Here is a 120,749-nt window from a genome sequence, read left to right as displayed (position 1 = left end):
GTGTGAATGGTTGTCTGTGTCTGTGTCAGCCCTGTGATGACCTGGCGACTTGTCCAGGGTGTACCCTGCCTTTCGCCCGTAGTCAGCTGCGATAGGCTCCAGCTTGCCTGCGACCCTGTAGAACAGGATAAAGCGGCTAAAGATGATGAGATGAGATGAGCTTCATGCCAACAAACAAGTCTCTTGTGTTTGCAACATTTTGCTGATGGGGGGAAAAAATCAGACAACCCAGAGAGGCTTTCATACATTCAATAATTCAGACATTCAATAATTCAGCTTTCATACATTCAGTAATTGAGCACAGTCATGGTACTACCAGAACAGTAAGAACAAGAAGAAGCCGCATGAGATTCGAAATCCACAACAAACCAGACATGGCAACTCCAAAACCAAAGTAAATGAGACGAGTCAGTAAGTTCTATTTTAGTCTTTACAGACCACCAGATGCAGTCAATAGACTAGTGGAATTCCTCATGTGCTCGTGCATTGGTCGAGAAACATGTATAAACTTATGTCATCACATGACTATGACGCTAGTAGCAGATTTGCCCTCACGAGCTGTGTCTCAGAATAATTGGAGTATCCATCCTAAGTTTGGTGAGTTGAGTGGAGTGCTCGTGTGTTGTTGGCTGCACTCACTTATTCATCATCTATTTACAGTTATAAGTGTCCTAGCATTGGCACCGCTCATTGTTATTAGTGTTAGTTGGTTTGTTAGCCTAACTTGGCTTCCTCAGTTTACCTGAGAATTTTTTAGCTGAATGTCACTGATATACAGTGGTGCTTGAAAGTTTGTGAACCCTTTAGAATTTTCTATATTTCTGCATAAATATGACTAAAACATCATCAGATTTTCACACAAGTCCTAAAAGTAGATAAAGAGAACCCAGTTAAACAAGTGAGACAAAAATATTATACTGGGTCATTTATTTATTGAGGAAAATGATCCAATATTACATATCTGTGAGTGGCAAAAGTATGTGAACCTCTAGGATTAGCAGTTAATTTGAAGGTGAAATTAGAGTCAGGTGTTTTCAATCAATGGGATGACAATCAGGTGTGAGTGGGCACCCTATTTTATTTAAAGAACAGGGATCTATCAAAGGCTGATCTTCACAACACGTTTGAGGAAGTGTATCATGGCACGAACAAAGGAGATTTCTGAGGACCTCAGAAAAAGTGTTGTTGATGCTCATCAGGCTGGAAAAGGTTACAAAACCATCTCTAAAGAGTTTGGACTCCACCAATCCACAGTCAGACAGACTGTGTACAAATGGAGGAAATTCAGGACCATTGTTACCCTCCCCAGGAGTGGTCGACCCACAAAGATCACTCCAAGAGCAAGGTATGTAATAGTCGCCAAGGTCACAAAGGACCCCAGGATAACTTCTAAGCAACTGAAGGCATCTCTCATATTGGCTAATGTTCATGAGTCCACCATCAGGAGAACCCTGAACAACAATGGTGTGCATGGCAGGGTTGCAAGGAGAAAGCCACTGCTCTCCAAAAAGAACATTGCTGCTTGTCTGCAGTTTGCTAAAGATCATGTGGACAAGCCAGAAGGCTATTGGAAAAATGTTTTGTGGACAGATGAGACCAAAATAGAACTTTTTGGTTTAAATGAGAAGCGTTATGTTTAGAGAAAGGAAAACACTGCATTCCAGCATAAGAACCTTATCCTATCTGTGAAACATGGTGGTGGTAGTATCATGGTTTGGGCCTGTTTTGCTGCATCTGGGCCAGAACGGCTTGCCATCATTGATGGAACAATGAATTCTGAATTATACTAGTGAATTCTAAAGGAAAATGTCAGGACATCTGTCCATGAACTGAATCTCAAGAGAAGGTGGGTCATGCAGCAAGACAACGACCCTAAGCACACAAGTCATTCTACCAAAGAATGGTTAAAGAATAATAAAGTTAATGTTTTGGAATGGCCAAGTCAAAGTCCTGACCTTAATCCAATCGAAATGTTGTGGAAGGACCTGAAGCGAGCAGTTCATGTGAGGAAACCCACCAACATCCCAGAGTTGAAGCTGTTCTGTATGGAGGAATGGGCTAAAATTCCTCCAAGCCGGTGTGCAGGACTGATCAACAATTACCAGTAACATTTAGTTGCAGTTATTGCTGCACAAGGGGGTCACACCAGATACTGAAAGCAAAGGTTCACATACTTTTGCCACTCACAGATATGTAGTATTGGATCATTTTCCTCAATAAATAAATGACCAAGTATAATATTTTTGTCTCATTTGTTTAACTGGGTTCTCTTTATCTACTTTTAGGACTTGTGTGAAAATCTGATGTTTTAGGTCATATTTATGCAGAAATATAGAAAATTCTAAAGGGTTCACAAACTTTCAAGCACCACTGTAATTGGCACCACTCATTCTAGCAGTGTTGCTCAACTTGTTAGCCTAACTAGGCCTCCTTGGTTACCTAGAATTTTTAGTTGAGTGTCCATGTGTTACCGGCTCCACTCATTGATATATCGGCACCACTCTTTGCGAGTGGTCTTGCTTGAGTTGTTTAGCCTAACTAGGCCACATTCAGTTTTACCTGAGAATTTTTTTTTAGTTGAGTGCTGCTGATAGCATTTCTCCCTCATATAAGAATTTTACATTTGAGTGTTCGTGTGTTGATCGCACACTCACAACTGCCTGTCAAGACACGGAGCAACCCTGTTGTTTGGTTTGCTCATGATTGGCATCACAGCCAAACACTGTCTAGTGACTGTCGGTGCTGCTTGGATTGCCTAACCTAGTGCCTGTGTCTAAGGTAGGCTCACTTGATAACTAATGTTACCTACCATTGTCTGGATTGAAAGGAAGCTAAGGTAAGTAGCCTGGGGATTCTTTTCCTGTGGGTAACATGAATGTTTACTGGATTACTGAATGACTGTGTTTGACCGGCTCTGCTCTCATATATTTCTTAACAAAATCAGCATACTGTTAAGACTCTACTCTTGGCTAACAGTAGCGTACTGCTCTACAGTTAATTAACATCGGTAATGCTCTACCTGCTAGCTACTCACTGTAACCTGAATTGAATCTATGGCATCATGCAGTCTGTCTGGTGTGTACAATGTCATAGCGCCATAGATGTGTTGGATGGCCATGATTGTTCCCTATCCTGTCTGGGCATTGGCCACATGTGCGAGATGCTGACCAACCCATGCTCAGCCTGTAACAAGATGCCCTTGGAGCTGTGCCACCTAGTTGGGTTAGACCTAGATTTTGATACAATCCCCCCCTAGGGGTGAGCACTAATGATAAGAAAAGGAAAGCTGTGGACCCACTTAGTGCTAAAGCAAAGAAGAAAAAATCCTCTGAAGATGTGGCTCGCAAAATAGCTGAGCTGTCATCTAGTGTTGAGCACCTACAAGCCTTGTTGTCTGCTATGCACCTAGCTCCTACTGACAGACTGCATACTGGAGAGGGGCAGAATGTCCCACCCTCAGCCTTCTCACAGCTTGGCACAGACTCATTCCCTGATTCCGATGTGGTGTCGGTTGCTGTCTTTGAGTCCCAGTTCACTGTCGGCTTGGCTCGGCTTGGTGATTATGGTGAGGATGGGCCTGCTGCAGTACATGCCCCTTCACCTCATCCACTCAGAGAGAGTGGTTCAGATTCCCAGAGCTCTGCATCAGCATCCAACTCTTCAGTGGCACCCATTCAAAGCACACTTAAGTTAGCTTTGGCCCGCCTTAAATTGGACATCCCACAAGCTACACCAGGAACTTCTAACCTCTTGCATGGCTCTGAAGGGTCTTCTGACGAGCCACACATGCCATAGTGCCCTGACTTCACTGGTGTTGTCACAGAGGCTTTTCAACTGGCTAGTGCATCCAGACCTGATTGTACTATTCTTGCACTGGCAGCAATGGTGGAGCCTGACACTGTTGGGCTTGGGAGAATGCCAACGGTGGAGCCCTGCATTGCTTCTCTTATCTCACCTGATGAAGCCTTGTGGCAGGTAATTCACTGCCCAAATACAGAATGCTGTTGCACAGACTACCTCCTGGGTTTACAGTGTTGCAGCATCTCTGGGTAGAGTACGTAACTCTCTAGTTCACCTGCTGCTGGCCATGCACACATCACTTATGTCCACTGCAGATGCTATAGTGAATGAGCTAATGGATGCCTCTCTTCAGTCCCTTGGTGCCATTGCCAATTAATGTGGTCAGACCCTTGGGCTATTAGTGCAAGCCAGGAGGCAGGTGTAGTTAGCTCAATCCCCACTATCGAAACAGCTTGAGAACCTTGGCCTTACTTCCAGGGCAAATCTGCAGACCTGGGGCTCAAAAGGTACTTGAATGCTGCAGGCTTGTCTCTGAGACTCAAAACTGCCTTATGCCTCAGCCAGCCTTTAGGCACCCCATACAGGCTCCCCAAGCACAGTGCAGGGACCATGCCTTTCATCATCAGGCTGCCCCCTACTGTGGTACAGCCCCATGCCCTGTTCAGCCCTACTTTGTCAGCCCCTGCCAAAGATACCAGAATCACTGCCCCTTGCAGCAGAGTCCTTTGGGTTCTACAGTGGGCCAGTTCACAGGAGCTCAGCTACACTGCCGGAGAGAGATTACCTCTAATCGCTGGCTCCTGCACACACTTTTGGAGGGATATTGTCTCCAGTTCTGGCGTCGACCTCCACTACATAACATGGTGCGACTCACAGTGGTTCGCAACCTCAGACAGATACATGCTCTTCTATTAGAAATCCTCAAGCACTTACAGAAGGGTGCAATAGAACTCACAGATGCACAGGTTCACCCAGACAGGTTTTACTCAATTTACTTCTTTGTCAGGAAGGAGGATGGGAGGTTCAAGCCTAATCTGCACTTGAGGAGACTGAATTGTTATCTCAAACGCCTACCCTTTCGCATGCTCCTTATCAAGGATGTCATGCAAGCAGTTATGCCTCATGCATGGTTCATCTCAATGGACCTGAAAGATGCATACTTTCATGTGCCTATTGCCTAAGAACATCAGTGCTTCCTCTGGTTTGTGTTTCAGGTGAGAGTATATCAGTATTGCATCCTCCCATTCAGCCTTTCTCTAGCTCCTCGTGTTCACACACTGCATGCAGCTTGCCTCAATCACTTGCAGCATCAGGGGATACTAGTATTACCATACCTCAATGACTGGCTGTTGATTGCATGCTCTCCAGAACAGGTGATGATGGATACTCACCATCTGTTAGATCATGTGACGACCCTGGGGTTTACTATCAATTGGGCCAAGAGTTCCCTTTCTCACTGTCAGTCAGTGGAATTTACAGGCATGAACCTAGATTTCAGGCAGATGTTGGCTTCTCTAACTCCAGCAAGACAGCTTGCCATCAGAGGCACCCTTGCACTGGTTTGCAGGGGCCATCACTTGCCTTACTTGACCCTACTTCACCTTGCAGGACTCCTAACTGCAGCATCTGCATCCTTTTCAATGCAGTTGTGTCAGGGCACTACTGCCATGTTATCAGCAGAGACTTTTGCTGAGTGGAGTGCCACTAGGCCCCCCGTTGGCACAGTGGGAAGTGGTGATGACAAATGCCTCCCTTAGAGGATGGGGTGGGGTCTGGAACCATCGGGGAGTACAGGGCAGCTGTGGGCTGGAACTCTGCTCACAGCACATAAATCTGCTGGAGTTGATGGCTGTGTGGTTGACATTTCATTTCAGTGCCAACCTGAAGGGGAGGCTTGTGTTGATTCAGACCGACAACACTTGAATGAATGAATGAATGAATGAATGAACCCTTTATTATCACTGTACCAGTGAAATTGACCATCAACCTGTCCTTACAGAGGGGAACACATACATGTCAACCTATACGGAATGTCTGTATTTTATATGGATTTGATTCAATAAACATAGTATACGGGCGTATAAATAAAGTTATACGGATTCTTTAAAAAAACTTCAATATTTATTTAGAGCTATAATCAATTCCCACGATGATAAACATACTGTACACCACAGACAGCCAGTAAAGCAGGGGTGTCAAACCTGATCCATAAAGGGCCGTGTGGCTGCAGGTTTTCATTCCAGCCATGCAGCAGCACACCTGACTTGGCTCATTCAATCAACTGAACTGTCTTCACACAGTCAAATACTTGCAGCCACACCCACCCTTGATTAAAGGGTGGGTATGTCAGTTGATTGAATGAGCCAAATCAGGTGTGCTGCTGCATGGCTGGAATGAAAACCTGCAGCCACACGGCCCTTTATGGATCAGGTTTGACACCCCTGCAGTAAAGAGTCTTATGAAATCGCGCGTTATCTTGTGGTAGCGAGACTTCGTTCCACTTTTGATCATGCGCACACCGCATTGCGAGAATCCCGCCAACCGTGAAGTCATAGACGCCGCCTTCTGCGTAGAATCATACGTCATCCATATTGGATGTGGCAAAGTGGAGATTCTTCACCCGTCTCTGGTATAGCGTCTAGACAGTAGCCGAGAATAAAGATGCCTCATTCATGTGCTGCGTTTAACTGTACCAACAGGTTTACCGTCCAAACGAGATCACATGGGATTACCTTTCACAGGTGAGACTGAAAAAATACTTTGTATTCATTCTGAAGGTTTATTGTTATTAATATTGAATAAAAAATAACTGGGATATATCATTGTAACCAGTTCGAACGTGTGGGTGAAGCACAGAGGACGGCAGGACAGAGATCAGGTGTAACACAAGGCTTTATTGCCACACTTTTCAGTCTAACAATATTTCAGCACATACAGAGAGACACACACACACTAGCGTCTCGTCCAGGGAAGCTCCCCTCTGCTCTCGCTCTCCCTCCTTAAATAGGGCGCGGTCACTGGGAAGACACACAAACACAGGTTAATTGCCGTCAGGTGTAGTGATTCTGCTACTTACCTTCCCTGACTCCGCCCTCCTGTCACAGACCGGCACTTGACCACACCCCCGCTGCCACAATCATTGTTAATTATCATTCAAATTTTAGGTAAATTATTTTAATTTGCATCTTATACAGATTTTATAAGGGAAATACGGATTTTGGAGGTTGGTTATACAGGTTTGATTGACCAAAGGTTGACATGTATGGGAACAGGACAGGAAGACAGGGATAAAAGAAAAAGAAACACAGTAGTAACATGAGGAGAGATGAGGAAAAAAAGAGAACCCCCCCCCCCCACACACACACACACACACACACACTATGCTCCTGTCAGGAATACAGTGTGGGAACATTTAAAAAACCTCCGCACATAAGCACACAATAACACAAGTACACTTTAAAACATGGGACTTGAGGGAGGGGGCGGAGGTAGAGGTAACCCAGCACAAGCAAGCAGCCGTCCGCTCCTGCAGCCATGAGGGTGCTGATCAGGCACCCGCTTGTCACACTGGGGATGAAAACAGGGATTGCGGAAAGTTGGACAAGGAATGCGAGGAATGCGAGAGCGTCTCCCACCAGTGACCTTCAGGGGGAAATGTTGTCTCAGCAACGGCTTTAACCAAGGCCGGTGCTGTCTCAGGGAGCCGAATGTCAATAAGAGAGAAATTGTTTGGTCTTTCCAGACGCAGTCTTTGCACGTCCACACCACTCATCCATATCTGTCCATTCTGTTCAAATTGGTCTCCGAAATACTTATTCCTTGCAAAGCCGAAAGCTTCTCCAAGATAACAACCATATTGTGGTTCAAGTTCTGAATAGCCATAGTCTGAGTGCCGACAGCTTTGCCCACTGCTTCAATCATATCGGGCAGCTTTGTGGGGCTTTGAACAGCTGTCACCATTGTCTGATTTCCTCGATATGCCAGGGCAATGCCTAATCCAATCAGCAAAAGTCCTGTAATCATGGTTCCAAATAGGTAGATATCTTCAATGTCCTCCGCAGAAAGAATCGCCAGGCACACGACCCGCCACCACTCCCACGTGTCCATCGTGTAACCAGCCACAAACATTCTGGCAGGACAAGTGGGTTCCCCCGAACCCAGGCTTCTCATCGAGAAAACTGTGTCAATTTCATTAGGAGACCAGTTTATCAATTCCATGCTTTTTTTTTTAGTTTAGAAAGTAATGCGGGGAGAGTCTCTTCAAAAAGTACAGCAGACAAGATGAGGCAGGGAAAAAAAGGAGGGAGAGGGAGAGCAGAGAAAATGCGACTGTCTTCCATGGAAGCACGGAGAGAAAAAGCCATGAGAGAAGGAATGAGAACTTCAGTGGTGTTCATCAACCACCAAGGGGTCACAAGGTCCAAACAGTGTCTGACCCTGACACGGAAGCTTCTCATCTGGGCAGACAGGCACTTGCTGTCTCTCAAAGCAGCACGTATCCCAGGGATCGCAAACTGCACAGCAGACGTCCCCTCTCAGGGAGGTCTACATGCGGGAGATTGGTGTCTCAGCAAGGAAGTGGTTTCGATGTTGTGGAGGACTTATGACAAAGCAGAGGTAGACTTGTTTGCCACCAAGCAGTTGTCATAGTGCCCACCTTGGTTTGTAGAGATGGACAAGCCAGGGTCCCTGGGCCAGGATGCCCTAGCTCACGAATGGCCCAACCACCTGCTTTATGCCTTTCCTCCTCCCTGTCTCATCTGGATGACTCTCACTCACATCCAGGAGACAGGCTGACATTAAACTTCTGACATTAAGTGGCTATCATATAAAACTGCATTCTTGTTGGCTGTAGCATCTGCTAAATGGATGAGTGAAATTCATGCCCGGTCAGTCAGTCATCAGTGTATGCATTGGGGCCCTGAGGATAGTTTTGTAACCTTATGCCCCAACCCTGCCTTCCTGCCTAAGATTGTCACCCCAGTTTATAAATAGGCCCTTTTCTTTGGCTGCATTCATCCCGGCAACTGAACCTAATCATAGGACCTTGTGCCCTGTTCGTGTGTTAGAGCAGTACTTATCTGTTACTTCCCCATGGCGGGTGTTGGACCAACTGTTTGTTTTCTTTGGAGGGAAAATAAGGGCTCTGCTCTTTCCAAACAAAGGTTTTCCCAATGGGTCACCAAGGTCATTTCTGTTGCATACCAGCATCACGGGCAAGCTGCTCCTGTGCCATTGAAGGGGCACTCAACTCGGGCTATAGCAGCTTCCTGGGCAGCATTGCATGGTGCCCCCCTGTCTGATATCTGTTTGGGTGCAATGTGGTCTTGTCCCAGCACGTTCACCAGGTTTTATAGTTTGAATGTGACATCACTCCCCCTGACACACATGGTTGTGCTTCCAATTGTCTTACCTGATTCTGAGTAAGCTTCCTTGTGACATAGACTAGTGCAAGACATATGCAAACTATCAACTGCCTCTGGCAATATGTAAGGACTGAAATACAACACTGGTTACATCTGGAACCATGGTTCTCTGAAGGAGTGGGAGACCGCCAGAGTCTCTGGTCACTCGGAAGGGCGAGAATGACCATTCAGAATATCATGACCCGCGTACCGGTATTTATACTCTGTCTTGTGGTGTCATGGTCACATGATGACAGAAGTTTATAGATGTTTCTCAACCAATGTGTGAGTTAATGAGGAATTCCTCTAGTCTTTTCTCCTTTGCTCTGCCTCTGGTGGGCTTTCACTCCTTCATAGAACCATGGTTACAGACTTAACCAGCAGTTTATGGTCTTTTAGTACAAATCTAAAAGTAATTTTGCACAAATTCTAAGAACATTTAATCTTTATTATAAATACCTACTGACCATGTTTAAAGATGTTTGATGGATTTTTTTTAATGGAAGTTGCTAATATTCAGATAGAATACGAGCGATTGTATTTTGCCACTCCACCCTGTTTGATGTAGCTCATAGGTTAGTCACCAATCCTCCCTCCAAACAATCTAACACAGCACACCAGTTCATCTATAGTTGACTTCCAGGTCTGTAATGTATGCGTGATAAATAAAGGCTTCTAATTCTAAAAATCTAATCAGAAATTTTCTGTAACCATGTGATTTTTACTGGCAACAAAATCCATGAATCAACAGACTTAACTTTTATGAAGTTTTAATCTCACTCGGCTAGATAACATGTACACAATACTGACACAGATACTAGTAAACAATCCTGTTGTCATAGCAATGCGATTCTTGCCATCTAAAATATCTCTTTTGTTAGTGAATGAAAACAAACTAAAGCATGTCACATAAAAATACAAGGCAATTTGTATATCTGTCTATCTATCTATCTATCTATCTATCTATCTATCTATCTATCTATCTATCTATCTATCTATCTATCTATCTATCTATCTATCTATCTATCTATCTATTTTTTTTCCTTTCAAAAATAGAAAGAGTGGCATGTGATGGAGTTTTATAGGCAGCAAAAATCCTCCCAAATTCTGTGTGTGTGTGTTTTCACTGCTTCAGTAATCGGGCTTATTTTTACACCCAAACGCTTGACTCTCGGGCACCTTCAGGGTTGTTTACAATTGTGCTAAATTACATTTGTTCCTGAGATTGAACTATCTTGTATTTCCTTATGGCTTTCTCGCTGTATCCTGCTCCAATCAAGAGAGATTTCATGATTGACTCTTTCATGACCTGAGGAATGCTGGATAAATTCTTCTGCCAGCTTGTTAGCTTCTGTACATATCCTGTTGAAGGCAGATTGAGTCATCGATTTCCTTTACTAGACTTATCAGAGCTATACATACTCGACTTTGATATGTTTAACATGTTGCAAATGATGTTGATTTAAAGCCTTTTTCCCAAATGATTTCTCTACGTCGATTGAAAGCTTTCTGCAGATGGCTTTCATTTTAGCTTTTGTTAACTTTGAAATATTTTTATACGATTTAAATTGCTTGAAATCCACTTTGTTTGCTAACATTCGCCATATCTGTTTATGAAGTATGAAGGCTGCTTACCCCCAAGGCACAAAGCATTATGGGATTGGGAAAGTAGATAATCAATGTGGTGTGGCATGGAGGCATTTCAGCCTGTGGCACTGCTGAGGTGTTATTGAAGCCCAGGTTGCTTTGATAGCAGCCATCATCTCGTCTGTATTTTTGGGTTGGGTGTTTCTCATCTTCCTCTTGACAAAACCCCAGAGATTCTCTATGGAGTTCAGTTCAGGTCAAGTTTATTTGTATAGTGCTTTTAACAATAGACATTGTCGCAAAGCAGCTTCACAGAAAATTAAAGGCTTTAAACATGAGCTAATTTTATCCCCAATGAGCAAGCCTGTGGCGATGGTGACAAGAAAAAACTCCCTCAGATGACATGAGGAAGAAACCTCGAGAGGAACCAGAATCAAAAGGAAGCCCATCCTCATTTGGGTGACAGCAGATAGCATGATTATAAATAACTCACTTCAATAACTTTTGTCGTATAGAGTCACAAAGTATAACTGGGAAAACAGGAAAATCATAGTTTTAAAATTAAGTCTGCTGTTGAAGTTATAAACTGTTCACTGATGAAAACTTGAGTGCAAAATTGTTTGACAGCTCCAGTCCTAAAGTTAGCAAGTCAACTTTAGTCCTCAGACATAAAAGTATTACTGTAAGTGTCCAGAACCATCTTCCAAGTGCGACTTTCGACTGTCCATATGGGGCTGTTCTCCACAGGAGCAATGTGATGAGACTCCAGCCAGACGTAGGGCATCAGGATGGATCAGGCAGGTCAGAGGAGCAGAAGAGGTCAGCATCTTACTGGTGTCTCAGGATCAACATGTAACTCAGAGGGACAAACAGAGGGAAGGGGGAGGAGAAAACACAGGTTGTTAGGTATGCCCAGTGTCACCTAATGAGTAAGAACAGCATATATTTTGCACTGAGTGCAAGCAGGGACTCCGGCAAAACTATGACAGCATAACTAAAAGGGGAGAGCCAGAAGGTAACACAGACATGAGGGCACCCTGGAACATAAAGCATCCAGCCACTACACTATCAACAAACCCCAGTGAGTGAGTGACTGGGGGGATGACATACATCCATACAAACTCTAGGGCCTTGATTTCCAAATGAACTGCAAAATTTACTTTCATCTGAAAAGAGGTCTTTGGACCACTGAGCAACAGTCCAGTTCTTTCCTTAGCGCAGGTAAGATGCTTCTGACATTATCTCTGGTTCAGGAGTGGCTTGATATTAGGAATGTGACAGTTGTAGCCCCTTTCCTGAAGACATCTGTATGAGATTCTTCTTGATACACTGACACCAGCTTCAGTGCACTCCTTGTGAAGCTCTCCCAAGTTCTTTTCTTGACAATCCTCTCAAGGCTGCAGTCATCCCTGGTGCTTGTGCACCGTTTCCAACCAGCCTTTTCAGCAATGACCTGTGGCTTACCCTTCTTGTGGAAGGTATCAATGATTTTCTTCTGGACAACAGTCAAGTCAGCAGTCTTCCCCATGATGGGTGTACTGAACTAAACCAAGAGCTACACAGTATTTATTCTGTTTTACTCAAAATGGAATACTCTATTTTGATATCCATCCATTATCTGTAGCCGCTTATCCTGTTCTACAGGGTCGCAGGCAAGCTGGAGCCTATCCCAGGTGACTATGGGCGAGAGGCGGGGTACACCCTGGACAAGTTGCCAGGTCATCGCAGGGCTGACACAGAGACAAACAATGATTTACACTCTCATTCACACCTACGGTCAATTTAGAGCCACCAATTAACCTAACCTGCATATCTTTGGACTGTGGGGGAAACCGGAGCACCTGGAGGAAACCCATGCAGACACAGAGAGAACATGCAAACTCCACACAGAAAGGCCCTCGCCAGCCGCTGGGCTCGAACCCAGGACCTTCTTGCTGTGAGGTGACAGTGCTAACCACTACACCACCATGCTTCCAGAGAGAGAGAGAGAGAGAGGTGCCTGAAAGTTTGTGAACCCTTTAGAATTTTCCATATTTCTGCATAAATATGACCTAAAACATCATCAGATTTTCACACAAGTCCTAAAAGTAGATAAAGAGAACCCAGTTAAACAAGTGAGACAAAAATATTATACTGGGTCATTTATTTATTGAGGAAAATGATCCAATATTGCATATCTGAGAGCGGCAAAAGTATGTGAACCTCTAGGATTAGCAGTTAATTTGAAGGTGAAATTAGAGTCAGGTGTCTTCAATCAATGGGATGACAATCAGGTGTAAGTGGGCACCCTGTTTTATTTAAAGAACAGGGATCTATCAGTCTGATCTTCACAACACGTTTGTGGAAGTGTATCATGGCACGAACAAAGGAGATTTCTGAGGACCTCAGAAAAAGTGTTGTTGATGCTCATCAGGCTGGAAAAGATTACAAAACCATCTCCAAAGAGTTTGGACTCCACCAATCCACAGTCAGACAGATTGTATACAAATGGAGGAAATTCAAGACTATTGTTACCCTCCCCAGGAGTGGTCGACCAACAAAGATCACTCCAGGAGCAAGGCGTGTAATAGTCGGCGAGGTCATAAAGGACCCCAGGGTAACTTCTAAGCAACTGAAGGCCTCTCTCACATTGGCTAATGTTCATGAGTCCACCATCAGGAGAACACTGAACTAGAGCCCTGCACTCCCGCGGGAGTCCCGTGGGACTCGCGGGACCCGCCACAAAGCAGTGCGGCGCGGGACAAATTTTGAAAGCTCGTGGGCGCGGGCGGGACCGGAAGTGCACATATGCGCGCGTGGGCAGGAGCGGGAGTGCACATATGCGGTGCGGGCGGGAGCGGTGATAAGCTGCAGTCCCGCTAACTAAAAACGTGTTTGAAATAAAATTTATAAATTATTAATTTATGTCTATCATATATAATTTGTGCTGGATATTTTATTTGGCATTAATAAAAACATTTTAAGATGCCTAAATTTGCAGAGAGAGTCAGATTGCCAGATTGAGTGAGGAATGGCATCTTAAATTTGCCATTGATCACCCTAACGGGAAATCCTTTGATCACTCTAATGACTCGCAGTTCACACCCAGCTAGCAAGAGAACCATGAGTGAAGTGATTTACTGCTTGCGTTAATCTACAACTCTAATCAGATAGACAGGTTATACAGTGATGGTAGGCTTGACTCAATGCTATCCCAGAAATCCTTCCTGTAATATGCAAATTTGGCTGTCCAATCAGAGGCAGCCAAATTTGCATATTACAAGAAGGATTTCTGGGATAGCATTGAGTCAAGCCTACCGTCACTGTATAACCTGTCTCTCTGATTAGAGTTGTAGACTAACTCAAGCAGTAAATCAATTCACTTCTCTTATTAGCTCTGCTTTGCAATAAAAAAAAAAAAAAAACACCATTGGTACAAAGCAAGCCCATTCACTTTTTTATGCTGATCAGAGAATTACAATGGTTTCTCATGTGATAAAAATGTGCGATTCGTGATTAAATATTTTAATTGCTTGACAGCACTAATTATTATTATTAGAGACACTACATGCTGAATTCAGAAACAAGATAAATAATAGTGAACGTGAGCTGTAGATATTTATGCTCAAATCCACTCAAAGTAGGGGGCGGGGCACCATCATGCTGTGTCAAGACAAGAACTTTCCTGAGAAATAACGTGAACGTATGCATCATGTGGGATTTGCGGGCGGGGGCGGGAGCGGGACTGAAAATCATAATTTTTTTGTGGGCGCGAGTGGGAGCGGGACTGAAAATCATAATTCTTTGCGGGCGCGGGCGGGAGCGGGACTGAAAAATCTGACCCGCGCAGACCTCTACACTAAACAACAATGGTGTGCTTGGCAGGGTTGCAAGGAGAAAGCCACTGCTCTCCAAAAAGAACATTGCTGCTAATCTGTAGTTTGCTAAAGATCACATGGACAAGCCAGAACGCTACTGGAAAAATGTTTTGTGGATGGATGAGACCAAAATAGAACTTTTTGGTTTAAATGAGAAGCATTATGTTTGGAGAAAGGAAAACACTGCATTCCAGCATAAGAACCTTATTCCATCTGTGAAACATGGTGGTAGTAGTATCATGGTTTGGGCCTGTTTTGCTGCATCTGGGCCAGAACGGCTTGCCATCATTGATGGAACAATGAATTCAGAATTATACACGCAAATTCTAAAGGAAAATGTCAGGACATCTGTCCATGAAATGAATCTCAAGAGAAGGTGGATCATGCAGCAAGGCAACAACCCTAAGCACACAAGTCATTCTACCAAAGAATAGTTAAAGAAGAATAAAGTTAATGTTTTGGAATGGCCAAGTCAAAGTCCTGACCTTAAGCCAATTGAAATGTTGTGGAAGGACCTGAAGTGAGCAGTTCATGTGAGGAAACCCACCAGCATCCCAGAGTTGAAGCTGTTCTGTATGGAGGAATGGGCTAAAATTCCTCCAAGCCGGTGTGCAGGACTGATCAACAGTTACTGGAAACGTTTAGTTGCAGTTATTGCTGCACAAGGGAGTCACATGAGATACTGAAAGCAAAGGTTCATATACTTTTGCTGCTCACAGATATGTAATATTGGATCATTTTCCTCAATAAATAAATGACCAAGTATAATATTTTTGTCTCATTTGTTTAACTGGGTTCTCTTTATCTACTTTTAGGACTTGTGTGGAAATCTGATGATGTTTTAGATCATATTTATGCAGAAATATAGAAAATTCTACAACCCCGATTCCAAAAAAGTTGGGACAAAGTACAAATTGTAAATAAAAACGGACTGCAATAATTCACCAATCTCAAAAACTGATATTGTATTCACAATAGAACATAGACAACATATCAAATGTCAAAAGTGAGACATTTTGAAATTTCATGCCAAATACTGGCTCATTTGAAATTTCATGACAGCAACACATCTCAAAAAAGTTGGGACATGGGCAATAAGAGACTGGAAAAGTTAAAGGTACAAAAAAGGAACAGCTGGAGGACCAAATTGCAACTCATTAGGTCAATTGGCAATAGGTCATTAACATGACTGGGTATAAAAAGAGCATCTTGGAGTGGCAGCGGCTCTCAGAAGTAAAGATGGGAAGAGGATGACCAATCCCCCTAATTCTGCGCCGACAAATAGTGGAGCAATATCAGAAAGGAGTTCGACAGTGTAAAATTGCAACGAGTTTGAACATATCATCATCTACAGTGCATAATATCATCAAAAGATTCAGAGAATCTGGAAGAATCTCTGCGTAAGGGTCAAGGCCGGAAAACCATAATGGGTGCCCATGATCTTCGGGCCCTTAGACGGCACTGCATCACATACAGGCATGCTTCTGTATTGGAAATCACAAAATGGGCTCAGGAATATTTCCAGAGAACATTATCTGTGAACACAATTCACTGTGCCATCCGCCATTGCCAGCTAAAACTCTATAGTTCAAAGAAGAAGCCATATCTAAACATGATCCAGAAGCGCAGATGTCTTCTCTGGGCCAAGGCTCATTTAAAATGGACTGTGGCAAAGTGGAAAACTGTTCTGTGGTCAGATGAATCAAAATTTGAAGTTCTTTATGGAAATCAGGGACGCCGTGCCATTCGGGCTAAAGAGGAGAAGGACGACCCAAGTTGTTATCAGCGCTCAGTTCAGAAGCCTGCATCTCTGATGGTATGGGGTTGCATTAGTGCGTGTGGCATGGGCAGCTTACACATCTGGAAAGACACCATCAGTGCTGAAAGGTATATCCAGGTTCTAGAGCAACATATGCTCCCATCCAGACGATGTCTCTTTCAGGGAAGACCTTGCATTTTCCAACATGACCATGCCAAACCACATACTGCATCAATTACAGCATCATGGCTGCGTAGAAGAAGGGTCCGGGGTACTTAACTGGCCAGCCTACAGTCCAGATCTTTTACCCATAGAAAACATTTGGCGCATCATAAAACGGAAGATACGACAAAAAAGACCTAAGACAGTTGAGCAACTAGAATCCTACATTAGACAAGAATGGGTTAACATTCCTATCCCTAAACTTGAGCAACTTGTCTCCTCAGTCCCCAGATGTTTACAGACTGTTGTGAAGAGAAAAGGGGATGTCTCACAGTGGTAAACATGGCCTTGTCCCAACTTTTTTGAGATGTGTTGTTGTCATGAAATTTAAAATCACCTAATTTTTCTCTTTAAATGATACATTTTCTCAGTTTAAACATTTGATATGTCATCTATGTTCTATTCTGAATAAAATATGGAATTTTGAAACTTCCACATCATTGCATTCCATTTTATTTACAATTTGTACTTTGTCCCAACTTTTTTGGAATCGGGGTTGTAGAGAGATAATCACTCAACAAACCAGAGTTTGTGTGTGTGTGTGTGTGTGGGGGGGGGGGGGGGGATCCATACATCCCAGTTTACCAAAACACACTATGCATGAGGACCCTCCAGATCTACTCCTTTACCAAATAAAAAGGTACTAACAAAAAGACTTGATGTGTGTGGGTGTGTTTTCTGCCTAGACTTAAACGCTGAGACTGTGTCTGATTCCCGAACACTACTTGGAAGACTGTTCCATAACTGTGGGGCTTTGTAAGAAAATGCTCTGCCCCTTGATGTAGCCTTCATTATATGAGGTACCAGCAGATAACCTGCACTTTTTGATCTAAGTAGGTGTGGCGGGTCATAAAGGACCAGAAGCTCACTGTGGTACTGTGGCGCAAGACCATTCAGTGATTTTATAGGTCAATAGTAGTATTTTATAATCAATGTGAAAATTGATTGGGAGTAAGTGCAATATGGTTAAAAGAGGGGTGATGTGGTCATATCTTCTAGTTCTAGTAAGGACTCTTGCTACTGCATTTTGAATTAACTGGAGCTTGTTTGTGTACTTATTGGAACATCCAGACAGTAAAGCATTACAATAATCCAGCCCTGAGATAACAAAAGCATGAACTAGTTTTTCTGTATCGTGTAGTGACATAAGAAATATAATCTTAGGAATATTGCTGAGACGAAAGAAAGCTATCCTTATTATATTATGAGTTTCGAATGAAAAACTGAAGTCAGTGATCACCCTCATGTCTACTACTGCTCTCTGTGAGAAAACAAAGGCCATCCAGAGTTACTGTGTAATCAGAAAATCTACTAGCTGCATGTGGTCCTAGTACAAGTACTTCTGTCTTGTCAGCGTTAAGTTGAAGGAAGTTAATAAGCATCCAGTGTGTGATGTCCTTTACACATTCCTCAATTTTATTAAGCTGGTGTCTCATCTGGCTTTCCAGAAACCTACCACTGTGTGTCTTCAGCATAACAGTAGAAGCTAATACCATGCTTACAAATAATATTACCCAGAGATTAAAAAAAAAAAAAAATGTATATATAAAGAAAAAAGCAGTGGGCCTAAGAGAGAACCTTGTGGAACACTAAACTTTACCTTGGTATGCATAGAAAAAAAATCAACTTTTACATACCATAACTCTCACAACATTTTGTAGTCTATCCAAGACAATGGAATGATCAGTAGTGTCAAAGGCTGCACTAAGGTCAAGCAATACAAGCAGGGAGAGAGAGTCCTGATCAGATCACGATTGACAAGGCTGAAAACCAACATTGAATGTTGGCACTGCATTAAAAACAGGCATGATTCTGGAGTGGAAATCACTGCATGGGCTCAGGAACACTTCCGAAAACCATCATTTGTGAGTTCCCATCATCACAGTTCATCACTGCATCCACAAATGCAAGTTAAACCCTTATATAAAATACCTAGAAATGCCATTGCCTTCTCTGAGCCTGAACTCATTTACGATGGACTGAGGTGAAGTGGAAAACTGTCCTGTGGTCTGATGAATCAAAATTTTAATTTTTTTTTTTGAAATCATGATTTCATCATCGGGGCGGCACAGTGGTGTAGTGGTTAGCGCTGTCGCCTCACAGCAAGAAGGTCCTGGGTTCGAGCCCCGGGGCCGGCGAGGGCCTTTCTGTGCGGAGTTTGCATGTTCTCCCCGTGTCCGCGTGGGTTTCCTCCGGGTGCTCCGGTTTCAAATCAAATCAAATCAAGTTTATTTGTACAGCGCTTTTAACAATAAACATTGTCGCAAAGCAGCTTTACAGAATTTGAACGACTTAAAACATGAGCTAATTTTATCCCTAATCTATCCCCAATGAGCAAGCCTGTGGCGACGGTGGCAAGGAAAAACTCCCTCAGACGACATGAGGAAGAAACCTCGAGAGGAACCAGACTCAAAAGGGAACCCATCCTCATTTGGGCAACAACAGACAGCCTGACTATAATATTAACAGTTTTAACAGGTATAACCCTCAACTGTCCTCATGGGGCCGTCCTTCACAGGAGTGGGGCGATAAAACTCCGACCAGACACAGGGCACCAGGATGGATCAAGCAGGTCCGAGGGGCAGAAGAGGCCAGCATCTCAATCCCAGGATCAACATGTAACTCAGAGGGACAGATGGGGGGGGAGAGAAAGAAAACACGTTGTTAGGTATGCCCTAAAAATGACAAGTATTAAATCTGTGTGGTAGGCTCGCAGAGACGAGAGTCTTTACATCAGGCATGACGCACAATGGCATGTTAATATGGTAAAAAATATATCATGACCTGCTCTGGCTGGATGCTTGATTGGGTGATGGGAGCACACTCCTCAGCAATGATGAGATGCAGATGGGACTCTTAGGCCTGGCCAAGACAATTCAGTTACATTTCACCGGGTCTGGGACATGCGACAGAATGTCTGACGGTCGATTCCCTGCAGGCTACGATAGCCAGTCGAGGTCCCCACCGTCTCCACCAAAAGATTTCCTGTTGACTCCATGTAACTCAGAGGGACAGATTTGGGGTGGGGGGGGGGGGGGGGGGGAGAGAAAGAAAACACAGGTGGTTAGGTATGCCCAATGTCACCTGAATAAGTAGGAACAGTATACATATTGCACCGAGTACAAGCAGGGACTCCGGCAACTAACTATGACAGCATAACTAAAAGGAGAGAGCCAGAAGGTAACACAGGCATGAGGGAGCCCCGGGACATAAAGCAGCCAGCCACTGCACCGTCAACAAACTCGAGTGAGCAAGCGAGTGGGGACTGACAGCATCCATACATCCCAGTTTACCAAAACACTCTATGTCTGAGGACCCTCCAGATCTACTCCTTTACCTCAAACACCATTAACAAAAGGCTTGACTAAACAGATATGTTTTCAGCCTAGACTTAAATGCTGAGACTGTGTCTGATTCCCGAACATTACTTGGAAGGCTGTTCCATAACAGTGGGGCTTTGTAAGAAAAGGCTCTGCCCCCTGATGTAGCCTTCAATATACGAGGTACCAGCAGATAGCCTGCACCTTTTGATCTAAGTAGGCGTGGCGGGTCATAGAGGAACAGAAGTTCACTCAGGTACTGTGGTGCGAGACCATTTAGTGCTTTAAAGGTCAATAGTAGTATTTTATAATCAATACGAAATTTGATTGGGAGCCAATGCAGTGTGGATAAGACAGGCGTGATGTGGTCATATTTTCTAGTTCTAGTAAGGACTCTTGCTGCGGCATTTTGAACTAACTGGAGCTTGTTTATGCACTTATTGGAACATCCAGACAGTAAGGCATTACAATAATCCAACCTGGAGGTAACGAAAGCATGGACTAGTTTTTCTGCATCATGCAATGACATTAAATTTCTTATCTTTGCAATATTTCTGAGATGAAAGAAAGCTATCCGGGTGATGTTATCAATGTGAGTTTCGAATGAAAGACTGGGGTCAATAATCACTCCGAGGTCTTTTACTGCTGCACGTGAAGAAACAGAAAGGCCATCCAGAGTTACTGTGTAATCAGAAAACTTACTTCTAGCTGTATGTGGTCCTAGCACAAGTACTTCAGTCTTGTCAGAGTTAAGCAGAAGGAAATTAACGAGCATCCAGTGTCTAATGTCCTTAACACATTCCTCAATTCTATTAAGCTGGTGTCTCTCATCAGGTTTTGCAGAGACATACAACTGTGTGTCATCAGCATAACAGTGGAAACTAATACAATGTTTACGAATAATATCGCCCAGAGGTAACATATATAGAGAAAAAAGCAGTGGACCCAAGACAGAACCTTGTGGAACACCAAACTTTACCTCGGTACGTCTAGAAATATCACCATTTATATCGACATACTGATAACGATCAGTTAGATAAGACCTGAGCCAGGAGAGGGCCATTCCCTTAACTCCCACAACATTTTCTAGTCTATCCAGAAGAATGGAATGATCAATGGTATCAAATGCTGCACTAAGGTCAAGCAACACAAGTAGCGAGACACAGCCCTGATCAGACGCCAACAGTAGGTCGTTTACTACTTTAACCAGTGCTGTCTCTGTGCTATGATGAGGTCTAAATCCTGACTGATACATTTCATGGATGTTATTCCTATGTAAATATGAGCATAACTGCTGTGCCACAGCTTTTTCAAGGATCTTGGAGATAAAGGGGAGGTTTGATATTGGCCGATAATTGGACAGCTGACAGGGATCAAGGTCAGGTTTTTTAATCAGGGGTTTGATAACTGCTAGTTTAAAGGATTTGGGTACATAGCCAATCATAAGAGAAGAATTTATTATTTTTAGAAGCGGTTCAATTACTCCAGGCATTATCTGTTTGAATAGATGTGTCGGTAAGGGATCTAGTACGCAAGTTGAGGCTTTTGATGTAGAGATTAATGAGAGTAATTCAGTTTCTTTTAGGGGAGTAAAACATTCTAACTGATGATCTGATACAGTTATATTGTTAACTACAAGGTCACTTTCATTGTCTAACCTTAAATTAGTAGTTTGAATTTTTTGTCGGATATTCTCAATTTTGTCATTAAAAAAATTCATGAAGTCGTTGCTACTACATACTGCAGATAACCCCACAGTCCAAAGACATGCAGGTTAGGTTAACTGGTGACTCTAAATTGACCGTAGGTGTGAATGTGAGTGTGAATGGTTGTCTATGTGTCAGCCCTGTGATGACCTGGCGACTTGTCCAGGGTGTACCCCGCCTTTCGCCCGTAGTCAGCTGGGATAGGCTCCAGCTTGCCTGCGACCCTGTAGAAGGATAAAGCGGCTAGAGATAATGAGATGAGATGAGATTTCATCATCCTTCGGGCTAAAGAGGAGAGGGACCATCCGGCTTGTTATCAACATGGTTCAAAAACCAGCATATGTGATAGTATGGAGGTGTATTGGTGCAAATGGCATGGGTAGCCTGCACAAATGGGAAGGCACCATTAATACTGAATGACATACAGGTTTTGGAGGAACGTGCTGGAATTCAGATGTCTTTTTCAGGGAAGGCTTTGTTTATTTTACCAAGGCTATGCCAAATAGGAGTTCTGTACATATTATAACTGCATGGCTCCTTAATAAGAGTCCAGGTGCCAAACTGGCCTGCCTGCAGTCCAGACCTGTCTTCCACTGAAAACACTTGGTGCGTTATGAAATGAAACATATGACAAAGGAGACCACGAACTGTAACTGAAATTCTTTATCAGGCAAGAATGGGACATTTCACTTTCAAAACTACAGCAATTGGCAACTGGTTTCTTCAGTTCCCAAACATTTAGAGTATTGTTAAAAGTAGAGGTGATGCAACACAGTAATAAACATACCTTGTTCCAACTTTTTTTGAAATGTGTTGCTGGCATCAAATTCAAAATGAGTTTTGACATAACAGAAAAATTTGTTTTTTACATTTGATATGTTGTCTTTGTACTATTTTCAATGAAACATTGGGTTTCCATGATTTTTTGGAAATGGGGTTGTATGAAATTTGTATACATACAGTAAGGTACTGTCATGGATCTTTATTAGCTTATTAGTCCTTTAATTGAGTAACAAGTGCATTTGTGTACAAGAAGCACCAAAAGTCTGATCTAGATATCATCTGTGTGTGTGTGTGTGTGTGTGTGTGTGTGTGTGTGTGTGTGTGTGTGTGTGTGTGTGTGTATTTTAAAAAGGCTATTACATAACTTTCAGCCCAAGTGCATCAACACAAGCATCTCAAATGTGCTTTTATTCCTTTTAGCTTGATAAATTTATTTTGGTGTTCAGTAAATGAACTAAGGATTTGTTCAGGATTTAAAGTTTCCTTTTTTTCATCAACATTTATAAACGATGATTTAATTAAATCTGACCTATTCAAGTTCTATTGCACATTAAAAAACAGTCCTAAATAGACTTAACATGACTGCATACAGATGAGGTTGGAAAGGGGTACAGGTTGTGTTTTTTTTATACAAATTATGGTATTAAATAGTTTCATTGAAAACAAAATAAAAAATGGATCACACTTATACAACTGTCACTTTCACAACTGGATACCAACCTCTTACCCAGCTTTACTGAACACTCCCCCCACCCTTCCTTTCTTTTGATTTTGGAGTCATCTTTCAGAGCACCCTATGATCTTGATAGCCTAAATTGCTTTCAGCAAGCACTCAGTCAGTGCTAATTTTGTCAGAAGACATTTTAATTAATCAGACACACATTTGTTTGTATGTCATTCTGTCTACTCACACCTGCACTCGTTTCTATGCAACTTTGTTGAATAAGGGCCAGTGTGATTGTCACATAACAATACTTGGTATCGCTAAGTCAAAATTCTTGTCTCATGAGCTTAATAGGGAGTTGTTCCTCCATTTGTTGCGATATACTGCCCTGTCCAAAAAAAAAAAGTGTCATGCAATTTTTTGGTTGGATCGCCTTTACCTTTGATTACAGCATGTGTTTGCCGTGGCATTGTTTTGATAAAATTATGCAATGTCACATTTATTTCAGTCTAGAGTTGTATTAATTTTTCACCAAGATCTTGCGTTCTCAGATGGGAGAGTTGAACCACTGTGTAAAGTCTTCTCCAGCACATCCTAAAGGTTCTCAGTGGGGTTGAGGTCGGGACTCTGTGGTGGCCAATTCATGTGTGAAAATGATTCCTCATGCTCCTTGAACCACTCTTTTACAGTCTCACCCTTGATTTTATGCCTGTGCCATCAGGGGGAAAAATCCATTAATGTGATAACCTGGTCATTCAGTACATTCAGGTCATCAGCTGACTTCAATTTATTGCCCCAGAACTTTGCTGAGCCTCGACCTGACCAACTGAAGCAACCCCAGATCATAACACTGCCTCCAGAGGCTTGTACAGTGGCCACTAGGCATGATGGATGCATTGCTTTATGTGCTTCCCTTCTTACCCTGACACACCCATCACTCAGGAATACGGTAAATCTGGACTCATCAGACCACATGACCTTTTTCCATTGCTCCAGAGTTCAATCTTTATTCTCCCTAGCAAATTGAAGCCTTTTCTCCTGATTAGTCTTCCTAACAAGTGGTTTTCTTTTGGTCACATGGCTGATTGGTCCCAATCCTGTGAGTTCTCATTACATTGTGAGCATGGAAATGCTCTTAATTTCACTATTAAACATAGTAGTGAGTTCTACTGTTTTTTTTGTTTTTTTTTAATAAACAATTCGACCTCACCAAGCATTTAAGTGATCTCTGATTATGGTCAGTCAGGATCTTTTTCCAACCACATTTTTTCCACAAAGTTGATGGTTCACCACTATCCTTCCAGGTTTTAATAATACATTGGACAGTTCTTAACCCAATTGCAGTCATTGCAGTAATCTCCTTAGTTGTTTTGTTTGCTTGATGCAGGCCAGTAATCTGGCACTTCTGAAACACAGCAACATCTTTTCCATGAGCACGGGATACATGTCTTCTGACATGTTTTGTTTAAGAACTGAGAAGCTACTCACTGCATCAGTTAGGATTAAAAGAATTGTTGCCAGCTGAAACAATCATTGCAGTAATTATCTAATAAAAGGCTCTTGTGTATTTGCTTATTTAAATCCAAATGGCACTTTTTTTTTTTTTTGGCTGGGCAGTGTAGGAATTCTATGGGAACATTGGCTGTGGTGTTTGATTTCAGTCACAATAATTTTACTAATGTTGGATATGATGTCAGGTATAAGTTGTGCTCATGCTTACATAGCTATCTAATATGATACAATCTGACAGTTTGTGTAACTTGCAAATTTGTGTTAAGTAGACTTTTACTTTGCACGTTTGCTCATTTATGATTTATGAAGCTATCTTCCAAAGCTTTGGTAAGAAGTGAATTTTTAATGAAGGAGAGCACCAATAAGAATTGCAGGAAAAATGCACAGAATAGTATGAAGAAGCAAGACTAGTTCTTACTTCTTAAGTGTAGATTTGTGTAGCCTATCAGTGACCGTATTGTCAAGTGGTTACACAGAGTGCCGCATCCACAACACACAGTGAGATCTCCATTTAGCCTATATTTTTGAGATACATCCTGAACACATCATCAGTACATGTGAAATATTGTTGCAGTGGTAATGAATACAAATTACATAGATGGATTATTTACTCAATTAAATCCCCCCCCCAGAATGTCTTTGGAGGAGAAACTAAAAGTAGATAGACTAAACACACAATGTTAAAGGACAATTTACACAAATGGTTGAACAAAAGGGTTACAACTTTTTTGTTTAACATGTTTGATATACATGGCATGGATGAGTTTGCCTTAAATACTAAGAGGAGAACAATAATATAATACAAAATCCAACAGGGTTGAAGTGAAGGTTCTGGAGCAAAGCTATTAACCCTTATCTGCTCAACAGTAATTCACTTTCGATAAAAATGTCTGCCATATTGGGGGAGGGGGGTATTTTTTTTTCATCCAATGAGTTCTTTCATAAAACACACTTCACTTTTGTCTTTTCTAAGTTCTGGTATGGAGTGTGTCTTATTGGTATCTTGTGAAATGTATTCTGCTGTATTAATGCTATATATTCTATTTTACCTTCTCAGCACAATGTAAGAGACCTGATGTTGGGGAAAACAGGGTTATAGTTGATGACTCTGGTCAGGAGACATTCCCAAATGGGGCCACTGTAACATTCAAGTGTTCTATTGGTTATCGGCCTGTGAGTTCATTAGCGTCCAAGAGTATTACCTGTTTTGGAACAGAGTGGACCAAACTGGAGCTTAATTGCACAAGTAATTCTCCTTACACACACTTTGTCATTGCTCACAACTTCTCAAGTTCTTCCTCAGAATGTCTGTGTACCTGAACTTTTCTTTGGTCATTTTCTTCTTTTGTGTTTTTAGAGTTGAATTAAATAATTAATTTGAATATGTAAGTATACATGGTGACAGATATTAATCATGGGACTCACTACTATATAACTAAGAATAAAGATCTAACGGATGTAGTCGAGGAATTATTTTACAAAATATTTTCTGTAGCATGGCCATGTAAGAATTGTTATCTTGTAAAAATCTTTTCATATTTGTACACTTTTTTTAGAAAAGTCCTGTGGACTTCTTTCTGATCTTTCCAGTGGGAAGTATATTTATCCAAATGGACATCTGTTTGGTGCAACAGCCGAAGCACAGTGTAATGAAGGGTAAAGTTGTCTGAACTTTTATCTTTTTAATTCTTTGTTTGTGTGCTTTACATTGTTTTTATGTGCACATGTAAGTGCATCAAAGACTGTGCATTGTTAAAATGTGTATTTAGAACCTGTCAACTGTCTATTTGTAGATATATGCTTGTTGGACAAAAAACTAGCAATTGTCGTGACAATGGATGGGATGGGAGAGACCCTGTGTGTGAAGGTACTGAAAGATTTTGTGTTGATTTATAAAACTGTAAAGAAAAACTGTACAGAAAATATTGAACCAAATTTGTCTTTTTTTTTCTTTTAGTGGTAAAATGTGAACCACCTCCCGCTATACCAAATGGAGAGTTTGAGCCCGTGGACACATCCTATAATTATAATCAAGCAGTCGTGTACTCTTGTAGTGGAGATTACTCTCTTACTGGAGAATCCACAATAACCTGTTCTGATAATGGAACCTTTCATCCTTCTCCTCCTCAGTGTAAATGTGAGTTACACTGGAGGTTTTTGTTCTCAGTTAACAATCAGTATTTTCCCTGAAACCTGTTATGCGGTATTTTATATTATAATTCACGTTTCTGTTCTGTCTTTTTGCTTTTGCAGTGGTAATGTGTGAAACACCCAACATTAAAAATGCAGTTAGAGTTGAAGGAAAACCACCACCCTACAGATATAAAAATTTCGTCCGATACCAATGTATTGAAGGGTACACCATGACTGGATCTGATTACCTGGTCTGTGATGTAAATGGATGGAATCCACCTCCCCCTGAGTGCATCCGTAAGATTAATCAGTGTTTTTCTAATCTTGAGGTTCTGACTTGACAATGAGAGGGTTACTCTCTGGTCAAAATAATGATTATAAACTTGTCATAAATAGGACAGCTCTTCATGTACATAATGAATTTAAGCATAGCTTGCACTTGTTGTAAAAATTTAATAATTTTAATACATATAATAATTTTAGATGTAATGTTTTCAAATCAGTTTTCTTTGTGTACTCAGGCTAGACAGCTGTGACGATTGGTCATATTTTTTGTTTATATGCTTGTTTTAATAATTAATTTCCTGGCAAGTGATTTTTATTGTTGTAATACAATTACAGTAAGTTACAATTTGCATCCATTGAAATTATACAGTTTAATGTATTCTTTATAAACATACAGTTAAATGCGTTCCAAATGCATCTCCTTTAAGATATTTTAAACTTCCAGCAAAGTTAAAGTTTTGTGCAGATGTGTAGCGAATGAAAAAAGGCTTTCATATTACAACCCCGATTCCAAAAAAGTTGGGACAAAGTACAAATTGTAAATAAAAACGGAATGCAATGATGTGGAAGTTTCAAAATTCCATATTTTATTCAGAATAGAACATAGATGACGTATCAAATGTTTAAACTGAGAAAATGTATCATTTAAAGAGAAAAATTAGGTGATTTTAAATTTCATGACAACAACACATCTCAAAAAAGTTGGGACAAGGCCATGTTAACCACTGTGAGACATCCCCTTTTCTCTTTACAAGAGTCTGTAAACATCTGGGGACTAAGGAGACAAGTTGCTCAAGTTTAGGGATAGGAATGTTAACCCATTCTTGTCTAATGTACTGTAGGATTCTAGTTGCTCAACTGTCTTAGGTCTTTTTTGTCGTATCTTCCGTTTTATGATGCGGCAAATGTTTTCTATGGGTGAAAGATCTGGACTGCAGGCTGGCCAGTTCAGTACCCGGACCCTTCTTCTACACAGCCATGATGCTGTAATTGATGCAGTATGTGGTTTGGCATTGTCATGTTGGAAAATCCAAGGTCTTCCCTGAAAGAGACGTCGTCTGGATGGGAGCATATGTTGCTCTAGAACCTGGATATACCTTTCAGCATTGGTGGTGTCTTTCCAGATGTGTAAGCTGCCCATGCCCCACACACTAATGCAACCCCATACCATCAGAGATGCAGACTTCTGAACTGAGCACTGATAACAATTTGGGTTGTCCTTCTCCTCTTTAGTCCGAATGACACGGCGTCCCTGATTTCCATAAAGAACTTCAAATTTTGATTCGTCTGACCACAGAACAGTTTTCCACTTTGCCACAGTCCATTTTAAATGAGCCTTGGCCCAGAGAAGACGTCTGCGCTTCTGGATCGTGTTTAGATACGGCTTCTTCTTTGAACTATAGAGTTTTAGCTGGCAATGGCGGATGGCACGGTGAATTGTGTTCACAGATAATGTTCTCTGGAAATATTCCTGAGCCCATTTTGTGATTTCCAATACAGAAGCATGCCTGTATGTGATGCAGTGCTGTCTAAGGGCCCGAAGATCACGGGCACCCAGTATGGTTTTCCGGCCTTGACCCTTACGCACAGAGATTCTTCCAGATTCTCTGAATCTTTTGATGATATTATGCACTGTAGATGATGATATGTTCAAACTCTTTGCAATTTCACACTGTCGAACTCCTTTCTGATATTGCTCCACTATTTGTCGGCGCAGAATTAGGGGGATTGGTGATCCTCTTCCCATCTTTACTTCTGAGAGCTGCTGACCTATTGCCAATTGACCTAATGAGTTGCAATTTGGTCCTCCAGCTGTTCCTTTTTTGTACCTTTAACTTTTCCAGCCTCTTATTGCCCCTGTCCCAACTTTTTTGAGATGTGTTGCTGTCATGAAATTTCAAAATGTCTCACTTTCAACATTTGATATGTTGTCTATGTTCTATTGTAAACACAATATCAGTTTTTGAGATTTGTAAATTATTGCATTCTGTTTTTATTTACAATTTGTACTTTGTCCCAACTTTTTTGGAATCGGGGTTGTAGTCGGCTCTTGCCAACAACACAACATTACCAGGGAATTGTTTTGCTACAGTCTTCAGGTTACTGTTTTTATGATGACATCCAGATGCTTGTATACATATGAAGCAAACTATCTTGAAACTACAGTGTCTTGCAAAATTATTCATCCCCCTTGGCATTTGTCCTGTTTTGTTGCATTACAAGCTGGAATTAAAGTTGATTTTTGGAGGGTTAGCACCATTCAATTGACACAACATGCCTACAACTTTAAAGGTGTAAATTGTTTTATTGTGACACAAACAATAATTAAGATGAAAAACAGAAATCTGGAGTGTGCAGAAGTATTCACCCCCTTTTGTATGATACCCCTAATTAAGAGCTGGTCCAACCAATTGGTCCTGGGTAAGACCTAAAACTGCAACCGGTGGAGAGACTCTGGCTCAGGAGAGCTAGAGTTGTGGGGAATGTGGAGTGACCCCTTGGTCTCCATTGCTCCCAGGTCCACCTTGGCCCAGGGAGCAAGCAGAATTCTGCAGAAAATCAGTAGTGGTGGTTGTTGTGGTTTGGAAAGAAAGGGGGATATGCAATGCAGAGAAATGTGGTGGGGGCGGCACGGTGGTGTAGTGGTTAGCGCTGTCGCCTCACAGCAAGAAGGTCCTGGGTTCGAGCCCCGGGGCCGGCGAGGGCCCTTCTGTGCGGAGTTTGCATGTTCTCCCCGTGTCCGCGTGGGTTTCCTCTGGGTGCTCCGGTTTCCCCTACAGTCCAAAGACATGCAGGTTAGGTTAACTGGTGACTCTAAATTGACCGTAGGTGTGAATGTGAGTGTGAATGGTTGTCTGTGTCTATGTGTCGGCCCTGTGATGACCTGGTGACTTGTCCAGGGTGTACCCCGCCTTTCGCCCATAGTCAGCTGGGATAGGCTCCAGCTTGCCTGCGACCCTGTAGAACAGGATAAAGCGGCTACAGATAATGAGATGAGATGAGAAATGTGGTGGATATTGTGTTTTGTATAAAATTGACTTTGAATAGCGATCAAACGCCAAACTTCTTTTGGCAAGAACTTGAATTTTTTTTTGAAAATGGCGCTCATCACGTTTTGGAACCAAACTCTTCATTATTCTCCCATGAAGGACATGGACATTCAACAGGAAAGGAAATGATAGGAACCATTCTCCTAAAGTGCTCCATGTCTTTAGACTCAAGCAGGCGAACAAAATACTAACCATTATCTCTATTTAAATGCTGTCATCCATACTTCATATGTAGATTCTTACAAGAACATACTTATTGTGGCAGCGGGGGCGTGGTCAAGTGCCGGTCTGTGACAGGAGGGCGGAGTTGGGGAAGGTAAGTGGCAGAATCGCTTCACCTGAGTGTAATTAACCTGTGTTTGTGTGTGTGTTCTCCCCAGTAAAACGCGCCCTATTTAAGGAGGGAGAGTGAGAGCGGAGGGGAGCTCGCCGAGAGGAGATTCACGAGTGTGTGTGTGAATCTCAGTGTGTTGTGTGTATGCCCGACTGAAAAGTGCGGGAATAAAAGCGCACTATTTAATCCTGATCTCTGTCCTGCCGTCTTCTGTGCTCCACCCACACGTTAAACTCGCTACAGTGGTGCCGAAACCCGGGACGGTGGAGCACCTGTCCGGCAGCCCCATGGAATCCTCCCCGTTCGCGGACTTGGTCCACGCCCTCGCCACGGCTCAGCAGAGCCAGCACCAGGCACTCGTCACGCTCCGGAAGGAGCAGGAGCGCCGCTTTGAAGCCCTGGTGCTGGCTCAACAGGAAGACCGAGAGGCGTTCCGGCGCCTCCTCGCGTTGGCGGGGTCCACCAGCGCCCCGGCCGCGGGCCCATCTCCCATCACTTTGACCAAGATGGGCCCGCAGGACGACCCCGAGGCTTTCATCGCGTTGTTTGAGCAGGTCGCCGAAGCCTCGGGGTGGCCGATGGAGCAGCGCGCGGCGCGCCTCCTCCCCCTCCTGACGGGAGAGGCGCAGTTAGCCGCACTACAGCTCCCCGCCGACCGCCGGCTGGCCTACGCCGACCTTCGCCGGGCTGTCCTCCAGCGCGTGGGACGAACGCCGGAGCAGCAGCGCCAGCGCTTCCGTGCGCTGCGAATGGAGGAAGTCGGCAGCCCGTTCACGTTCAGCCAGCAGCTCCGGGACGCCTGCTGGCGGTGGCTGAGGGCGGAAGATCGCGACACCGAGGGAATCATCGACCAGGTGGCGCTGGAACAGTTCATCGCCCGCCTACCCGCCGGAACCGCGGAGTGGGTCCAGTGCCACCGCCCGGCGTCGCTGGATCAGGCCGTGGGACTGGCGGAGGATCATCTGGCGGCTGTCCCGGCGGCAGGACAATGGATGACATCGTCTTCTCTCTCCTCTTCTCTCTCTCTCTCTTCCCCCTCCTCCCGTGTCCCGTCCTCGCCCCATTCCCCCACCACGGAGGCGGGGGCCGGCTCCACCCCAGCCGGCCCGCCGCACCCGTGGTGCCCTCCCGTTTCTCCCTTCTGTGTCTGTCTCTCCCCCCCCTCAGGTGAGTGACCCTCAAAACACAGCTGCAGAGGGGAGGCCCGGGCCAGTTTGCTGGCGCTGCAGGGAACCGGGCCACCTGCAGCATCAGTGTGCAGCGATGGAGGTGGGGGCGGTGGTGCGGATCCCCGATGCGCCAGAGGCTGCCCTCGATCGGGCCGGAGCATATCGCAAACCGGTAAGTGTACAAGGGGCGACATATCAGGCATTGGTGGATTCGGGTTGCAATCGGACCTCGATCCGCCAAAGCCTGGTGCAAGACGAGGCATTGGGGGGAGCACAAGGGGTGAAGGTGTTGTGTGTGCACGGGGATATTCACAGCTACCCGTTGGTGTCGGTCCACATACATTTCAGAGGGGAAAAATCGATAGTGAAGGCGGCGGTTAATCCTCGCCTTACCCACTCTTTGATCTTGGGGACTGATTGGCCGGGATTTCGGGGGTTGACGGCACGCCTAGTAAAGAGTGGGTCCTGCCGGTTGTCAGGGGAGGGTCCCGGTGTCGCTTTGGCTGGAGCTGCGGTCGCAGAGCCGTCTACGTCATCTCCGCGACAGAGTGAGGGGCCCCCGGCCCCTCCTCTTTCTATTGGGGAATCCCTCGCGGATTTCCCACTGGAACAATTGCGAGACGAGACTCTGCGACACGCGTTTGACCAAGTGAGAGTAATCGATGGTCAAACGCTCCAGCCGAACGCCACCCCGTCCTTTCCCTCTTTTTCCATTTTGAAGGATAGGTTATACCGAGTGACGCAGGACACTCAGACGAAAGAGCGAGTCACCCAGTTGTTAATTCCAAAGAGCCGCCGGGAATTGGTATTCCATGCAGCTCACTTTAATCCCATGGCGGGACACCTCGGGCAGGATAAGACACTCGCCCGGATAATGGCCCGATTCTATTGGCCGGGGATTCGCGGCGACGTCCGTAAGTGGTGTACGGCGTGCCGCGAATGCCAATTAGTAAATCCAGCGGCCATTCCAAAAGCGCCCTTGCGCCCCCTACCATTAATCGAGACCCCGTTTGAAAGAATTGGGATGGATCTCGTCGGGCCATTAGATCGGTCAACACGAGGGTACCGCTTTATATTGGTTCTGGTGGACTATGCAACGCGATACCCGGAAGCGGTGCCTCTCCGCAATATCTCCGCACGTAGTATTGCAGAGGCCCTCTTCCACGTCATCTCCCGGGTCGGAATCCCGAAAGAGGTTCTGACTGACCAAGGCACCTCGTTTATGTCACAAACACTGAGCGAACTGTATGGGCTATTGGGTATTAAGCCGATCCGCACCAGCGTGTATCACCCACAGACGGACGGTTTAGTTGAACGGTTCAATCGCACCCTCAAGAATATTATCAAAAAATTCGTAAGTGAGGACGCACGTAACTGGGATAAATGGCTCGAACCCTTGTTGTTTGCAGTGCGAGAGGTCCCCCATGCCTCCACGGGGTTCTCCCCGTTTGAATTATTGTATGGGCGTAAGCCGCGCGGCATCTTAGATGTACTGCGGGAAAATTGGGAGGAGGGACCTTCACAGAGCAAAAATGAAATTCAGTACGTTATGGATCTGCGCGCAAAACTCCACACGTTCACCCACCTAACTCAGGAGAATTTGCGGCAGGCCCAGGAACGGCAAACCCGCCTGTACAACAAGGGCACGCGCCTTAGAGAGTTCACTCCGGGAGATAAGGTACTCGTCCTGTTGCCCACGTCGAGCTCCAAATTAGTCGCCAAGTGGCAAGGGCCCTTTGAGGTCACACGGTGAGTCGGGGATGTCGACTATGAGGTGAGGCGAACGGACAGGGAGGGGGCGCTACAGATCTACCACCTCAATCTGCTGAAACTCTGGAACGAGGAGGTCCCCATGGCGTTGGTGTTGGTAGTTCCGGAGAAGGCGGAGCTGGGGCCGGAGGTCCAAAAAGGGTCATTGGCGTCTCGCACCTCTCCGGTCCCCTGTGGAGACCACCTCTCCCCGACCCAACTCACGGAGGTCGCCCAGTTGCAGACCGAGTTTTCGGATGTGTTCTCGCCCCTGCCCGGTCGCACCAACCTCATAGAACACCACATAGAGACGCCCCCGGGGGTGGTAGTGCGTAGCCGTCCTTATAGATTACCCGAACACAAAAAAAAGGTGGTTTGGGAAGAACTTCAGGCCATGCTCGAAATGGGCATCATCAAGGAGTCCCACAGTGACTGGAGCAGCCCGGTGGTCTTGGTTCCCAAGGCCGACGGCTCGGTCCGGTTCTGTGTGGACTATAGAAAAGTCAACGCGGTGTCTAAATTCGACGCGTACCCAATGCCTCGTATTGATGAGCTGCTCGATCGACTAGGCACGGCTTGCTTTTACTCGACACTGGATTTGACGAAGGGATATTGGCAGATCCCCTTGACTCCATTATCCCGGGAAAAAACGGCCTTCTCCACACCGTTCGGCTTACACCAGTTCGTCACACTTCCGTTTGGGCTGTTTGGGGCGCCCGCTACGTTTCAGCGGCTGATGGACCGGGTCCTCCGGCCCCACGCCACCTATGCGGCCGCTTACTTAGATGACATCATCATTTATAGTAATGACTGGCAGCGGCACCTGCAACATCTGAGGGCCGTCCTTAGGTCGCTGAGGCAGGCGGGGCTCACGGCCAACCCGAAGAAGTGTGCGATTGGGCGGGTGGAAGTACGGTATCTGGGCTTCCACTTGGGTAACGGGCAGGTGCGTCCCCAAATTAATAAGACAGCAGCGATTGCGGCCTGCCCGAGGCCCAAGACCAAAAAGGGGGTGAGACAGTTCCTGGGGCTGGCTGGCTGGCTATTATCGTAGGTTTATACCTAATTATTCGGACGTCACCAGCCCGCTGACTGACCTCACTAAAAAAGGGGCGCCAGATCCGGTCCAGTGGACGGAGCAGTGCCAGCGGGCTTTCTCTGAGGTAAAGGCTGCACTGTGTGGGGGGCCACTTTTGCACTCCCCTGACTTCTCTCTCCCTTTTTTGTTACAGACGGATGCGTTGGACAGAGGGCTGGGGGCCGTTTTGTCCCAGCAGGTGGGGGGAGAGGACCGCCCAGTGTTATACATCAGCCGAAAGCTGTCAGTGCGTGAGGGGCGCTACAGCACCATCGAGAAGGAGTGCCTGGCGATCAAGTGGGCGGTCCTCGCCCTCCGGTACTACCTGCTGGGGCGCTCTTTCACCCTCTGTTCGGACCACGCGCCCCTCCAGTGGCTCCACCGCATGAAGGATGCCAACGCGCGGATCACCCGTTGGTATCTGGCGCTCCAACCTTTCAACTTCAAGGTGGTCCACAGGCCGGGGTCGCAGATGGTCGTGGCGGACTTCCTCTCCCGTCGGGGGGGGGGGGGAGTCGGCTGCGGGAGTCGGCTGCGGGCCGGACGGGCGCCCGGCCTGAGTCGGGCGGTGGGGGTATGTGGCAGCGGGGGCGTGGTCAAGCGCCGGTCTGTGACAGGAGGGCGGAGTTGGGGAAGGTAAGTGGCAGAATCGCTTCACCTGAGTGTAATTAACCTGTGTTTGTGTGTGTGTTCTCCCCAGTAAAACACGCCCTATTTAAGGAGGGAGAGTGAGAGCGGAGGGGAGCTCGCCGAGAGGAGATTCACGAGTGTGTGTGTGAATCTCAGTGTATTGTGTGTATGCCCAACTGAAAAGTGCGGGAATAAAAGCGCACTATTTAATCCTGATCTCTGTCCTGCCGTCTTCTGTGCTCCACCCACACGTTAAACTCGCTACACTTATATTCCAGCAAAGACACATTAATCCACCTATGTGCTTTATTTATTCAAATTTACTGACTAATTGTTGGCCATCTCTAGCTATAAATTTGTTAAATTTTATGGGTGTGTCAAGCAACTCCCAGGCACAACAGTATGGAGTTAGATAGTAAAGCAAAAATGAGTATAACTAGTTATTGAACTGTCAAGGAGGAAAAAAATGCATTATTACAATAGAATGCAAAATACCAACATACTATTATTTATACTCTTATCTGCACTTTTTTTTTATCTGCTACACTTTGTAGTTGCATTTGCAATCTCTGTTGCCAGTAACCCGAATGTAACTTGCTTAATGCTACTTATTTACAGCACTGCCTAGAAGCATGCGTGTCAGTGTTAACATCATGCTTTTTACAAGTTTTGTACTTTATCCTTTTTTTTCTAGGACCAAAGGATTCATTCTGACTGATGCCAAACTGCTTTGATAAGACTGAGGAGGAGCTCTTATATAAAATGTTCATCAGTGTTCACAATCAGCGGGATTTCGTCTGTGCTTTTCAGGAAAAATTTTTTAGAGTATTTTTCCTGATTTCCCTAGATTTTGAATAAATTTGCACTTTTGAGACAATTTCAGATCTTAAGAAAATCTTGATTGTTCTTAAGCGGTCAATCTCTTTAACAGTGTTGTGTCTGTACAACTTTGAACTGTAATCCTTAATTTAAAAAAAAGAGGTATGAGTGTGTTTGAAGTTAGTTATTTAGTATTATTTGTGATTATCACACTTCATCAGATGAATGTGTCGCCTGGGTCATTCCATATCAAATCTGCAAATGCTCCCACTCGACCATCTCAGATTTGGCTGAAAAAATTCCAGGAGGTTCACACACTTCCCAATAGGAAAAGTCCCAAATTTTAGCTCCCAACTCCTTAGTTTTGTCATAAAAAATATTTTTGCAACTAACCTCGGACCCGTTTTGAGCAGAGTTTTTGGGGGAGCTACTTTGAGATTGCTGTATCTAGAAAAGTATTTAAGCTAGGTCCTTCAAATTTTCAAGGGTGAAAATCTGGCACCGGTACTTGTAAAATATGGACTTTTACATGTGTGCTTTTGGTTTATCATAGAATTCTGGGGGCTTGAATTTGCTCGGAAAATTCTACACTACGCTCTGTGGCAGCATATTTGAAGGACTGTGGAAAGTGCAATTTCAAAGACAGAGGCTTGATATTGCACATACACCTTCCCATATATACTGTGTACTGTGTATTCTAAAACTGCCCCTCTGTGATGAGCGGTTTGGAAGATCTCATCTCATTATCTCTAGCCGCTTTATCCTTCTACAGGGTCGCAGGCAAGCTGGAGCCTATCCCAGCTGACTACGGGCGAAAGGCGGTCATTGGTGTCTCTCTCCCTTCTCTAACAGATATTTATAACTCCCGTCTCACCCGCAAAGCCATCAGGATTGCAGGTGACCCCACCCACCCATCTCACAGCCTCTTCAGCCTGCTGCCATCGGGGAGGAGACTGCGGAGTCTCCGGGCCAAAACCAGCAGGCTCAAGAACAGTTTCTTTCACCAGGCGGTCAGGAGGCTCAACTCCCTCCCTGTTCTGCCCCTCCTCCCCCCTCTGCCCCCTGCCACAGACCCTGGACAAGTGACCCTGGACAAGTCGCCAGGTCATCACAGGGCCAACACATAGACACAGACAACCATTCACACTCACATTCACACCTACGGTCAATTTAGAGTCACCAGTTAACCTAACCTGCATGTCTTTGGACTGTGGGGGAAACCGGAGCACCCGGAGGAAACCCACGCGGACACAGGGAGAACATGCAAACTCCACACAGAAAGGCCCTCGCCGGCCCCGGGGCTCGAACCCAGGACCTTCTTGCTGTGAGGCGACAGCGCTAACCACTACACCACCGTGCCGCCCGGTTTGGAAGATATTAAAGTTTAAAAATGGAAAAAAAAAATTTGGTGACATTTTTGGCATGTTATAGCAAAAAATTACCGCATCCACCAACATAAAATTGACTGTTTTAGAAAGATTAGATGTCTGGTTTTAAGATATCCAAAATTTGTGATGGCGTTCTGCCTTATTTTTGCAAAATGATTTTTTGAAAATGTGGTGTTCGCATACACGCACAGCATTCATGGCCTATGAAAGCATTTTCAAATGCTAACAAAATGCCCTGAATTTATGACACACAGCTTAAACTCAACAAAATGCTTCATTTGTTTCATGGTAAACTATACCTGAAGGATAACCTACTGTATATGCAACCTTTAGATACTGAAATATTGGAGCTCCAATATGGGTGAAAACTGAAACTTTTCATTACAACATTTCTGTTGTACCATAATTTAGAAGAAAAAGCAACCTGTATGCTTCAGTTAGTATTTATCCATGATAAGTCTTTGATAGTCCAATAGAATTGATTATTATGATTATGATGATTTATTATTTATGACACTTATTGAATTTATTAAATTTATTATAAAGCTGGTAACTTTGGGACAACTCTCCAAATTTATCTGAATCAGTAAAGAAAGTGTGAAGTCCATGGCTGACGAGCTGGAAAGCAGATTTGCAAAGGCAGTCACAGTGCCAGGTACTAGAGATAACCACTGTTTCAAGCCAGTCAATGCAACAACACTTGAGGTCAGCAGAGTGTCTGGAATTCCTGGACTTTTAGTCAACTGTAGACGAAGAGGTAGAACATGTAGACGAAGAGGTTTCACAGGGCTTCCAGATCAGTGACATGACACCTGGCCAATATATAACCTGTGTTTATGACCATCACTGGTGGGTTGGAAGCATCAGAGAGGCATCTGAAGCCCAGCAATATGTTCTGATACAATGCATGCATCCACACGGCCCAGAAAAAAGTTTCTTCTGGCCCAGAAGAGAAGATTTGTGCTGGGTACCTGTGCAACACATACTTTCTAAAATAGATGTTCCTAGCACTACAACTGGACGTGTGTATACACTTAAGGAATGTGACATCAAAGCATCTGAAAGTTTCATGAAAGAGTTCAAATAATTTACAAGAGTTGTCCCAAAGTTACCAGCTTTATAATAAATTTAATAAATTCAATAAGTGTCATAAATAATAAATCATAATAATCAATTCTACTGGACTGTCAAAGACTTTTTATCATGGATAAATACTAACTCAGCGCATCGTGAGAGCAGCTGAGAGGATCATTGGTGTCTCTCTCCCTTCTCTAACAGATATTTATAACTCCCGTCTCACCCGCAAAGCCATCAGGATTGCAGGTGACCCCACCCACCCATCTCACAGCCTCTTCAGCCTGCTGCCATCGGGGAGGAGACTGCGGAGTCTCCGGGCCAAAACCAGCAGGCTCAAGAACAGTTTCTTTCACCAGGCGGTCAGGAGGCTCAACTCCCTCCCTGTTCTGCCCCTCCTCCCCCCTCTGCCCCCTGCCACAGATTCTGCTCGCCCACCCCCCCTGCCCCCCCTTCAGCATCAGACATGTCACCCTCACAGTTCCCTCCCCCAAACACACACACACACATCTCATCGTTCATTAACACACTGAACTCAGGGACCTCACATCTCACTTTACCTTGCTCATTTGCACTATTCCGCACTACCTCATAGCTGCTAGTTTGTTTATTCTGCTTATTTCATGTTTACCTGCTATACCTCAAGTGCCCTTGACTGTTTGGTTATTTGAACCTGTGTGTGTGTGTGTATATATATAGGCGGCACGGTGGTGTAGTGGTTAGCGCTGTCGCCTCACAGCAAGAAGGTCCGGGTTCGAGCCCCGGGGCCGACGAAGGCCTTTCTGTGTGGAGTTTGCATGTTCTCCCCGTGTCCGCGTGGGTTTCCTCCGGGTGCTCCGGTTTCCCCCACAGTCCAAAGACATGCAGGTTAGGTTAACTGGTGACTCTAAATTGACCGTAGGTGTGAATGAGAGTGTGAATGGTTGTCTGTGTCTATGTGTCAGCCCTGTGATGACCTGGCAACTTGTCCAGGGTGTACCCCGCCTTTCGCCCTTAGTCAGCTGGGATAGGCTCCAGCTTGCCTGCGACCCTGTAGAAGGATAAAGCGGCTAGAGATAATGAGATGATATATATATATATATATATATATATGAGTGTTTAGTCTACGTCTAGTTCATATCTAGAGTGTTTAGTCTACGTCTTGTTCTTATCTAGTGTTTATACTGTTTATTTATACTGTTTATATTGTTTGAGTGTTTAGTCTATGTCTAGTTCCTATCTAGAGTGTTTATACTGTTTATATTGTTTGTTTTTTTCAATTATTCTATTTTTATTTATTGCATTGCCTGTTTGCACCGTGGGTCAGAGAGGACTGATATTTCATCTGTGCTGTATGTCGAGCATGTATAGCATATTTGACAATAAAGTTGACTTGACTTGACTTAACTGAAGCATACAGGTTGCTTTTTCTTCTAAATTATGGTACAACCAGGGCTTAATTTGAGCCGGAACATGACGGAACAAGATCCGGAACCTCCGTCGTCGGATCCGGCAGCTATTTTCATTTCATTCGGTGTTCTGGCAGCTATTTAAATGGATCAGATCACCTCCGTGACCATCACAAAGGGAAAAAAAATCAAACAATAAATTAAATAAATAAGTAAATAAAAATGTGTTTCGCTGTGGAAAAAATGGCAAAAAAACAAGAAAGCTTACTAAAATTTTTCAAAGTGCCAGGACAGCCGGATCCTAAATGGCCTAAAATGGACGACGTTGGACACAGTGACACTGCACCAGCACCTGCTGCCAGTGTACCAGCCTGGCACTGCTTTTAAACTTGAAATATGCTTGAAATCCTAGGCTATGCTTTTAAATACCCTACTTAAATCCTTAAAATGAGTCATTTAACTCATGTCTTGTGTGATCTGATCTCCAATGGTGCAATAAACCGGTTGTGATATGAGTACAGTCTGTTATTTTTAGAATATAAATTTAATATATAATTTAATATATAGCCTAATGAAAAATAATATTTTATAACATAATATCACGACATATTACTGTCTGTAACTGTTCGTCACTAAAGTGTTTTCTAAGATCATAATGTCTGATTTTTTTTTTGCCAAGCGGGGCCACTGCCAGGTTGGTCGACACGTGGTAGGTCTATTGTTCAAATGCGTTCTATTTCATTTCTCCTGACCGCCAGAGGCGGTGCTGTAAGCACCTGGATGTCCATCACATGCGCATGCAGTTCGAGTGTCTGTATAGACCCCTTTCACATGTCGTCACCGCGCCGCGAGATTTTGTTAGGCGCCATATTGGAAGACCAAGTACGAGCGAGAGTAAAGTGACACGATGGATGATAATTCTGGTTATGTGAGTACATTACCAGTTGCAGAAAGGACACGGTATGTGGAGAAACTGGCTGTGATTGATGGGTTTGACCCATATGATAAGACTCGGGGCAAGGGAGAATGGAAACATAAGGAGGACCTGACACCAATTCTGCCATCTGTTTGCTACCCAGACATTGTAAACTATTTGTTGTTTACACCCAGTGCCTACAGTCAGTGTTCGAACTATGCTGATATTTTCGGGGGGCCCCTTTTTTTCCCTTGGGTGTGTGTGTGCTTGCGCTTGTCTCGGAGCGCGGATCTCCAAACACATGAGAAGCCTACCTTACGCACATATCACGCGGACTCCACACCTCCACACACGCATCGCGTCTGAAGTCATAACTCATCAGGGGAAATAGTGTCCGCATTGGCATGTTCAAAAAACAACCTCGCGTCAACAATGATACCACACGCAAGGAAAAAAAAAAACAGTCAGGCTACTCAACAACCAACCTGGCAGCAGCAAGCAAGCCCCAAACCATCCTAAATTATTATTATTATTAAATTGTAGAAGTCTGGGAGGCTTGCTCCTCATACAGTTATCAACTTGGGGCCACTTTAGCATGTTTTAAATCTGAATTTCTTACGTTTGCTTACCTCAAAGTGTCCGCAGATCATGCACAGACTTATCCATTATATCCACAGTTTTTTGCCAAGTCTCACACAGGTTTCTTTCAAGTCTACTGTTGGGCCAATAAATCATAAATAAAACAGCTCAGATTTGTTTGTTTAAGTTGTTTGCCACTCCACTTTATTCTCGTGGGTTCACATACCGCTGCCGTTATTATCCCCTTATCACGAGTTTGTTGGTCTTCCAAAATGGTGCAGGGTCTGTTTACTTCTGGTTTCGGGTGACGTCAGTGAAAGGGGTCTATACCAACAAGGTCGCTTGCGACAGGGGGTGACGTATGTCACTGCACCGGTACTTAAGGTGCATTCACCCTGGAAGCATTCTCTTGCATCTTCTCGTGCAGAGCAGATTATTCGAGTAGTACTATTTTCTAAAAGCAATCGCTGGAGTCTTGCAAACCCTTAACGGGTTGGAGCTGCGTTTTTTTTCACCCTCTTAAGACTGCGATTTGCCATTTGCTTAAGGTAAGAAACCGTTATGAGTAAGTTCGCTGACTCTGGCAGCTAGCAACTTCCAATTATAAATTTCAGTTTTACCACGATCATAGGGGTGTTTTCTCGCCTTGTAGCGATCTAATAAGTATCGTTTTGTTGCAAGTATGACACTTATTTGATGCTTGTGTGCGCTTCTGATTCGCAAGGTAGCTTGTTTACTTTAGCTAATTGCTGAGTGAAGTTCGCTCTGACTTCGGCAACTAGCAACTTCTAATTATAAATTTCAGTTTCACTGTGATCATAGGGGTGTTCTCTCGCCTTGTAGCAATTTAATAAGTATCGTTTTGTTGTAAGTATGATACTTAATTGGTGCTTGTGTGCACTTCTGATTCGCACTGCAGCTTGTTTACTTCAGCTGATAGCTGAGTGAGTTCGCTCTGACTTCGGCAGATAGCAACTTCTAACTATAAGTTTCAGTTTCACCGCGATCATAGCGGTGTTCTCTCGCCTTGTAGCGATTTAATAAGTATCGTTTTGTTGCAAGTATGATACTTAATTAGTGCTTGTATGCGCTTCTGATTCGCACTGCAGCTTGTTTACTTCAGCTGACTGCTGATTACCTAAACGCGGCTGGGTGAGCGTGTTCGCTCCTGACTCTGCCGCGGATATTTCATTTGGTTGCTTGGCTCTGTATTGGTACTTCGACACTGCTTGTTTACCGTCACCTAATCCATAGTTAGGTAAGTAGAATAAACAGCGGTCATGTTTATGTGCTGATTGTCTCAAACCTTTAAGGTAAGTAAAGTATTTTCAACTAAACCGGTTATGAGTGAGTCCACTCAGACTTTGGCAGCCAGCAACCTCTAATTATAAGTTTTAGTTTCACCGCGAGCACATGGGTATTTTCTCGCCTTGTAGCTTGTTTATTTCAGCTTTGATTGCTGATTACCTGAACGCGGTTGGGTGAGTAGGTTCGCCTGACTCCGCCGCGGATATTTCGTTTTGTTTGCTTGACACACTGCTAGGCTTGCTCAGCTGGAAAGCAGTTTGGGTTTTCGACTGCCCCCAGCACCGAGCGACTACGCTCTGCCTCCTAAGTCTAGGAAGCGCCCTAAGCAGCCGTCACGGGAGGCTCCCTGTAGGCCCAAGTACCAGAAGGTGGACCCCTTGGCGCAACAAGTGGGCACCTTGGCTCTTTTTGTATTGTATTGATTTATTTCGCAATAAAAACATAACATGTAAACATAATATAAATATTACAGAGGATAACACAAAAGTAAAAATACTTTTTTCCATTGTGGTCCTTCAGAGCTTGCTGAGATTAAGGCTTTGCTCTATAACCTACAACCGCCTGAAGCACAGCCTGCTGACGCTCTCGCCTCTGCTGCTTCATTTACTCCTCCTGAGCCACAGCCTCCGGTGCTGTCCCCGGCCGCGGAGCTTCAAGAGGAGGACGTGCTTTCCACTAAGGTCAAGCCCGCGATAAAAATGGCGCCTGGGGTTGGACACAGCACCATCTGAAGTACGGATGCAGAGTGCCTTTTTTAGACTCCCCCTCTGCTGTTTTCACTGTTCCACCTTCAGCCCCCTTTATCGAGGAGCTGTAGAGATACAGGATGCGTCCAGTCAGGGTCTGGTCAGCATGGAGGCGTTGAGACCCGACGCTCGCTGTCCACGGCCACAGTGTCGTTTGACCGATGACTTCATCAGGAAGAGCTATGACTCTGCAGCACGGGCTACACGCATAGGCAATTCATTATCTCACCTGATTCTGGCCCAGTCTCAGGCTCTTCAGTCTTCTGGAGCAGACCCATCACTGCAAAGCCTAAGCGAGGCCTCGCTGCAGGCATTTGCTTTCATGTCCAGGGAGCTGGGCAGACTAATGTCATCTTTAACTCTCGCCAGGTGTCAGGTACGGTTGGCTCAGTCACCACTCTCAGATCCCTGCAGGAGGGCCCTCCACACACTCCCAGTGATTCCAGGACGGCTCTTTGGTGCCACCGCAGGCACGTCGGGGTACAATTCCCACTCCCCCCCCCCCCCCCCCCCCCCCCCCGTAGGGGGCATGGAGGCAGACGTTGGCTACTCCACTCCGGTGGTCGGACACTTCACCAGTCAACAACTTGCCTACTGGGAAATGGTAACATCTGACCCCTGGGTTATATCCACCCTCTCTCAGGGTTACAGCATACAATCCAGAGGATGACCGCCGAGATTTCAAGGGGTCAAAATGAAAGCTCTGGCAGTACACCAGGAGGTCTTGACCCTCCTGAAAAAGGGGGCCATCGAGCCATTAGATCCACCTTCACAAAACAGTGGGTTTTATTCCACCTATTTCATCATCCCCCCCCCCCCCCAAAAAAAGGGGGTGGGCTTCGCCCCATACTGGATCTGAGACATTTGAATGACCATCTCAAGGTCTTCAAATTCGGTATGCTGCGCACATCCGATGTCTTAAACAGCATCAGACAGGACGATTGGTTCACAACCATCGATCCGAAGGATGCATACTTCCCAGAATCTTTGAGATTCGTCACGGCAGCACTGTCCCTACTTCAGAGCAGGGGAATGCGTATCCTCCCCCTACCTGGATGACTGGTTGATTGGTTCTCAGTCAAGGGTAGATGCGCTCAGCGACCCAGCCGTGCTGGTTTTCTCACACCAAACTTGGGCCCAGGGTGAACCACGCCAAGAGCTCCCTTACATCCAGCCAGAAGACTGTTTTTCTTGGCCTTCAGCTGGATTCTCAGCTGTTGAAGGCAACCCTGTCTTAGCGATGGGTGAGTGATATTGTCCGACGGCTACATCGCTTCAGGAAGGGACGAACCCTGACCTTCAGGTCTTTCCAGACACTACTAGGTATACTCACCGCGGCCTCGTTGGTAGTTCCGTTGGGCCTCCTCACACTTAGGCCTCTACAAATCTGGATGAACAGCCTTGGGTTACATCCACAACATCACAGGCACAGGCCAGTCAGAATCACGGCCAGTTGCTCCTCATGTCTACGTCCATACCCTCTCGCAGAGAAGTAGTTGCCACTGATGCATCACTGATCGGCTGGGGCACAGTGTGGCAGTGCAGGACTGCCCGGGGCGTATGGGCCCCACAATAGCAGGGACAACACATCAATGTGTTAGAGCTGAGGGCCGTTTTCCTCGCCTTGAAACATTTCCGTCCGGTTTTAGCGGGTCGGCATGTCCTTATAAAGACCGACAATACATCTGTGGTCTATCATATAAACCACCAGAGCGGCACCAGGTCACTACCTTCCCTGAAAGCTCACTCGGCACCTACTGACATGGGCTTACCCTCATCTGGTGAGCGTGAGGGCAATGCATTCACCAGGAGTGAGGAACACTGCTGCGGATCTTCTGTCACAACAGAACCCCGATCCAAGGGAGTGGAAGCTGCACCCGGAAGTGGTGCAGAGTATTTGGCTGCAATACGGCAGGACAGAGGTGGACCTTTTCGCCTCCCAGGCCACGACACATTGTCCCCTGTGATTTACACTGAAAGAAACGTCAAGCCCCTTGGGCCAAGACTCACTGGCACACGAGTGGCCACAGCAGCTCCTATATGCTTTCCCACCACTCCTGCTAATTCTGCCCACTCTTGAGAGGATCCTCAAGGAGGGTCACAGGGTGCTGTTGATAGCCCCCTATTGGCCGGGGAGAGTCTGGTTCCCTACCCTGTATGGGTTGCTGCACAAGGAGCCTTGGTGTCTCCCTGCATGGATGGACCTCCTCTCACAGATGGAAGGTAAAATTTGGCATCCGAACCCAGTATGGTTGCAGCTGTGGGTGTGGCCTCTGAAGGGCCTGACCCACTGCTAGCAGAATGAGTCGACCATTGTGCGGACCATCCGGTGTTCCCACGCACCTTCTACCAATGCGCTCTATGCCAATAGGTGGAAGCTCTTTGTAAGTTGGTGCCAAGCACGCCATCAGGAACCGGCATGTTGCCCGATACTGGGGATTCTCAGCTTTTTTACAGTCTCATCTGGACGAGGGCCTTGCACCCTCCACCATCAAGGTGTATGTAGCGGCTATATCCGCTATGCACAACAGGGTAGACGGGCTGACTGTGGGATCCCACACATGGGTGAGCCACTTTCTTAAAGGTGCTCAGCGCATAAGACCCCCTCAATGCAGCCCAAGACCAGCTTGGGACTTGCCTCTGGTTTTAAGTGCACTGTGTAAACCTCCATTTGAGCCCCTACAGGGGACGGAGCTCAAGTGGCTATCTTTAAAGACAGCCGACGTCATAGCTAAAAGGAATGCTAAGAGAGCGGGTGAACTACACGCCCTGTCTATTGGCCAGGAGTGCTTACAATGGAACCCGATGGCACGGGTGTAACATTGTGGCCTAATCCTTCGTTTATGCCCAAGAACTTCTCCTCCTCTTCATACACCAATCAGCCCCTCAGCCTGGAAGCCTTCAGACCACCACCTGAGGAGAATGAGCAGGGCCAAGGTCACGTCCTTCTTTGCCCAGTTCAAGCACGGAGGGCATACATTGAAGCGACTGCTGCATTTCGGCAGTCGGATGCACTGTTTGTGGGCCATGCTGGACATAGGTGCGGCCACGCGCTGTCCAAACAGACTGTCGAACTGGACCATGGAGGCCATTAGCAGCAGCCTCTCGGTCCCTCCCCACATCCGAGGCCACTCCACTCGGAATGTGGCTGCATCATGGGCGGCTCTACGTGGAGTTCCACTCTCTGATATCTGCGCCGCTGCCTCATGGGTCTCAACTTGCACATTTGCAAGGTTTTATAGGGCTAATGTGGCCATGCACAATCCACTGGCCACAGCCACCCTTTTCAGCCATTCGTAGGGTAAATAGGTCTTCCTCGTGACCATGTTGGTATAAGTCATCCAGGTGCTTACAGCACCGCCTCTGGCGGTCAGGAGAAATGAAATAGAACGATGGTTACGTATGTAACTGCGGTTCTATGAATTTCGGATGACCGCCAGAACTTGGCTGTCACTCGGAAGGCTGACGAGAAGACTGCCAAGAGAACGCTTCCGGGGTAAATGCACCTTAAGTACCGGTGCAGTGACATACGTCACCCCCTGTCGCAAGCGACCTTGTTGGTATACAGACACTCGAACTACATGTGCATGTGATGGACATCCAGGTGCTTACAGCACCGCCTCTGGTGGTCATCCAAAATTCATAGAACCGCGGTTACATACGTAACCATCGTTCTACGGTCTATGGGGCTGCGTTGTGGGTGCAAGTGCCAGGACCATTTTATTTATTTACTTTCTTTATAATCTCAGTCAGCTACACAAGCAAGATTAAGTCTTTACTCTGCTGTGTTTTATTATGGCCATCAATATATTGTAACCTGTGTTTGATTTGTTAATTGTTGATCCAGTTGTTGCCTTAACGCAGGGGTCTGCAATGGCTCGGGAGCCAGATGTGGCTCTTTTGGTGACTGCATCTGGCTCGCAGATTAATCAGCTCACATTGAGATCAAGAAGTACACCTCCATTTAATGAAAGTCAGTTAGCTGTCCGCAAAGCCTTTTGACAAAGAACATGGCGAAAAGGGGAAAAAAGGTGACTGGTAGGCTACCGTACATTTCAACAGGAATGGACAGAGGAATTCGCCTTTGTGGGATGAGAGGGTTCTGCTTTGAGTCCAATAGGCCTATACAATGACAAGATTGCATCGATGAAATAAAGCGGCACTTTGAAACATGCCAAGCTACGTTTGCGTCAAAATATTCAGCGGGGGACAGGAGGAAGACGGCATATCAAGAGCCTCTTCATTATGAAAAAGAATATATTACACTCAAATTGTTGGTCATATGTAAAAATGCATTTTAGTTGTATTCAGCATCACTTTTTATATATGGCTCTCACGAAAATGTATTTGAAAATATTTGGCGTTCCGGGACCTCCCACTTCACAAATTAAGCACTGGGTACAACAGAAATGATGTAACGAAAACAAGCTTCAGTTTTCAGCCATATTGGGGCTCCAAAATTTCAGTATCTAAAGGTTGCATATACCGTATCTTCCGCACTATAAGGCGCACCTAAAAGCCCTCAATTTTCTCAAAAGCCGACAGTGCGCCTTATAATCCAATGCGCCTTATATATGGATCAATATTGGTTAATCACATCTACCGTAGGGCGGCACGGTGGTGTAGTGGTTAGCGCTGTCGCCTCACAGCAAGAACGTCCGGGTTCGAGCCCCGTGGCCGGCGAGGGCCTTTCTGTGCAGAGTTTGCATGTTTTCCCTGTGTCTGCGTGGGTTTCCTCCGGGTGCTCCGGTTTCCCCCACAGTCCAAAGACATGCAGGTTAGGTTAACTGGTGACTCTAAATTGACCATAGGTGCGAATGTGAGTGTGAATGGTTGTCTGTGTCTATGTGTTAGCCCTGTGATGACCTGGCGACTTGTCCAGGGTGTACCCCGCCTTTCGCCTGTAGTCAGCTGGGATAGGCTCCAGCTTGCCTGCGACCCTGTAGAACAGGATAAAGCGGCTAGAGATAATGAGATGAGATGAGACGTCTACCGTAGTCAGGGGGCGTCACTGTAGTAACAACGGTAAGAACGCGGTAACGGTCCCACACCATTTGTGTGTGTCAGAGATTTTATTTGAGGATATATATATATATACAGACTGACTTTGTGTTAGCCTGGGAAATCCCATGCTGCTTTGCACAATCGTTCTGATCTGAAAAGACAGCATGGAAACTATGGTCTAAGGCTCGCCTGAGTTAGGGAGCCAATCAGAGAGTGGGGAGGGGTGGAAAGATGGTGACGCGTACTACTCGACAAACGGAAGCTTGTAGTTTATTTGGGACTGTTTACGGATCACATTTAACATGGCGGCGAGCGATACGAACCAAACTAACCAAACCAGCTTCTCTCATATTTGTCTTGCACAAACGGCAGTAATCGTTCGGTGCCATTGTTTTCCTATTTTTGTTTTGCCTTCTCTTTCTCTTTCCTTCTTCACCTCTTCGTCTTCTTCGTCGCTCTAACTACGTCACCGGGTACAACTGCCATGATTGGCCATGGGCTACTTATACGCCAAATGATAGACATTCGCAACGTCCAATAAACGGCCATTGACATTCGTAAACCACACCTCCCCTACGAGAAATTCAATAGGCGGATTCCAGACCATATTTGGTGTTAACCAGACTAACTTTGTGTGTGTTTAAAGACCCCAAAATGGCTCCTTTGAAGAGACACGCTTACGACGCAGAGTTCAAACTCAAGGCTATCAGTCACGCAGTAGAACATGGGAATAGAGCAGCAGCGAGAGAATTCAACATTAACGGATCAATGGTATGGAAGTGGAGGAAGCAACAAGATGATCTGCGCCAAGTAAAGAAGACCAAACAAAGTTTCTGAGGGAACAAAGCGAGATGGCCACAGTTAGAGGACAAACTCGAACAGTGGGTTGCTGAACAGAGACAAGCAAGTAGAAGCGTCTCTACAGTCACTATTCGAATGAAGGCAACAGTGTTAGCACGCGAACTTAACATCAATGAATTCAGAGGCGGTCCTTCTTGGTGCTTTCGGTTTATGAAAAGACGTAATCTCTCCATCCGCACACAAACTAGTGTTTCGCAGCAACTGCCAAAGGACTATCAAGAAAAGCTGGCCACTTTCCGGGCATACTGAAAAAACAAGATCGCTGAAAAGAAGATCCGGCCAGAGCACATCATCAACATGGACAAGGTTCCACTCACCTTTGATATTCCTGTGAACCGCACTGTGGATAAAACAGGGACACGTACGGTGAATGTACGCACCACAGGAAATGAGAAGTCAGCCTTCACTGTAGTTCTCCCCTGCCAGGCAAATGGCCAGAAACTTCCACCCATGGTCATTTTCAAGAGGAAGACCTTGCCAAAAGAAAACTTTCCAGCCGGCGTCATCATCAAAGCTAACCTGAAGGGATGGATGAATGAAGAAAAGATGAGTGAGTGGCTGAGAGAAATTTACGTCAAGAGACCGGGTGGCTTTTTTCACACAGCTCCATCCCTATTGATCTACGACTCCATGCGCTCCCATATCACCGATGGTGTCAAAAAACAAGTGGAGCGCACTAATTCGGTGCTTGCCGTCATTCCGGGTGGATTGACAAAAGAACTCCAGCCGCTAGATATTGGTGTCAACAGGGCATTCAAAGCTAGACTTCGAGCTGCGTGGGAGCAGTGGATGACAGAAGGCGAACACACGTTCACCAAGACGGGGAGACAGCGCCGAGCGACATACGCCACTATCTGCCAGTGGATCGTAAATGCCTGGGCTGATATATCAGTCTCAACTGTGGTCCGAGCTTTCAGGAAGGCAGGAATTGTCACTGAACTGCCAGACAACAGCAGCGACACCAACGACTTTGACGAGACGGAGCCGGGCATGTTGGATGTCGTATTCGCCCAACTGTTCAATTCAGACACTGAAGAAGAAGAATTTGAGGGATTCGTGGATGAGGAATGAACTGATAAAGTGAGCTTTACGTGTTTCTTTTGTGTGTTCACAACTGAACAAGGTTGGTCATATTGTGAATATGAATGTTAACGTTTCAACAACGTTGAGTTATTGATTTATTGTTGTATTGTTATTGCTTTGCACTATTTCGAGAGTTACTATATTGTGATTGCACTAACCGTGACTAGATTTACCGTAACGGTATCGGTTTCTTTTACATGTTTACTGAATCGAGGAAAAGTTCCCCTCCACTACGTGATAAAAAAAAGTTGCACTACTTGTTATACCATGCTGTTGTTAAGAGAGAATCTGTTTCGCGAATATACTACGTCACTGACATTACCTCGGGGAAAACAATAAAACTGTTTATTCATTTTGGGAGTGAACGGAGTTGTCAGAACGCTGGTCTGTATTATATTAATAAAGTTTGACTGCTAACTTATCTGACTGTTTTGTTGACATTCCCTTTAGCGCAGCTCCATCTAGTGGATGCATAACGCAACCCCAGCCACTACTGTAGGTTCTATTCTATGCGCCTTATAATGCGGTGCGCTCTATATATGAAAATAGTTTTAAAATAGGCCATTCATTGAAGGTGCGCCTTATAATCCGATGCGCCTTATAGTGCGGAACATACGGTAGGTTATCCTTCAGGTATAGTTTACGATGAACCAAATGAAGCATTTTGTTGAGTTTAAACTGTGTCATAAATTCAGGGCATTTTGTTAGCATTTGAAAATGCTTTCATAGGTCATGAATGCTGTGCGTGCATGCGAACACCACATTTTCAAAAAATCATTTTGCAAAAATAAGGCAGAACACCATCACAAATTTTGGATATCTTAAAAACAGACATCTAATCTTTCTAAAATGGTCAATTTTATGTTGGTGGATGCTGTCATTTTTTTTGCTATAACATGCCAAAAATGTCACCAAATTAATTTTTTCCATTTTTAAACTTTAATATCTTCCAAACTGCTCATCACAGAGGGGCAGTTTTAGAATACAAAGTACACAATATATGTGGGAAGGTGTATGTACAATATCAAGCCTCTGTCTTTAAAATTGCACTTTCCACAGTCCTTCCACAGATGCTGCCACAGAGCGTAGTGTAGAATTTTCCGAGCAAATTCAAGCCCCCAGAATTCTATGATAAACCAAAAGCACATGTAAAAGTCCACATTCTACAAGTACCAGTGCCAGATTTTGACCCTTGAAAATTTTGAAGGACCTAGTTTAAATACTTTTCTAGATACAGCAATCTCAAAATGGCTCCCCAAAAACTCTGCTCAAAACGGGTCCGAGGTTAGTTGCAAAAATATTTTTTATGACAAAACTATAAGGAGGCGGCACGGTGGTGTAGTGGTTAGCGCTGTCGCCTCACAGCAAGAAGGTCCTGGGTTCGAGCCCCAGGGCCGGCGAGGGCCTTTCTGTGTGGAGTTTGCATGTTCTCCCCGTGTCCGCGTGGGTTTCCTCCGGGTGCTCCCCACAGTCCAAAGACATGCAGGTTAGGTTAACTGGTGACTCTAAATTGACCGTAGGTGTGAATGTGAGTGTGAATGGTTGTCTGTGTCTATGTGTCAGCCCTGTGATGACCTGGCGACTTGTCCAGGGTGTACCCCGCCTTTCGCCCGTAGTCAGCTGGGATAGGCTCCAGCTTGCCTGCGACCCTGTAGAAGGATAAAGCGGCTAGAGATAATGAGATGAGATGAGAAAACTATAAGGAGTTGGGAGCTAAAATTTGGGACTTTTCCTATTGGGAAGTGTGTGAACCTCCTGGAATTTTTTCAGCCAAATCTGAGATGGTTGAGTGGGAGCGTTCGGAGATTTGACATGGAATGACCCGCCTCTTCACAGTTTTGACTGCACAAGTATAAGTGAATCCTGACAGTGTAGTCCTGCCAGAGCCACTGCCTTCTGTAAAACATTCAGTACAGGAATCAACACCCAATGCAGAGGAAAAAGTATTTAAAAGTTCAGCTTAGAAATGGTTATTTAGTGGAACTAAAATTATTATTATTTTTTTTTTATTTGAGTGCATTTTTATCTCGTCTCGTCTTCTTCCGCTTTATCCGGGACCGGGTCACGGAGGCAGCAGTCTAAGCATGGAAGCCCAAACTTCCCTTTCCCCCAGACACATTGGCCAGCTCCTCGGGAAGAACACCAAGGCGTTCCCAGGCCAGCCGAGAGACATAGTCCCTCCAGCGTGTCCTGGGTCTTCCCTGGGGCCTCCTCCTGGGGGGACATGCCTGGAACACCTCCCCAGGGAGGCGTCCAGGAGGCATCCGAAAAAGATGCCCGAGCCACCTCAGCTGATTCCTCTCGATGTGGAGGAGCAGCGGCTCTACTGCGAGCTCCTCCCGAGTGACTGTGCTTCTCACCCTATCTCTAAGGGAGTGCCCAGCCACCCTGCGAAGGAAACTCATTTCGGCCACTTGTATCCGCGATCTTGTTCTTTCGGTCATTACCCAAAGCTCATGACCATAGGTGAGAGTTGGAACGTAGATCGACCAGTAAATTGAGAGGTTCGCCTTTTGGCTCAGCTCCTTCACCACGATGGACCGGTAAAGCAACTGCATCACTGCGGAGGCTGCACCGATCTGCCTGTCGATCTCACACTCCATCCTTCCCTCACTCGTGAACAAGATCCCGAGATACTTAAACTCCTCTACTTGAGGCAGGACTTCTCCACCAACCTGGAGAGGGCAAGCCACCCTTTTCCGGTCGAGAACCATGGCCTCAGACTTGGAGGTGCTGATTCTCATCCCAGCCGCTTCACACTCAACTGCAAACCGCCCCAGTGCATGCTGAAGGTCCTGGTTTGAAGAAGCCAACAGGACAACAACATCCGCAAAAAGCAGAGATGAAATCCTGTGGTTCCCAAACAGGATTCCTTCCGGCCCCTGGCTGCGCCTAGAAATTCTGTCCATAAAAATTATGAACAGAACCGGTGACAAAGGGCAGCCCTGCCAGAGTCCAACATGCACTGGGAACAGGTCTGACTTACTGCCGGCAATGCGAACCAGACTCCTGCTCCGTTTGTACAGGGACTGGACAGCCCTTAGCAAAGAGCCCCGAACCCCATACTCCCGAAGCACCCCCACAGAATACCACGGGGGACACGGTCGAATGCCTTCTCCAGATCCACAAAGCACATGTGGACTGGTTGGGCAAACTGCCATGAACCCTCGAGCACCCTATGAAGGGTATAGAGCTGGTCCAGTGTTCCGCGACCAGGACGAAAACCGCATTGTTCCTCCTGGATCCGAGGTTCGACTATTGGTCAAATTCTCCTCTACAGTACCCTGGAGTAAACCTTCCCCGGGAGGCTGAGAAGTGTGATTCCCCTATAATTGGAGCACACTCTCCGGTCCCCTTTCTTAAAAAGAGGGACCACCACCCCAGTCTGCCACTCCAGAGGCACTGTTCTCGACCACCACGTGATGTTGCAGAGGCGTGTCAGCCAAGACAGCCCCACAACATCCAGAGACTTGAGATACTCAGGGCGGATCTCATCCACCCCCGGTGCCTTGCCACCGAGGAGCTTGCAAACCACCTCAGTGACTTCAGCTTGGGTAATGGACGAGTCCACCTCTGAGTCATCAGCCTCAGTCTCCTCAATGGAAGACATGACTGTGGGATTGAGGAGATCCTCAAAGTATTCCTTCCACCACCCGACAAATGTCCCCAGTCGAAGTCAACAGCTCCCCACCCGCACTGTAAACAGTGTTGGCAGAGTACTGCTTCCCCCTCCTGAGGCACCAGACAGTTTGCCAGAATTTCTTTGAGGCCAACCGATAGTCCTTCTCCATGGCCTCCCCAAACTCCTCCCAGTTCCGAGTTTTTGCCTCCGCAACTGCCCAAGCTGCAGCACGCCTGGCCTGCCGATACCCGTCAGCTGCCTCAGGAGTCCCGGAGGTCAACATGGCCCGATAGGACTCCTTCTTCAGCTTGACGGCATCCCTTACTTCTGGTGTCCACCACCGGGTTCGGGGATTGCCGCCACGACAGGCACCGGAGACCTTGCGGCCACAGCTCCAAACAGCTGCGTCCACAATGGAGGTAGAGAACATGGTCCACTCAGACTCAATGTCCCCCGCCTCCCTCGGAAGCTGGGAAAAGCTCTCCCGGAGGTGGGAGTTAAAGACCTCCCCAACAGAGTGCTCGGCCAGACGTTCCCAGCAGACCCTCACCATACGTTTGGGCCTGCCAGGTCTGTCCAGTTTCCTCCTCTGCCAATGGATCCAACTCACCACCAGGTGGTGATCAGTTGACAGCTCAGCCCCTCTCTTCACCTGAGTGTCCAAGACATAGGGCCGGAGATCAAATGAAACGACAACAAAGTCTATCATCGACCTCCGACCTAAGGTGTCCTGGTGCCACGTGCACTTATGGACACCCCTATGCTCGAACATGGTGTTTGTTATGGACAAACCGTGACTAGCACAGAAGTCCAATAACAAAACACCACTCGAGTTCAGATCGGGGAGGCTGTTTCTCCCAACCACGCCCCTCCAGGAGTCACTGTCGTCGCCCACGTGAGCATTGAAGTCCCCCAGTAGCACAATGGAGTCCCCAGTCTGAGCACCCCTCAGTACCTCTCCCAGGGACTCCAAGAAGGCCGGATACTCTATACTGCTATTCGGCCCATAGGCACAAACAACAGCAAGAGCCCTCTCCCCAATCCGAAGGTGCAGAGAGGCGACCCTCTCGTTCACTGGGGTAAACTCCAACACATGGCGGCTGAGCTGGGGAGCTATAAGCAAGCCCACACCAGCCCGCCGCCGCTCACCATGGGCGACTCCAGAGAAGTGGAGAGTCCAGCCCCTCTCGAGGAGCTGGGTTCCAGAGCCCAAGCTGTGCATGGAGGTGAGCCCGACTATCTCTAGCCAGTATCTCTCAACCTCCCGCACAAGCTCAGGCTCTTTCCCCCCCAGCGAAGTGACATTCCATGTCCCAACAGCTAGCCGCTGTGTCCGGGGATCAGGTCGTCGAGGCCCCTGCCTTCGACTGCCACCCAGTCCACACTGCACCAGTCCCCTACTGCTACCTCTGTGGGTGGTGAACCCACAGGAGGTTGGGCCCACATCGCCTCTTTGGGCTCAGCCCGGCCGGGCCCCATGGGCAAAGGCCCGGCCACCAAGCGCTTGCATACGAGCCCCAACCCCAGGCCTGGCTCCAGGGTGGGGCCCCGGCTGCGCCATACCGGGCGACATCATGGTCCTCGATGGTTTCTCCATAAGGGTTTTGGTGAACTGCTCTTGGTCTGGCCTGTCACCTAGGACCTGTCTGCCTTGGGAAACCCTGACAGGGGCATAATGCCCCCGACAACATAGCTCCTAGGATCATTCAAGCACACAAACCCCTCCACCACAATAAGGTGACAGTTCTAGGAGGGGGTGCATTTTTATTTTAAACATTATATAAATAGATTGGGATTTTGGTGCATTTGTATGAATGAACAAAAACTTCCGTGAGGTGGTTCTTGAATGCTTTCTCAGTGCTACCCTGCTTTTCTTATTAGTTAACGCACCTTAAAATGCTTAGAATGGAAGAGTTGTTGCATTTCCCTGTTACATATTAGCGTTTGGAAATCTAAATCATAGAAATTGAGTCTTAAACCACTGGTTCCTATGTGACCTAGTTGCAATCCATTCAAACCTCATCCGAATCCATCCTCAACAAAGCATCCAGCATGGCATCTTACAGATCTTGACTTTGCAGATGACCTCGCTCTAATATCAGATCTTGTTGTGAGTGCAGAATCACTTTTACAGTTGCTTGAGAAGGCAGCAAGACAAGTGGGTCTACACTGCAATGAAAGCAAAACAGAGTACATCTTTAACAACCTCAAACACTCACGAGCTGCAATCACTCTCGGGCGCAAGTATAAAGCAAGTCGACAACTACAAATACCTTGGGTTATACATTATGGATTCCCAAAAGGATATAAAATCTCATAAGGCATAAGTGTGGGTGGCATATAACAAGCTCGACAAGATATGGCATTCTAGCCTCGCTAATGAGAAGAAGCTCTATTTGTTTGAAATGTTCATTGAACCGATCCTGCTTTATGGATCTGAGATGTGGATGCTAACTATGTGGCCAGGGGCCCCTAGGCTACAAGTTGCTGTAGGCCCCCCCGGCCACCACCATCTTATCCCATCTACCTGTAAAGAACTGTCTATTTTCTACATTTTAAAGGATTTTTTTTTGTTGGTTTTTTTTTTCATTATTAAACTTTGTACAGCTGGGCCAGCAAAAACAGAACACCAAAAACTATAAGGTTTAGATTGACAACAACTTATCACAACTTATGCAACTGTCAACTGAATGTGCCTGTAGGTCTTTTAGGCAACTGAACCTCTCAAGTACATGATGAAGAGGCTATAATGAAAGGCAATAAAGACAAAGTAAACAAACTAATGATCAACAACCAGTATCATTCTTAAAAGTTTGTTTAACGTGTGTGTGTGTTTATCATAACACTAGCATAACGTTTGCTACGCTAGTGTCATGATGACTTGCACTTGCCAGTTGGGTTTCATTAGGTTTAAAAAACCCTGTTAGTTTTGGTATATTGCTCAATAGAGCTTTGTCACGTTGGGCTTTTTGCCGTTGTGCATTGCGCTTTTGAGCACTGCTCTCGTATTTTCTGTCACACATGTTCACTGTTCAACTGTGGAGTGACGTCGTGCGTGACATCTAACGTTTATATATGGAAGGCGGATTTGCCTCACCCAATCAGCATCTGTTTATTTAAATATTCATTTTGAGCCAATGAATATGAAGGGTTTTTTTCTTTTGACCAATTGGGGGCCCCCCTGCGAGGCGGGGGGCGTGGGGGTTCCTAGGCTGAAGCCATATGAAGCCTGTGCGGTGATCCGGGCGTGTATGCGACAACAGCAGCAGCTAGATGGGACATACACTAATCTACTTAAACATGTTCAAAACATTGGTCCGAGCACGTCATACGTTAGCAGATATATGGCAAACTTTTCCCACTCACCCAGAAGCTGACAAAGCATTGTCTCCAATTCGCCGGTCATTGCCGACGAGCAAAGGGCGAGATCCCTCCTTTTATGGAAATCAAGTGGCCCTGTCCATTCAAGAAAAATGACATTCCCAGATGTGATTGCAAGAGATGCGAGAATTGACAGGGCAGATCTCGCTATTGCGATGATGGACTGGAGGGTGTGGAGTGAGGTTGTTCAGGGCATCTCGACCGGAATGGCCAAATAATGATGAGTTTTAAGCTATGGTATCCTAATTCAATCAAAATGCAGGTGTTTGCTTACTATTATATAGAACCATTACACCGTACGGTTGAAAGTATGTGGACACCTGACCATCACAGCGATACGGAGCTCTTTGGTCATCCCATTCCAAAGTCATGGGCCTTAATGTGGAGTTAGCAGTGGGTATGGCTGAAACACCTGAACTCAGTAATTAGGAGGGATGTCCACATACTTTTGGCCATATAAGATATTTTTGGCTCTGGAAAGTCTGCACCTTTTAATGAATGTTTGTCTCACCGTCCCCAAGTGCTTTAGTGTAATCGAAAAAGGATTGAATGTAAACATTTTGTGGCATAAAAAAAAAAATTATGAATATGCACACACTCAAACTCACACAAATGCATACATATATACACTCACCCTTTTTCACATTTGTGCGCTTACACACACAATATTACACAATGTTGATGCACTTTCTCAACACAGCATAAACATGCAATATTACACAACACTGATGCACTTCAACAGTGTACCTTTTGAAACCTTGCCTTCTTCATTGTTGCACTTTCTCTGTGCAATGAAGAGTTCCTGTTTTGGATTCTTGCCCACCAATTCACACCAACCCTGATACCCTTCCTCAACATGGTGGGGTAGTATTTACAGGATTTTATCTCAACATGTGACCTGTACCTACAGGAATTTTCCTCTCCACTTTGAAAACTTGACCATTTCTTTTAGGATTATTTTCTAATGACACTATCCATCAAGGCCCACTTGCGTATATGCAATAATTCTTTCTGCAACACCCCCCCCCTTTTTTTTTCTTTTTTTAACTGTTGAATTGACTTTCTCAAGCAAGGTCTTCGAGGCCAGAACCAGCCAAAAATTCCAACCCCTTACCCACACCTTCATCTCCAGCACTGCCAAGGTCAAAGGAATTGTAACAGTTCACTAGGCGTGGGTGGAGCACAGAGGACAGCAGGACAGAGATCAGGTTTGCAAAAGGCTTTATTGCCACACTTTTCAGTGAACAATTTTGTATTGGCTAGACACACACACACACACACACACACACACACAGCCAGCGTCTAGTCCGGAGATGAGATCTCCTGCTCTCCGCTCTCCTTCCCTAAATAGGGCGCGGTCACTGGGAAGACACACACAAACACAGGTTAATTGCCGTCAGGTGTAGTGATTCTGCCACTTACCTTCCCTGACTCCGCCCTCCTGTCACAGACCGGCGCTTGACCACGCCCCCGCTGCCACATGCCCCCATTGCCCGACTCAGGCCGGGCGGCTGTCCGGCCTGCAGCCGACTCCCCCCCCCGACGGGATAGGAAGTCCGCCACGACCATCTGCGCCCCCGGCCTGTGGACCACCCTAAAATTGAAGGGTTGGAGTGCCAGATACCAACAGGTGAGCCGCGCGTTGGCATGCTTCATGCGGTGGAGCCACTGGAGGGGCGCGTGGTCCGAACAGAGGGTGAAAGGGCGCCCCAGCAGGTAGTAGCGGAGGGCGAGGACTGCCCACTTGATCGCCAGACACTCTCGATAGTGCTGTAGCGCCCCTCACGCACTGACAGCTTCCTGCTAATGTACAAGACGGGGCGGTCCTCCCCCTCCACCTCCTGGAACAAAACCGCCCCCAGCCCTCTGTCCGACGCATCGGTCTGCAACACAAAGGGGAGAGAAAAGTCAGGGGAGTGTAAAAGTGGCCCCCCACACAGTGCAGCCTTTACCCCAGAAAAAGCCCTCTGGCATTGCTCCATCCACTGGACCGGATCTGGTGCCCCCTTTTTAGTGAGATCAGTCAGCGGGCTGGTGACATCCAAATAATTAGGTATAAACCTACGGTAATAGCCAGCCAGCCCCAGGAACTGTCTCACCCCCTTTTTGGTCTTGGGCCTCGGGCAGGCCGCAATCGCTGCCGTCTTATTAATTTGGGGATGCACCTGCCCGTTGCCCAAGTGGAAGCCCAGATACTGTACTTCCACCCGCCCAATCGCACACTTCTTTGGGTTGGCTGTGAGCCCCGCTTATCTCAGCGACCTAAGGACGGCCCTCAGATGTTCAAGGTGCCTCTGCCAGTCATTACTATAGATGATGATGTCATCTAGATAGGCGGCCACATAAGTGGCATGCGGGCGGAGGACTCTGTCCATCAGCCGCTGAAACGTAGCGGGCGCCCCAAACAGCCCAAACGGAAGGGTGACGAATTGGTGTAAACCAAACGGTGTGGAAAAGGTCGTTTTTTCTCGGGATAGTGGAGTCAAGGGGATCTGCCAATATCCCTTCGTCAAATCCAGCGTCGAATAAAAGTGAGCAGTGCCGAGTCGATCGAGCAGCTCATCAATACGAGGCATCAGGTACGCATCAAATTTAGACACTGCATTGACTTTTCTATAGTCCACACAGAACCGGACCGACCCGTCGGCCTTGGGTACCAAGACCACCGGGCTGCTCCAGTCACTGTGGGACTCCTCGACGATGCCCATTTCGAGCATGGTCTCAAGTTCTTCCCAAACCACCTTTTTTTTGTGTTCGGGTAGCCTGAATGGGCGGCTACGCACTACTACCCCCGGGGGCGTCTCTATGTGGTGCTCTATGAGGTTCGTGCAACCGGGCAGGGGCAAGAACACATCCCAAAACTCGGTCTGCAACTGGGCGACCTCCATGAGTTGGGTCGGGGAGAGGTGGTCTCCACAGGGGACCGGAGAGGTGCGTGATGCCAATGCCCCCTTTTGAACCTCTGGCCCCAGCTCCGCCTTCTCCGGAACCACCGACACCAACGCCACGGGGACCTCCTCATTCCAGAGTTTAAGTAGGTTGAGGTGGTAAATTTGTAGTGCCCCACCCCTGTCCGTTCGCCTCACCTCATAGTTGACGTCCCCGACTCGCCGTGTGACCTCAAAGGGCCCTTGCCACTTGGCAATCAATTTGGAGCTCGATGTGGGCAACAGTACGAGTACTTTATCTCCTGGTGTGAACTCCCTAAGGCGCATACCCTTGTTGTACAGGCGGGCTTGCCGTTCTTGGGCCTGCCGCAAATTCTTCTGGGTTAGGTGGGTGAGCATGTGGAGTTTTGCGCGCAGGTCCATAACGTACTGAATTTCGTTCTTACTGTGTGAAGGTCCCTCCTCCCAGTTTTCCCGCAGCACGTCTAGGATGCCGCGCGGCTTACGCCCATATAATAATTTGAACGGGGAGAACCCCGTGGAGGCTTGGGGGACCTCTCGCACTGAGAACAACAAGGGTTCGAGCCACTGATCCCAATTACGTGCATCCTCACTTACGAATTTTTTTAATGATATTTTTGAGGGTGTGATTGAACCATTCCACTAAACCGTCCGTTTGTGGGTGATACACACTGGTGCAGATTGGCTTAATCCCCAATTACCCATACAGTTCGCGCAGTGTCCGTGACATAAATGTGGTGCCTTGATCAGTCAGAATCTCTTTCGGGATTCCAACTCGGGAGATAACGTGGAAGAGCGCCTCTGCAATACTGCGTGCTGAGATATTGCGCAGAGGCACTGCTTCCGGGTATCGCGTTGCATAGTCCACCAGAACTAATATAAAGCGGTACCCTCGTGCTGACCGATCTAATGGCCCGACGAGATCCATCCCAATTCTCTCAAACGGGGTCTTGATTAATGGGAGGGGGCGCAAAGGCACTTTTGGAATGGCCGCTGGATTTACTAACTGGCATTCGCGGCATGCCGTGCACCACCTACGAACATCGCCGCGAATCCTCGGCTGATAGAATCGGGCCATTATTCGGGCTAGTGTCTTATCCTGCCCTAAGTGTCCAGCCATGGGATTAAAGTGAGCCGCCTGGAATACCAATTCCCGGCAGCTCTTTGGAATTAAAAGTTGCGTGACTCGCTCTTTAGTCTGAGTGTCCTGCGTCACTCGGTATAATCTATCCTTCATAATCGCGAAGTAGGGGAAGGACGGGGTGGCGTTCGGCTGGAGCGTTTGACCATCGATTACTCTCACTTGGTCAAATGCATGTCGCAGAGTCTCGTCTCGCGACTGCTCTAATGGGAAATCAGTGAGGGATTCCCCAAGAGAGAGAGGAGGGGCCGGCGGCTCCTCACTCTGACGCGGAGATGACGTAGACGGCTCTGCGACAGCTGCTCCCGCCAAAACGACACCGGGACCTCCCCCTGTTAAATGGCAGGACCCACTCTTGACTAAGTGTGTCATCAAATCCCGAAATCCCGGCCAATCAGTCCCCAAAATTAAAGAGTGGGTAAGGCGAGGATTAACCGCCACCTTCACTATAACTTTTTCCCCTCTGAAAAAAATGTGGACTGACACCAAAGGGTAGCGGTGAACATCCCCGTGCATACACAACACCTTCACCCCCTGTGCTCCCCCCAATGCCTCATTTTGAACCAGGCTTTGGCGAATTGAGGTCTGATTACCACCAGAATCCACCAACGCCTGATATGTAGCCCCTTGGATACTCACCGGTATGCGATACGCTCTGGCCCAATCGAGGGCGGCCTCTGGCGCGTCGGGGATCCGAACCACCGTGCCCACTTCCATTGCCGTGCACTGCTGTTGAAGGTGGCCCGGCTCCCCGCAGCGCCAGCAACCCAGCCCGGGCTTTCCCTCTGCACCGGTGTTCTGGGGCTCACTCACCTGGGGGGGGGAGAGACAGACACAGAAGGGAGAAACGGGAGGGCACTGCGGGTGCGGCGGGCCGGCTGGGGTGGTGCCAGCCCCCGTCTTCGCGGTGGGGGAATGGGGCGAGGATGGGACACAGAAGGAGGGGGAGAGAGAGAGAGAGATAAGAGAAGACGCCGTCTGCTGTCCTGCCACCAGAACAGCCACCAAATGATCCTCCGCCAGCTCGACTGCCTGATCCAGCGACGCCGGGCGGTGGCATTGGACCCACTCCGCGGTTCCTGCTGGTAAGCGAGCGATGAATTGTTCCAGCACCACCTGGTCAATGATCCCCTCGGCGTCGCGGTTGTCAGCCCTCAACCACCACCAGCAGGCGTCCCGGAGCTGCTGGCTAAACGCGAACGGCCGGCCGACTTCTTCCAAGCGCAAAGCGCGGAAGCGCTGGCGCTGTTGCTCTGGAGTGCACCCCATGCGCTGGAGGACGGCCTGGCAGAGGTCTGCGTAGGGCGGTCGGCAGGGAGCTGTAGCGCGGCCAGCTGCGCCTCTTCCGTTAGGAGGGGGAGAAGGCGTGCCGCTCCACCGGCCACCCCGAGGCTTCTGCGACTTGTTCGAATAGCGTGATGAAAGCCTCGGGGTCGTCCTGCAGACCCATCTTAGTGGCGGTGAGGGGAGACGGGCCCGTGGCCGGAGCGCTGGTGGACCCCGCCGACGCGAGGGGGTGCAGGAACGCCTCGCGGTCTTCCTGCTGGGCCAGCACCAGGGCTTCGAATCGTCGCTCTTGTTCCTTCCGGAGGGTGACAAGCGCCTGGTGCTGGGTTTGCTGGGCCGTGGCGAGGGCGTGGACCAGGTCGGCGAACGGGGAGGACTCCATGGGGCTGATCGGCTGGTGCTCCACTCTGAATCCCGGGTTTCAGCACCACTGTAACAGTTCACTAGGCGTGGGTGGAGCACAGAGGACGGCAGGACAGAGATCAGGTTTGCAAAAGGCTTTATTGCCACACTTTTCAGTGAACAATTTTTTATTGGCTAGACACACACACAGCCAGCGTCTAGTCCGGAGGTGAGATCTCCTGCTCTCCGCTCTCCTTCCCTAAATAGGGCGCGGTCACTGGGAAGACACACACAAACACAGGTTAATTGCTGTCAGGCATAGTGATTCTGCCACTTACCTTCCCTGACTCCGCCCTCCTGTCACAGACCGGCGCTTGACCATGCCCCCGCTGCCACAGAAATCTTTTGGCACAAAAAGACCTTTCTGAATTGCTCTCAAAACTCGCTTCTCTGCCCATGCACTGATTCAGGCTAGAATTGGGAAGGTGCCCTTTTGTGGCATCACCCAGCTGCTTGAGATTCTATGCAAGGGATCTTGGCCCCTTAAAGGGTTAGCATATTCTGGACCAATTTCGTTTTTTTTTTAATATGAAAGTATGTCCCTTTACACACTCATCCAGAAGGGTAATTTTACACAAGGCCATCTGTCTACAGCAGAAAAAAATAAAATAAAACACGTCTGGAACATACCTGTCAACCCATAAGGAATAGCCATAAATCTTACGGATTTTTTAAAAATTTTTGTCAGGTTTATGGGAATATTCTAATAGTTTTGCAGATTCCTAGTTTTTCACCAAACTTTTTTATTCTGCAAGTACTTCTTCCGTGTGGTCACAGTGCGCATTATGTGCGAAACAAGCAATAGACGATTGAACTGGAAACCATTGTGTTATGCAAGCAGAGGCTCTCGTTCACAACATATCAGCTATTATGGTGCCGCGATCAGGTTTGCTAGGCACTTGAAAGCTCAGACTTCATCCATCCATCCATTATCTGTAGCCGTTTATCCTATACAGGGTCGCAGGCAAGGAGTCTATCCCAGCTGACTACAGGTGAGAGGCGGGGTACACCCTGGACAAGTTGCCAGGTCGTTGCAGGGTTAACACAAATGGCCCTTTTCCACTACCCTTTTTCAGCTCACTTCAGCTCGCTTCAGCTCACTTCAGCCCGACACGGCTCGCGTTTCGACTACCAAAAACCAGCACAACTCAGCTCGCTTCAGCCCTGCTTAGCCCCTAAAACTCGCACCGTTTTGGAGTGGGGCTGAAGCGAGCCAAAGCGAGCCGAGTGAGGCTGGGGGCGTGAGCAGACACTCCCCTGTGCACTGATTGGTGAGGAGGAGTGTCCTCACATGCCCACACACGCCCCGCGAGCACGCTGGGATCTGTAAACACCGCAAACCCGGAAGGAGAAGAATTACGAATTACGAGAATTTCTGAAGCCTTATGCGCCTCGCCTCATCTATACGCTCTTGCCAGTATCTGTCCGCGTTGTCGGTGACAACAAGCCACAGCACCAAAACCAGCAACACTAACGACTCCATGTCCTCCATGTTTATTGTTTACTATCCGGGTCGTGAGACTACCGCTTAAAAGCTCACTGATGTCACTGTTTGCGCTGCTTAACGACATCACGTGACGTCCACCCACTTTCGCTAACTCCACCCAATGTGTCCACCCACTTCCAGCCAGCACGGTTCAGCGCGGTTGTAGTCGAAATGCAACTCCAACAGCCCCACTCAGCTCGACTCAGCACGGCACGGCTCAGCCCGACTCAACCGCGTTTGTAGTGGAAAAGCGGCAATAGAGACAACCAACCATTCACACTCGTATTCACACCTACGGTCAATTTAGAGCCACCAATTAGCCTAACCTGCATGCCTTTGGACTGTGGGGGAAACCCACGCAGACACAGGGAGAACATGCAAACTCCACACAAGTCACTGCCAAATGAATCTTGTATTGTTTTTGCTTGTGTATGTTCTTTTTTTTAAGCTTTTCATTTGTGTCTTTACAACGAAGCGCTGCAAGTTGAAGCGTAAACAAACAGTTCGCTTGATTCTCACTTGTGTTGGCTCTTATCTCTCAGGTAAATCATTCACAAAGATCATCAGAAACCCCTTTAAAGACCTGGATCTTAGTTAAACAAGACGGAGAAGTGATCACGGCACATTGTAACTGTACGGCTGGGGAAGAATTTTGTTGCGACCTTCATGCATATGGACTTTGTGAGGAGTAAACAAAGAAACAGCTGGGGACTTTAGCGCTTCATGACTTAAAAAAGTACCGTAAAATAACGACACGTAGCAAGAAAAGTACTTGGAAAACACTAACAAATATAGCTGAAAGGTATACAAACCTTTCACCAAGTGATCACTCGAGCAAACTCGAGCATGCTTCGACTCGACTCCCTTTGATTTCAGTGAGAGGTTCAAAAGCCACCTTTCTCGATGTCTTTTTGTGAAATCCTGTGTTCGTTCACCATTTTTTATTAGTTCACGGGGTGCCCTGAAGAAACTTTTATTAGTTTCATCGATTCGAACAACCTAAAACAACGCAAGCGTAAGGGTAGTATCTCACTGAGCTGCGACAAATTGTGAACGTCATTTGCGAGAGAGTTTCAAAAGTGTCTTGAAACATTCGCGGGGCTTCTCAATTTCCTCGCATGAGTCGCAAAGTGCCGCTCCATCGTCGCTGAAATTTTGAACATGTTCAAAAAATTTGTGCAACAAAATTTCTCTCAAAATAGCTGCAAAGCCATCGCAAACCCTTCTCAAGTCAGTTTCTGTGAGGCTTCGTCTACTTCCCTGCCTGCCGAGGAAAGAAGAAGAAATTCGTCACAAGCACACTGAAATTCATCCTCTGCATTTAACCCATCTGAAGCAGTGAACACACGCGTGCACACACACTCAGAGCAGTGGGCAGCCACACCAGAGTGCCCGGGGAGCAGTCAGGGCGCTCAAGGGCACCTCAGACCAAAGCTGCCCCACGTCAACCTAACTGCATGTCTTTGGATTGTGGGGGAAACCGGAGCACCCGGAGGGAACCCACGCAGACACAGGGAGAACATGCAAACTCCACACAGAAAGGCCCTCGCCGGCCACTGGGTTCGAACCCGGAACCTTCTTGCTGTGAGGCAACTGTGCTAACCACTACACCACCGTGCCGCCTCAAAAGCCAGGCTGCGACAGCCTGCGACTAGTTGGAGATGCAACAATTGCGGTAAAATATGCGAATATCAATTCAGTTGCCCCTTTTCCACCAAAGCAGTTCCATGGCTGGTTCGGGGCCAGTGCTTAGTTTGGAACCGGGTTTTCTGTTTCCACTGACAAAGAACTGGCTCTGGGGCCAGAAAAAACGGTTCCAGGCTAGCACCAACTCTCTGCTGGGCCAGAGGAAAGAATACCTTACGTCAGCGGGGGGGCGGAGTTGTTAAGACCAACAACAATAACAAGACCGCGAAAGATCGTCATTTTTAAGCGACGAGAAGCAGCAGCTGTACAAACGCGAAGTCATCCATTATTATTATTATTGTTGTTGCTGCTTCTTCCGTGTTGTTTTTGCTTCGATATTCGCGCCAAGGTTTATGCAAACGTAGCGACATAACTGACGTATACGACGACGTAACTGATGTAACAGCGACGTAATGATGTGGCTTCCCTTAGCACCGCGAGCTATGGAAAAGCAAACTGGTTCTCAGCTGGCTCGCAAGTTGAACGAGTTGTGAACCAGCACCAGCACTGGCCCCGAACCAGCCCTGGAACTGATTTGGTGGAAAGGGGGTATGTGTGATTCCAAGTGAAAATTGTCGCTAATTCGCATATTTTATCGCAATTGTTGTGTCTCCAACTTGTCGCAGCCCAGTGAGATACTGGCTTAAAGGTGGGGTATGAGATTTTTTTCAGGAGTATTTTTTACCATATTGCTTGAAAAGCTCCTCACACCCATGTTGCAAGCAGTACAATAGAAGGTTTCACCCAAAAATGAAATATTTTAATCCAGTCTACAGTGTAAAATAAAGGAAAAACGCCATCAAATCCTATCGAGGTACCACCTCAAAATGATTGGATACTGACACGTCAATCAGACTGAAGCCCTCGAGCAGTCTGTCCCTTCTGTGTGTGTGTGTGTGAGAGAGCGAGCAGAGTGTCACACAGAGCGCAGGAGTTTCTCAGTGCGCTCCCTCCAAACAATGGGGATTTACACGAAAACGGAAGGAGATCTCATCTCATCTCATTATCTCTAGCCGCTTTATCCTTCTACAGGGTCGCAGGCAAGCTGGAGCCTATCCCAGCTGACTATGGGCGAAAGGCGGGGTACACCCTGGACAAGTCGCCAGGTCATCACAGGGCTGACACATAGACACAGACAACCATTCACACACACACACCTACGGTCAATTTAGAGTCACCAGTTAACCTAACCTGCATGTCTTTGGACTGTGGGGGAAACCGGAGCACCCGGAGGAAACCCATGCGGACACGGGGAGAACATGCAAACTCCGCACAGAAAGGCCCTCGCCGGCCCCGGGGCTCGAACCCAGGACCTTCTTGCTGTGAGGCGACAGCGCTAACCACTACACCACCGTGCCGCCCACGGAAGGAGATATTCACAAAATTCTTTCACAGTGAGTGCCACAAGGATCTCCTGAACACACTGATGTAATTATTTTGTCTGTAGTGTAAAAAATGAGGTCACTAGAGCGAGTTAAAAACAAGTGACTTTTCTGCCAAGTTTATAATGGCAGTCTATGTGGCTGCGCGGCTGTCCTCTTTTCACTTTCAGGCTTCTCATTCAAAAACTGCAAGTCCTATCTTGTAGGTAGACACATTGTGTGAATCAGGACAAGTGTGGCTACTACTTTTGAGAAAATTATGTGTGTGGAGTGAAAATTGGGGCTGAAAACACAGTTTAAATGAGAAAGTTTGAGCTATTTTTCCAAGCTCTCTACACTCTGCTCCACTGGTGTGTAACGCAATAGACACCCATTATAAAGGCTGATTTTCTCAGGCTTTATAAGGGTGGGAGCATGGCGAGGGCGGGCGTGTTTCTTTTCAAAATATGGCTTGCGGGAACCGTTATTCCAGAATCTCATACCCCACCTTTAAGGTATTTTTCATGATGCGAGCAATGTACAAACGCTTTGTCAACTGGTAGACCACTAGTCTGGTTAACACCAGACCATATCACAAGTGAAATATGGTCTGGAATCCACCTATTGAATTTCTCGTAGGGGAGGTGTGGTTTACGATTGTCAACGGCCGTTTATTGGACGTTGCGAATGTCTATCATTTGGCGTATACGTAGCCCATGGCAAATCATGGCAGTTGTACCCGGTGATGTAGTTAGAGCGACGAAGAAGAGAAGGAAAGAGAAAGAGAAGGCAAAACAAAACTGTTCTTTTTTTAAAACAAACTTTCGCTCTAAACTATTCAGAACAGTGTCTAAAGCTTGATCGAAAGTTTGGTTCGTATCGCTCGCCGCCATGTTAAATGTGATCTGTAAACAGTCCCAAATAAACTACAAGCTTCCGTTTGTCGAGTAGTACGCGTCACCGTCTTTCCACCCCTCCCCACTCTCTGATTGGCTCCCTAACTCAGGCGAGCCTTTAGACCATAGTTTCCATGCTGTCTTTTCAGATCGGAACGATTGTGCAAAGCAGCATGGGATTTCCCAGGCTAGTAGACCACCAGCTAAAGTTTTGAATAACTAATGAGGCGGATGTGACGTCACGTGAAACCCAGCAATTCGCTGTGACGCAATGTATGAGTTACTATGTGTTTTGACCCATTCGGCATTCCATGGGACTTCCACAACAAAAGTCGTGCCAAAAACAAACAACTAAGGTAAATGAATAACAACGAGCTGATGACAAAACACATGATAATATAACCAACTGCGAATTTACTGGAAACAGTTTACTACCGTCATTAAGGAGGAGTCTTTATTTGTGTGGTTTTATCATAAGGGCGTAACCTCAGAATACTTCCGGTTATTCACACAGGAACTAGCGCTAAATTAATAGGTTCAGGAGAGCTGTTTCTAACTGAAAGGTAAGATCTAATTTTGGTTTGTTGATAGTACATGAATTTCTCTGGGTAAAATTGGAAGTAGTCTAGTTTAACATTAATCCTTGTTTCAAGTCAGGAGTTTCTGTTTGCCATTTTGTTTTCTTAGCCTTAGCTTAGCTTAGCTGAATGAGCACACACGAAGACTGTAACTGTTCAGCCTCAGTTTGGGTAAACTAAGTGAAATTTATTAAAGTTGTTAATTATATTAGCCAACGCTAGGTATCCTGGTGCTTAAAGTTTTTAAAATTAGTTTCATTATAGTTTAGTTAGTTAGATGACGAAGCCGGAAAGGAATATGCGACAAGTTTGCTTGTCATGTTTTTGGTTAGCAAACTATATTTTCTGTGAATCAGATATATTGAAAATACAGACCATCCTTTAATGAAAATACTCCTAAAAACAGCATACACTATACTAGGAGGAAAAAAAACTTAAATATAAATAAAATATATAAATATAATGGTCAACAAAATCTGTTTACAATATAATCTAAAAATGTATATAAAATACTTGCTTATGACGTAATGGCTGCAAGAGCAATGGATTTAAAATGATTTAAATTTACATCATTTATAGGTAAATTATTCCATGTTATCGTCCTTGGATAAAAAGAACTTAAAAACATTATTTGATACACTGATTTGATGAAAAGGACGAGTGTTTGGTAGTCTAGTAGCTCTTGTAATTTGCCATCTTTTCTTTCAATGTATTTACACAAAAACATTTTGGGAGGACTTTTTGGACTGGAGCCCTTTCTTCTAAAATCCAGCTACAGGACACACCCTGGACAACATAACATTTGGGACGAATCTTAAGGATTCACAAGCAGTGTTATAAATAATTTACTATCACTCTCGAAATATTTCATTCACTGCTCAAAATGGAAAAAACTAAAGCCTGTTTTCACTGTGTTCAAAAAACATCTTGTAGAAAATTCTCTCACTGCCTTAGTGTATGAAATGCAAAAAAAGCAATGTCACTCTTGAATGCATTTGATCATTTGAAAATATTTGAAGACTTCTAATGGTAATTATACAACTGTGTGAATGGGAGTGTTTTGTTTTACCCTGTGCCTTGAACATTTTTGTTCACTCATGCAACATATTTGTATGCATTAATGTTTGTATACCTGAACATTTGCGATAAAAAAAAAGTTTTTGGTTAGCAGATAACATTAGCGTGTAAAAACGGATAATTTACTGGACTATTAAGACCCTATAAAGCCAACTTAAATTACTAAAATATATACAACTCACTCAAAAACTTTAACCTAACCATCTGTGTGTGTGGGGCGGCACGGTGGTGTAGTGGTTAGCGCTGTCGCCTCACAGCAAGAAGGTCCTGGGTTCGAGCCCCGGGGCCGGCGAGGGCCTTTCTGTGTGGAGTTTGCATGTTCTCCCCGTGTCCGCGTGGGTTTCCTCCGGGCAAAGACATGCAGGTTAGGTTAACTGGTGACTCTAAATTGACCATAGGTGTGAATGTGAGTGTGAATGGTTGTCTGTGTCTATGTGTCAGCCCTGTGATGACCTGGCGACTTGTCCAGGGTGTACCCCGCCTTTCGCCCATAGTCAGCTGGGATAGGCTCCAGCTTGCCTGCGACCCTGTAGAAGGATAAAGCGGCTAGAGATAATGAGATGAGATCTGTGTGTGTGCTTAGTGAAAAATAAAACAAGTCGCTTAAACCTGTTTTAGCCAGATATCTAAATGTTTGGTTTTGAACCACTGTCGAAAAGACAACACCTTTTAAAAATGAATTTAAGCAGGTTGTTTATCTCATTTTTAAGACGACACATTTAAATCATTTTTTTAAATAAGGAAGTAAATGTAGAGCTCTTTTCCACAATGCTATAAATCCATTTTGATTGTTTTCAGAAAAATGACATTTACCCAGACCCATAAATTTTTCAAATATTTAATTTATCCTGTTATAATAGATAGTTGGTTCAGTCTGAACATTTTCAACAATTGACAAATCTAACAGTGCTATTGATTATAAATCCAAAGTTGTTTATATATTTTTTCAAAACGCTATAAATCCACTCATTCTTTTTTCAAAATTTTTTTTCTGTCTTTGTTTTTAAAACAAGAGGACATGCTGTAGATATTACAATATCAGGAACTTATCATACAATTTATAATAAAATCAAATAAATTATATAAACACTTTAACATTCATTCATTTATGTTTAAGCTTACGTTTTAAGACTGTCCACCACAGAAAACAACTAACTAACAAATGGCCAGTTAGTTCAATTTTTTAAATGCAGTCCATTCAAAGTGCCACCTTAAATAGCATGATAAAACCACTAATTAAATAACAATAATCAACATCGATAGAACGCTGACCGAACTCTGATTGATTGGTCTAGAGGAAATGTCGCACTCAGCCAAAAAACGGGTGGAGAAAAGTAAAGCCTTACTTTTTTTAAGTAAAGTTTTGGAAAGAAACTACAATTTGCAGCACATACCGTACAAAACAAGGAAATATAGCGATTTGGCATGACACATTAATGGAGCAGTGAATAGGCTCAGGACACAGCAGAATAGCGTGACGAACTCGTTTTTTTTTAATTTGGCCTTTATCGAGTTTTGGAAAAGAGCTCTTCAGATACAATCTAGAGCTATCTAGTTAACTTGTGCTTTTCCCTCTTAACTGGGCAACTAAACAATATTATTGACTTTGTTCCAGAATTGAATTGAATTGTGGAAGTTGGAGTGAAATAACATTAAAACGATGTGGAAGACACCGAGCTACAGTCTGATCATCCTCATGTGTCTCATGAAGTTTGGAGAAATTCGAGGTACAAGCTGGTTTGTTATTATTATTATAGATTAATGTCATAATTCATCATTTATACCTTGTTCTGCTATATGTCTAGATATTGTGTTTATCCTGCTTTTCACTTAAAATCCTACAAGTACTAATAATCTGAACAATGGTCAAGAAAATTGTATAACCACAAGTGTATTTTGTAGCTGAAAAATAATTAATAGTTTAGGGGTGAAAACAAAATGCTCGTCTGTGATCACATGCAGATTTTCAGGTGGAAAGTAGGCACAGAACAAGTCACTAGATGATGTCATGGGCTAATCTGACTCACCCTGATGATTTGCATGGGGGGAGAAAACAGGCAACATGCTTATAGAGGATGTTCACTGAAGTCACAGGTTTTTATCACACAGCATCTGCCATGTTCTTGGGTAAACAAAGAAACATGGCCACGATAGTTTATAAAGAAAATTGAGAGGACTGCAGTGTCTCTGAAATGATTAAAAATTTATATTATACCAGCAGATCGTGTTACATCAAAAAGCTGAAACATGCAGGCATCACAGAGCCATATAATTTACCCACAAACCCATCCGTCCATTATCCGTAACCGCTTATCCTGTGCAGGGTCATGGGCAAGCTGGAGCCTATCCCAGCTGAGTATGGGCGAGAGGTGGGGTACACCCTGGACAAGTTGCCAGGTCATCACAGGGCTGATACATAGAGACAACCATTCACACCTATGGTCAATTTAGAGCTGCGAATTAAACTAATTTGCATGTCTTTTGGACTGTGGGGGAAACCGGAGCACCCGGAGGAAACCTACGCAGACACAGAGAACATGCAAACTCCACGCAGAAAGGCCCCCGTCGGCCCGGGGCTCGAACCCAGGACCTTCTTGCTGTGAGGCGACAGTGCTAACCACTACACCACCTTGCCATTCAATTTACCCAGAAATGCATTTATTTATTATTTGTTCTGCACACTGTTCTGGGTATGTGTATGCGCTCATTGCTCACTTGTGCACACGTACATATGTTCACTTTTTCAGATGGGTTAGGCCACACCAATTCAATTAGTTGGTTCTCGGAATCGCCGCTTGAAGCAAATGCAAAATGAAGAAAAAAATAAAATCGAAATCAAACTCCAGCCAACAGAAAAGGTCACGTGACGTCGAAAACCAATCAAATCGCCCCTTTAACTTTCGATAAAGACTTGTGGAAGAAACATGCCTGTGGAGGGGAGTCCTGCAAAGCCTGTGTTTGTGATTTTTAGGATATTCAGCGAACAGAAGCGTAAAATCTTTGACAGGTGTGTTGAAATTCTGTTTACTGGTTTGCCTGTATTGTTTGGTCTATTTCCACCGCTAATTTTACCATCAGAGCATTTTTTTTTACATTTTATTTTTATTTCGCCTGCTCGCTTCATATTTTTCCTGAAAAAATCCAAGAACCAACTAATTAAATTGGTGTGGCCTTAAATGTAGAGGATGAATTTCGCTGTGCATGACTGTACAGGTGACAAAAACAAAGGCGACGGCTTCTTAATTTACCCACAAATATATTTATTCTACTTGAAAAGTGTACGGCTACCCAGCTACTGGATTTGGGATACTACAACATCCTGAACTATTTAGTATTTGGATTTCTAAATATACCAGAGATGCAAAAGTACAGATGCTGACCAATATTTTGAGGCAGGTTTCATGCCGGAATATTATGGGAAATTCCCGATAAAGAAAAATACCTTATGGTAAAGGTAAGCTCAGACATGGACTTCTGATAGTAATAAATAAGCCAGAGCCTAGATCTAGGATATTTTATGGTGTTTAGCCAAGTCTACATTATCAGTACATAACAAACATGCTGCTGGTCGAGCCATAATTAGGTCTAATGAAATATATCGCGTCCAAAGCCCACATCCATATATACATTTTCACGTTACGCAGAGCTTTCACACTAACCTGATATAAAATGTTCTCCGCATGCATGGGAATACTTTATCATCCAGTCTTCCTGTTTAACTTCAGCTCGTCATTTTTCTTGTCTTTCTGGGTTCACTAGGAAGCGGTGAAAAGTTAGACCAGGCTTATCTCCACATCTGTTATTACATCCAAAAGCACTACAGATCTCTGGCATTATTTTAGATGTAACTTCTACAAGTTTATCTGTAGATGTACTGAATTTGGCTTGCAATCACTCACGTACACTTGTGCTGGTCGTTGTCAAACACAAAGCTTGCCTGGCAACATGGCCATCCAAACAAATCTGCGGTTATGAAGCCTTGTCACTCAGTAGCCATTTTGATAATGCTCCCAGGTAGTTATTTCAGGCTAACAAGACCAGGTTCCTGTCTAAATGAATGAGGAGAGAGACATAACTGCACTTTCAGTGGCCACCGGGACATAAATCTGCATGTATAGAATTACCAGTCAAATATGATAACCACTTAAAAGGTTTGGTTATTTTTAGATGATTTTTTTTCCCCCCCAAAAAATAAGATTTAAAAATATTTTATCCCCACAGGTATTTGTACTACGCATACACAACTGTGCGCTTGTATCAGGAACATCAACCACATGGTTGGATTAATATGTTCTCTGGTTTGGCAGATGATTAACTTTTTGGGGAGAGGGCCGTGATGTGTGCATACAACTGCTGTGTTTGGTTGTTACAGAATTTTCCCATAGATTTCTATTCAGGATTCTTAAAGTGGACCGTCTCCTCCCTTTATAACATCTCTGAAACAGTTCATACGAAAAAGGAAGAGTTTCTGAAGAATAGAATAACTATTTACATATGAATTAAAAAAAAAAAAGGGTTTCAAAAAGAAGCAGTGTTGGGTAGGCCATACACTGGGAGACTTTGGAAACGGAGTGGTTTTTTTTTTTGCAAATTCGATAAATAAAAACTTTTAAAAATTCAACAAATTGAATCCTTAAAGATGAATGTAAACAAACCAGCAAAATGACTGGAGCAATTTGTGAAAAATGCTGTAATAATTCTTGGGGGAAAAAAGTTCCTATCAAATACTTTCTTTCCATATTGGCTTTTTTGGGGGGGGTATTTGTTTTGGGGATTTTGTTTTCGAGTAGTTATTATTTTGTCCTCAGTTGGTTCAGCAAAATGCTCCGCCATTTTGTTTTTCTCTACTCACGGTCTTGGAGCTGATAGCCTAGTAGTAGAGTAGCCAATCAGAGTGCACGATTGCTCACGCAGTGAATGTGGACAGAATAATGTAGTTTATTCACGTTACAAGCTTCAAAGACGCATTTGACACGTTTGATTTCAAGTCGGCAGCAGAGGACTTTGCCGCAATGAAAAAAGGAGAAAATAAAATGTTACCTGATAGCCTATAGTCTACATGTGAAGCCATGTAGACCTCCCCCCGCCCTTTTTTTTTTTTTTTTTTAAACAGGCGACGGATGTTTCATCATCGCCTATATTTTAACAGCTAATATTGAAGTTTTGCTCAATCGTTTGCTCAAGCTGTTCATTACATGGTCAAAGCTGATTTGAGGGCTTTGTCATTCTTTTGTCAACCTGCGTGTCCAGTATATTTGTGTTTAAGTGAGACTGTTACTGAAATGTGACTGGACTGAAGTTCAGATTTGTCCAGTAAAATAAATTCTGTCTAGACACTGGACAAGGAAGGGAAAAAATAAAACCTTGGTTTCAACATATTGCTGTTTTTTCCCCACCTTTAGCGTTATCATCTTTCTCTGTGAAATGAATCCGTGCATTGGATGCTTTCTTCCTCTCTGCCAGTCTCCAGATGTAGAATTTGACCTCATGACGTATGAGTTTTTGCAATGTACAACCATCAAAAAAAAAACATGCTGGCATCGGTAAAAGGCATTGATGGTCTCGGAGGCATACGATTCTGATGGATCGGACAATTTGGAACTGGTTCTCAACTGGACCCAGTTCCCGATTCCCATCTCTATTTATAGTTCACTCACTTAAACATTAAGCTATGTTCAGCCTGTCGGTCCAAATCGGATTTATGTGCATATCCGATTGGAATCTGATCTGAACAGGCAAAAATCGCACGAGATCTGATTTTCACAAATTCACCTTCGTATGAGGTTTGAAATATAATTCAAGTCACATTTGTCAATCTGTTTAGGTCTGACAGTTCTGATGGGATTTCAGGTGGAGGATTTAACTTTATTTATTAAACAACTGAGACTTGACTGCACGTAAGGTTCATGTGTACATCACACGTACAGGAAACACACTGGCTTGTTGGTGCAGGCAAGCTTCCTCCATTTCTGACGCTGTCTCTTTATTTGTATAAAACCTGCAGCATGCTTCTACATCGCCGTATGGTAAATAACCAAGCCTGTTTTATTACCCTCCATTTTGGTTTGTCAACTACTACTACTTTCAGGTGCAATTTGCCATTACTACTTCCAGGGCAAGTCAACTATAGCAACCGATGTGAATAAACTGCCCATGCCACGCGCACTAATGCAGCCCCATACCATCAGAGATGCAGGCTTCTGAACTGAGCGCTGATAACTTGGGTCGGCCTTCTCCTCTTTAGTCCGAATGACACGGCGTCCCTGATTTCCATAAAGAACTTCACATTTTGATTCGTCTGACCACAGAACAGTTTTCCACTTTGCCACAGTCCATTTTAAATGAGCCTTGGCCCAGAGAAGACGTCTGCGCTTCTGGATCATGTTTAGATACGGCTTCTTCTTTGAACTATAGAGTTTTAGCTGGCAACGGCGGATGGCACGGTGAATTGTGTTCACAGATGATGTTCTCTGGAAATATTCCTGAGCCCATTTTGTGATTTCCAATACAGAAGCATGCCTGTATGTGATGCAGTGCCGTCTAAGGGCCTGAAGATCACGGGCACTCAGTGTGGTTTTCCGGCCTTGACCCTTACGCACAGAGATTCTTCCAGATTCTCTGAATCTTTTGATGATATGTACTGTAGATGATGATATGTTCAAACTCTTTGCAATTTTACACTGTCGAACTCCTTTCTGATATTGCTCCACTATTTGTCGGCGCAGAATTAGGGGGATTGGTGATCCTCTTTCCATCTTTACTTCTGAGAGCCGCTGCCACTCCAAGATGCTCTTTTTATACCCAGTCATGTTAATGACCTATTGCCAATTGACCTAATGAGTTGCAATTTGGTCCTCCAGCTGTTCCTTTTTTTTTTTTTTGTACCTTTAACTTTTCCAGCCTCTTATTGCCCCTGTCCCAACTATTTTGAGATGTGTTGCTGTCATGAAATTTCAAATGAGCCAATATTTGGCATGAAATTTCAAAATGTCTCACTTTCGACATTTGATATGTTGTCTATGTTCTATTGTGAATACAATATCAGTTTTTGAGATTTGTAAATTATTGCATTCCATTTTTATTTACAATTTGAACTTTGTCCCAACTTTTTTGGAATCGGGGTTGTACACCATTGCACTATGGTATTACTCATTGCATATTAATCCTGATTTGTTTCAACTGTGCTAATATTGTACTGTTATGTTAACTTGTCTGTTATCTTCTCAGCACAATGTGAGAGACCGTTTCTTGAGGGAAACCGGGTTCTCCTTGATGAATCGGGCAAAGATGTTTTCCCTGAGGGAGCCACTGTAACATTCGGATGTTCCACTGGGTATCAGCCTGTGTTATCAAGTAGTTCCAGGTCAATCACCTGCAGTAACAAAAAGTGGACTGAACTAAGCCTTCAGTGCGAAAGTAATTCTCCTTATTGACATTCTCATTCGAGCTTTTTTTTTTAAACAAAATATCCACATATCTATAGCGTTGGTGAACCCAGTTAGTTTTTTAAAGCTGATTTTTGTCTTGCTAATGGTGCAAAGTATGCTAGCTATTTTATTTATTTATTTATTTATTTATTTATTTATTTCAGAAAAGTCCTGTGGAAGTCCGGGTGAAATTGCAAATGGAAGGTATAAAACTCCAGATGGAATTCTGTTTGGTGCAACAGCCACTGCAGAATGTAACCAAGGGTTAGTAAAGCTGTGTTCTTTTCCTTTACTTGGTCTTTAGCCTTTGTTTGAATTTATACACACATGCGCAAAACATGGTTGTATATTGTTGTATAATCCATCTCTGTTTGTAGATATATGGTTGCTGAACTTGGTAAAACTAGAAATTGTCGAGAGAGTGGTTGGGATGGGAGACTTGCAGTGTGTGAAGGTAATTAATCTTATGTTAGGTGGGGGCCAAGCACAAAACTGCATAGTGTTTCAACCTTTTTTTTTTTAATTATAAATTAATCATCATCTGGCTTGGGTGTCTATGGCAGCCCATAGAACTTGATGGTAAAAATTTCAGAAATTCGGTACACTGGTTGGGGACAGTCCCCTGATTCTTGTTCCGGAGTTTTATATTTGCAGCTCGAGTACTCTAGCGCCACTAATGGGTCAAATTTGGAGGTGCATTTATGCATACAACTTTTGAATTATGTTTGATTTTTCAGATTCCTTGGCTCAAGCCAAGTGCAATGCACCCCATGATGCCAATTCTCCATGTTATCGAGAGACCTGTCGACCTGTCTTTTCAACAGCCAATACTAGAAGTTGATGGGTAATTTTCTGCAACGACAAGCTTCAAAATTCCTATTAGAGAAAATTATGATGAAACAAAAGTGAGCAGCGTGAGTTAGATCAAAATAAACGCCAGTGGACAAGTGGGGACCCCAAACAACACAATAAATCTGCATCTCACACGCGTGTTTCTCTGGTACAGTGTTTCCTGTCCCTTATTTCTGAAGTGGGACGTGATTTGCTGCTCAGAACCGACAGCGTGCTCCCATTGGTCAGCGCGTGGCACGACAACCAACCATAGTCCTTGTTTCATACTAAAGCCAGGTTCGGCTGCAGCAATAGAATAAAGGTTGGCCTCCGCAACCAACTTAGCATCTGTACGTTGGGCTGTGTTGTTTGTCTAAGCTATGCCAAGATAGCCATTGAGGACTTCCCATTTGAGGAAGCTGCAGGACTTTTCATGCAGGCTCACCTGAGGTGTGTGTGAAGTCTCTAATCCGAGATGTCCAGAAGCGCTGGCGACCGGTGGTTTTCTCTGGCTACATGGACTGTCTGCGCCGGCTACTCAAGCCCAGAAAAAAATAAAAACTTGCCTTTCAATGTTCAAGCAATTTATATCGTCTCCGCTACCCATAATTTGCTGCAAATCCAATTATTTCACCATGAAATTGTCTTCGATTTGGATCATGACCGGAAGCGATGCTATATTTGTTGATCGATTCTCGCGCTCTGATTGGCTGAGCCAGACCACGTGGCCATGCCGTAACATATGTAGTTATGTTACAGAGCCAGGCAGCGTACTACAGAGGGTAATTGAGAAAGCCAAGCACATACATCTGGAGGGAAATTTCATACATGTTTTGTAAGTATTTTACAGGGAAATGGTTAGTAATTTATTAGCTGAGAATGTGCCAGAAGACACACAAATTAACATTTTCTGTCAGAGCCAATAGAAATCGGCAGCAAAACGGACAAACAGGAAGTGAGGTTGGATCTCTCCCACGCTTTGATATCAAAACCAAACTTGGGAAATGGACTTGGGGTGCCATTTTCATGTACCCTCAATTTTTTTTTTTTTTCTCCTCGTTAGACCACTATGGGTGTTTTTAAACACGTTAGCGGTTATTAGCCCAAACACTTTTTTTTGCTTGTGTTAATGTGTTTGTAATTTATTCTTCTGTCTCCTAATACCATCAGCGTTTCCAAGACCAGGACCTACCAACTTTTCAAGTAAATGTAATTGATCCGGCCACCATACTGTGTTTTTATTAAAATGTTTTTTTTCTTTTTTTCCTTTCTCCTCCCCCCCCTACAGACTACAGTTTGTTCAGTCTTTACCAAATTTGGCACAGATGATCTTCAGATGAAGCCCTATGAAAGTTAGCAGACAGATTTTTATTTTAAAAACCATTCATTTGTTATAGCCTAACAAATTCGGCAGCAAAGCTGCCAAGCAATCAGTTGACCAAAGATTAGCCATGAAACTTAGCCTGGCAAGCAAGACTAAATGTGAATATTTAGTCTGGCCTCGATCCGTAGACATTTCCGAAGCGGGTAGGAGGAACAAACCGCTGTCTTTCAAACTGTCTCTGTGCGTATAGGCCAACGCTCTGACCAATCAGCGCAACAGTGACTGTGACGTAGTCAGAGCGCGCAGTGGGGGAGACCTTGAAATTAAATAATTTTTCAAAATGCGCATTAATTAATAAACAGGTTCTAGATATTTAAGAAGTTTGGAGATAATGACCACAAGTTTGGAATCTGTACCACATACACATTTTTTCCAAGTGTTTTTCAAGGGTTTGCTTAAACTGTTTTTGAGAGTTTTTATTTAGTGGTGTTTGGTGAAATAATTTCCCTTAAATTTAAAATAACGGGAAAATAAGAAACAATCAAAAAGTAATGTTTCAAAGCTGTTTATTAATTCTTCGTACTGCACAAACTAGCCCCATCCTTTTGGCTACGAGCGGAGCCAGCTGGTAGATCAGACTTTTTTGCCATAGCCGGTCGGCAAAACAGCGAAAACGTCCTCCTTGAAAAGGAATGAGCGGAGAGCCTCTTCCTGCTCATGTTTCAACGAAAACTCCAAGTCTAATTCTTCTAAAACTGATTCCAAAGTGGAGTCAAACTAGCACTGTTCACTAGCCCGTAGCCATCTTTCCTGTCGCGCAGCTTTGTCGTCACTCCTGCAAAAGCCCACCCAAAGAATCCAAACAAAAACCTTGCGTTGTGATTGGCGGGCATGATTTGATGCCCGGGGTGTTTTTGTTTATATGGTGCGAGGCTAGACCCATTCGCTAGGCAAAAATATTTTTGGCCGCTAGACGGGTGGGTCTAGTTTACTAGGCTACATGAAACTTGCTGTGAGTGCAAACAGCCATGTCCTTGACAAAATGAGATCAAATTTCCATGGCAAACTATGCCATGCTGGGTGCTTGGCCCCCTCCCCATTGCTGCTTGCAGCTATATTTTTGTGTCAATTTGTAGTAGAAAATTTGTTTGAAGCAACTTGGCATGTTCTTTTCTTTTCAGTGGTTAAGTGTCAACCACCTCCCAGTATACAGAATGGACAGTTTGAGTTCATGGACTCTTATAGTTATGGTGACGTAGTCGAATACTCTTGTAGTAAAGATTACACTCTTGTTGGAGACTCAACAGTAACGTGTTCTGAGAATGGAACATTTCATCCTTCTCCTCCTCGGTGTTTGGGTGAGTTATGAAGAATTACCTGGAAATATATGAACATTAGGGCCCAAGTGATTGATTGATTATGTTCCATATTTTTTAGGATGTTGGAAGTAATGCTTATAAAGCACTGATGTCATAACAGGCGATGTGTTTTTGACCATAATTATTATTTGATAATACCGGTTATCAAAATGTTTTGATCACTGAAATTATAGGTGTTTGCCATATTGTTCACGTACTAAGTGTTTTTATGCCTTTTATGTTTATGAATTTTAAATAAGATTGTTAATGTGTTTTTCCTATAAATTTGCACTTTTTTCCTGTTGAATGTGTTTTTATTACATTTTTTGGAGTTATAAACACAGTTTTCCTGTTTTAAGTTTCACAATCAGGCAAATCAGTCTTTTATATTTCTCTACACTCTCTTTCCAGTAATCAAGTGTGATGCACCTAAAATAAATAATGCAGTTAGAATTGAAGGCAGATCACCACCCTACACATATAAACAGTTTGTGCGGTACAAGTGTAATGAAGGCTACAAAATGGAAGGGAGCGACTTCCTGACCTGTGATGTAGAAGGATGGACTCCTCCTCCTCCAATGTGCATTCGTGCCGGTATGGAACTATGTTTTTATTTGACACAGTTTAAAAAAAAAAGAATTGCAGTTATTAATTTGTCTTCACAAAATCATGAGCCCAATTATTAACTGTCTTGTTCTAAAGAACAATGTGTAAAATGAGCCCAAAGCATCTTGCAAAAGTATTCATCCCCTTAGTGTTTGTCCTGTTTTGTCGCATTACAAGATGGAATTAAAATGGATTTTTGAGGGGTTAGGACCATTTGATTTACACAACATGCCTACCACTTTAAAGGTGCACATTGTTTTATTGTGACACAAACAGTAAATAAAATTAAAAAAAAAATCTGAGTGTGCATAGGTATTCACGCCCCAAAGTCAATACTTTGTAGAGCCACCTTTTGCTGCAATTACAGCTGCAAGTCTCTTGGGGTGTCTCTCTATAAGCGAATTGCGAATCTCGGCCCGCGCAGTGCATTATGGGATCGCTAATTTTTTTTTTTTTTTTGCTACCAAACAGCACTTCAAAATGGCGGAAAGCAGTATTGACAACTACATAAAGTAATCTAAGCCTGCTTTAATCTGTAGGCCTCCTGACTATAATCTATATCTATATGGCCCTTATTATGGGACACGAAGGTGGGTGATATTACAGTAAGATGGAAAGATGTAGTAAACCTGTAGGCCTTTTTCTGCATAATAACTACGTAATATTTTGTTAGAATTGCCAAAAATAAATGACAGACTAAATATCTGAACAAACTTACAACTTTTTGCCATCTTTTACGTCCTTCTGGGTCTTTTTTTCGGTTGGAAATGTAATCAAAACAAACGGAGATTCACATTTACATGACCCATCTTCAGATGTAGGCCCAGTACAATTGTGTGTTTTTTCTTCCACCGCTTAAGTTTATAACTTCCGTTAGTACATTGGTAAAAAGCACAGTGTGCGCCTGTCATAGTTTTACAATTCACTTTAAGGCTTAAGGTTTTTAAGCCAATCGCTATAAAGCTTTAAAGTTCACGGTCCGCTACCTGTCTTCCTATAGTAACTTCAGCGCCTCGGTAGTTCGTTTGGTAGCCGAAATAGTTGACCTAGAAAAGACATGGATGCGTACAAGCGTTGCGCACTTCGCTTATTGGCTTAGCACATCTAGCCACTGGGATTTTTGCCCATTCCTCAAGGCAAAACTGCTCCAACTCCAAGTTAGATGGGTTGCGTTGGTGTACAGCAATCTTCAAGTTATGCCACAGATTCTCAATTGGATTGAGGTCTGGGCTTTGATTAGGCCATTCCATGACATTTAACACTACGTTCACACTGCAGGCTGAAGTGACTCAAATCCGATTTTTTCGCCCATATGTGACCTGTATCCGATCTTTTATTGACAATATGAACGACACAGATCCGATTTTTTTTTTCAAATCCGACCCAGGCCGTTTGGATATGTGGTCCTAATTCCGATTCCTATCCTATCTTTTCATATGCGACTTCAGTCTGAACCTCCAGGTCGCATTCATCCGACTTACACGTCATCAACAAGCCACAAACGTCACTATTCTGCGCTGAAGTAGGCGGCGGGTCTCTCAAAAAAAGTTACAACAACATGGCGCATGACATCAATGCGACTCCGCACCCACACGTTCCTTTGAACGGAGGTTGCAGTCACTACCCCGCAGAACGCCTGAGCCAAAACCCTTGCCCTCTTCCTTCTCAACCTCCTCCTTAACATCAGGCTATTGTGCATGTTCTGGCTCCGTCGCAACAACAACTGCATCATCGCCAGGTGCTCCATGCTGGCTACTGTCATACACAGGAAACTTTAGGTTACTTCCGTAAACACTGGCCATGCTCACTGCGTGTGACGTCGTCGTATCCTGCAATGCGCATGCGGAACACTTTTAGGTCGCTTTTCGTTCATACTGAGGATCACATACAAGTCGCATAAATTTGTTAATGTGAACAACCTCACAAAAAAATGGGAATTGAGCATTAAGCCTTGCAGTGTGAACGTAGTGTAAATGTTTCCCCTTAAACACTCCAGTGTAGCTTTAGCAGGATGTTAAGAGCTGAAGGATGTTAAGTTGTACATGAGCTGAAGCTGACGAAGCGCGTAGCACTTGCATCGCCATGCATGACGAGATTGAGTGAAATAACTGTTTTATTCGATCCACATTCACTGGATTTTGAGAAACTGAGCATTTTTATTTTTTGCAAATTCAGTAAATAAAAACTTGTCTTACAAACTCCTTTCCACTTAGAATGTAAACAAATCGGTGAAATGACAGTAGCAATTTGTGAAAAATGCTATAATTTCTTATTTTTCAAGAGACGTTTTTACCATTACAATTTTGGGGGGTTTTGTTTCCGAGTAGTTTTTATTTCATTCTTGGTTGGTTCAGTAATACACTCTGCCATTTTGTTTTTCTCTACTCATGGTTTGTGCTGATAGCCTGGTAGTAGAGTAGCCAATCAGAATGCACAACTGCTCATATCCAGTGAATGTGGATAGAATAATAAGTGTTATTTACTTTGCAATTTTTAATTTTTATACATTTGCTCACCTAAAAATTGGGTCGCCTGTCACCAAAGGTGCCATGTCCGAAGTTGTTTAGATGCAAATATCAGGAAATGAATGCTGAAATTCTGATCCATCATCTCATACATTTATCAGTTGACCTCAAACCCAAATGTCTTCATTTTATGGCAAAGACAAAAGAATTGAACTTGCTGTTCCTGTGTGTGCGTGCACTGATCAGCCATAACATTAAAACCACTGACAAGTGAAGTGAATAACCTTGATTATCTCATTACAGTGGCACCTGTCAAGGGGTGGGATATATGAGGCAGTAAGGGAACAGTCAGTTATTGAAGTTGATGTGTTGGAAGCAGGAAAAATGAGCAAGCATAAGGATCTGAGTGACTTTTTGACAAGGGCCAAATTTTGAGTGCCAGATGACTTGGTCAGAGCATCTCCAAAATGGCAGGTCATGTGGACGTTCCCAGTAGGCAGTGGTTAGTACCTACCAAAAGTTGTCCAAGGAAGGACACCTGCTGAACCAGCAACAGGGTTCTGGCTAGTGTCCAGCAGCGCCCAAGGCTAGCTTGTGTGATCCAGTCCCACAGAACAGCTCATGTAACACAAATTGCTGAAAAAGTTAATGCTGGATATTTTAGAAAGGTGTCAGAACATGCAATGCAATGTTCAAAGAAGCTTGCTACGTAGCTGCAAACCAGTCAGAGTGCCCATGCTGACCACTGTCCATTGCTGAAAGTCCCTACAATGGGCATGTGAGCATCAGAACTACATCATGGAGCAATGGAAGAAGGTGGCCTGGTTTAATGAATTGCATCTCCTTTTCTGTCATGTGGACGCCCGGGTGCGTGTGTGTCGCTTACCTGGGGGGAAAAAATGGCACTTGAATGCACTATGGGAACAAGACAAGCCAGCAGAGGCAGTGTGATGCTCTGGACAATGTTCTGCTGGGAAACCTTGGGTCCTGGCATTCATATGGATGGTACTTTGACACGTACTACCTACCTAAACTTTGCTGCAGACCAAGTGCACCCTTTCGTGGCAACGGTATTCCTTAATGGCAGTGGTTTCTTTCAGCAGGATAATTCACACTGCATAAATTGTTCAAGAACATGACCGTTATAGGTGTTGACTTGGTCTTCAAATTCCCCAGACCTCAGTCTGATTTGAGCATCTGTGGGATGTACTGGACAAACAAGTCTGATCCATAGAGGCCCCTCTCTCGCTGGTGTTCCCTTAACTTGACCATGCATGTGTATAGCGAAGTATGGTGGGGTGTTTGTTTGTTTTGTTTGTTTGTTTTTTGCTTTAATTTTTTCTATTTTTTCTTCTTTTAGATCTAGATAAACCAACCCCAGGTCCATCCCCACCTGAAGGTGGCACTGAAAACCCCCCAAGCAATAAAGGCAAGACACCATTTTCTGAATGAGCCAATTATAATAATGATTCTCATTACTTGATTTATTTATTTTTTTTAATGTCAGTAGATAGTCTAAAAAGCTGTGCCTATACTTTTTTTTTTTTTTTTAATATGGTTTTCACATGTTTAAGGCTCACTTCAAAAACTTTGAACAGGGTTTTTGTTTCACGAGCTACCATTGAGTTAGATTGCTAACATGCTTTAGTCTTTTTGAATGGAGATGAGATTTTTTTTTTTTTCCCTGAACAGGTTGCATGTTTGCATATACATTTTATTTATTTTTGAAATAATATCCTGTCCTCTTCTGTTATTCAGACAAGAGTCACGCAGTTGGGGTTGGGATTGGAGTTACTGTTGCTGTTGTGCTTATTCTTGGTAAGTGTACACTGACTGAACAGCTGTGATTGCACCTGGAAAATACATTTATTTTTAAAAAGTAAATTGTTTTTTAAAATAGTCTTATGAGATGCAAGATGCTATGTGGTGATATTCAAGCATAAATACTTGCAGTATGAATGCAGTTATGGTTGGATTAGGGTCAAGACATCGTTTGGGGGTTTAATTTGTAGAAAGGTTTCCCCAAAGTAAGATGATTTTTAAGCATCTACAAACCATTTACAAGATCAGTACTGTTTGGATGCTGTTTTGAGCAAAGGAAGAAATGAGGATGTTAGCAGTGGTAAATTATGGAAAGAATAAAACACAAAACAGGACATTGTTAGAGGATCGTATTCAGAGATTTTTAAAATCTGTTATTAGCAGCCTTAGATTACGTGGCCTGTCTGGCAAATAAAGTTCCTATGAATTAGTTGTTACAATACAAACAATGTACAGTGTCTTGCAAAAGTGTTTGTCCTGTTTTGTCACATTACAAGCTGGAATTAAAATGGATTTTTGGAGAGTTAGCACCATTTGATTTACACAACATGCCTACCACTTTAAAGGTGCAATTTTTTTTTATTGTGTGACAAACAATACTTGAGATGGGGGGGGGGGGGGGGGACACAGAAATCTGGAGTGTGCATAGGTATTCACCCCCCAGTGTCAATACTTTGTAGAGCCACCTTTTGCTGTAATTACAGCTGCAAGTCTCTTGGGGTATGTCCCTCTTAGCTTAGCACATCTAGCCACTGGGATTTTTGCCCATTCCTCAAGGCAAAACTGCTCCAGCTCCTTCAAGTTAGATGGGTTGTGTTAGTGTACAGCAATCTTCAAGTTATGCCACAGATTCTCAATTGGATTGAGGTCTGGGCTTTGATTAGGCCATTCCACGACATTTAAATGTCTCCCTTTAAATGAGACGCAGAACCATGGCCTCACTTTTTGTTTATAAATGCCTTGAGACCTCAAGAATGGCACAGGAATAGTTTTAAGCGTTAACAATAAATCTAATATAGTAATTTTTACGATTAAAGTGATTCATATAGGTAGCGGTCTGAGTGAATGACCTTGACATTTGTCACGTCACCGCAGGAAGTCTGTTGGTCTCCTCGCCATTTTTGCTATGCTAAAACAGAGCTGACTGCAACTTCGAGCTTCCATTTTGAGCCAACTTATCGCCATGCCTCTTAGATGTGTTACTGGCGGGTGCAGCAACACGATAGAAGGTGGATTTACGCTGCATTCCTGGCCCAAGAATGTTCAAACTGCAAAGATTTGGATGCGTTTTGCAAGTTCACAGACACATTGGGCACCTACGAAGTGGTGTCTCCTCTGCTCTGCACATTTTACTGAAGAATCATACAAGACCTCTGATCTGTTGAGCATTGGCTATAAGCCCGTATTGAAAGAGGGTGCAGTACCAACAATTAAAGGAAAAGAAAACTACAAGAAAAGGAAAGCAAGTTCAGTTGCACTAGTTCTCCAAGAGTGTGAGCCGAGGGTTGTTGCTAAAACCCGGGACGGGACTTATCGCTCGGGCAGTGACCTCCCCACGGTTGTTGCTAAAACCGGTGATGTCCCGTCCCGGGTTTAGTAATTGCCTGAGCCGAGCAGTAATGGCAGAATGCTCAGTATGGAGAAAATGGAGAATGAGTGGACCAGCCATCTGATTTCTCTGCTGGATATGCTTCCCCCTCCCCCGCTGGATATGCTTGCCTCAGCAGCAATATCTCGCCCTTACGTGGAAGAAGCGAATGAACTGAGAACTGAACGAACCACTGAAAGTCAGGTTGTTTCAGAACAATCGGCCATAAGGTCAGCCTTCAAGAAGCGAGAACACAGACAGGTAAGCTCCAACTCTCATTTGGATACAAAGCAACAAAAACACTTGTTTACCTGCATTTAGATTAATACATGTAACTTGTATTGTGTGTTTAAGTTACCGGTATAAGATTATTTAATTTGCTTCAGAATGTGATTGTCTCAGTTCATCTGATCTGATTAATTAGCCTTTTATGTTTTATCAGTGAAAATGCATGCATGTACATGTATGTTGCATAAGTTATAACACCTATCCTGTTTTAATGAGAGTCAACCCACAATCAGTGAAGTCAAATAAGTCTTATTTGAGCAAGTCGGTAACGGTATTTCTTACTTTCACCATAAATTTTTATTTATATGACTTTGGCCTATAGCTGTCAAAGACCTCGGGCTTAAAACCAGTTCCTGCTGTGATGTCACACACTCAGGGCTGGCTGGCTCAGCGGGGCAGCTTGAATGCTAACTTTGCGGTCGATTTTTAACTCTCAAAAAAAAAAAATTATATATACTAGGGCTGTAACAATATGCGAATCGAAATCGCGATACGCAGAGCCACGATCCGTATCGCGATACAAGAAGGCAGAATCGCGGTACACCCTTTCAAACTCCTCCTCAGCCCAAAAACAGAGGCGCTTCCAAACTTCAATTTATGAATACTTTACTTTTTATTTAAATTACATTTTAAACTTACTTAAATTACTTTTATTTTTTATATCTATTAGTAAGTCGTTTTTTCGCAGACCTGCGACAATCTTCTGCAAGTCGCGCAATGTCCACACTCGCCACTGGCAGAGCATTCATTTCTTTTAAGCGGTCGCCATTCTGGTTGCGACGCGGGGAGCGAATCTGTAAACAAGCAGCTCATTGGCTGGCTAGGTGTGCCACAAGCCAATCACAATCACTTGACCGGAAAGGCATGCAGTGTTGCCAGACTGGGCAGGTTTAGGTGCTTTTTGGCTGGTTTTGAACATATTTTGGGGTGGAAAACGTTAGCAATATCTGGCAACACTGAAGGCATGTCTGCTTGGGCAGAAGCCTTCTGCGGCAGTTACATTTTGACACGCGAGCAACGTTTCACCATAAAAATTCCGTAATTTCCATCTGTTTTCCGCGATCACAGAAAATCATTGGCTCTATGAGAGTGAGACAGTGAGAGAGCCACCCCCCCAAAAAAAAAAATCTTAACGGATTTACACGATTTGGAAAAATGACTTTTTCAGAACCGAAAAAAACCAGAGCTTCTGGCTCAACAGTATTATTTTGAGAAATAAAACAGTCTTTGGATATACATTTGTTCATTTTAGCATACATATTACTCATTCTCTGCAGTGGTCTGAATTTATTAAATAGTTAATGTAAGTAAGTAAATGTTAATAAGTCAAATTTACTACTTTAAAAACACATTTAAAAAAAAATCGTGGGTGTATCGAATCGTGGGTCAAAAATCGCGATACGAATCGAATCGTGAGTTGGGTGTATCGTTACAGCCCTAATATATACAGTATATAACTTTTTTTTTTTTTAATTCCCATTTATGCAGCATACAAGAGTCAAGGATGGAGATACTATCCACTCAGAAGTGTATTTAAAAATAAAGGTTCTGTGTACCTCCTTTAAACCACGCCAGTGTAGCTTTAGCAGTACGTTTAGGGTCATTGTCCTGCTGGAATGTGAACCTTCGTCCCAGTCTCAAACCTCTGGCTGACTCGCAGGTTTTCCTCCAGAAGTGTCCTGTATTTAGTGCCATCCATCTTTTCTTCAGTCCTGACCAGCTTTCCTGTCCTTGCAGATGAAAAATATCCCCACAGCATGATGCTGCCACCACCATGCTTCACTGTAGGAATGGTGTTCTCAGGGTGTTGGGTTTGCGCCATACATGGCATTTCTCATGATGGCCAAAAAGATCAATTTTAGTCTCATCTGACCATAGAATCATCTTCCATGTGTTTGGGGAGTCTGCTACATGCTGTTGGGTAAACTCTAAACATATCTTAAGCAATTACTTTTTTTTTTTGCATCTCTGATTAATGCCCTCCTTGGCTGGTCTGTGAGTTTTGGTGGGCAGGTTTGTAGTGGTGCCATACTATTTCCATTTTGCTGTAATGGATTTAATGGCGCGCTCCCTGGGATATTCAAAGTTTGGGAGATGTATATAATTTTTTTTTTTTTATGACCCAACCCTGATCTATACTACTTCAACTTTGTCTCTGACCTGTTTGGAGGCTCCTTGGTTCTCATGTTGCTTGCTTAGTGTTGCAGAGTCAGGGTCCTTCCAGAACAGGTTGATTTTATACAGACATCATGTGACACTTTGATTGCACACAGGCGGATCTATAATCAACTAATTATGTGACTTATGAAGTGAATTGGTTGGACCAGCTCTTATTTAGGGGTTTCATACGAAAGGGGGTGAATGCTTCTGCATACTGCAGGTGAATGTTTTTTTCATCTTAATTATTGTTTGTGTCACAATAAAACAACAATTTTCACCTTCAGAGTGGTAGGCACGTTGTGTAAATCAAATGGTGCTAACCCCCCAGAAATCCATTTTAATTCCAACTTGTAATATGACAAAACAGGAAGGGGGATGAATACTTTTGCAAGACACTGTATTCAAATGAGCAAATCAATATTAACTTGATATAAACTGGTGCTGCTGTTTGAGGAAATTACTCAACCATTCAAAAGTACTGCGGTACGAAGGTGTATAGAAGGTCTATGACTCGATAGAACCCAGTATTTTTATTCCAAAACAATAAAATGAACATTTTAAATAATAGGTAGCATGTTTCTATTGTTTTCCATCTTAAATTTTCATGTTAAACTTAATTTTCAGGGGCTGTAATTATTATTGTCGTCATGAAGAAACGGTAAGTGTAATACCATTTTCTTTAGTGTACCTTATCGGCAAACAAAATGTAAGTATTATTGCTGTTGAAAAGAAATTGTGCCTGTTCACAGCATGCTTACTGCTTGCAGCTTATTTTAACAGCTTATTTTAACAAGCTTTCTGCAGTTGTCAAGTGTGTGTGATTGAGAGATTTATTATTTATTTATTTTTGTGAAATTTGCTGGAGTTGCTCTTGAATACCAGAGAAATTAGATGAGGTTTAACAGGCCAATGCTGAACTTTTGGCTTTCAGCTCTGCTTGGGGAAAGGTGCCCAGTAGAAATGAAGGGGGAGTATAACACCACCATTGTCCTGGTAAGAAAATCCAATTATCTCATATTAGATGAAATGAAATTGCTTAAAGCAGGGGTTTTCAAAGTGTGGGAGAGTCAACCCCCCCTCTGAGAGCAAATAAACAGTGCCCCCCCTACAATTTTTGTTGTTGCTATATTAATGTTCCATTTGTATTTAAAAAAAAAATGGCTGTACACTTTTTTTTTTTTCTTTTACACATTTTAAACATCTGTGCTTTTTGAAAACATCTTTTTTATACATTTAAAATATGAGCTTTATTAAAACATCTTGTTTACACATTTTAAACATCTGTGCTTTTTTAAAACCTTTTTTTACACATTTTAAACGTCTGCTTTTTTAAAACATTTTTTACACATTTTCAGACATCTTTTTTTACACATTTTAAACATCTGTGCTTTTTGAAAACATCTTTTTTTATACATTTAAAACATATGAGCTTTATTAAAACATCTTGTTTACACATTTTAAACATCTGTGCTTTTTTAAAACTTTTTTTACACATTTTAAACATCTGTGCTTTTTTTAAAACATTTTTTTACACATTTTCAAACATCTTTTTTTACACATTTTAAACATCTGTGCTTTTTAAAAAAAAAAAAAAATCTTGTTTTACACATTTTAAACATCTCATAGCATCATTAGCTAGCACCTCTTGGCAGACAACACACTGTGGCAGTGGAGCATCTTCAGATCCAGTCCATGAAAATCCAAACTTTAAATAATCGTGGTCATACTTCCTTCTTTTTTTGCTTGGCCCAGACTCTGTCTCCTCACTCACTGTAGCTTTAGGTACTAAAAATTGATCCATTTTGTCTCTGGCAAAGGCTAGCTGAAGTTCGCTAAATGTCCGCAATAGTAACTTAGTCTGGTTTATTTTTCCTCACGTTGCGCCCCCCCTGAAGAACTCTGGCGCCCCGTAGGGGAGGCGCGCCCCACACTTTGAAAAGCCCTGGCTTAAATCATTAGAACAGCGGTCTGAAAGGAACTGAATTTATCATTCTTTATAAACTTTAGATATTGAAAATCAAATACAGATCGGATACAAAAGGAAATTTGCTAGCTCTGTGTTGGCTGTTTTAACTATCCACATGCTTTACATCATGACACATCGTGACTTTACGTTCACACCTAGCAAGTCACAACTTGCTCGTGTCACTGGTATTTTTTTTTTTTGTTACATTACGTCCAGGTTTCTCAGGCATTTCTCCCTACACATTTATAAGAGGCTAATATATGATGGGATAGGATGAAACTGCAGTTCAGTGTTTTTCTTAAATTTTCACCAATGCAAAGTAATTGAAGTAGTGAAGAGCTGGAGAGTTCATGAGCAAGTGAGGAACTGAAGAATGTCGGACCACACGTGCCACAGGATTGGGTCGAGGAATCCTTCATGCTAGTCGTTTAGATTTGTCGCTTTACGGAGTCTTATGCAATTCACACGTCACGTGTTTGCCGTCATGTACACGGAACACGAATGGTGATGTCTTGTCGCTTGCTAGTGTGAATGTAGCGTAACTTGTAACTAACCTGATTGCTGCTGTTTTATTTGATTTTATTTTCAACTGTATGCAAACATTTCACAGCAAATGACTTTCTACTGCTTAATGCTTCTAACCCCAGTCACGGTCCATAAATGTACTTGCCTGTGTGTGTGTGTGTGTGTGTGTGTGTGTGTGTGTGTAAGGTTATTTAATTCCACTATGTCCTTTTTAGACAATGATTGTTCCAAACCCATGGCGATCTCCTGCTTCCTGTTGGTCTGTATGTTTTCCTGTGAAGCTGATGCACATGTAGGAATGAGCAGAGCATCTGTTTAATCATCATTTGTTCTTGGATTTTTGCCCAGCTAGTTGTTAATGTGTGCTTTGATTTAAATGAAGACTTTATTCTGTAGGACTTGGGTTCACAGCCATTTTATGGACTGAACTATAGCCTACAAATAAACCTTTATATTTCCAGTGTGTGTGTGGCGGCGGCGATGAAGTTAGGAGTGTGTTGATGATGAACTTGTAGGCTGTAATTATGCTCTTTGATGGAGATGATGATTATTGGAGAGGACCCATTAATATCCTTTGCACTGATGCCTTAAAGTGACAGATGTGATTGTAAAGAGCCAAACCAGATACACGCTAGTTCCAAAAACTTGCTTCCCAATACAGTCTTTGCTTCATTAAGTCTTTTTCCATGCCGCTGGAATGTGTACTAATGCTTTCACAGGCCCATAGCTGTGACCCAGTGGTTGGGGAACCTCAGCTTTACTATGTTGTGTCCTTTTATTAATTTGAGCTAGAGTTAATTTATTAAAAAAAAAAAGTGGGAGTGTGAGTACTTAAGCTGCTCATCTTGTGGTCTTAATGAATAACTATATTTCATACTCCTATAGCATGGATCGGACCAAAAAAATTATTCAGATTGATTGATTGCCTGGTACATATAACACACTGAACCCTGGTTTGTGCAGTCTTTACATTCTGTCCTTAGCACTGCCTTGGGTATAATAATCACTCGCAAGCGTCAACAGCTAATCGTGCAAACGGAACCGTTTGGGCTGTGTTCCTATTTAGTGTCGAACAGAATCTTTACCCGTTGACTCAAAGTATTCCAGGTGACAAAAGAAATGTTACACATCCCTTAACCAGAACACTGAGATCTGTTGCATTTGTAATGTTTTCATCTTCATTTATCTTCACAAAATCCACTTAATCATATACACTGTTAGTTTAGAGCATGTAGCTTGTACCTGTTGAATCTAAATTGTGTGCGCGGAGACTCACTGTGCCACAATGAACCACAGCTTGTTTAAAAGCAGCGACGTTTAACATAAGACAATGTTATAATCAGTAGACGTGACTTGTCGCTCTCGTGTGCGCTCAATAAATAATTCTTTTCAGGAATCTAGTTCTGCCAAGCAAAATGAAAACACAACTTGCTACTTAGCAAGTAAACTCCCCGACTATAATTTAATAGTCTTTAAAATCTTTTATAATATTTAGCTATAAGATTAAAGATCGTGTTTGAGAATTGACTGTTACTAGAAAATGCATGTAAAGGATTCGTGTTGTGTGTTTGACTTTGTGAAATGTAGCAAGAACATTTGTGCATACTTGTACAAAAGATGTCCAAAGTCTTAATTTAATCCAGGAAAGATTCACGACCATTTAGTGTTCTTTTTAGCAGGGACTTTATTGATCTGTTATCTGAAATTTTCTTTCTTTTTTTAAATGCTGCACTTAACAAAGGATTCATAACCATAGCATTTGAAATTTGTGTGTAGATGGACGATTTTTTTATTTTTATTTTTTATGTGCCACTGTTTGAGCAGTCAAAATAGCTTGCGATGTTTTTGGTTACACGGCAATCCATGCCAGAGTGAAATGCAATCTCACTGGGGGGGAGGGGGACACGAAATATAATATACGTGCATGGTATTGCTTTTCATTAGTGATGTGGATATCGTATCGCACTGAAAAGCAAAGCCTCCACTCTCTTACTCTTGCGTCACTTGATCGGCCTCTTTTTAATGAAAAATAATCAGCAGTTGCTTTATTTAAGAATTGAATGTATTGTATCAAAAGTGAACACTGTTTAAAGCAATTCATGCTATTGCGATTCTGTGTACAACGCGAAATAAAATACTCACTTTGTGACGTTCAGGAAATATAATTTGCACTACAGTGAAGAGTCTGGAAAGGATTGGCTTTCGAAAATTGAACACCCACTTTGTGTCAAATGAATGTCATTCCACTGAAATGCAGTCACTGTCCACGCATAACTATACGTAGTGATGTGGTTATAATGATCAGAAAACGGAAAAAACGCACTACTTTTTCTTTTTGGTTTGAGTAAAAGGAAAAAGCATGCCACTCTCACCACTGAGATTGCATTTCATAGTCTGAGTGATCTACAGAATGTGTCTCATAGCATTCTCGAACCATGTTTCAAATAATTCTCCAGGAAAACTTTTATTATTAGTGTGAAAACTATACATCATTAGACTCAGTTTCATAAAATAATCACTATAAATTCCTAAGACTGCTTGAACTCCTGTCAACTGAGATCCACTGTCATACAAAAATGTGGTGATTCTGTATTTTGAGTGACATGAAATAAAGCTATCGAAAAAAAATTCTGTTCCTTTTGAGAAGTGACTTTTTGTTCCACCCACCCACACACTTTGTTTAAACAAATTTTGTCAAATGTTAAAAAAAAAATACAGTATATTGAGCGAAATTTGCATTGAATACCTTTTCGTAAGCATGCAATCATCACCAAGGAAAGTGTATTTGTCATGATATTCATGAGCAAATATTGTTTTTATATATATATATATATATATATATATATATATATATATATATACACAGTGGGGCAAAAAAGTATTTAGTCAGCCACCAATTGTGCAAGTTCTCCCACTTAAAAAGATGAGAGAGGCCTGTAATTTTCATCATAGGTATACCTCAACTATGAGAGACAGAATGGGGGGAAAAGAATCCAGGAAATCACATTGTAGGATTTTTAATGAATTAATTGGTAAATTCCTCGGTAAAATAAGTATTTGGTCACCTACAAACAAGCAAGATTTCTGGCTCTCACAGACCTGTAACTTCTTCTTTAAGAGGCTCCTCTGTCCTCCACTCATTACCTGTATTAATGGCACCTGTTTGAACTCGTTATCAGTATAAAAGACACCTGTCCACAACCTCAAACAGTCACACTCCAAACTCCACTATGGCTAAGACCAAAGAGCTGTCAAAGGACACCAGAAACAAAATTGTAGACCTGCACCAGGCTGGGAAGACTGAATCTGCAATAGGTAAGCAGCTTGGTGTGAAGAAATCAACTGTGGGAGCAATTATTAGAAAATGCAAGACATACAAGACCACTGATAATCTCCCTCGAACTGGGGCTCCACACAAGATCTCACCCCGTGGGGTCAAAATGATCACAAGAACGGTGAGCAAAAATCCCAGAACCACACAGGGGGACCTAGTGAATGACCTGCAGAGAGCTGGGACCAAAGTAACAAAGGCTACCATCAGTAACACACTACGCTGCCAGGGACTCAAATCCTGCAGTGCCAGACGTGTCCCCCTGCTTAAGCCAGTACATGTCCAGGCCCGTCTGAAGTTTGCTAGAGAGCATTTGGATGATCCAGAAGAGGATTGGGAGAATGTCATATGGTCAGATGAAACCAAAATAGAACTTTTTGGTAAAAACTCAGCTTGTCGTGTTTGGAGGAGAAAGAATGCTGAGTTGCATCCAAAGAACACCATACCTACTGTGAAGCATGGGGGTGGAAACATCATGCTTTGGGGCTGTTTTTCTGCAAAGGGACCAGGACGACTGATCCGTGTAAAGGAAAGAATGAATGGGGCCATGTATCATGAGATTTTTGAGTGAAAACCTCCTTCCATCAGCAAGGGCATTGAAGATGAAATGTGGCTGGGTCTTTCAGCATGACAATGATCCCAAACACACTGCCCGGGCAATGAAGGAGTGGCTTCGTAAGAAGCATTTCAAGGTCCTGGAGTGGCCTAGCCAGTCTCCAGATCTCAACCCCATAGAAAATCTTTGGAGGGAGTTGAAAGTCCGTGTTGCCCAGCGACAGCCCCAAAACATCACTGCTCTAGAGGAGATCTGCATGGAGGAATGGGCCAAAATACCAGCAACAGTGTGTGAAAACCTTGTGAAGACTTACAGAAAACGTTTGACCTCTGTCATTGCCAACAAAGGGTATATAACAAAGTACTGAGATGAACTTTTGTTATTGACCAAATACTTATTTTCCACCATAATTTGCAAATAAATTCTTTAAAAATCAGACAATGTGATTTTCTGGATTTTTTTTCTCATTTTGTCTCTCATAGTTGAGGTATACCTATGATGAAAATTACAGGCCTCTCTCATCTTTTTAAGTGGGAGAACTTGCACAATTGGTGACTGACTAAATACTTTTTTGCCCCACTGTGTGTGTGTGTGTGTATATATATATATATATATATATATATATATATATATAAAAAATATTGTTTTTTTCCACTTTAAATGTGCTTATTCAGAAAGTAGGCACTTTTCTTTCTTTCCTTCCCTTCAGCATCCTTATTTGTATCAGGTTCTTCCAAAGCCTCTCAAATTTCCCCATGATGCTCCTTTTATTTTTTTTCCACACGCTCGGGTGGGGAGGGAAGGGGAAGAGATACCAAACTCCACCCTTCCGCTTCTTGGTACAACGTCCTTATTTGCGTCAAGTTTTTCCAAATCCTGTCAAATTTCCTATGATGCTCCCTTTTTCATCTTTTCCATATACTCGGGTGGGAGAGATACTAAAGCTCTTTTTTTTTTTTAATTTTTTTTTTAATTATTAGTGTGGGCGGCACGGTGTAGTGGTTAGTGCTGTCACCTCACAGCAAGAAGGTCCTGGGTTCGAGCCCCGTGGCCGGCGAGAGCCTTTCTGTGTGGAGTTTGCATGTTCTCCCCGTGTCCGCGTGGGTTTCCTCCGGGTGCTCCGGTTCCCCCCACAGTCCAAAGACATGCAGGTTAGGTTAACTGGTGACTCTAAATTGACCGTAGGTGTGAATGTGAGTGTGAATGGTTGTCTGTGTCAGCCCTGTGATGACCTGGCGACTTGTCCAGGGTGTACCCCGCCTTTCGCCCATAGTCAGCTGGGATAGGCTCCAGCTTGCCCACGACCCTGTAGAACAGGATAAAGTGGCTACAGATAATGAGATGAATGAATGAATTATTAGTGTGAAAACTATACATCATAGACTCAGTTTCATAAAATAATCACTATAAATTCCTAAAATTGCTTGAACTCTTGTCAATTGAGGTCCACTTTAAATTGTCATACAAAAATCAGAAATGCGATCATTCTGGGCTACATGAAATAAAGCTATCGAAAAAAAAGACTCTGTTCTGTTCTCATATTTATCGTCTGCCATAAGGCTGATGAGCTGTTGGCATGGCGTCCGTCGTCCATAATTCATTTAAATCGTGTCTCTGCCATCAATTCTCCACAGATTAACGTTCTGATTTTGTTTGAAAGAACTCTGGATGAAACTTGGTCGTTGTTTTGTCTTTTTTTTTTTTTTGCTAACAAGTCAGTAATTAGGCCACATTAATGAGTTTCCCAGGCCTCTCACTAGAATTCAGAGTCTCATTTATTGTCTGATTCCAGTTCTGATTGATGTTTTGGGTAGATCTTCCCTTGGAGAACAAGATGGAGCTACTACGTCCTTGGCATTCTGGTTTTGGTGCCCTCATGGGTTTATTAATTTGTTCCTTTTAATATGGATCTTTCCCCTTTCAATTTGCATATACTGTCAGTGATTTAAAATGTATAAATGGATCATTAGTTTTTAAAGAAAATGACCTTTCTAAGTAAACCGTGTCCATGTACAGGTAGTCGTCGACTTACGACTTATGCAACTTACAACCGATCGACTTTATGACCATCTGGTTATGACTGGCAAGTGTTTCCTAGCTGAGCGTACGACAGTTTCCACCCCAGCTCCAGGCACATGTACAGTCTCTCTCGCGCGCCCTCATGCTCCGTCATACAGTTTCCGCCCCTGGTTTATGAAACGAGCAAATGCTCCCACCAGCCCGAGCGCTGCAACAGCTGATGACGTACTGTAGACGACCCACAGCCAAGCACCAGTGATGCCAACGGTCACTAAATTTTGCTATGTTTTACATTTGTATTTTGGTATGTTTCAAACTAAAATGTTTTCTATTTTTCACACCTGTATTTTTTGTTTTGCACGACTTGTACTGTATGCAGTGTTTGACTTAAACCAAATAAGCCAAGGTAATGAAATAAAATGTTGATAAAATAAGGCTTTAAGATGATTACAATATCATTACACATCACAATATACTTACGTTCATTTAACATAGGCAGACTTACAACCAGATCGGTTTACAACCGGTCAGTCGTAACCAATCGCAGTCGTAAGTCGACGACTACCTGTACACTTCCGTGGACGATACGAGTCTTCTCTGGTCAGCTGTAGATTTATTTGTGACTGTTTTTATTTCACTTGAGAATTAAACTGCAACTAACCCTAAAGCCTTTGTCCTTGTGCACAGGGTTATGGTTTTGCTTGAGGGCTTCAGCTAGGCTTGTACTTGCTCAAGGTGGGTTTCTCTACCAACTGAATAAACAAACACCAAAAATGACTTTGAGGTGTGAGTAAATGGAAGTGGGTCATTTTAGACATGCTGTATGTTAAACAAATTACCATCTTTGAGTTAGACGGTCAGATATCTGAGGCATAGAAATCCCAACCATTCAGATGGTTCACAAGGTGTAGCTTTTTGTTTTTGCCCCCAAACAAAATACACAATTCATTTATAAATAGATTTATTCTATAAGCATACTTTTGTTCATGTCCATAACAGTAGCAGTTTAAATGGCACAAATATACATACCAGTCTTTAATTTTTTGCCAAGTATTCTTTAAATTACACATCCAGCAATTAGGAAACAATGACAACACAGGCAGTGCCTGTCAAATGGGTTACAACGAGAATAACCTTATGCAAGAACTTTAAAAAAGAAAATTAAATCCACAAGTTAAGCTTGTATAAATCAGAAACTCATTCATTACCACGCGTTAAATTTCCACATTTTTATAATTAAAATAAATGTTTACTAAGCACAGGACAGCTTTTTAACAGTACAAAAAAAAAACATTTATAAACATTCGCAGCAACATTTCTATTCTTGGTAGAATTTATACTTCAAGGCGAATGGGAAGAGAGATGTGTATTGCTGCATTTTAGGAATGAGAGGGGTTTTTTTTCTGAAAATGATACAGGTAACGTCCTTCTGACTGACTGGCACATAAAGAGCTAATACTTCAACTCTCCACATTAACAAGTATTTTACTGTTGAACATTGCGATTAACACCACAGCATTTTTTATTTCTCGAAGCTGACTGGTTAGGGAGAGTTGAATTTAATTTTTTTTATAGCAGTAGCTCAGAGTAAAGTCAGCTCTAAGGCAGATTACACGTCCAGGTTTGTATCACTTGTCAAACTTTCTCATTTCTATTTTAAACAACTTACACAGGGATCTGTATCCCAGATGCTCTATATAAAACATATGAATGAATGATAATGAAATTTTGGGAAGGAGTCTCCAGTGTCATGTAAAAATCAGAGGTAAAGCTGAAACATTTCTGACAGTGTACAGGATGGAGGACTTTAATGTCACAAGCTGCATTTTTTTCCCCCCCAATCATTAACTTTTTTTGGGGGGGGAGTGACAACAGGAATAAACCTGGATCATGTAACTAAACTGATTAAACAAAAATTTATGTACGCTTTTTAAATTAAAAAGATGATGTGTGTTAGCAAACTGCTGTGGTATAAGAGGATTAAAATATTTTGGGATGTGGTGTTATTAGAAAATAATCAACTTTGGGGTAGTAACCCACCCTACCATTGTTCATTTTCCTAAACTAGGATATCCTAGTCCATTTTATTCCTCACGTTATTGTGACCTTGCCGACTATAACTCATGGATGAGAAAATGAGATGCACAAGAATTAGAACTACCGCACTGTACTTCATTAGATATGAATGACTAAACCCCAGGCTTTTGGTTTTGCTTTGGTATTAAAAGACACTTCAGTAGTAAATCAAACTGTTCAAGGGCACTTCAGTAGTACATTTGGCATATTATATTTGGCAAGTACTACATCTATCAAATACACATAGCAGGTTTAGCAACGTAGAAGACATTGTACACGTCGGGATGGCAATCGAACTTTTAACAAAAACACTGAACTGCATTTTTTTTTTTTGTTTACTAGTGGTGCAAAGAATACTTTGAGAAGTACTGTTGCTTCAGGAAATATTACATCAGAAGGGAAATTGCATATTTCTCAAACAAGTGTCAGCAATGCTATAAACTGATTCTGTACCTGAAACAGCACAAGGCTGTAGTGCCGACTAAAGGAAAAACGCCTTGCACAGTGCACGGACTCTACAATGTGGAACATCCGGAATGAAAACAGGTTTCTAATTGGACATAAACGCAACACAAATGAAACCGGAAGGCATACTTTGGCTTTGAATTACTCATTCTGAGGCACTGAAATGCTCGGGCCTTTAGGATCATCAAAGCGGTCCATGGTGCGCAGCTGCATAATCATGTGCAGGCCGTAGGTCAGGATGAAAACCATGAGCAGGGAAGTGAGCAGCCCCATCCAGATTCCCGGGGTGAAGAAGCTGGCACAGTCGCTGGCGTACGAGAAATTCCCAGTCACGTTGAAGCCCTGGATCTGGTTTTAAAAAGACAATTATTGAAGTGGATCCAAGTAATGGGAGGTTTTTAAGTTCAGTAAATAAATTTCTGTGGTGAAGCAAAAGGACAGTTTCAAATCTGCCAAAATGTTTCCATGAAGGAATTCAGGCCATCCAGGTTTTTGAATTCCAAAAACCCTGTGACTAAAATTGGGAATAAGAGTTATGATGAAAGTTTATCCACATTAGTTCAGCTCAATATTGGCTAGTAATGACAGTTAACTATAAAGATGCCGAACGCCAATGCAAGAATGTTTCAATTTAAATTTCACCCCCAGCTCTGAGCCTAACTGTAACCACTGCATCATTTTGAAAAATGCTAAAAAAAAAAGTGCCCCCCCTTTAAATAACAGGGATTTGAGAGCACAATATCCCTCACTGGCAACTACACCAGAACTCTGGTAAAACGCGACTGAATTGAACGAAATTACAATATGTGCATTACCGACATATAACAAAGAATCGTGCCAAGTTTCATGAAATTCCTCCACAAATTGTGAGGGGGGGTTGATTTCAGAAGAACATACACCCTCATGAAACTGTCAAAGTTATTTAATCAAGGGTCAAAACTCTGGGAAAATTTTCACAAACGAAATTAAATTGCAATATGCGTATTACCGTCATATAACAAGGCCTTTTGCCAAGCTTCGAGAAATTCATCCAAAAATTGTGAGAGGAGTTGATGTCAGAAGCCGAGCACACCTTCATGAAATTGTGAAAAAGTACAAGGTTGTTAATCAAGGGCTGTAACTCTGGAAAAATGCGACCGAATTGAACAAAATATGCGTAGTACTGACATACAACAATGCTTTTTGCCAAGTTTCGTGAAATTCCTTCAAAAATTGTGAGAGGAGTTGATGTCAGAAGGCAAGCCCATCCTCATGAAATTGTCAAAGTATAATTTTGTTAAGAGCTGTAACTCTGGTAAAATGTGACTGAATTTAACAAAATTACAATATGCGTACTACAGACATATAACAATGCCTCGTCAAGTTTTGTGAAATTCCTCATCTCATCTCATTATCTCTAGCCGCTTTATCCTTCTACAGGGTCGCAGGCAAGCTGGAGCCTATCCCAGCTGACTACGGGCGAAAGGCGGGGTGCACCCTGGACAAGTCGCCAGGTCATCACAGGGCTGACACATAGAGACAGACAACCATTCACACTCACATTCACACCTACGGTCAATTTAGAGTCACCAGTTAACCTAACCTGCATGTCTTTGGACTGTGGGGGAAAACGGAGCACCCGGAGGAAACCCACGCGGACACGGGGAGAACATGCAAACTCCACACAGAAAGGCCCTTGCCGGCCCCGGGGCTCGAACCCAGGACCTTCTTGCTGTGAGGCGACAGCGCTAACCACTACACCACCGTGCCGCCCTTTGTGAAATTCCTCTTTTAAAAAAAAATAATAAAATTATTTATATATATATATATATATATATATATATATATATATATATGGTAAGGCAAGGCAAGTTTATTTATATAGCACATTTCATACACAATGGCAGTTCAATGTGCTTTACAGAAGCAAAAACAGTAAACAATAGAGAAATAAAATTACATAAAATAATTTTATTTTTAATCTAAAACAATTAAAAGAATTAAAAGAAAATAATAAGAATTAAACAATAGTAGAAATAAAATAATAAAATGCCAAAAAGAAAAAAGGAGAAAAAGAAAAAGGAGTTGATTTCAGAAGGTGAGTACCCTTTCCTGGGATGGACAGGTGAACGGAAATCGCCACGACATCATCCCTCTTCGGACCTTTCGGCCAGCGGGGGATAGAAACATGACGAATACCAAATGGTCACCTCTATGTCAGTATCGGCCTTGCAAGGTTCAGGACTATTTAAAACAGCAGATGATGTTTTGAGCCATTTACAACCCATAAAATGCCAATTTTTATAAAAATGGTCATTTTAGCAACATCAACACCAGCACTGATGTGTTTCGTCGCAGTACAGTCATATCAGTTTACAGCTCAAAACACACATTTAAGTGTGCAGTACCTCTTTAACAAGAGTGTGTGTTATTATGACCAAAGCTGTAAACTTGTTAATTCTGGACCCAGCAACAAACCCTACCAACACATTTTGATTAAATAAACCCACTGCACCTTATCGGATTTTCTAAGCCCTGACCTGGGACAGCCAGCCTACAAACACAGCAATTTATTGATCTGTTAGTGCCTTCGGTCATTGACCCAAAGAGTTTTCCAGGTTATAACATTAAATTAAGGACCGCATTACCTGTTCAGAAGAAATGTAGCTAGAGTGTGTACAGATTTATTCTTGTTTTATTATTTTTTGCTTTTATTTCATCATGCTTTCTTGCTGCAAGTCATGTTTTCCCCCCCAAGAATACCAGTTTAGCCGTGCAACACGGAATTCTTTTGTGTTTCCGTTGCTTTTTCAACAGTAAAAATAGGTGTGTTTCTATTACATGACTAAGTGTCCAGTACAGTACTGCATTTTTGGGGGGTGCTTTATTTTCTGTGATTCTCGTTATTCAAATGTATACAATAATATTCTGGCTATTTGTTGGAGCCATGGAGCTTTTTATTCCTGAACGTTCCACAGCCATCACCCATAAAGTCCAATCTGGCATCATTCATAGGCTAACTTGAGATACTGAGGGATTAAACTCATTCAGTTCAAGTGACTGATAAAACTGGCTAATAACTATAGGAATACTAAAAATAATAACTTTGATAATGGTGGATTGTAACGTGTGCTGCTTTAAAAGAGGGGGGAAGAGAGAGAAAAAAAAAAAACAGACCTGGACTCTGCAAGAACTAAGTGCTTACAGGAAGGTAAGGTAGGGATGAGTCAGACACTCGCACTAAACTATAGTCATGTGATGCAAGTTCTACCATCCCTCACAAGATAGTATCAGAGTGTGCGTTTTCTCCGATTACAATATGAAGCTATGACTGGAACATCTGAAGCTCATGTAAGACATACTGAACAATGCTGATGCAGAGTGTGAAGGTACCTGGAAATCAGTGAAGAGGACATTCCAGAGGGTGGCGTTGTCGGTCACATCGCGTGGCACCAGCAGGGGGCTCTGAGCACTGCTCACTTTCTGACAGTGGAAGGAATACTCAGCAGGGGCATAGATTCCATGGCTGGCATTGAAGATGGCCGTCTGGTCATCGTAGTTCAGCTCCACCTGCTCCATGACCGTCCAGTTACGAGCCGAGACAGGAAAGAAGATCTTGTGCATCACGAAGCTGGAGGTTCAACCAGAGATGCTTCATTGCTATATAGGTTTCTATTTGCCAAAAAAAAAAACCACCTTACCCGATAACGCATAAATGTACACCAGGGAACATACTCACCTAAGCTGGAAAGAGCCGAAATTCAGAACATTTTTGTAATTCAGGACAAGCCTGGAACAGAAAATATCACCATCTAAATGTTTCATCACAAAACAAAACAAGATGATTATGTTCACTTCTAGATAAAATGCTCACTTGGAAAAGGTTTCATTACAGAAAGAGCCATCCAGGGTGACTGAGTCATTGAAAGTAAGAGAGCCCAAATCAAAAAAGTTTCCCCTGTTGTAGCTGACGTTTAGCTGATCAGCCCAGAGCAGAATACAAGGCTTTCCTAAGGTATCATTGAAAATCACTGGAGGTTTGATGTCTGGTTCTTCTGGAGCCTGCAGCAGTGAGCGTCCTGCTAATTCCCAAGCCATGGGCGTGTCCTGAAACACCTATGAATGAGACAAGATGGTGTGAATCTAATAAACAGGGAGGTAAAACTGGGTCAAGCTGGGTGTGTAAATTTTTTATTTTTAAATGGGCATAGGGTAGCAAGGGTTTGAGCAAGTTGTTACTCAGACTGGGGGGGGGGGGGGTGTAGCATAATGGACATTTCATTATAATTTTTATTTTATTATGACCTTATTATAATAAATCAATTTGTATAGTGCTTTTAACAGACAATTTTTGCAAAGCAGCTTTACAGAAAAATAAAGATTTTAAATGTATGAACTAATAAATCAATCCCTAATAAATGCATCCTTTTTATTTATAAATAAAATAATCCCTTTTATTAAATTTATAAATAAGATGATGTCAAAATTTTTTTTTTTTAAATGTACTATTGCTATACTGTTGCTTTGTACTTCCTAAGAGCCGCTGCTCTCATCGCAAAGACTGTCCCGTTTTCATCCCAGGACTCTTATTCACAACATCCTCTGACTTTATAGTACTTTATTTACTACATGGCTCCATAGTAAAAGAGTCAGGGTGCTAAACTGGCCTGCCTGTAGTCCAGACCTGTCTCCCGGTGAAAAAAATTGGGTGCATTATGAAACAAAACACATGACAAAAGAGACCACGAACAGCTGAACTTGTGTATCAGGCAAGAATGGGATGACATTTCACTTTCAAAACTACAGCAATTGGTCTCCTCAGATCCCAAAGGCTTAGAGTTGTCGAAAGTAGACGTGATGCAATACAAATGGTACACATGCCTAGCCTGGCTAACGCGACTTCAAAGCTCTCCGAGCTATTGGTCTGGCCAAGATATTAAGCCCAACCGTTTCCCAGAGCCCGTGGTTGACCCGCCTCCCTGAAATGCCTCAGTTTGCTACTGGTCGAAGCCAGAAAAGGCTGTGACGAAGCTTAAACCAATCATATCACTCTTTCCTCTGACGTATGTGATGCGACGGGGCTAACTGGTAGATTAAACTCTTACCGAAGCTGGTCGGGAACAAGGCGAAAACGTCCTTCCTTTCAATAAATACCTCCAGGGCTGCTCTTTGCTCCGTTTTCAATGAGAACTTCCCGTTGAATGCTTTCAATACAGCATCTATGCGTAATAGATGCGGAAGCGTGAATGAAGCGCTTCCGGCATAAATTCTGTATACAATCTATGGCTTCCGGTCGCAGTTCTACTACATCAGTGCCTTGAACACGCCTCTACCCAGGGCCGTTGGAGATGCTCAAAGTTGATTGGTTCCCGATTTTTCGGGAGCTTGGAAGAGCTGTAGATAGCTTGCCTGGCCAGACTAAGCTCACAACAGGCCCTCATGTTGTGTCACGCTTAGGATGGGCGGGCTCAGGCTAACACATGCCCCCATTTCAGCTTTTTTGAAATGTGTTGCTGGCATCAAATTCAAAACGAGCAAATATTTTTCAAAAAACAAGAAAATTTCAGTTTCAACATCTGATATGTTGTATTTGTACTATTTTCAGTGAAATATTTGCAAATTATGGAAACCTTAATCACATTGTTTTTATTTATGATTTACACAGCATCCTATCTTTTTTGGAACTGGGGTTGTATACGCTTACGAAGAGTTACAAGTAATGATTCAGAACTGTACCATGTGGTGTCACTCAGAAGTGGATGGGTTCCCTTTTGAGGTTCCTCGGTCTTGCTTATAAATATAAATATAAATCTACAACCGGATTTCTAAAAAAGCTGCTCCGTGACACTGAGCCTCGTTTATCAAGCTGGATACAGGAAAATCCCCTCAACTAGACTAACTTCAAATCATATAATTAGCACGGATTTCTGTGCTTTTATATCAGAGATATACAGTAAGGTTTAAATTGTTTATTTGTATTACGTTTACAGCATTCAGCAGACTCCCGAATCCAAAGCAACTTAAAGATGCGCTCTGGAATCGCCATCAGAAACACATCCTCATGCTAGTCCACCAGGACAGGGGTTAAGAGCACCATCAATAAAATATGGTGAAAACCAATTGTTTTATATTAAATGGCATTAATTAAAGAATATAAAAAAAATAAAGAAAGCAAGTGAAAACAAACCCATATGTTAAGCTGATCATTCAGTTATGACAAAAGAAATGCCGGGGTATAAACGCAGGCCGGGTCGGTCTGTCTGCGCAGAGCCAAAAGCTGTAAACATACACCTCAGCTGATGAAACATTTAGCTCTTCATTATTATTATTATTATTATGTTGAATATTTTATCAACATTGAAGTGAGTCAAAATAATTTCCACTTCTATTTTTTTGGTCTTTACCTCAATCGATCGTTTCATGCTCACAGCTGTCTGTGCATTTTTATGAAGTTTTGTGAGCGTGCACATGCCTAGTAATTTACAGCTGATTGGCATTCAACACACAAATATAAGTACCAAGAAAATGAGCGTTTCCAAAACTTTTGCAAATCCAACGGAACTTTTTTAGTTTGGTTTGCAAAAACATTTACACACAGCATTACTAAAAGACTGGCAAATAAGGCCCAATGTCTGTTCTCCTAAAAGCACCCCAATTTCTAATTAGTTTTCCACAAGGTAAAAGTATGAATTATAATGTTTTTGTGATCCACTGCATGCAGTGCATTTGAATTATGGCTTTGTCAAGCTTCTAATTTGTGTGGTGTTGCCTTACATGAGAAGGTCTCAGGCCGGTGTAAACAGCAGTGTAAGGCACACTCTGAGCCCGCAGTATAGTCAGGACATATCCAATGGTCTCATCTAGCAACAGAGGGCTATTAGTAACTACAGACAGTACACACACACACACTAATTTTTATATATATCACACACCGAGTATGTCAAAAAAGTGACATAACTCACCATTTTTCCTCAGAAGCTCTTCTGATCGGGCACTGTCAAACAAGAAAAAAAATTAATTTATATATAGTACAAGCTGCACTTATACATATTTTATGGATGGACAGATATTTGGATGGACAGCTGCACAGACAGATATTTGGATGGAAGGACGGATAATATAAGGGCTTGATCAAGATGGCGCCATGGATGGCTGCCTCGATGTTACCCCTTTTCCACCAAATCAGTTCCAGGGCTGGTTCAGGGCCAGTGCTGGTTCACAACTCGTTCAACTTGTGAGCCAGCTGAGAACCAGTTTGCTTTTCCATAGCTCACGGTGCTAAGGGAAGCCACATCATTACGTCGCTGTATACGTCAGTTACGTCGCTACGTTTGCATAAACCTTGGTGCGAATATCGAAGCAAAAACATGGAAGCAGCAGCAGCAACAACAACAATAATAAATGACTTCGCGTTTGTACAGCTGCTGCTTCTCGTCGCTTAAAAATGGCGATCTTTCGCGGTCTTGTTATTGTTGTTGGTCTTAACAACTCCGCCCCCCCGCTGACGTAAGCGGTTCTTTCCTCTGGCCCAGCAGAGAGTTGGTGCTAGCCTGGAACCGGTTTTTCTGGCCCCAGAGCCAGTTCTTTGTCAGTGGAAACAGAAAACCCAGTTCCAAACTAAGCACTGGCCCCGAACCAGCCCTGGAACTGCTTTGGTGGAAAAGGGACGCGTGTTGGTGCGCATTGTTTTGTCTTACTCTTTCACCAGAGAAGAGCTCCTGAACATCAGGGGAACAACTCCAGTGGACTTGTTACCAACTTTTCTGGTGTCATCTGTGGAATTACTGGACATTCTGGTCAAAGGTGCTCTCACCTCTGCTCACTCAGTGAAACGCCAGAGGAGAGGGAAATGGGCTTATGCGCTCGTGCACCTCTATCGGCACGGACTTCGCACTCCACTACCTGCGATATTTCTCTCCAACGTGCGCTCACTGTGCAACAAAATGAACGAACTCCAGCTGCTGATGGGGAGAAACAGGGACTTTTCTACATCTTCCATTTTATGTTTCACGGACATCCAACTATACGGACTCATACCGGACTCTGCGCTGCACCTGGCCGGCTTCCAACTTTTCAGAGCGGACCATAACACCGACCTCTCCAGTAAAACAAATGGCAGCGGAATCTGTTTTTATCTAAACAGCGGCTGGTGCAGTGATGCGTCAGTGATCCTGCAGCACTGTTCTCCTGACCTGGAATCATTTTTCATTAACTGTAAACCATTCTACTCCCCCTGCGAGTTCGCTTCATTCATTCTGCTCGGTGTTTACATTCCACCGCAGGCCAATGCGCAGAACGCACAGCGCACGCTGGCCGACCAGATACTGGGTGTGGAGCAGACTAACCCAGACTCCCTAGTTATTGTCCTCGACGTCTTTCACAAAGGTAACCTCAGCCATGAATACAAACAGTTTATTAAATTCCTGACCAGAGAGGAGAATATTTTGGATCACTGCTACACTCCAGTCAACAATGCCCATCACGCCGTACCCTGCACTGCACTGGGCCACTCTGACCACATCATGGTCCACTTGATTCCTGCATACAGGCAGAAATTAAAGCTGAGGAAACCTGTCGTGAGGACACCAAAGATGTGGAGCACTGAGGCTGCAAAGAACCTTCAGGCGTGTTTGGACTGTACAAACTGGGATGTGTTCAGGACTGCTACTAATTCTTCGTGTGCATGTGACGTCACTTATTTTCCAAACTGGAAGTCCATCTTGTTGTATGATAACAACCACCAAGATAGTGGCGCTTCATGTGTGAGCTGCTCCAATGCTTCATAATTTTCTTCTGATTTCATTGCCTTTGAAGAAAGGCAATGCCTAATGTGTGTGTAGGATATAACTGCAGTAATAATACTACTGGTGACAAAGAGAAACGGGTCTTCAGAATTCCCAAAATAATTAAAAATTGCAACAAAACAGATGAAGAACTGTCCAGAGAACACCGTGCGCTGTGGTTCAAAAACAAATCGTAAGGATTTAACTGAGGAAAAGCTCATTATAGCCGCATGTGTGGTGACCACTTTATATTTGGTAAGAGTTTGTTGCTAATTAAAGCTATGTTTTCTGCTGATTAAACTGAACTTTTGAGCTTTAGCACGAACACTGCTTCTCACTTTGCAGGAGCACCAGCAAACCTACGTGATAAAACAAATCCAGATTGGGCACCAACACTCAAATTAGGACACGATAAGATCAAGAGTCATCTCGCAGTATCAAGAAGCAACAGGATAAATGAAAGATCTGCCAAGAAAGCCAGATTAGAAGCAGCACAAAGCAAGTTTAGATACACAAGGAGAACAACGTGGGTCAACTTTGCCAGGTGAGATATTAGCAATGCCATTCCAGTAACTTCGTTTTACTTATGCACTTTTTTTCTTTTATTCGGGTAGAATGAGAGTTCACAATATCAGGGTATTCAATTGGTAGTAATGAAGCTATGTATAATCGGACAGCTTTATCACATACGGGTCAAAGTCACAAATTTCAACTTTTTCTCTGAGTCTTCACTTGGCAGAGGATTTCTGAGAATCATAATATTTCAAGAAAGTCAGAGATGCATCAAAGTCATTGTTTGCACAAGATGGCATTTTGGATTTGTACATCACCCAATGTGGCAGCAGATGCATACGTCACACTATTTTGTCACCTGGCTGCACACAAAGAATAGTCTGGATGAGTACACAAAGGCTCTGATGTCCTACATCAGCTTCTGTGAGGACTGCTGTGTTCAATCATGAATGAGAGGGAGTTACAATGATGACAAACCCTAGTTTACAGGCAAGCTCAGACAGCTAAGGTTGCAAAAGGAAGAAGCGTTCAGAAGTGGGGACAGGAACATGTATAAAGAGTCTAAGAACAGGTTTAGCAAGGCGGTGATAGAAGCTAAACGACTGTACTCTGAGAAACTCCAATGCCAGGTCTCAGCCAACAACTACCATCTGTCTGAAAAGGGCTCAGACAGATCACCAAGTGCAAACCTTCAGTCCCCCACTCTGTTAACAACTTGCCCCTGGCCAACCAAGTTCTACTGTCGCTTTGAAAGACAATGGGACGGTCCTGATATCATCTCCATGACACCACATTCCAGCCCACCACCCCCACCCCAACTGCTGCCAGGGCCTCTCTACAACCTCTCTCCCTGGAGGCCCATCCACCCACCACCACAGCCTCAACTCTCTCCATTCTGGAGAGTGAGGTCAACAAGCTCTTTAAGAAGCTGAACCCCCACAAAGCAGCAGGTCCCTACTCCGTCTCACCATTTACCCTGAAGCACTGTGCTGATCAGCTGTCTCCAGCATTCAGACATCTTCAGCACCTCACTGGAGACAGGTCATGTGCCAGCCTGCTTCAAGGCCTCCACCATTTTCCCCATCCCCAAAAACCAAGGACCACAGGATTAAGTGACTATAGACCCACCACCCTGACTTCTGTGGTTATGAAATCTTTCAAGCGCCTTATGCTTTACCACCGTAAAGCCCCTCTGACCCACTCCTGGACCCCATGCAGTTTGCCTACAGACCCAACAGATCTACAGATGATGCTGTCAACATGGATCATCATTTCATCCTCCAGCACCTGGACTCCCCAGGAACCAGTGCTAGGATCCTGTTTGCGGATTTCAGTTCTGCCTTCAACACCATCATCCCAGCTCTTCCGCAGGACAAGCTCTTCCAGTTGATTGTGCCCAACTCCACCTGCAGGTGGATTACTGACTTCCTGTCTGACAGCAAGCAGCACGTGAATTTGGGGAAACACATCTCTGACTCCCGACCCATCAGCTTCAGACCCCCCCCCCAAAGGCTGTGTCCTTTCTCCTCTACTCTTCTCCCTGTACACCAACAGCTGCACCTCCAGTCATCAGTCTGTCAAGCTCCTAAAGTTCACAGACATCACCTATCTGGACTCATCTCTGATGAGGATGAGCCTGCCTACAGGTGGGAGACTGATCATTTGGTGTCCTGGTGCAGGCAGAACAACTCAAGCTTAATGCTCTAAAGACAGTGGAGATGACTGTAGACTTCAGGAGGAGCTCTGCCACACCCTCCCCAATCACCCTGTTTGACTCCCTAGTAACCTCTGTGGAGTATTTCCACTTCCTGGGCACTATAAATCACTCAGGACCTCAAGTGGGAGACAAATACCTGCTCTCTCACCAAGAAAGCACAGCAGAGGATGTACTTCCTGCGGCAGCTGAAGAAGTTCGATCTGCTAAAGACAGCGATGGTGTACTTTTACACCCCCATCATCGAGGCCATCCTCACCTCCTCCATCCCAGTTTGGTACACTGCTGCCAGGGACAAGGGCAGACAGCAATGCATCAATCACTCTGCTGAGAGGACAACTGGCTGCAACCTTCCATCTCTTCAGGACTTGTACAAGTCCAGGACCCTGAGGAGAGCAGAAAGGATTGTGGTCGACCCCTCTCACACCGGACACAAACGTTTTGAGTCACTTCCCTCTGGTAGGAAGTTGTGGTCCATTAGAACCAAAACCTCATGCCATAAGGCCAGCTTTTTCCCCACTGCAGCTGGCCTCATCAATAATGACTCGACATTAATGCTATTCCAACTGTCCGGGACAACCAAATGTTTGGTCCAGACAAGTCAAATCTGTCCAACGGGATACGTGGAATTATTCCCAACTCTCCTAGAAGTTCCTGGAGTCTCTTGCATAGTGGGTCCCTGACACCCACTACAATATCCCGGAATCTAGAGCAAGCGAGCGAGCAAGCAAGAGCGCATGCGTGAGAGAGAGAGAGAGCATAATCATAACTATACCTGCTTTTTTTTTTTGAAAAACTTTGTTAATCACTTCCCTTTCATTGAACATAGGAATAAAAAAAAAAAAAAAGATATGGTCAAGACAAGTGAAAAATCTTGCTGCTTGTCTGACTGGACAAGTGGATTAAAAGTTAATGTCAAGCCCTGAATAAGGTCAGAGACCCCCCCACTGACTAACCTCAAACTTTCAATCTGTGACATTAATGCACTTCCTGTCTGAACTGGGATTTTGCACATTTCATCACATCATACATCTTCATTCTGTGAACTTTTATTACACATTCCGACACACACTGTAAAGCTTGGCTATTTGTTTAACCCACTGCACATATTCTCTTCTTCTGGCACCTTCATGTCATGACTCTTTTTCATCTTCATCCTTTGACCTATTTTTGCACATTCTGGGACATTACTGTACAGCTTGGACTTCAAAACAACCCATGCACATACCCCTTAAATACGTCCACCTTGCAAATGTGTATGTTTTAGATTCTTCTTATTTTTTATTCTATTTCTATAACTACTTTTGTCTTTTTGTATCTACTGCCTGATATAGAGGCGGTAGTCACTCGGTCATCGTGCTGTAAGAATGTAAGAGTGTAGCAATCGCGCACTGTGCATGCGCATAAGGATTACAATCACCAGAACGGTGAATCGTGATCAGGCGATACGAACAGCTGATCTCGTGTTATCATCGTGTTGTGAGAATGTCAGAATGAGTGTAACAATAGTGCAATGCGTATGCGCATAAGCATTACAAATCACCAGAACGGCGAATCGTGAGATCACGATATGAACAGTTGATCTTGCGTCATCAAAAAAGTACACAAGAACGAATACAAGAATGAGTGTAACAATAGCAAAACTTCGTAACCAATCAGCACTTATCCTGATCAAGTTCGATTGCCCGTTCTATTTATTGATAAACTTCGGAACTAGTCAGAACCAGAAACGAAATAAGAAAAACCTCATTATAACTTCGTAGTATTGGAAGATAATCGGCAGATAAAAAGAAAGACGAAATTTCACCTCATGGTTCACCAAGGCTACTGATTCGATATCAAGTAAGTGGTGTTTATTTTAAGAAAACTGACCTTTTGATTATCACAGCTTTTGTTTGGTCCTTCTGAAAGGTCAAATGAAAGGTTTTGTAAGGGTTTTTTGTTTTTTTTTAGCTTTTTGGCAGATATTTAAGTTTATAATTTTATTTTAGAGAGTCTTTAAACTTGTGAAACGAAAATGTGCTCATTATAATAAATTATAATAAATAATGCTTCTAAGACAATTCATGAACAAGTGCTTTCTCACCATTTTGAAAATGGATATAGTTCACAGCACTGCATTTTGAACAAAGCCCTGATGCTGCTCGCAGCTTGGTGATGCTTGCAAGAGATGAGGCGAGTATAATTGATAACATGTATATATGCTGTATTTACTGTATTGACATTGTCTCATCTCATCTCATTATCTGTAGCCGCTTTATCCTGTTCTACAGGGTCGCAGGCAAGCTGGAGCCTATCCCAGCTGACTACGGGCGAAAGGCAGGGTACACCCTGGACAAGTCGCCAGGTCATCACAGGGCTGACACATAGACACAGACAACCATTCACACTCACATTCACACCTACGGTCAATTTAGAGTCACCAGTTAACCTAACCTGCATGTCTTTGGACTGTGGGGGAAACCGGAGCACCCGGAGGAAACCCACGCGGACACGGGGAGAACATGCAAACTCCGCACAGAAAGGCCCTCGCCGGCCACGGGGCTCGAACCTGGACCTTCTTGCTGTGAGGCGACAGCGCTAACCACTACACCACCGTGCCGCCCCATGGACATTGTATCAGAAAATAATTTTATTTATAAGCAGTAGCCACATGTACCCATAGGGTACCTTTTTTTTTTTTTTTTAAGAGTCTTCTATCACTAAAGCAAATTCCTTGTATGCAAGAACATATTTGGCAATAAACTTGATTCTAATTCTGATATTTGGATGGAAGGACGGATGGACGCACAGATGGACGGATGGATGGATGGACGGACGGATGGCTGGAAGGACGGTCATTTGGTTGGATGGATGGACAGACATTTGGATAGACAGATGGATATTTGGCTGTAAGGATGGACGTTTGGATGGATGGAAAGACAGACCGATGGCCGTTTGGATGGAAGGATGGACAGAAGGACGGACGGGCGGACATTTGGACGAACGTTTAGATGGACAGACATTTGGATGGGCGGACGGACTTCACTGTTCCTCAAGATGAGGTTTGAGAGTTGAGGAAGTTTTATACCAGGCCAAATCTCAAGTCACAGGGCAAAAAACAACTCTTCACTAGTGCTCAAAACATAATCTCTCAGACAACTATCTAAGCAGTAAAAGGCAATGCTGTGCTTTACCCAGTGGTGTATGGGAGCCTGATGACCAGGAGAGAAGGCTGTGCTGTGTTCAGCTGAAGCTGGCTGAGTTCTGATGGTGCAATGTTGAGTGCAGGAACTCTGAGCTCTTGCTGGAAGATTTCCTCCACCGAGTCGGCTGCAGTCCAGGCCAAAGCCGGCAGCACAAAGGGAGTGGACGCCTGCAATGCGGACTGGCGCGCAAACGGGGATAAAAGATCTTTGGTGGAACTGCTTATGTACAGTTAATGACAAGATTTTTTTTTCTTTCATAATTTAAAATGCATCCTGGCGTGAAATGTTCACAGTATGATTCTGTAATAACAATTTGTATGTGACTATCATAACTGATTCTAATGACTTGATTTATACCTATAGAACATGGCATTAACAATATCGATCCTACACTATATGGCCATACTCCTAATGTACCTATTTATCATTTATGTTTAAATGTAAATTATATTGGAAATGTATGTTTGCTATTTTATTGAAAATAAAGAGATGCAGGTTAAATTAAATGCTTTAAATGAAAATTTAGACATGGGACAAAATGTACCCTTACCTCCAAGTTTACAAAGACACTGTCTTCTTTGTTGCCGTACACCCCACCATATGCTGTGAAATCATCCATGCTTAACTGCACAGAGGAGCATAACATGTGTTAAAAGTTTTAATAAAAACAAAAATAAAAAAAATTAAAAAAAAAGGCTGTGCACTTGATCTTTCAATCTCAATGTTGCATCCTGTCCCTAAAATCAGTCACACGATACCGTCTGTTGCAAAATTCTGACAATGGAGACTCCTTTCAAAATGCTGAATAAATCAACAATTACAGATGTTACTTATAGTATGTGTTTTTTTCTGAATTAGTTGTTACTAAACATGTAGAAACATGTTAGAACAAGCACATGATGCTGCTGAAATATACTGAAAATACACAGAAAATGAATCAACATCATCTTCTAGATAATTCATTCAACAGCGCTGTGGTATAAGATGGGCCTTACTTAAATTCTTCCATTGTTATGTAATACTGTCAGCCGTTATAGTCCAGTTCCTCTAAAAAAAAAAAAGATGTGTGACAATTCTGGTGTGTCTGAAGGAAACTCGAAAAGGAAGCGAGATTGTGGCTCAGAGTCACACTGCACTGAGAGGACCAGACCGAGTTGAGTCAGGATCACTGTTCTCACCTTGTCCTGTAAAAACAGCAGAACGGTGTGTGGTGAAGTGGTCAAGGCTGATTTCAGATAGGACGCCAACTTCGCACCAGAGACAATCTCACCAGCTGTTGGTTCGACCAGGCTTGGCAAAGTGTACCTACACAAACAAGCAGCACTTAGACATGCATCGATATTATTTTCATTTCATGCTTGCAAACGTTAACATTATTGCAATTAATTATGCCACAAGGAGTATTATGGGTAAGAAAGGTAGAGTTAGCACACTTGGCACATACAGCCATGGGGGGAAAAATACTTAATAAGAGACCACTTTTAATGATGGGCACCATTAAAAGTGATCTCTTCGCTTTTTCCATAGCTGTATTAAGCTTGTATAATACATAACATTTATTAGGTGAAGCCTGCTGAGAACGTGCTAATGTTTTGAATTTCCACCATCCAAAGGCAGTTAGCGCCAAGTACCATGATGTCAAAAAGGGAAGGCACTGGAATGAGGAGCAACTCTCAGATGCTGGCTGGATGTTGAACCCAACCCGAGACAAACTTAAGAACCTCCTAGGCCAGGGCTTTTCAAAGTGTGGGGCACGCCTCCCCTAGGGGGCGCCAGAGTTCTTCGGGGGGGGGGGGGGGGGGGGGGGGGGGGGGGCAACGTGAGGAAAAATAAACCAGAATAAGTTACTATTGTGGACTTTTAGCGAACTTCAGCTAGCCTTTGCCAGAGACAAAATGGATCGATTTTTAGTACCTAAAGCTGCAGTGAGTGAGAAGACAGAGTCTGGGCCAAGCAAAAAAAGAAGGAAGTATGACCACGATTATTTAAAGTTTGGATTTTCATGGACTGGATCTGAAGATGCTCCACTGCCACAGTGTGTTGTCTGCCAAGAGGTGCTAGCTAACGATGCTATGAGATGTTTAAAAATGTGTAAAACAAGATGTTTAAAAAAAAAAAAAAGCACAGATGTTTAAAATGTGTAAAAAAAAAAAAGAGGTTTTAAAAAAAGCACAGATGTTTAAAATGTGTAAAAGAAAAAATAAAAAATGTGTACAACAACCATTTTTTAAATACAAACGGAACATTATACTTAATGTTCCATTTGTATTTAAAAAAAAAAAAAGCAACAACAAAAATTGTGGTGGGGGGGGCGCTGTTGTTTATTTGCTCTCTGAGGGGGAGCTGACTCTCCCACACTGAAAACCCCTGTCCTAGGCAACTAACTATTAAATAGTACATTCATTCACTCATCTTCAGTAACCACTTTATCCTTGTTAGTGTTGTGGTGGATTCAGAATACTGGAGTCAACATTTCTGTGTGCTCCACTATCTCACCTCCTATTGAAAATTTTCATTTTGTACTAGTTTTTCCTCCCTACTTCAGTCATCTGCTAATTCCTTCTCAGATGTGTTTTAACTAGGGAAGGTGAGAGATAATGTGCTTCCTCAGAGATATGAGAAGCCAACCATCAGCATCTTTTCAAGCTGCTGCTCAATGCTTATCATAGGGCAGCGTAACTCACTCTGATGAAAGCGCCGCCCGCCCTCTTCCGCAAAACACGGGCTCCCAGAAAGCGCTGCCCGCCCTTTTCCACGCACATGAGCTCACAGACTCCTACAGTGGTGCTTGAAAGTTTGCGAACCCTTTAGAATTTTCTATATTTCTGCGTAAATATGACCTAAAACATCAGATTTCCACACAAGTCCTAAAAGTAGATAAAGAGAACCCAGTGAAACTAATGAGACAAAAATATTATACTTGGTCATTTATTTATTGAGGAAAATGATCCAATATTACATATCTGTGAGTGGCAAAAGGATGTGAACCTCTAGGATTAGCAGTTAATTTGATGGTGAAATTAGAGTCAGGTGTTTTCAATCAATGGGATGACAATCAGGTGTGAGTGGGCACCCTGTTTTATTTAAAGAACAGGGATCTATCAAAGTCTGATCTTCACAACACAGGTTTGTGGAAGTGTATCATACCACAAACAAAGGAGATTTCTGAGGACCTCAGAAAAAGCGTTGCTGATGCTCATCAGGCTGGAAAAGGTTACAAAACCATCTCCAAAGAGTTTGGACTCCACCAATCCACAGTCAGACAGATTGTGTACAAATGGGGGAAATTCAAGGCCATTGTTACCCTCCCCAGGAGTGGTCGACCAACAAAGATCACTCCAAGAGCAAGGCATGTAATAGTCGGTGAGGTCACAAAGGACCCCAGGTTAACTTCTAAGCAACTGAAGGCCTCTCTCACATTGGCTAATATTAATGTTCATGAGTCCACCATCAGGAGAACACTGAACAACAATGATGTGCATGGCAGGGTTGCAAGGAGAAAGCCACTGCTCTCCAAAAAGAACACTGCTGCTTGTCTGCAGTTTGCTAAAGATCACATGGACAAGCCAGAAGGCTATTGGAAAAATGTTTTGTGGACAGATGAGACCAAAATAGAACTTTTTGGTTTAAATGAGAAGCGTTATGTTTGGAGAAAGGAAAACACTGCATTCCAGCATAAGAACCTTATCCCATCTGTGAAACATGGTGGTGGTAGTATCATGCTTTGGGCCTGTCTTGCTGCATCTGGGCCAGGACGGCTTGCCATCATTGATGGAACAATGAATTCTGAATTATACCAGCAAATTCTAAAGGGAAATGTCAGGACATCTGTCCATGAACTGAATCTCAAGAGAAGGTGAGTCATGCAGCAAGACAACGACCCTAAGCGCACAAGTCGTTCTACCAAAGAATGGTTAAAGAAGAATAAAGTGAATGTTTTGGAATGGCCAAGTCAAAGTCCTGACCTTAATCCAATCAAAATGTTGTGGAAGAACCTGAAGCGAGCAGTTCATGTGAGGAAACCCACCAACATCCCAGAGTTGAAGCTGTTCTGTATGGAGGAATGGGCTAAAATTCCTCCAAGCCGGTGTGCAGGGCTGATCAACAATTACCGCAAACGTTTAGTTGCAGTTATTGCTGCACAAGGGGGTCACACCAGATACTGAAAGCAAAGGTTCACATACTTTTGCCACTCACAGATATGTAACATTGGATCATTTTCCTCAATAAATAAATGACCAAGTATAATATTTTTGTCTCATTTGTTTAACTGGGTTCTCTTTATTTACTTTTAGGGCTTGTGTGAAAATCTCATGATGTTTTAGGTCATATTTATGCAGAAATATAGAAAATTCTAAAGGGTTCACAAACTTTCAAGCACCACTGTACATATATACATACATCACACACACTTTATATATATACACACACATTTTATATCATTACATTACATAAAGACATTAGAATATATTTCCATTCACCCCTTTTAGACAGTTTGACTAATAACACCAACTAATCCTAGATTTAATCAAACACGATTAAATTAAGCATTTAAAATAAAACATACCCATCACTGGTCCACAGGATTAAAGGCACTTGTGCCCTACAGGAACATAATAAAGAAAATACAAATAAAACTGTAAACTTCGCCATTGCTGAGGCACAGCCAGATCCACACCGACTACTCACTTCCGCCATCCTCACAGCAAATCACGTGAAAGCTCCAACCATCACCGGGGCTCGATCTCAAACCGCTCTGACAGCTTGTGCACTATCTAGGGCAGAGCAGACATTGTATTATAGCCTATATAGTGCGCCTATAAAGGGGTTCAGGGCTCTATTTGGGATTCACAGCGACAGTCACATGAGCGTCTGCTGAGGCGAGAATCGAGATGTTCATGAAGTAATTTGTTTTTCTGCAATAATAATAATAAGTGTGACAGTCAAAGTGTCCAGAAGAAGTCTGGCTGGTTCTACAACATGCTCAGTAAAACATACAGCCCACTTCCTCATGAAACTTCACACAATTTATTTTAATGAATTTAAAATATTTATACATTTTTTTAAATCTATAAAGAGCAGTAAACAGCTCTACTAGTTATTAAAGACAACTGAGAGATTTACTGACAAAGTATTATATAGGGTGAATGAATTCACATACACAATAAGGCCAAACATTTGTGGACACCTGCCCATCAAACTCCATCCATCCATCCATTATCTCTAGCCGCTTTATCCTGTTCTACAGGGTCGCAGGCAAGCTGGAGCCTATCCCAGCTGACTACGGGCGAAAGGCGGGGTACACCCTGGACAAGTCGCCAGGTCATCACAGGGCTGACACATAGACACAGACAACCATTCACACTCACATTCACACCTACGGTCAATTTAGAGTCACCAGTTAACCTAACCTGCATGTCTTTGGACTGTGGGGGAAACCGGAGCACCCAAAGGAAACCCACGTGGATAGCATGCAAACGCCACACAGAAAGGCCCTCGCCGGCCACTGGGCTCGAACCCAGGACCTCCTTGCTGTGAGGCGACAGTGCTAACCACTACACCACCGTGCCACCTGCCCATCAAACTCATCTCATCTCATTATCTCTAGCCGCTTTATCCTGTTCTACAGGGTCGCAGGCAAGCTGGAGCCTATCCCAGCTGACTACGGGCAAAAGGCGGGGTACACCCTGGACAAGTCGCCAGGTCATCACAGGGCTGACACATAGACAC

The 120,749-nt window shown here is 43.7% G+C and overlaps 2 protein-coding genes across 2 annotated transcripts; one reads left to right on the top strand and one right to left on the bottom strand.

Annotated features, from left to right (window-relative positions):
* Window positions 1-527: 527 nt before the first annotated feature.
* On the top strand, window positions 528-95,028 carry LOC132895888 (zona pellucida sperm-binding protein 3 receptor-like). Its single transcript, XM_060936639.1, has 17 exons — window positions 528-597; window positions 3,257-3,565; window positions 25,674-25,862; window positions 26,173-26,272; window positions 26,410-26,483; window positions 26,574-26,753; window positions 26,870-27,046; window positions 77,264-77,452; window positions 77,628-77,727; window positions 77,841-77,917; window positions 80,800-80,976; window positions 81,388-81,570; window positions 85,408-85,476; window positions 85,806-85,865; window positions 90,529-90,562; window positions 90,836-90,897; window positions 92,611-95,028. The coding sequence occupies exons 1-16, from the start codon at window positions 528-530 to the stop codon at window positions 90,879-90,881; spliced, it is 2,034 nt and encodes a 677-aa protein (XP_060792622.1). The 3' UTR covers window positions 90,882-90,897; window positions 92,611-95,028.
* A 4,217-nt stretch (window positions 95,029-99,245) lies between these two features.
* atp6ap1b (ATPase H+ transporting accessory protein 1b) lies at window positions 99,246-119,737 on the bottom strand. Its single transcript, XM_060937462.1, has 10 exons — window positions 119,587-119,737; window positions 116,198-116,324; window positions 115,570-115,644; window positions 115,008-115,198; window positions 107,784-107,815; window positions 107,596-107,681; window positions 104,696-104,937; window positions 104,561-104,611; window positions 104,215-104,452; window positions 99,246-101,190 (listed from the first exon to the last, which is right to left on the bottom strand). Exons 1-10 carry the CDS (start codon window positions 119,715-119,717, stop codon window positions 100,984-100,986), a joined length of 1,380 nt encoding a protein of 459 aa, XP_060793445.1. The 5' UTR covers window positions 119,718-119,737; the 3' UTR covers window positions 99,246-100,983.
* Between the last annotated feature and the right edge of the window lie 1,012 nt (window positions 119,738-120,749).

The sequence above is a fragment of the Neoarius graeffei genome, chromosome 13 (assembly GCF_027579695.1).
Source record: "Neoarius graeffei isolate fNeoGra1 chromosome 13, fNeoGra1.pri, whole genome shotgun sequence".
NCBI lineage: Eukaryota > Metazoa > Chordata > Actinopteri > Siluriformes > Ariidae > Neoarius > Neoarius graeffei.
Note: the sequence above shows the minus strand (reverse complement) of the source record. Positions and strands in the feature narration are given on the sequence as shown.

Bases quoted from the DNA above. Each gene is read 5' to 3' on its own strand.
- LOC132895888 (XM_060936639.1), top strand. From the start codon at position 528: ATGACGCTAGTAGCAGATTTGCCCTCACGAGCTGTGTCTCAGAATAAT. The intron at 598-3,256 runs GTGAGTTGAGTG...ATCCCCCCCTAG, and splicing joins GAGTATCCATCCTAAGTTTG to GGGTGAGCACTAATGATAAG. The intron at 27,047-77,263 runs GTAAGATTAATC...TTATCTTCTCAG, and splicing joins ACCTCCCCCTGAGTGCATCC to CACAATGTGAGAGACCGTTT.
- atp6ap1b (XM_060937462.1), bottom strand. From the start codon at position 119,717: ATGGCGGAAGTGAGTAGTCGGTGTGGATCTGGCTGTGCCTCAGCAATG. The intron at 115,645-116,197 runs GTGAGAACAGTG...TCCTCTGTGCAG, and splicing joins TGCTGTTTTTACAGGACAAG to TTAAGCATGGATGATTTCAC. The intron at 104,453-104,560 runs GTGAGTATGTTC...TTGAACCTCCAG, and splicing joins TTCGGCTCTTTCCAGCTTAG to CTTCGTGATGCACAAGATCT.